Source organism: Solanum lycopersicum, chromosome 2, assembly GCF_036512215.1.
Source record: "Solanum lycopersicum chromosome 2, SLM_r2.1".
Classification (NCBI taxonomy): Eukaryota; Viridiplantae; Streptophyta; class Magnoliopsida; order Solanales; family Solanaceae; genus Solanum; species Solanum lycopersicum.
In genome coordinates this window covers 47167653-47311831 of record NC_090801.1, presented here as the reverse complement: position 1 = coordinate 47311831, position 144179 = coordinate 47167653, and the positions used below count along the sequence as shown (strand labels likewise).

General features: G+C 33.9%; 9 protein-coding genes and 1 long non-coding RNA gene across 13 annotated transcripts; 5 read left to right on the top strand and 5 right to left on the bottom strand.

Moving 5' to 3' along the window:
• Window positions 1–21700: 21700 nt before the first annotated feature.
• LOC138342102 (uncharacterized) lies at window positions 21701–22357 on the bottom strand. Its single transcript, XM_069294291.1, has one exon. It carries the CDS (start codon window positions 22355–22357, stop codon window positions 21701–21703), a length of 657 nt encoding a protein of 218 aa, XP_069150392.1.
• Window positions 22358–29267: 6910 nt separating this feature from the next.
• LOC104645573 (NDR1/HIN1-like protein) lies at window positions 29268–30333 on the top strand. Its single transcript, XM_010317424.3, has one exon. The coding sequence runs from the start codon at window positions 29379–29381 to the stop codon at window positions 30150–30152; it is 774 nt and encodes a 257-aa protein (XP_010315726.2). The 5' UTR covers window positions 29268–29378; the 3' UTR covers window positions 30153–30333.
• A 26917-nt stretch (window positions 30334–57250) lies between these two features.
• Window positions 57251–62726, top strand: LOC101262574 (nucleotide/sugar transporter family protein). 2 transcript variants are annotated; one of them, NM_001329855.1, is given in 7 exon segments: window positions 57583–58216; window positions 58600–58647; window positions 59205–59327; window positions 61189–61338; window positions 61671–61842; window positions 61932–61992; window positions 62210–62726. In NM_001329855.1, coding segments are annotated over 7 exon segments (1263 nt in total). In that variant the 5' UTR covers window positions 57583–57610; the 3' UTR covers window positions 62313–62726.
• On the bottom strand, window positions 62672–64833 carry LOC101262874 (uncharacterized protein At1g65710-like). The gene is made up of 2 exons (XM_004231581.5): window positions 63915–64833; window positions 62672–63811 (listed from the first exon to the last, which is right to left on the bottom strand). Exons 1-2 carry the CDS (start codon window positions 64671–64673, stop codon window positions 62864–62866), a joined length of 1707 nt encoding a protein of 568 aa, XP_004231629.2. The 5' UTR covers window positions 64674–64833; the 3' UTR covers window positions 62672–62863.
• Window positions 64834–74807: 9974 nt separating this feature from the next.
• LOC101261973 (ras-related protein RHN1) lies at window positions 74808–80366 on the top strand. 2 transcript variants are annotated; one of them, XM_010317422.4, is made up of 7 exons: window positions 74808–75031; window positions 75137–75214; window positions 75330–75497; window positions 77132–77180; window positions 77420–77493; window positions 78048–78141; window positions 80057–80366. In XM_010317422.4, the coding sequence occupies exons 1-7, from the start codon at window positions 74993–74995 to the stop codon at window positions 80155–80157; spliced, it is 603 nt and encodes a 200-aa protein (XP_010315724.1). In that variant the 5' UTR covers window positions 74808–74992; the 3' UTR covers window positions 80158–80366. The 2 variants fall into 2 exon arrangements, with proteins under 2 accessions (XP_010315724.1, XP_019067710.1); XM_019212165.3 differs by lacking the exon at window positions 80057–80366 and adding an exon at window positions 79162–79340.
• A 953-nt stretch (window positions 80367–81319) lies between these two features.
• On the top strand, window positions 81320–94107 carry LOC104645572 (uncharacterized). Of its 2 annotated transcripts, none has more exons than XR_011214578.1 (3): window positions 81320–81359; window positions 81443–81502; window positions 81594–81937. It is a non-coding gene; the product is annotated as an uncharacterized lncRNA (long non-coding RNA). The 2 variants fall into 2 exon arrangements; XR_739445.4 differs by lacking the exon at window positions 81320–81359 and adding an exon at window positions 93604–94107 and having other exon boundaries at window positions 81365–81502; window positions 81594–81719.
• A 6601-nt stretch (window positions 94108–100708) lies between these two features.
• LOC101262267 (ALA-interacting subunit 5) lies at window positions 100709–104957 on the top strand. The gene is made up of 8 exons (XM_004231579.4): window positions 100709–100908; window positions 101530–101588; window positions 101680–101754; window positions 101847–101981; window positions 102086–102156; window positions 103472–103772; window positions 103871–104160; window positions 104656–104957. Exons 1-8 carry the CDS (start codon window positions 100860–100862, stop codon window positions 104708–104710), a joined length of 1035 nt encoding a protein of 344 aa, XP_004231627.2. The 5' UTR covers window positions 100709–100859; the 3' UTR covers window positions 104711–104957.
• A 384-nt stretch (window positions 104958–105341) lies between these two features.
• On the bottom strand, window positions 105342–109496 carry LOC101257320 (NAC domain-containing protein 54-like). The gene is made up of 6 exons (XM_010317421.4): window positions 109140–109496; window positions 108100–108377; window positions 107687–108019; window positions 106795–107229; window positions 106419–106497; window positions 105342–105991 (listed from the first exon to the last, which is right to left on the bottom strand). Exons 1-6 carry the CDS (start codon window positions 109294–109296, stop codon window positions 105576–105578), a joined length of 1698 nt encoding a protein of 565 aa, XP_010315723.2. The 5' UTR covers window positions 109297–109496; the 3' UTR covers window positions 105342–105575.
• Window positions 109497–135191: 25695 nt separating this feature from the next.
• Window positions 135192–136248, bottom strand: LOC138342101 (uncharacterized). Its single transcript, XM_069294290.1, has 2 exons — window positions 135486–136248; window positions 135192–135388 (listed from the first exon to the last, which is right to left on the bottom strand). Exons 1-2 carry the CDS (start codon window positions 136246–136248, stop codon window positions 135192–135194), a joined length of 960 nt encoding a protein of 319 aa, XP_069150391.1.
• A 5026-nt stretch (window positions 136249–141274) lies between these two features.
• LOC138342298 (uncharacterized) lies at window positions 141275–143040 on the bottom strand (the record flags this gene model as incomplete). Its single annotated transcript, XM_069294637.1, has 1 exon — window positions 141275–143040. A coding segment is annotated over exon 1 (1749 nt), but the record flags the coding sequence as incomplete, so codon positions are not given.
• Window positions 143041–144179: the final 1139 nt, after the last annotated feature.

The following is a 144179-nucleotide window of genomic DNA, read 5'->3' as shown; positions in this document are numbered from 1 at the left end:
TCACGTTTTTCAAATCAAGTCAATTATGTTTGAGTTGTTTCCTTCTATTTTAACCAATCATTTCTCAGTTTACATTTATTGACAGATCTTGGTCTTAAATCCTCATTTTGTTGCATTATTTCAATTGCAACATTATGGACAAAAATATCATCCACCACAATATTATTTTGACTCCACCTTTTTCTCGTCGAGATTACTCATAATTTATAGAGATTTCCTCATTCTCATTATTTTTCAGGTACATGGACCTTTTTTGTGGTGTCATCATTTATTATGTCTCGGAGCTCTTTATGATCAATTGCCTCTATATTATGATCATCATTTTGATAATTTATTCCTTTCCTTTTCCAAAAAAATTTATTCGTGGAACCAATTGGTCTACCACGTTTTAAGCGTGGTGCAAACTCATTTGCTTACATTTTGTCCTATAGGGACATCAACTTGAATTGAGCATTAGTAGTTAGGATATATGATTTAATAACCCGTTGAAGGTTAGTAAATGCATCCGGTAGTTGATTCTCTATATTCTGCAAATAAATTATCTTTTAAACTTTTTGCTCACATTGATTTGTTCGAGGATCTAAATGAGACAGTGAAAGTGAATTCCAATCTTCTCATTTTCCAACTGCTTTTGTTTTCCCACTAATGTTGGGTATATTGATTTATCAAAATGACAATCAGTAAACCTTGCCATAAATAAATCTCCTGTTCTAGGTTTCAAATATTTTATAATAGAACGAGATTCATACCCAACATATATCATCATTCTTCTTTGGGGACCCATCTTTGTGCATTGTGGTGGAGCAATTGGAACATATACCGCACAACTAAAGATTCTAAGATGGAAAATATTTGGCTCCTGACCAAAAATCAATTGTAATGAGGAAATGTCATGATAACTGGTTGGGCTTATGCGCATAAGTGCTGCTGCATGCAAAATAGCATGCCCCCAAATCGAAACAGACAACTTTGTTCTCATCAACAAAGGTCTAGCTATCAATTGAAGACGTTTAATCAATGACTCTGCTAAACCATTTTGAGTATGAACATATGCAATGGGATTTTCAACTATTATTCCAATGAACAAACAATAATCATTAAATGCCTGAGATGTAAATCACCAACACTATCCAGACGAATAGTTTTTATAGTATAATCTGGAAACTATGATTTTAACCTTTATTTGAGCCAACAACCTATCAAAAGTCATATTGCGAATTGATAATAAGCACACATGAGACCATCTTGTAGATGCATATATCAAGACCATATAATATTTAAATGGTCCACATGCAAGGTGAATAGGTCCACATATATCACCCTGTATTCACCCCAACCGTAGCCATTGATGGTTTCATAACCAACTTTCCTATTAAACAAGCAGCACAATAGAATTCCTTTGATTGAAGAACATTTTGGTTCTTCAAAGTATGCACGTGTGAATTCTCAATTACTTTGCACATCATATCATAACTGGGATATCCCAACCGGTCATGCCAAATGATAAAATCATTAGAATCAGTAAAACTTTTGTTTACTATGGCATGTGATTCAACTGTACCAATATTTGTATGGTACAACCCAGAAGAAAGTTCTAGCAATTTTCATGCACAGTTTTTTATCCGCATTTATTGTAGTTAAGTAAAGGTACTCCATCTTTCCTTCATTTGCAAACTCAACATGATAGCCATCTTGACGAATAACCTTGAAACTTAACAAGTTTCTATGAGACTTACTACAATACAATGCATTGTCAATTATAATTAATGTTCCTCCAGGTAGTAATATGGTTGCTCTTCCAGATCCCTCAATCTATTTTGTAATACCGAATATTGTATTAACATATGCCTTTTTCATTATTAAAGAAGAGAAATCTTCTTTTCTTTTAGTATCATATGAGTTGTGGCATTGTCCAAAAGACACATATCTCCACTACTCATCTTGGATCCAACTGAAGACTGAAAAAATTTATTTATCTTCATAAGAATAAAAATACATAATAAGAAGTACGAAATTTAACAAAATAAATCTAAGGTACATAAACTTTAATTAAGACATTCAAAATACATAAAAACCTTATTCATTTCTTAGATCAATTATCAATCTCAGTTGTGATCCCCAAAGAAGTCCTCAGCTTCCAGATAAGTAATATCATCGAGACCATCAAAAGCGTTATCTTTCAATGCTAAGTTTGCCTCAACATTCTCTTTATATTTTTGAGAAGATCCTACCTGAACATCATCTTTGAGAGTCAAATGTGACTCTACTCGGGCATTACAAGAGAAGGCGTCACCTTTATTTTCCTTCCATTTAAAGGAATGTCGATACAACCTGGAAAAATGCTCAGGTGCCCGACATTCATTTTTCCAGTGACCTTTAAGGCTACAACGATGAAAGTAATCATGCTTTCCTTTAGAAGGATTATTTTGAGAACCTATATTGTTCTCCCTTTTGTCATGATCACCACCTCGACGATTATTATATCGTCTTTTGCCTTTTCACGCCCATGCAGATTATCATGGCCCCGATTATTTTGTCTTATTTTAGACTGGCCACGTGCTTCAACCTCATGTGCCTCCGATAATGGAGAACTTTCAGCGGGACGAGCTTCGTGATTTTTCATTAGAAGATTGTTGTGCTACTCAGCCACCAGAAGGCATGAGATCATTTCAGAGTATTTTGAAAATCTTTTTCACGATATTGCTGCTGTAATATCATATTAATGGCATGGAAAGTAGTTAGTGTCTTTTCTAACATATCCTCATCTTTTATTGTTTCCCCACATAATTTCAATTGGGAAATTATTCTAGATACACCAGAATTATACTCAATTACGATTTTATAATCTTGAAACCGCAAGTGCATCCACTCATAACGAGCCCTTGGTAATACCGTTGCCTTGAGGTGGTCATACCTCCCTTCCAAACCTATCCACAATTCAAGTGGATCTTTCACCGTTAGGTATTCAACCTTCAGGCTTTCATCAAAATGACGACGAAGGAAAATCATAGCTTTCGCTTATCCTGACTTGATGTCGTATTTCTTTCGATTATACTATCACCAAGACCTTTAGCGCTAAGGTGAATTTCAGCATCAAATATCCATGACAAATGATTCTTTCTAGAAATGTCAAGTGCCACAAATTTAAGTTTTGACAAATTCGACATGATGAAAACTGACTCTGAAAGAAAGTTGATTAACTTTTAGGAATTAATTTCGAATTAAGTATGTCTTAGTTGATTAGAGATTTGTGCTGATAATGTGTTGTAAAACAAAAGAAAAAGTCAAGAATATTTAAACAATATAGGAAGACAAAATAGTGATGGGAAGTATAAAATAGATAATACTCTTATTATCTTCAAGTGTTTTTCACAAGGTTGAACGACTAACCTTTTATAGGACATTCAAACCATCCTTTACAGCATTTGACAAATACGTTAGAACATATTTAATTAATACAATTAATAGATACATTACGTTAGAATGGATTAAGATAAACATCCCCACAATAAAGTAGATTTGTAACAAGGGGGTCATTGTGTATTTAGCTTAGGGAAAAAGGACATATATATCCCCGAACTATTGTAGATGGTATGCAAATATCTTTCGTCATACTTTTGAGACATTGGTACCCCCACCGTCATACTTTTGGGACATAGGTGCCCCTGTCGTCATATTTTTGAGACATTGGTGCCCCTGCCGTCATACTTTGGGGACATTGGTGCCCCTGCCGTCATACTTTGGGGACATTGGTGCCCCTGCCCCTTTCTTAGAGTGAAGGGCATATATGCTCTAATTAATTGACGACAGGGACACCAATGTCCCAAAAGAATGACGGAGAGTATATGCATACCATTTACGGTAGTTCGGCGGTATTTTATCCTTTTTCCCTTTAGCTTATTAAGTAATTTATTGATTAGAATTGATGTAAATGAGTACTTTAGGGCATCTCCAATTCGACACTCTATTTTACTCTCCAAATATAGAGTTCTTTATTTTTCAGACAACCAACTATAACCTAGTTCTCTATTTTACTCTCTAAAAAAAATCTTTTTCTCTCTCCTCAATATTATATTATTATTTCTATTTCATTCTTATTTTCTTATTTCATGATATAAATCTTTTTTTTTCAATAATTACTTTATATAATTCTCATGTGATACAAATATTTATTTTGTCATTTTTTATATAATTATTATATTTTATTTAAAAATTTTAAATATCATAAATTGGACGAGAATATTATATAATTTATAAATTAATGAACAAATTCAAATAAAATTGAAATACGATTACATAGACATTACATAGTCACTCAATTTTCGAAACTACTACGTTGCTCCCATAATTGCTCTATAAATGCATTACGGAGTTTCAAATAATCATTTTTGTCCTTAATTTTATTATATCTAGCTAAAAATTGTTCAAATCGGAGATTTTCATCTAACACCATTTTTGTCGTTAGAGTTGGAGCCTCTACGACATCTTGAATAGGTGCATCAACTTCATCCTCAATTATCACGTTGTGTAGTATAATATGCGTAGTCATTATATCATATGAAATTTTCTTTCTCCGAAAATGTGATGGACTTGCAATAATTGCAAAACTTCGAATTCTCATTCAACATCTTTTTGACATGATTCTTGTTATATTGCAAATTAGTTATTATGAAATTATTGTATTTTATGTTACATTTAAATTATTGTGTTATGTATTGTATTGTTATCTTGTATTTAAATTAAAATTTTCATATATCATTTTAATTTGGTGTATTTTTTATAATAAAAATTAGAATAAAATAAAATTTTATTATTGATGAAAATTAGAAAAAAAATATTAATTTGAAATTAAAGTATTATATATTAAATAATTAAAATATTATCTTACATTTAAAATAATTTATGAATATTCGATATCTAACTAATGAAACTATATCTAAAATAATATGTTAATTGGAAAGTAATAAAAATAATAATATAATATTAAAAAGTAAAATAAAGAGTGTGAAAAATAGTTCTCCAAATTTGGAGAACTACTATTCAACTTTTTAATTTTGAAGAATAGAGAGTGATTTAGAGGTGGGTACTCTCCAAATATAGAGAATGGAGAGTAAAACAGAAATAGATCGGAGATGATATTATGATACGTATTGTTAATGTGACATAAGACTGTTTGACTAGAAATAATGAAAGCCAAGATGAAGTCTCTGTTTGTTCATCAATAAACGTGTCCCTTGCGACCTATTCTCTATACATGACTTGTCTACTTTTGCCTACTAAATGTCAACAATATTATTAAAAAAATTTCAAAAGGCATGATACATAAATATGCCTTTTAATTTGGCTTTGAATCATATTTATGTTCTTTAATTTTGAGTGTGCACAAGTAGATACTTAAACTAGTATAAAGTTGAATAAATAGACATACATGTCTTACATGTCATTGTTTGTCTTACGTGATATTTTATGTATATTGTGTCATGTAGGGCTCATGTGTTTATTTATTTAAAAGTTGGATAGTTAAAGTGTCTGTTTATGCATAGAGATCAAATTTAAAAATTTAAAGCAAATTTAGAATCCAATATATGTAGTATGCCTTTTCAAAATAAAGTAACGGTCAATGCATTCTAACTACGAGTATTTATTTTGACTATACATGGAAAAAGCTTCCAAAATGTCTCTTTCTAAACTTAATTTCTCTCTATTTTCTTATTTTTCTAGCTAACGTGTGTAAGCTACTTTACATGAAACGAATATTCTCAATTTTTCACATTTATTTATTAACATCTTGTTTGGATGATTGTTATCGTAGTATTGTATTATTAATTTAAATATACGATATTTGTTTTGATTGTTACTTCAATTCTATTGTATTATTATGTTGTTAATTTAAACTTTAAATATATGTCATGTTTATTTTAATGGTTACTTAAATTTTATTGTATCGTGTTGTTTAAATTCATCGTCAGCTAACGATCGATTTGGTGTGATTGCGTCGTTACCTACATATTCTCTTCTCGGACTTTGTTTATTATTTGATAATTATATTTCTATCTTTTACCCCACTTTTCATATTAGATATATTCGTACTCTTCTTTTCTCGTAGGTTTATCATTTACTTTTCTTGTAGTCTATTTAAATATTGTATTCATTAGAATAATATATGTAGTAATTATTGACAATTATATTAAATTGTTAGTTAGCTTAATATGTACACAAATTTTTTGTAACAACTAATATGTATACATAGATTAATAACAGAATCTGTTAGATTAGATTAACTGGCAGCATAATTAGTTAGTCACGTGTATAGTTAATTGATGACATGTATAAATAGCCATTGTTGGATTGTATGAAGAAATAATACAGTTTTTCACAAGTTCTCCGTTTTACTTTCTCTTTCTTCTTCCTTCTTGCTTGATATCAATGTAACTGTCACGACCCAAATGGAGCCGCGAGTGGCACCCACACTTACCCTCCTATGTGAGCGAACCAACCAATCCAAACCCCAACATTTTAACCATAATAGACAGAATACAATGCGGAAGACTTAAAACTCATTAATAAAAATAGATTAATAACTTCTAAAACTCAAACACTTGCTATTATCCCCAAAATCTGGAAGTCATCATCACAAGAACATCTATCCTTAAATTACTAAAGCTAAGAGTATCTAAGAAACTAAACATAAATAATGGCTAGTCTATGCCAGAACTTCAAGGCATCAAGACATGAAGAAGAAGATCCAGTCCAAGCTAGAAGCTTTAGCTCACCCTGAAATCTGGTGTGACGAAGACTGGCTAGAGTTGCGGTTGAGTTGAAGATGACGGTACGTTTGCTGCACTCCACAAATAACAAAGAAAAACAATTACAAGTAGGGGTCAGTACAACCACAAGTACTGAGTAGATATCATCGGCCAACTCAAAATAGAAAACAGTATATATCAGATAATAACATAAAATCAACCATATTCCTCAACAGGTGAAAGCAACAAGTTCACAAATCATGTGTAACCACATCAAACACACCTATGAGAACTCAAGTCTCCACACCATACTCATTTGGGATATAGGTTCTTTTCATTCGAATTTATTAACATAATTTCAAGATTCATTATCTTTATTCCTCTTGTGTCGGTACGTGACACTCCGATCCCCTAATTCTACGTGTCGGTTCGTGACACCCGATCCCCTAATTCTACGTGTCGGTTCGTGACACCCGATCCCCTAATTCTATGTGTCGGTTCATGACACCCGCTCCACTAATCTCATTCTATTAATTCATCAAGCCTTCTTTTATACCAAGGCATCATCAATCTCATTACTGTAGTTCATCAAGCCTTCTCTTATACCAAGGCATCATCATTAACAAGGTAAATTTAGGATTAGAGATTCAATAGACTCATCATGCTTATTCATCACAATTATATAATCACATCATGTAAGCACACAACTAAGCATATAGAAGGTTATATAATACTACCCAACACATATCATTTGCTATTAAGAGTCTACTACGAATAGCATAAAAACCATAACCTACCTCCACCGAAGATTCGTGATCAAGCAAGCCATTTCCCAAAGCTTTGTTTCCTCTTCGTTTCCCTCTTCTCTCGATCGTTCTCTTTCCCTCTACTTGTTCTTTCTATTTTTCTTATTCCAACCCTCTTTCTTTTACCCTAATTAACATTAAGTATAAAAGATGATGAATTAACCCATTAATTAATTCAAGGTTATCTCCTTTAACCCTCAAGTAGTTAAATTATTAACATTAACCCACTAAATTTATAATTATAGCAGGAATAGTCCAAAATGTCCCTTAAAACATTTAAAGAAATCCGACTCAGCCTGGGATTACGCAGCCTGTGACGGTCCGTCGTACCTACGACGGTCCGTCCTGCTGCTTCCGTCACAAAGTTCAGAGACTCAATTCCTTGAAGAGTTTTTGACGGTCCGTCGTGCCCACGACGATCCGTCCTGCCATGTCGTCACGAAGTTCAGAAAGTCAATTTCAGTACCCAAATTTCAGAATTCTAAGTGTTTTGGAACGAGACCCCTTCGACGGTCCGTCGTGGGATCCGTCGACCAAGACAGTTTTTCCAGAAATAAAATCTGCTGCTCAAAACGACTAAACAGGTCGTTACAATAGATACCAATTTACCCATCGTTCGTCCTCGAACGATCATTAGAAGAAAACAAGGGCGAAAAGAAGTACCTGAATCTGTAAATAGGTGTGGGTATCTTTCTTGCATATCGGACTCCTTCTCCCAAGTGGCTTCTTCAACTGGTCGATTCTTCCATTGAACTTTGATGGATGCAATCTCCCTTGACCTCAGCTTGCGGACTTCTCTTCTAAAATAGAAACAGGCTCCTCCTCATAAGACAAATTCTCATCAAGCAGAACTGAATCCCAACAAATAATGTAGTTTCCATCCCTATGGTATCTTTTCAACATAGACACATGAAATACCGGATGCACTCCTGACAATCCTGGGGGCAAGGCTAATTCATAAGACACCTCCCCTACTCGCTTAAGTACTTCGAATGGTCCGATATACCTTGGGCTTAGCTTACCTCTTTTCCCAAACCGCATCACCCCTTTCATGAGCGAAACCTTCAGCAAGACTTGCTCACCCTCCATGAACTCCAAGTCTCTAACCTTTCGATCTGCATATTCCTTTTGCCTGCTTTGAGCCGCTAAAAGCTTTTCTTGAATAGAATTCACTTTCTCTAATGAATCCCTCAAAAGATCAGTACCCCAAGGTCTAACCTCAAATGCATCAAACCAACCAATGGGAGACCTACATCTTCTCCCATACAATGCCTCGAATGGGGCCATATCAATACTTGAGTGATAGCTATTGTTGTATGAGAACTCTGCTAAGGGTAAGAAGTTATTCCAATGACCACCAAATTCTATCACACATGCACGAAGCATATCCTCCAACACTTGAATCGTTCGCTCAGACTGACCATCGGTCTAAAGATGGAACGCAGTACTAAGGTCCAACCTAGTACCCAATTCCGCATGCAATGTTTTCCTAAACTTAGAAGTAAACTGCGTACCTCTATCTGATATGATAGAGAGTGGAACTCCATGCAATCGAACGATTTCTAAGATATAGATTTTGGCTAACTTCTGTGCATTGTAGGTCACCTTGACCGGAGTGAAGTGAGCAGACTTAGTTAACCTATCAACGATTACCCAAATGGAGTCATACTTACTCATTGTCTTTGGAAGACCAACCACGAAGTCCAGTGCAATCCTTTCCCACTTCCATTCAGGAATGGGCATTCTCTGAAGTGTTCCTCCGGGCCTCTGGTGTTCATACTTTACTTGCTGACAATTTGGACATTTGGCAACAAAATTAACAATGTCGCGCTTCATTCTACTCCACCAAAAGTGTTGCTTTAGGTCACGGTACATCTTGGTTGCACCAGGATGTATAGAATATCTAGAACTATGAGCCTCTGTAAGAATAGTGTGGATCAAATCATCAACACGGGGCACACATACCCTTCCCTTAATTCTCAAAACACCTTCCTCATCCATTATTGATTTTTTAGCCTCTCCTCGCAACACCATATCCCGAATTCGGCTTAGTTTCTCATCATCAAACTGTTTTCCCTTGATCTTGTCAAGAAAAGAAGATCTCGCCTCCACACTGGCCAAAAATCCTCCCTTCTCATTTACTTCTAACCTCATAAAGTCGTTAGCCAGAGTCTGAACCTCTCTAGCCAATGGGCGTCTAGAAACTTGTAAGTGAGCTAGACTTCCCATGCTCCCTGCCTTTCTACTTAAGGCGCCTGCCACAACATTAGCCTTTCCTGGATGATACAAGATAGTGATATCGTAGTCCTTCAGTAGTTCCATTTATCTCCTCTGTCTCAAATTCAAATCTTTTTGAGTAAAGACATACTGTAGGCTACGATGATCCGTGTATACTTCACACTTAACTCCATATAGATAGTGTCTCCATTGCTTTAAGGCAAACACTACCGCAGCCAATCCCAAATCATCAGTCGGATAAGTACGTTCGTGCACCTTTAATTGCCTTGAAGCATAAGCAATTACGTTCTTCTCTTGCATTAGCACTGCACCCAAACCCGAATAGGATGCATCACAATAGACAATGAAATTCTTACCTTCCACTGGCAGGGTAAGGATTGGTGCAGTAGTCAACAAGGTCTTGAGTTTCTGAAAGCTTTCCTTACATTCGTCCGACCATACAAATGGAACATTCTGCTTAGTCAAGTTCGTCAATTGGGAAGCAATGGAAGAGAATCCCTTGACAAATCGACGGTAATAGCTAGCTAAACCAACAAAGCTCCTTATTTCTGACACATTAGTAGGTCTTACCCAATTCTTCACTGTCTCAATCTTAGAAGGATTCACCATCACTCCATCCTTAGAAACCACGTGCCCCAAAAAGGAAACTGAATCTAGCCAAAACTCACACTTAGAGAATTTGGCATAAAGCTTTTTCTCCCTCAACATTTCCAATACCATTCTCAAGTGCTCCTCATGTTCTTTCTTGCTCTTTGAGTATACCAATATATCATCAATAAATACGATCACTAAGAGATCCAGATATGGCTTAAAAATCCCATTCATCAAGATCATGAAAGCGGCAGGGGCATTCGTAAGCCCAAAAGACATTACTAAGAACTCATAATGCCCATACCTAGTCCGAAAAGCAGTCTTGGGCACATCTGCTGCGCGTATTTTCAATTGATGATAACCAGATCTCAAGTCGATTTTTTAGAAGGTACAAGCACTTTGTAACTGATCGAACAAATCATCAATGCGAGGAAGAGGATACTTGTTCTTAACCGTTACCTTATTCAGTTGTCTGTAGTCTATGCACATCCGAAAGTTTCCATCCTTCTTCTTCACAAACAAAACAGGAGCACCCCAAGGGGATGCACTTGGTCTAATGAAGCCTTTGCTAAACAACTCTTGAAGTTGGGCCTTTAACTCCCTTAATTCAGCGGGAGCCATTCTATAAGGGGGTATAGAAATGGGAAGTACCCGGTTCAAGATCGATGCAGAAGTCAATATCTCTATCCGGTGGCATACCAGGAAGGTCTGCAGGAAACACATCTAAAAACTTGCGGACTATCGAAACCCACTCAATTGAAGGTACTTGGTTAGTATCATCCCGGAGGTGTGCCAAGAAATCTAAACAACCCTTACTAACCATTCTCTTAGCACGAAGAAAGGAGAAGATACGAACCGGATTGGAAGTGTAGTCACCCTCCCACACTAACGGATCTGTCCCAGGCTTGGCTAACGTCACAGTTTTAGCATTACAATCCAAGATTGAAAAATATGGAGAGAGCCAAGTCATACCCAGAATGACATCGAAGTCAACCATTTCTAGGATAACCAAGTCTACATGAGTATTGCTCCCCACAAAAGTCACAAGACAAGACCTATACACCTTTTCAACTATAACAGACTCACCCACCGGAGTAGAAACACGAATAGGCATGTCAAGCAATTCACAATGTAAATTAAGACCATTAGCAATTGAGGAAGATACATAAGAAAATGTAGAGCCAGGGTCAAATAATACAGAAGCCATACAATCACAAACCAAAAGATTACCTGTGATAACAACATCTGATGTCTCCGCTTCTGACCGCCCGGGGAAAGCGTAACAATGGGCCCTATCACTTGTCTGCCCGTTGCCCCTACCATGTTGTGCTGTAGTGGCTCTAGTTTTCCCGTCACCCTGGCCGTTTTGGTGACCACCATTACCTCGGCCACCACGTCCTCCAAAATAACGGCCTCTACCATGACCACCTCTACCTCTAGCTATTGGGGGTCTATAACTCTGTTTTGGACAATTCCTCCTAATATGTACAGTCTCCCCACATCCATAACACTCTCTGGAGTCAAGCATAGGTCTCTCAGAAAAGTGTTCACCGGTCTGAGGTGGACCCCCAACTACAGTCTGTAGTGAAGATTGAATTGGTCAGACTGAGTAACCTCCTGAACCCTGTCCTCTAGAGTAAGAACCATTAAACTCACCTCCCTTTCGAAACCTTTTTGATGTCGATGGCATGGTGAAGTCATCTGGCTTCACTCCTTCCACCTCTATCACGAAGTCTACCACTTCTTGAAAGGATTTTGCCGTAGCCGCTACCTGTAAGGCTGAAATCCGCAATTCTGACCTCAACCCCTTCACAAAACGGCGAATCCACTCTTGTGGACTGAAACAAAGTTGGGTGGCATACCTGGATAATGCACGGAACTTAGCCTCATATGCAGTAACCGACATCCTACCTTGCTCTAAGCTCAAGAACTCATCTCTTTTCCTATCCCTCAAAGTCCAGGGGATATACTTCTCCATAAACAAGCTAGAGAATGATGCCCAATCATAGGTGGTGCCTCTGTTGGTTGACACTCAACATGTGACCGCCACCACATTTTGGCGTTCCCTTGAAACTGATAAGTCACAAACTCAACACCAAACCGTTCTACTATACCCATCTTGTGTAGTAGCTCATGACAGTCAACCAAAAAATCATAGGCATCCTCAGATTCAGCACCCTTGAAGACTGGAGGTTTCAATTTCAAAAACTTACTGAAAAGTTCATGCTGATCATTTGTCATTATAGGCCCTGCAGTCAGACGAGGAAACGTGCCTATTTTCAATGAGGCATCCATGCGGGGAGCCACAGTAGCTGCATGTTGTACCTCCGGAACCTGAGGTGCTGGTGCAGAAAACACTGGAGGTGTCTGGCCCTGATCAGATAACCCGCTAAGATAAGCAAGAACCTGATTGATCATCTCTGGGGTAGGTTGGGGGGGCAATCCCTCATTCTGTACTTGTTCATTCTCCCCTTCCTCACCCTCTCTTACCACTTCCTCAGTCGGTGGAGGAGTCACCGCCCTAGTATTAGATGGGCTACGGGCTTGTCCTCTTCCTCTAGAGGACGTCCTCCCACGACCTCTTCCACGGCCTCTTTCCACTACTCCTCTTCGAGCTACAACTCCAGTGGTTGGCTCAGACGCTTCTTGTCTTGCCAGTGTTGGTGTTGACGCAGTCGTTGCTCTAGTTCTAACCATCTGTGAAATAGAGTGAAGATGGTCAGATACCAATTTGTATCACCTAGATACCAATTGGACCCTAGTAATAGCACGAAAGAAAGAAAGAAAGAATGGAATTTTCCTAAAGTCTAATAGCCTCTCAAAGAAAAGTAAAGGCGTCCCCCTACCGTTCCTTAGGAATCTACTAGACTCGTTATTGTGTGATGAGACCAACGAACCTAATGCTCTGATACCAAGTTTGTCACGACCCAAATCGAGCCGCGAGTGGCACCCACAGTTACCCTCCTATGTGAGCGAACCAACCAATCCAAACCCCAACATTTTAACCATAATAGATAGAATACAATGCGGAAGGCTTAAAACTCATTAATAAAAATAGATTAATAACTTCTAAAACTCAAACACTTGCTATTATCCCCAAAATCTGGAAGTCATCATCACAAGAACATCTATCCTTAAATTACTAAAGCTAAGAGTATCTAAGAAACTAAACATAAATAATGGCTAGTCTATGCCAGAACTTCAAGGCATCAAGACATGAAGAAGAAGATCCAGTCCAAGCTAGAACCTTTAGCTCACCCTGAAATCTGGTGTGACGAAGACTGGCTAGAGTTGCGGTTGAGTTGAAGATGACGGTACGTTTGCTGCACTCCACAAATAACAAAGAAAAACAATTACAAGTAGGGGTCAGTACAACCACAAGTACTGAGTAGATATCATCGGCCAACTCAAAATAGAAAACAGTATATATCAGATAATAACATAAAATCAACCATATTCCTCAACAGGTGAAAGCAACAAGTTCACAAATCATGTGTAACCACATCAAACACACCTATGAGAACTCAAGTCTCCACACCATACTCATTTGGGATATAGGTTCTTTTCATTCGAATTTATTAACATAATTTCAAGATTCATTATCTTTATTCCTCTTGTGTCGGTACGTGACACTCCGCTCCCCTACTACTATGTGCCAGAACGTGACACTCCGATCCCCTAATTCTACGTGTCGGTTCGTGACACCCGATCCCCTAATTTTACGTGTCGGTTCGTGACACCCGATCCCCTAATTCTACGTGTCGGTTCGTGACACCCGCTCCACTAATCTCATTCTATTAATTCATCAAGCCTTCTTTTATACCAAGGCATCATCAATCTCATTACTTTAGTTCATCAAGCCTTCTCTTATACCAAGGCATCATCAATCTCATTACTTTAGTTCATCAAGCCTTCTCTTATACCAAGGCATCATCATTAACAAGGTATTTTTTGGGATTAGAGATTCAATAGACTCATCATGCTTATTCATCACAATTATATAATCACATCATGTAAGCACGCAATTAAGCATATAGAAGGTTTTATAATACTACCCAACACATATCATTCGCTATTAAGAGTCTACTACGAATAGCATAAAAACCATAACCTACCTCCACCGAAGATTCGTGATCAAGCAAGCAATTTCTCAAAGCTTTGTTTCCTCTTCGTTTCCCTCTTCTCTCGATCGTTCTCTTTCCCTCTCCTTGTTCTTTCTATTTTTCTTATTCCAACCCTCTTTCTTTTAACCTAATTAACATATAATTAAGTATAAAAGATGATGAATTAACCCATTAATTAATTCAAGGTTATCTCCTTTAACCCTCAAGTAGTTAAATTATTAACATTAACCCACTAATTTATAATTATAGCAGGAATAGTCCAAAACGTCCCTTAAAACATTTAAAGAAATCCGACTCAGCCTGGGATTACGCAGCTTGTGACGGTCCGTCGTGCCTACGACGGTCCGTCCTGTTGCTTCTGTCACAGAGTTCAGAGACTCAATTCCTTGAAGAGTCTGTGATGGTCCGTCGTGCCCACGACGGTCCGTCCTGCCCTGTCATCACAAAGTTCAGAGAGTCGATTTCAGTACCCAAATTTCAGAATTCTAAGTGTTTTGGAACGAGACCCCCTCGACGGTCCGTCGTGCCCATGACGGTCCATCGTGGGATCCGTCGACCAAGACAGTTTTTCCAGAAATAAAATCTGCTGCTCAAAACGACTAAACAGGTCGTTACAGTAACAGTAGTTATTGTAGCTGGGTTAATACTCTCAACAATATAATTACAATAGAATATATTATGAAATAATACATAATAACCATCCAAATAAAAAGTGTTATTGAAACATTCAACTCAGTCACTATTCATTAGATCCATATGGGGTAAATATGCTCGTAAACCATGTACATTTAATTACAAGGGCCATTGCAACAAATTCTTCTGAGTGTGTAATGATAGAGGAAATTAATTTTTGGCGAAATGTTAGATGTCCCACATCGGTAGAGGGATGACAATTTAGTCTCTTTTTATGGACTTGGACAAACCTCCTCTCAAGAGTTAGATTTAAGGATTGAGTTAATATCAGACAGTGACATAGCCAAAAAATTTAAAATCAATTGCATAATATACCAAAGAATGTAAAATCAACTACATAATATTTAATTTTAATATTCATGCTTATTTAATAGGATGTGAATGGACAAAGAAAAATATAAAGAGAAAATTAAATTTTTCACGAACCTCTGATGATTATCAATGGAACATGAAAAATAAAAGATAGAAGAATTAAACGAGTGTTATTAAAAGAAATTTTATATAGAGCCTTTATCACTTTTAGTAGCTTTATAGAAAAATAAAACAAATAGGATTTGGTTATTAAATTTAAACTAAATGTTATAAACAATTTGTATTATATTGAATGTCTAATTATGTGGAGTCCTTGTAGGATATGGTTAAAAATCCTACTTGGGGACCAAGTAAGGTTTTCTCTATAAATAAAGGGTTTTTTTTCATTGTAAATAAGATTTGAGAAAGATCAATAAATCCTAAATATACTTCAAGATGAGTAGAAATATTTCTCTTTCTCTCTACTTTATTCGTCTTCTAATTTCATATAGTTTCATAACACGTTATCAGCACAAGACTCTAATCAAGGTAGGGGCCATGAATGATTGACCCAATCATAAAAATATGAATCCGTAATGTGTTGTGTATTCATTGATGTTACACATGATATACTAGCATTAATTAATGTCTTTTACGTTACTAGAGGTATGTTTACAATTCTTTGTAAGTTTGTGGCTTTATTTATATTATTACGTGGAAATAGACATGAGATGGCCAACAGAGTTAAAGTAATTACATGTTCTATTTCTTAATTTTTTTTATTATTTAATATTATCATCATTACATATTAGTAACATAATTGATTTTTCTCATTAAATTTGAGGAACCTAACTAGTTCACGATATAAGTATGACATATACGTATCTAATTCAGATTGTTTGAAGACTTGCAAAAGGAAAGTAATTTCAAAGCTCAAGAGTGAGCTTTGTTGCACTTTAGCGTATTATGTCATTGGTTGAGGATAAGACGATGGATTCACATCCAATCGCACTAAGAAGGTAAGACGGTGGATTCATGTCCAATTACAGAAAGAGGATACGATATCGAATTAAAAGTTTCGGTCACTATAGAGATAAAGATGTTGAGTTCAAGTCTCACAATTTATGACCTAAAATCATTATATATGGATTAGACATAATTTGAGTCTTAATACGCCATATTGATGATATAACAATGACTAAAGAAAAACTAATGAGTTTTTTATGAGAAATCATGAAATTTACTGAATTTGCTCCATTACTAAAGTCAGTGTGGTATTAGTGCATAATATGTTTGAAAGAAGACAAGTGATTGAATAATGCACATAAATATGGAATGAGGTACTAAAAGTTATCATAATTTGATATGCTCATGTGTTTGTTTGTCTAACATAAGGGGGAGACTAGAAGCAATACAAGAATTGTAAATACATCTATTGAATGTCCCTTAAGGATAAAGTCTATGACATGTATGAAGCATGATAGACTAATCAATTCTGAATAAAATAATCCTTGAAAAGGGGGGGAGGATCAAAGAATCAAAATGATCATAATAAAGAGACAATGTGCTCTTGGAGAGCCTACGACATAACACTTTATGAAACCTCATGAGAGGGGTAGCTACCTAAAAATAATGAAGTGATGAGATCTAATAAGTTCTGTCGTATTGTGAATCGATACAAAATGATATATCATTGACGATATCTTTGATACAACAGCGCGCAATATTGTAAAAGATTATGAGAATATGAATTCTACATCTATTAAAGCATACTTGTGTAGAAATAATTATCAAGTAAAAAATGGAATGGTGCATCTTGATAAGCGTAAAGCTTATTTGACTTGCAATCTAGGCACTAGAAGATGCCATATATATAATATTGAATGTTGTTACTTGACAAAATTGATATAAAAATATCCAATGGGTTCAAAATCTAAAGCATATACAAATTTTTGGAAAACTTGTTTATCATCCTCATAAGGATTAAATAGATTCAAAATGAATAGAGCATATACAAGTATTATTATGCAAGTTGACGACTAGAATTAAAACTCTTGAAGAGTTTTCAAAAGGCAATAGATTATTTGCTTAAAGAAGTAGAAGTAAGGAACTTGCAGAAATCTTTGATCCTGAAGGAAAGATTCATAATGCAAGATAGAAGAAAGCATATTTCATCAAGGTTTTTCTACACTCATGAGCTCCCAAGAATGGTGATACCAAACATGCAACATGTTTGTTCAAGTAATACTACAATTGATTTATCCACCAAGTCTCTACCAACTACAACTTTCAAGAAGATAATGCTCAAGATTGGAAAATGAATATCCAAATCTCTTGATGTTTTCATGAGGGGGGTTAATACATGATATTGTCACGACTGGGATCTAGACCCCAGACGAGATTTGCGTCGTTGACCTCTCAGAGGTCGCAAACAAGCCTACTTACGTTATTCTTACCTTACATAGGTTAATTTTAGCGGAAAATTTGAAATTTTTGATTCTTTAATCATACTTGTTAAACATTCTTTATATTTCGTAATCGTTCATCATCAACCTTCTAAAAATTAAGATATAAGCAACTGAAAAAAATAATTCATTAAGTAATAATTGTATATCGGTCAAAATAACCCCAATACAAAGTCTGAACTAAAACGGAAAAGAAACGCTAGTGGAACATGCTCCACTAGCTCAACTCTAAAACTAACCAAACATGTAAAACAGTAGCATCCTCGAAAGCATGAGGACCTACCAAACTCCGGATGAATGCTGACGTCCGGATAGCTGCAACAACAAACCTAAAGCTCTACCGTCCACCTGTGCCTGCACCTAAAAGTAGATGTTTGTATGGAATTAGTACACACTTGCACTAAGTATGGGTATATGAAAGCACACACCAAGGACATGCATGAGGAAGAAGAGCTCTTTCCTAACAACATGATGTTTGGAAGTCAAGTCAGTGGACTTGCTAAATTGAGATCGGGAAAGTTATGCCATGAGAGTGACATGCATCATTATAATTATCGTATGGCACACAACACATAACATATTCATATAGCACATAACATATAACACATAATTTCTTTCATAGTATTCATTCATATACCATGAGACCTTATTATCATAGACTTAACCTTAAGACTTTCCAAAATGAGGGCTCAACATATGGGACCTCAACTAGGGAGCCTCCTTTAGCAAACACAGAGTCTGCTTCATTCCTTCATACGTATTTCATTTCAATTCATTCATAGGACAGTGCGAACACCAACTATACCCAGGATGTAGTTTAAGACTTTCATCGGGTTTGTTGTGCAATGATCAGGAATAACCTAATGTCATTACCTGAATCTAGCTCACCTCTTGATTATCCTATCCTAACACCTTCGGTATCATTCATTTCTTTATATGATTCATTTGAGGCTGGCCTCATTCATTCATTGGGAACTTTAACTTTAACCGACATAGATTATGTGAGCATCATGAAATCCAGTGTCTCCCCCACACCGAAAAGAGGTAGAATCACCGGCCAAAGCGATTCAATAACATGCTAGCGTATATGGGAATTTAACCCCACCATATCCCTATAGTGGAAATATGGGTTTAAAGACTACGAGATGTATGGAGACCCATACCCGGCAAGCCGGACAGTCTCATCTCATGAGAGTTACTTGAACCTCCGTCCTTCCCGAAAGAAGGCATCACCGCTCATAGCTAGCCTATCGGTGCTCAGTACAAAGTTCCATTACATTCAACTCATACATCATGGAAGTTGGCTTCTAGTATGAGGACATCATACCTCAATAGATGATTTCTCATCTCATGATTAGTATTAAGTGTTTTAAACTCAACATTTTCATTAGAGTCTTCATAGAGACTGGTCTCTTCATTATCTTACACTCTCATTGGTGAGTACGTATTGGTAACATTTACTTAGACTCATTTGAGATTGCTCTCATCATATACATTAGCCGCACATCATGATTGTCACCACATTCTTCATTATTAGCACCTTTGTTTTTCATAGTTACTCACCTTTTATTATGTGAATGTTCATTTCTTCATTTCATTACGTACATCTTAGGTTCACTTATTTTTGAACGTATGTTAAACTTATGTGTCTATACATACAAGCCATGGGGCTTCATTTATAATTCGTTAAGTGATTATTATTTTCCTAAGATTATGTATTACAAGGCTTATGTATCTTGTATATATACCAAGATCTTGATTTTTGATCTAAGTAGATGGCATTATTCTTGAATATTTTACTCATGTATGACTTATGTATCAATACGAAGGTTTGGGTACGGGAACTCAAATCTTGAATCACTTGGATATCATTTATATTTTTCATTGATTTTATTTCTAATGTTCATAACATTAGAACTCTAAATTAAATCTCAACATTTTAATAAATTAATTAATTCTCTATTTTAATTAGATTTCTAAATTAAATCTCCATATTTACATAAAAGAATTAATTTTCTATTCTAATTAGAATTCTAATTTAAATCTCAATATTTACATAAAAGAATTAATTTTCTATTTTAATTAGAATTCTAATTCAAATCTTTCTTCCTTTTTTTATATTTTTTTTTAATTAAATTCGCTTGAATAGGGAGGTTGTGGGTTCGAACCCCCACAACCCCCCTTATTTTTCAGCTAAATTCGCTTAGGAGGAGGCTGTGAGGTGGTGGGTTCGAACCCCACAGCCCCTCCTTCTTTAATTTATTTAAATGGCATCTGCAGTGAGGTTGTGGGATCGAATCCCCACAGCCTCATTTTTTTTTTAATTTTTCGCCTACTGAGGTCGTGGGATCGATTCCCACGCCTCGCTTTTTTTTCGCGCATAGCTGGGGGGTCGCAAGTTCGAACCCCTCCCCATTTCCTTTTCTTTGTTTTTTTTTCTGCACAAGACAGGGGCAGGGGTTCGATTCCCCCCAGCCCCATTTTTTTTCTTTTTAGCGAAAATTCGCTGCTCCCAGCCCCCAGTTCGAATCCCCCTTACCACATTCTTTTTTTTCAGCCATTTGAACCTGTGAGGTCTTGGGTTCAATTCCCATTGACCTCACTTATTTAATATTCTTTTTAAAAACCCAGATTTCAAGCTTTTCATAGAGTACTCAAATCTGAAAATTTCTTGACATTATTCAACTCATTTTTAGGCACATTGTTCATAAGTTTAATTGGCAAAAAGGTGGTTATTCAATTCACTATCCTTCACAATAATGAACATCACATTGTACACCCAATACACACATAAAATAAATGATAAATACACAACTTATACACCCCAAAACAATACCTAAAACACTGCCCTATACACACCCATACATCAACTTTTCCGGTCATATTTTGATGATCATTATTGTGATTTCCCGCACATAAATACATTCATATTTAATTTAAACACATTATTCATGCAAAAATCTAGCAGCACAACATACCCATCCTACAAATTCGTTAGGGAGCTAAGGACAAGGACATACAAAGGGGAACAACATTAGTTTCAAGAGTATAAGAAATGTTCAAAAGAAAGTACTCTTGGAGAAAGAATTCCATGAGAGAAACTCATACCTATATTGATGTTCAAACAAAGAATTCGCTACCCAAAAATCTCTCCAAAAATCAGGCCAAGTTACTTCTACGTCCATACCACTCAACGAACAACTTCTCTTCCCCCTAATATTTTTTTGATTGCTTTGTTTTTCTTAAAATTTTATGTGAGTTCTTCAAGCATGAAGAACTGTTGATATTTGGCAGAATAATGTGAGAAAGATGGAGAACGTGAGAAAGATGGAGAACGTGAGAGAGAGAGTTAAGAAGCATGAGAGAGAGAGAGAACTATTAGGATTAGGAGACTAATTCAAGAATTAGTCAAATAGAATTTAAAATAAATAAATACAAATCTGGTTTATTTTAATTAATACGCGAAAGGACCATTATGCCCTTAAATACCTATTTATTCTTATTTACTTAATTAATATTTTTTTTTTGGATCGTTACATTATAGGAACATTCGTTCCCGAATGACACTACCATTACACAACATAATGCCAATCAGATCATAACTTAATTGCTATGTACAATCAGCCAATAGCAACAAAATAGGAAGAGATAAAGATTTATAGCCTTAGAGTAGGAAGTAGGAAGTCTAACCTCATACTAGTGCATACATACCACGCACAGTCAAATACATGAAACACTAATTAAGGCTACTCACATGTGACTTCACCAGAAGTGTCTTCCTCTGCACCCCTAGACTTGAGTGCGAAGAATCGTTGCCTCCTTGGAGCCTCCTCACTTGGACCATTAGACTGAACTCTCTTCTTCCCTTGTTCTTGACTTCTCCTAATCGGACAATCCTTAACCATGTGACCCAGTTTGCCACAAATATAACAAGCATTAGTGCCCCTCATACATTCTCCTCCATGTAGTTTGCCACACTTCCTGCAAGGTGGTCTCTGCTGAAGTGTATATACTTCATTGTTTCTCTCAACTCTGGACTCCGAATTTCTATCATGACGACCCTTGGATGAACTTGATTCCACTTGCTGGGAGAATCCCTTCGTAAACCTGCACTTATCCCTGATTTCAGTACTACTCTTCCTTGAAAAATTCTCCTCAGCTTGCCTTGACTTATTCCCTACCCTAGTGTGTATCCTCTTTTTGCTTTCCTCCACTTGCTGGACATAGACCATAAGTCTGTAAAGGTTAATGTTGTCATGAAACATAGCTGCCCTACACACCTCTTCGAGATCCTCAGCAATTCCTGTCAAGAATCTACTCATCTCGTCTCTGCTATTAGACACAAGAGAATTGGAATACCTTGATAGTTTCACACACTTCAGGGAATACTCCCTGACTGTCATGATCCTTGTTTAAGGTTGATGAACTCCTCAACCTTGGTCTCCCTCATCTCTCTTAGGAAGAATCTTTCCAGAAATGTTGTCTTGAACAGCTCTCATGTGACTGGCACTCCTCCTTGGACACGGCTATCTTACCACATCTTGCACCAAGTCTGTGCAACATCCTTGAGTTGGTAGGAAGTCAGCTCAGCCTTCTCAATATCAGTGGCCCCCATGGCCACCAGGATCTTATGCACCTCGTCTATAAACTCCTGAGGATCCTCTGAAGTCTTAGACCCTGTGAATATAGGAGGATTCATCCTCGTGAAATCTCGCAGTCTGTCAGCCATGCTGCTAATCGGTGGGTTTTCCCTCTGAACATCCTGCCGGTTGACTTGGACAGTCATAGCATGTGCCTGTATCGTGATGGCATGTGCTATTTGGGATAGAGATGCCCTCACCTCTGCATCAGTCAACCTAGCTGGGTTAACCAGCATGGCCACTCCTTCAGCTGTAGCCTGGGGTGGATTTCGATTACCCCTAGCTACTGCTGCTCCCGTCCTCAGACCCTTAGTTCTCCAAGTGTTCATTCTCTGAAAATAACAAGGATTGATGTTAGACACGTTCATAACACCAAGAATTCAAACATTAGGAAAAGCACGATAAGATCAGAAGAAGGGAAAATTTTCCTACGCATCATGCAGTCTCTAATCCAGGATAGTGGTGCACTTCACTACTATGACTTAGAAACTACTCAATGTGGTTGATGTGAACTCATTATTCTAGGAATCTAACCTAGCGCTCTGATACCAACTTTGTCACGACTGGGATCTAGACCCAGACGAGACCGGCGTCGTTGACCTCTCAGAGGTCGCAAACAAGCCTACTTACGTCATTCTTACCATATATAGGTTAATTTTAGCGGAAAATTTGAAACTTTTGATTCATTAATCATACTTGTTAAACATTCTTTATATTTCATGATTGTTCATCATCAACCATCTAACAATTAAGATATAAGCAACTGAAAGAAATAATTCATTAAGTATTAATTGTATATCGGTCAAAATAACCCCAATACAAAGTCTGAACCAAAACGGAAAAGAAACACTAGTGGAACATGCTCCACTAGCTCAACCCTAAAACCACGCTAGAATGTAAAATAGTAGCATCCTCGAAAGCATGAGAACCTACCAAACTCCAGATGAATGCTAACGTCCGGATAGTTGCAACAACGAACTTGTAGCTCTACCGTCCACCTGTGCCTGCACCTAAAAGTAGATGTTTGTATGGAATTAGTACACACTTGTACTAAGTATGGGTATATGCAAGCACACACCAGGGACATGCATGAGGAATAAGAGCTCTTTCCTAACAACATGATGTTTGGAAGTCAAGTCAGTGGACTTGCTAAATTGAGATCGGGAAAGTTATGCCATGAGAGTGACATGCATCATTATAATTATCGTATGGCACACAACACATAACATATTCATATAGCACATAACATATAACACATAGTTTCTTTCATAGTATTCATTCATATACCATGAGACCTTATTATCATAGACTTAACCTTAAGACTTTCCCAAATGAGGGCTCAACATATGGGACCTCAACTAGGGAGCCTCCTTTAGCAAACACAGAGTCTGCTTCATTCCTTCATACGTATTTCATTGCAATTCATTCATAGGCCAGTGCGAACACCAGCTATACCCAGGATGTAGTTTAAGACTTTCATCGCGTTTGCTGTGCAATGATCAGGAATAACCTAATGTCATTACCTGAATCTAGCTCACCTCTTGATTATCCTATCCTAACACCTTCGGTATCATTCATTTCTTTATATGATTCATTTGAGGCTGGCCTCATTCATTCATTGGGAACTTTAACTTTAACCGACATAGATCATGTGAGCATCATGAAATCCAGTGTCTCCCCCACATCTAAAAGAGGTGGAATCACCGGCCAAAGTGATTTAATAACATGCTAGCCTATATGGGAATTCAACCCCGCCAGATCCTTATAGTGGCAATATAGGTTCAAAGACTAGGAGATGTATGGAGACCCAAACCCTACAAGCCGGACAGTCTCATCTCATGAGAGTTACGTGAACCTCCGCCCATCCCGAAAGAAGGCATCACCACTCATAGCTAGCCTATCGGTGCTCAGTAAAAAGTTCCATTACATTCAACTCATACATCATGGAAGTTGGCTTCTAGTATGAGGACAACATACCTCAATAGATGATTTCTCATCTCATCATTAGTATTAAGTGTTTTAAACTCAATATTTTCATTAGAGTGTTCATAGAGACTGGTCTCTTCATTATCTTACACTCTCATTGGTGAGTACGCATTGGTAACATTTACTTAGGCTTATTTGAGATTGCTCTCATCATATACATTAGCCTCACATCATGATTGTCACCACATTCTTCATTATTAGCACCTTTGTTTTTCATAGTTACTCACCTCTTATTATGTGAATGTCCATTTCTTCATTTCATTACGTACATCTTAGGTTCACTTATTTTTGAACGTATGTTAAACTTATGTATCTATGCATACAAGCCATGAGGCTTCATTTATAATTCGTTAAGTGATTCTTATTTTCCTAAGATTATGTATTACAAGACTTATGTATCTTGTATATATACCAAGATCTTGATTTTTGATCTAAGTAGATGGCATTTTTCTTGATTATTTTACTCATGTATGACTTATGTATCAATACGGAGGTTTGGGTACGGAAACCCAAATCTTGAATCACTTGGATATCATTTATATTTTTCATTGATTTTATTTCTAATGTTCATAACATTAGAACTCTAAATTAAATCTCAACATTTTCATGAATTAATTAATTCTCTATTTTAATTAGAATTCTATTTTAAATCTCCATATTTACATAAAAGAATTAATTTTCTATTCTAATTAGAATTCTAATTTAAATCTCAATATTTACATAAAAGAATTAATTTTCTATTTTAATTAGAATTCTAATTCAAATCTTTCTTCTTCTTTTTTTTAATTAAATTCTCTTGAATGGGGAGGTTGTGGGTTCGAACCCCCACAATCCCCCTTATTTTTCAGCTAAAGTCGCTGAGGAGGAGGTTGTGAGGTGGTTGGTTCTAACCCCCACAGCCCCTCCTTCTTTAATTTATTTAAATGGCATCTGCAGTGAGGTTATGGGATCGAATCCCCACAGCCTCATTTTTTTTTTAATTTTTCGCCTACTGAGGTCGTGGGATCGATTCCCACACCTCGCTTTTTTTTTCGCGCGTAGCTGGGGGGTCGCGAGTTCGAACCCCTCCAGCCCAATTTCCTTTTCTTTGTTTTTTTTTCTGCGCAAGACAGGGGCGGGGGTTCGATTCCCCCCAGCCCCATTTTTTTTTCTTTTTAGCGAACATTCGCTGCTCCCAGCCCCCAGTTCGAATCCCCCTTACCACATTCTTTTTTTTCAGCTATTTTAACCTGTGAGGTCTTGGGTTCAATTCCCATTGACCTCACTTATTTAATATTCTTTTTAAAAACCCAGATTTCAACCTTTTCATAGAGTACTCAAATCTGAAAATTTCTTGACATTATTCAACTCATTTTTAGGCACATTGTTCATAAGTTTAATTGGCAAAAAGGTGGTTATTCAATTCACTATCCTTCACAATAATGAACATCACATTGTACACCCAATACACACATAAAATACATGATAAATACACAACTTATACACCCCAAAATAATGCCTAAAACACTGCCCTATGCACACCCATACATCAACTTTTCCGGTCATATTTTGATGATCATTATTGTGATTTTCCGCACATAAATACATTTATATTTAACTTAAACACATCATTCATGCAAAAATCTAGCAGCACAACATACCCATCCTACAAATTCGTTAGGAAGCTAAGGACAAGGACATACGAAGGGGAACAACCTTAGTTTCAAGAGTATAAGAAACGTTCGAAAGAAAGTACTCTTGGAGAAAGAATTCCATGAGAGAAACACATACCTTTATTGATATTCAAACAAAGAATTCGCTACCCAAAACTCTCTCCAAAAATCAGTCCAAGTTACTTCAACGTCCACACCACTCATCGAACAACTTCTCTTCGCCTTAATATTTTTTTGATTGCTTTGTTTTTCTTAAAATTTTATGTGAGTTCTTCAAGCATGAAGAACTGTTGATATTTGGCAGAATAATGTGAGAAAGATGGAGAACGTGAGAAAGATGGAGAACGTGAGAGAGAGAGAACTATTAGGATTAGGAGACTAATTCAAGAATTAGTCAAATAGAATTTAAAATAAATAAATACAAATCTGGTTTATTTTAATTAATACGCGAAAGGACCATTATTCCCTTAAATACCTATTTATTCTTATTTACTTAATTAATATATATATATTTTTTGGATCGTTACAGATATACTCTTTTTTCCTCACAAGGTTTTGTCCCATTGGGTTTTCCTTGTAAGGTTTTTAATGAAGCATCCATAATGTGTATTATTAGATATTTGTACTCTTTTTCCTTCACTAGATTTTTTCCCACTGGGTTTTATCTAGTAAGGTTTTAACGAGGCACATAATCTACCAACATTCAAGAGGGAGTGTTAAAAACAATTTGTATTATAGTGAATGTCTAATTATGTGGAGTCCTTGTAGGATATGGTTAAAAATCCTACTTGAAGTCCAAGTAAGGTTTTCCCTATAAATAAAAGGTTTTCTTTCATTGTAAATAAGATTTGAGAAAGATCGATGAATCCTGAATATACTTCAAAATGAATAAGAGTTCTTTTCTCTTCTCTCTACTTTATTCTTTTAATTTTATATAGTTTCATAACACTAAATAATTACTTTTGAATTTTGTTTAAATGTCTAAGAAAAAACAAAAAGTCAAAAGTCGAATCAATTTAGGCGTTAGTTAGGAACCTTTTTAATATGTAAAAAAGGTGTAGATCCGGGGAATCAAACCTGCACCTAACTAGTTGCAAACACCTTCGCTTTGCAGAATCAAACTAGGCTAAGAAACTTTATTGAAAATTTAGGGTGTTCAAAATTTTTTATTTAACCATCTACAATATTATTTTACTAATAGTAATATATACAGTGTAATTTTTCGACGAATGGTGTCCAATCGAACACCTCAATCAAGTGTAGCTCCGCTACTGGCTCAGTTGTCATATCCTAACATGATATTCATTTAGAAGTGCTCACGCTCCTGAGATCTGGGCGTATGAAAGAGAGTTAAGATATCTCACATCGATAGAGAGATGAGAATATAGTATTATCATATGGAGTTGGATAAACCTCCCATCAAAAGCTTGCTTGAGATTAAGTTAAGCCTAAATGTCATATCTTAACGTGAAATAACATTGCCTAAAGCAAAAATTAAACGAGGTCTTAAACTTGAATAACTTTTATACAATTGATTTCTTCTAGTTGTCAATTGATAATATAACTATTCCTATTTTAAATTATTTTTCATCTTATATAGTACTCCAAATATGTCAAATTTCTTCTAATAATTCCTTCATTTTTCATGAAAATTTTATTTTTTTCTACAAATAGTATTCAATATTAATTAAAAAATAATAACTTATAACCTACTTTTATAAAAAAAAAAATGAGGGCCCTTAAATTTGGGAGCCTAAAACACATATCTTTTTTTAACACTGTCGAACCACCCCTGCTTATGACAGGGCCTATTTTCACATTTGTCTACTTGTGCTGATAGCATATTTTATATACGCATTTGAATAAACACAAACACTTTTTGTTAAATTTTTTTACATGTTAAATAAATTATCAATTTTTAAGATTGGAGTCTGGATACTACTAATCATACAATTTTTTTCCAAGGGTATCTAAGGTCAATATTTAAACGGTTTAATATTGAAGATTCAAACTTTAACGATTGGTTACAAACTTATAAAAATCGTTACCACAAAATGATCTAAAAATCATGAATGATATTATGTTTTGTAATTTAATATTCCAAGTTCACGCGATAGATAATTTTCCATATCAAATGTAGACTTTATTAATTTATAAAATAGAGAAATTAATAATCTACTTTGAAAATTATTTAAATTTATTCTCCTGTGATGATGAATGCACCAAAGCCGCACTTTCGGACCTCTAAGCATTAACGCGTCCCAAGTCTTCAACAAAGAAAATTTGGCATTCCTCTACTCTATATGATATTTTTCACATTTTAAATTTAAATAAGTTTATGTTTTATCGTAAATTTTTATAGATTCTTTTGACATTTTAAATCATCAATTATTGTGACTTATAGAACTCTTTACGTAGTTTGCAAATATATAAGTTTCATTTCAAAAAATTTGAAGAATCCATACACAAATATCCGATCAAAATTAAACTGTTTGACTCTCGAAAAATAAAAAGTAATATTTTTAGTCCATTTTAAAAATCTTTTTTTTCTTTTTAATAAATTTATTCATCTAACTTTTTATTTGACATATTCAAAATCACAAAAGATATTTTAATATATTCTTATTTTTAGTTTTTAGAATTTACGTTTTTTTAAATTCCGTACCAAGATATATTGAAATAGGAGTATGCAAATCAGAGTTTTCAAGTTGAAATTCTTCTGAATATGAAATAGTCTTTGTTAGAGAACAATTTATCTCAATATAATACTTTTTAATATAAATTTAAATTTAATCAAGCTCTTATATAAATATCGGACATTGACCAGAAATATGCAAAAGCAAGATAGGAACATAAGACTCAATTTAAGGCAGGTGGAGACTCCCAAATACTTAAAAAAATTATTTATTCAAACACGAGACTCGTCAACCATTAACTAACATGAAAGTCAAAAATAAGGAAGCTTCATAACCTACAGATGACTATCATAATGCTTCAATTTATTTGAATTTTAGTGCCACTTTCACATCTATCTAAGACCTTTCAAACTCCTATATATACAAAATAAAAATATCTTGGTCCAAAATTGAAACGTTTCATACAATATTTTCCTCTCTTTATTCTTGTAACAACATTTAGTTTCCCTTATGGCTGATCAACAAAAAATCCATCCGGTTCCGGAGCCGGAGCAAGTAGCCCCGCCACCCAAGCCCTCAGCTCCGTTAGTGCCACGTGGCTCTTCCCGTTCAGAGAACGGGGATCCTGAGCGTCAGCAATCACCACCACTATTGAAAAGATCGTTAACCCCATATTCACCTTTAAAATCACCAAAAAAGAAAAGAGGCTGCTGCATAAGATGCCTATGTTGGACATGTTGCCTATTTTTCTTACTAATCGTACTCATAGGCATCGCAGCAGCCGTAATTTACCTAGTCTTCCAACCAAAATTACCAAAATACTCCATCGATAGCATGAGAATTACCCAATTTAACCTCAACACCGATACGAGCTTGTCCGCGACATTTAACGTGAACATAACCGCAAGAAATCCCAATAAACGAATCGGAATTTACTACGAAAACGGAAGCCATTTGAGTGTATGGTACAAAGGCACAAATTTATGCCAAGGGAAATTGCCAAAGTTTTATCAAGGTCACAGAAATACTACGCAACTTAACGTCCACTTAACAGGACAAACAGAGAATGCTACAAATTTGTTACAATTATTGCAAGAAGATCAACAGGCAGGCAAAATTCCATTGAATATTCGAGTTAAGGTTCCTGTGAGGATTAAATTGGGGAAATTGAAGCTAATGAAATGGAAATTCTTGTTGAAGTGCAGCCTAAACGTGGATAATTTATCTCAGGATAATGTTATTCGAATCAGGGATAATAAGTGTAAGGTTCGTTTTAGGTTTTAATTGATACATTATATTATTTTTCTTGATTATTATAATCCACCGCTATTTTCTTTTTTGTATACAACAATAAGGTGGAGGATTGTATTATTTTTTTTCCCTGTTGAGCGTTTGTGTATTATTCTGTTCATACTATTTTGTATTTAATTGAGTTATTATAGTATAATTATTCCAGTTTGATTTATCTTCACTACTCTCTTTGTCATTTTCAATATTTACTTAAATTATAACACATCAAATAAATAGTTGAATAAACATCATCATCAATTGATTGTTAGCACAGTTAGAAGGGGTGTTGATAGTTTGATTTGAATTGAGATTCGTTTAAAATTAAAGTCAAACAATGTAGTGAATTTATTAGATTATTAAAACTGAATCAGAGCAAATATTATTGATTTTAAGAAATAATAAACCAAATCAATCAAATTAAAAAATATATGTTAATTTGATTTGATATTTTATTTGAAGAGATCTTTTATCGATTTGAACACCCCTAAAAATTGTGTGAAACTAAAACATTTTTTTGTTCCCTCTGATCCTTGAGTACAACGAGCTCTAATAATTATTATAATGAAAACCAATAGTAAATGCAACTTTATGTTTACGCAAGTTAACATGCGCGATCATAACAACTATTTTAGAGATAAATTTTTCTTATAAAGTAGCATATACTAAAAAAAATGATTAATACTTAGGTAAAAATTTTAAAATGTTTATCATAATTGTTTCAATTTATAAGATATAATTTTTTTATTAATTATCAAAGAATTATTATAGAAATAATGTTACTTAAGTAAAAATATAAATAGACAAGGATTTTTGTAAGTTATGAAATGGACCAACCAACTAATAAAAAGAACAACACAACACAGTACTATTTTCTAATTTTTTTTAAAAAAAAATAAATTAAAGTATATATTGTTATCAAAAGCTTGAAACCACAAATAGAGAAAAACATATTCATATGTGAAAACGTTTTACATGTAAACCTTGAATATCTGATGTGCAAATTATAGACAAAAATTTAAAGTCATTATGGAGTTTTTGACCAAAATGAGCTATTTTTAAAACCAATTCACCAAAATAATACGTTTTTAATTTTTTTCACAAAACTAGTATAAACGTACTTCATGGTAACGTTTTAGGATATTTTCATTATAAAAATTCAACGGACAAAAATTTAACGGGTTGACGACGTTAAACGCATAAACGTAACTGTGAGTAACGTTTTAGGTGTAAAACGTTACTCAAGAGTACGTTTTTGGAGAATGCAATCACGGGCCACTGACTCCAATCCTGCAAAGGCGGAGTCAAATCATTCAACTGTAAAACGTTACTATGAGTAACGTTTTACACCTAAAATGTTACTTTGACTCCCGTTTCTTAGATTTGATTGATTGATAGTTGAAGGACTGGTGCAAAGCTGTGTGTAGAAGATAGTAGGATAAGAATGAAAGTGAAGTACTCCCTCTTAACCATACTTACAGAGGAGTCATTGTTGATATAAACGATCGAAAGATTTCATTTCAAGCTTTATCTATCTTTCTCTATAGGACATTGTGTAAACTTCATCTGATATTTGGGCAGATATGCAGAAAGTGTTATAGCAAAGGTCAAATTGACCCAATTAACAGTTGAGTATGTAAAGAAATTATGAAACTTTTGTTGAAAGAAAACGAAGAGTTTCTGAATGTACATTTAACGTTCCTAAATGCACTCTTATTATTTCTCTGATCATTGCTTTTAGAGTATAATATATTTGTGCTTGAAAATGTTTCCAAGTTGATGGACGTCAAGAAAACATCTCACTGTTTGTTTGTTGTTCTGGCTTAAGTGGTAAGTTTCTTATATCATATTTTGCGGTTGTCTAAAGGAATAGAAAAGATATATTTTTTTCCAAATAGCTATTGGTAGTCTTTGGGATGCTTTATTTGAACGAGCGTGTTCTGAAATAGCTTTTCTATCTTCAAAAAATTGGGGTAAAGCTGTGTATATTCCACTTTCCGTAGACCAACATCAACTCCATTGGAGATTTTAATATCTCTATCATATTTAGGAAAAAAATTAAAAATTTCTAATATAGGAACTGCCATTGTAAGTTAGCAATGTATGAGCCGCAACCGTACTTGCGTACACACAAAATTAGTAACTCTTTAGATTAAATTTGTCTGATTTAGTGTAAATACAATTAATATAAATACTCTATTTCTTATAATATTTATATCAATATGAATGTTACCGAGTCTGATACAATTATGAAAAATAAGAATTAATAATAATAATAATAATAATAATAACAAATAATAATAATAATAATAATAATAATAATAATAATAATTTTATCCGTCCCCATTCCTTCAACTATCAATCAATCAAATCTAAGAAACGGGAGTCAAAGTAACATTTTAGGTGTAAAACGTTACTCATAGTAACGTTTTACAGTTGAATGATTTGACTCCGCCTTTGCAGGATTGGAGTCAGTGGCCCGTGATTGGATTCTCCAAAAACGTACTCTTGAGTAACGTTTTACACCTAAAACGTCACTCACAGTTACGTTTATGCGTTTAACGTCGCCAACCTGTTAACTTTTTGTCCGTTGAATTTTTATAATGAAAATATCCTAAAACGTTACCATGAAGTACGTTTATACTAGTTTTGTAAAAAAAATTAAAAACGTATTATTTTGGTGAATTGATTTTAAAAATAGCTCATTTTGGTCAAAAACTCGCCATTATGTTTTGAGAAAACTAAATGTAGAGGTAATGAAGAGAATCATTGAAAGGAGTTGAGGAGATATGTCATTTAAGTAGAAAATATGAATAGAGGAAGGTTTTTGTAATTTATCAGATGTAATAACTATTATAAAAAAATTTAATTATCAAACAAATTAATTAGTGAAGAGACTAAAATCATCTTTTCAGTTTCATAATCAATTTAATTAAACAAATATCAATTTTCTCTATGTATAATTATTTTTATATTTTTAGGATTTCTTAACTTAAGAAAATATACTCATTGCAATTGGGCACTAGCAGAAAAAACTTGATTCATTCGAAAAAATATCATTAAATTAAAAGATTTATATGTATTGTGAAAATTGAATCCAACAATCATATATATATATATATATATATATATATATATATATATATATATATATATATATATATATATATATATATATATATATATATATATATATATATATATATATATATATATTAATTTTATATAAGTGCTAACAAATACAAAACAGAACTTAATGGAGAGAATTTTATCTCTTTTTTTTGGTCAATTGAAATTCTACAAAAGAAAAAAAAATGTGCTATATCATCTAAATTCGGATGAAAAGAAGCGGATGAAACTAAGCAAAGATGATGAAATATTGATCAAGAAATTTGTCATATTAAAATGTTATATACATAATATATATCGATGGAGTATGGATAATATTTTCAAAAGACAAAAGTTTGTATGTATGATGAAAATATCAAAAAAAATAAAAATTAAGCAATAAAATAGTCATTTGAAGATCATGTTAGCCCTTGATATAAAAAGTGTGTTTTATAATATAATCTTATTCTTGAAGGGTACATATATTGATGGATAAATTATTAATTGAAAAATTATATAATCAACAAAATATGCATCTATTTATTTGTAAATAAAAACTTCTACTTTTTCAAATTATAATCTATCAAACTCTTGATGAATCTTCCACCCCCATTAAATTTTCTTCTTTATTTTGATGATTTGTAGCAAATAATTTTTGATAATCTCCTTAGACGAATCTTTCTTCTTCATCTTGATAAACTCTTGTTTGGCTATTGTAACACAAGATTAAATTTTAAAAAATATATCTATAATTTTCATAAAGCTGAAAAATAAAAAAAAAATAACATAAATTGTGATTGTGAAGAAGTTTGGACTAGAAAAAAGAAAGGGAAAATGATCAAGAAGTCATTTAGTGTAATTATCCCTAAATTTTACCTAACATGAGTTGAAAACTAATTACCTCACCAAAAAAGATTTAAGTCAAGTTGAATTGCTTTAGTGGTTAAGTACCTGAAAACTTCATGGACCTGAGCTTTATCCTTCAAACTGCTCTACTTTTGAACAGGCCCATCACGAATTGCACCTGCTCCTTGCTGGACTATACAAAAGGGCCATTTGCTGGATTTGGTCTTTAATCTAATTTTATTTTTATTTTTTAAAAAAATAATCAAGGTAAACAAAATGTGCAAGGTAATAGAAAATGTTTGTACAAAGTAGTGCCGGTAAAATGAGCTTATATTTTGGTGATTCATTCAACTCGCTCATATTTTAGTGAGTCGGGTGAGTGAGTTTTCACTATGGGTTGACACTCAAATTTGATCCATAAAATATAATTAAAATATCGGTAAACTATGTATAAAATATGAATTAGCCAAATGGGTTAAACTTCTAACTTTTATTCGCTCAATATTTATGATATTACTAAAAATAGTGTAACTTCTCTTCTTTTTTATGTTATTCTATAGAATTAACTATTCTTCTCTATAACTGAAAAAGTGAAGTCTTTGACCCTCAAAAAATATGTAATTCAAATGTACATTTCTTTTGTGTTATAAATTCATTGAATGAGTGGATAGTCCATAAGGTTGGTACATGAACAACCATTCATATTCACTAGGTTACATGAACCTTTTTGGATAAGAATGTATCTATTTATTATGATACTTAATATGGTGACCTTTGGAGTGATTTCTCACTCTATAAATAGGGTTGTTCATTCACTATTGTAATATAGATACATATGAGACTTGAATACACTTGAATAATAAGAAAATTCCTCTTATTCTATCTACATCCCTTCTCTTCTTCTCTTTATAATTATATCTCTTATGAGCTTGATTTTATAACACGTTATCAGCATGAGTCTTTAGTCAATTAAGATTGATTTTTAGTTTTTCTTTAACTCATGTTTTGGTTGATCTCGTTATGAGAATCAAGGTATTATATGCATAAAATCAGGTATGTATTTTCTAGAATATTTTTATGATTTAGAATAAAAATAGTATTCAGTCACTAACAATTATCAGGAACCGAAGACATATACTACTATTGGTTGAATATGACATGCTATACAAAATTTCTTAAATAGAAGAAGGTATAAAATTTTAATAGCATGAATTTGAATGTTATTTTGATTATTTTGAAAGACTCAAAGGATGAGTCATGTTGTACTTCGATTTATTATACCGTTGGTTAAGGGTAAGACGATGAATTCAAGTTTCATCGCACCAAAAGGGTAAGACATCAGGTTAAAGTCCGGATGCACCATAATGAAAAATATTTGAGGATAAGACGATAGATTCAAGTTCTATCGCACCAAAAGGGTAAGACATCAATTTGAGTTTTGATGCACCGTGATTGGGTTCAAGTCCCATAGAATTATGGCGTAAAACGCCTTATATGGATAAGACATTGAGTTTGAGTCAATGCACCATAATGATGATATAATGATGACTAGGCTTTGATGAAAAGTCTTGAAATTCGTTCTATTGAATTTGCTTCATTCCTTGAAAAGAATGTGGTAGCAACATGTAATAACTCTGAAATCCGCCTGTTAACTTGCTCCATTCAATCATACGAATGTGGTAGCAGTGAATGTTAGTCTGAAAGATGACAAATGATTAATGATATGAATAAGGGCGTGGAGGGACATAAATATAATAGTCATCATTGTGGTAATTATAAAAGGAAGAACACTATGGGTTCTCCAAATAGTCCTTCAAAATGTGAAGGCAATTTTTATCATCAAAATGGTATGAAAGGTCATTAGACTTGTGAATGTTGTCAACCCAATAATTTGACAAATTTATAAATCCTCTATCATGATACAAGAAGATAAAGTGATGGTACACTTAATCTTTCAAAGTGATGTTGAGGTGTGTCATGGAAATATGATGAATTTTAAAGACATGACAATGTGCTTATAATGCAAATTTATGAAGTACATATAAATGATTAGTCAATTCCTTGAACAGAATGTGACTTGTGATGAGTATCGTGAATGCTCGACCATTTTATAAGAGAATGGGTCCATATGTGATAAAATCATTATGGGTTGGATATATGCCATAACTCACCTCTATGGAAGGTTTGAGAAAAAAAAATAAAAAATGATACATGTCACTTCTCATCTCTACGGGAGATTTGAGAGGAAATAAATTTTATTTGGCAGAAATGGTTAATTGTATTGTACATTTTATACGTCACTATGATATAAACTACCGAAAGGGCAAAAGAAAGAAACAGTTCTTGCCTATAAGGGTTGTGGTCATTATTGTGTGGCAATACAAATTTGTCATTTGTTGTGTACCTATGGTACAACAAAAGTAAAGCAAGAAAGACGTCTTGCTCGTAATGATTTTGACCATGAAATAATAATATAATTTCCTCCTTGAAGGAGATGCTCACCATAGGGATGTTGTCATGCAATATGTGATAGTACACAAAATTAATTGCAAGCTCTAACGAGTTGTGCTATTATAAGAGGAATAATATTGGGGTTGTAGTAAGTCTCAAAAGAAATTTTTTAAGTTTCGGATGAATGAAAATAAATATTGAGACTATAAATCACTACAACCGAAAAGGGTTATAATGTTTATAGATTACCCCACTTTTCCTCTTGTTTGTTCCATACAAACATGTACATGCTGATGAAATCACATGTAAAAGTAAATTATAAGTGTACTAAAATAAAGATCAGTTGGCATGACTGGTTGACCATTCCGATTAAATGTAATGCAAACGTGATTGAGAATTCAGATGATTTATATGATGAAGAAATAAAGATTCTTCAAGAATTCTCTTGTGTTGCTTGTTCTCTTGATAAAATGATCATTGTACCAGCTAAGGTCGGGACTGTAATCCCCTAAAAATTTTTGGAACATATAAAAGGGTGAATATGGGCCCGTTCACCTGTCATGTGGATCATTTGCAACTATATGATTGATGCATCTATGCGATGGTCACATGTATTTTGTTGTCAACTTACAAATTGGTTTTTGTAAGGTTGTTTGCTCAAATTGTTAAAATTAAGAGCATAGTTCCAAACTATGAAATTATATTGATAATGCTGGTTGATTTTAGCAGAAATTGTATGCCTCCAATTATAGCAAAATCATGGTTATGAGAACAAAACTCCCAAATATGATTTGGTATGAGATAATTTTGTTTAACATGTAGCAACACATGTATGCATCAAACCAACAAGGTTTCCCCATTAAAATTGGTTCAGGGTCAGGAACCATATAATTTTCATCTAAAATGTTGAATGTGCGGTTATGATTTTAATTACTCCACCACGCACAAAGATGAACTTTTGGAATGAATGTTAGATTTTCTAACATTAGGGGGAGAGATGATTGACAGCTGAAAATTATGTGTGAGGTTAATTATGAATTATCTAGATCCTCGTTAAAATAAATATGTGAACTTAAAGTTCAAGGGATAATTCAGTTGCATAATGTTGCAAATCAGTTGCCAGATGAATGCACTGACCCTATGATATAATTCAGCTGCAAATGCTCCAATGTGAAGTCCTTGAAGTACAGAGTCTATGATACGCCGGAAGCGTAATAGACCAATCGATTCCAAATATAAAATTCCTTGTAGAACGAAGGAGCAAATGATCAATATGGTCATAATAATGAGGCAAGTGCTATAAAAGAGCACTGACATAACACTTCATAAAATCTTGAAAAAGGTTCAGGTACCTGAAATAATGAAAAATGAAGAGATCTCGATAAGTTATGTCTTGTTGGAATCGATATCAAATAACCGTCGACGGTATCTTTGATATGAGGTAGCGCTCAATGATATAAATTGTGATGAGGATCTTGAATTCAAATCTGTCATATAGTGTGGACAGATAAATGGTTGGCCAAGTAAAATGCACAATTCAAGTATATTTTGTTTCACTTAGAAAAGTGACATTTTGGACTGGTAGTCCATAAATCAAGATATAATGTCAGTGGGGTACAAATAAATTATTATGCGATAGTATAACCGTAAGATATCAAATACGATTTGTGCCTTGGGGCATAAAGGTTTATCGCAAAAATCCTGGCATTAGTGGAGATGTTTTCTCCTTTGGTGGATGAAATGAGGTTTGTTTTGATCTGGCAACATATGAAAACTTGAATGCATGTAAATGAATAATTGTAATGTCTAGCTAGACAATGAAGGTTATATGAAAATCCTTGAAACAATTGAGGTGTCTGAAGCATATAAGAGTTTGAAAGAAACTTATCCAATAAAGCTTCAAGAATTCTTATATGGATTGAAATAGTCAAGGAAGAAAAAGGGTACAAAAGAATGACCCTAATTGTCCTTGTATTTTTATGAAAAGGTCTTGGTAAGACAAAATTTTGTCTTGACCTACAGATTGTTAATTTGACAAATAAAATATTTGTCTAACGGTGCACATACACTGAAAAATTTTGATGCAATTTTATGTGGATATATCACATTCATTGAGTACCCCAATGATTATGAGATCACTTGACATAAATGACGATTCAGTTTGATCTCAAAAGAAGGATAAGAGTTTCTTGGTGATGAAACTCTATCTTGGTGCAATCAGGGCACTAGTGCATCTTACTAACAATATTTGACCAGATATTTGTTTTGCAGTAAATTTACTGGCAAGATTCAGTTTCTCCCCGATAAAAGGACATTGAAATGGTGTTGAGCACATGATTGAATATCCTCGAAGGACCATAGTTATGGGTTTATTCTATCCCGAGGAATCCAAGACAAAATTGATTGATTACGCAGATGCAGAATATTTATCTGATCCGCATAAAGCTCTATCTCAAGCACGCTATGTGTTTGCATGTGGAGGCACAATAATATCCTGGGGATCAATGAAGCAAATGTTGCTCTGCAAAAATAAAAGTCCTCCATGAAGCAAGTCAAAAGTGCGTCTGGTTGAGATAAATGACACACTATATTCAAGAAATGTGTGGTTTTTTTTTTAAAAAGGAATATACCAACCACAATGTACGAAGATTGGAGACATCATCACAAGAAATTAAGTGATGTTTTAATCAGGGGGAGTACAATACGCGTTGCACTCTTTTTCCCTTGATCGAGGTTTTTTCCCACTGGGTTTTCCTGGCAAGGTTTTTAATGAGGCAACAAATGGTGCGTATGGTGCGTATCAAAAGATATGTGTACTCTTTTTCCTTCACTAGAATTTTTTCCCACAGGGTTTTTCCTAGTAAGGTTTTAACGAGGCACATTATCTATGGACATCCAAGGGGGGGTGTTATAAATTCATTGAATGAGTGGATAGTCCATAAGGTTGGTACATGAACAACCATTCATATTCACTAGGTTACATGAACCTTTTTGGATAAGAATGTATCTATTTATTATGATACTTAATATGGTGACCTTTGGAGTGATTTCTCACTCTATAAATAGGGTTGTTCATTCACTATTGTAATATAGATACATATGAGACTTGAATACACTTGAATAATAAGAAAATTCCTCTTATTCTATCTACATCCCTTCTCTTCTTCTCTTTATAATTATATCTCTTATGAGCTTGATTTTATAACATTTTGTTAATTATAATTACATTTTATTTATTTAATTTTATATTGAATAATCAATAATAGTGTAAAATAAGCAAATCATGTATTTATATTGACATTGGTTAAAGTGCATTAAGCATGGTTTAGTCCTAAAAAATAAATATTCATTTACTTTGAAATTAAAAAAAATTCATCTTGTTATTCCATAAATTTATTTTATATTGAAAAGTTTTAGGACTTCTTTTTATATTTATGATACAATAAAACTAAATGAAGCATGTTCAATATTTTTTATCTAAAAGAAGACTAAAATATCTTCACATATTGAATTCTTAAATGAAGTACTACTTATTCATAAAAATATGGGTAAACTAGTATTTTATCCAATCAATAATTACCCAATCAATTTTTATACATATCAAATATGGGCTGATTTAATTATTACCTATTTTATGTTTACCTAAGGAAAAATTACACAACAAGGTTTATATGTGCATTGTATTTATGATAAATCACTACAATTTAAGATAATTATAATTTATAGCTACTTATATGATTTTATAACAAACATATAATATTCTCTAGATTGCCTCTCTCCCCCTCATTGTCATCTACATGTCTCTCTGTCACACCGCTCCCTCTCTTTACCTCAAACAACTGCGACCCAAAAAACTTCTCATGTAATATTATAATTGTATTTTTGTATTATGTATCAACTATATTTATATTATTGTATTTGTGAAAAACTTGATACAACGAAGACAATATGCATTTATCCTTTTTGTCAAATATAATATGTATCAATAGTATTCAATCAAATATAGGTGAGAGATTCGTATTTTGTATTAATTATATTTATATTTGGTATTAATTATATCCATGATACCATAAATACAACATGTCTCTTCCCTATTTCGATCTTGCTTGCCTCTCTCCCCCTTCTATCGATCTTGCTTGCCTCTCTCCCCTTCTATCGATTTCAATCGGTTGTCTCCTTCTATGTAGCTATATACAATATTTTTTTTATACAATGATATTTATTTGATACAAATTAATTGTACAAATTACTTTCGTGATAAATATGATATAACAAATACAAAAAAGTAATTAACCTCTCTCACATTTCTCCACACTCTCCCAGTTCTCGGTCGCCTTTTTTCTCGCTCTCCTAATCTCATTTGCATCTCTCCTCCCCAAATATATTTAATTCATAATTTAATAAATTATAATTATAGATCTTTAACTAAACCCAAATTATAGTCATTTCTAATATATTTTCTTAAAACTTATGCTTAGGACAAAGTTTTCTAAAAGGTTTGCTAATTGCTAGTATAAATGGTCTCTTAAAAAGCTACTCTTACAAAATTAGATTATAATTTTAAAAAATACGTTTGTCTTATAATTGTCTTAATAAAATAATCCATAAGAGCATACATTAAAATCAATTCAAGATTCGTTGAAAAAAAAAGGTTAAAAATAGCCTTCAACTTTGTTTTACTGGTTGACTATGTCTTTACTGTCAAAATAAAGTTATTTTTACCTCTACTTTTTACAAACTTATCATACGTGTCTTCAAACTAACGATTTCCCCAACTCGATCTCAAATTCCTAATTTTGATCCGAATTACCCATTTAAAATAAATTATCAGTTAAATCTGATTCATAACCTATTTAATCTGGTCTTACATACCAAATGCATAAACAAAAAAACGTAAATAGATTCATCAAATACCATTTCAAATTCCTAATGAACAAATAAATTTCGAGCCATTAATGAGCTTTTAAGAAGCAATGTAGGAAGCAAAAACAGAGGAACAAGACATGTCAACGTTATGTTCATGCACAAAAATAAGAACAACGTTGCTATTTAAATCATCCAAAAACCTTCTTCCCAAAAATTCACATATATAGATGTGTTCGCTGGTTCTTCAAATTCACCGCACACGACGGCGGAAACGACAGTACGAGGCGGTTGAATTCCACCAGAAAACAACAAGAACAAGAACAAGAAAGAAACTAAAAAGATCATGTCGCTGCAATTTCCGACAAAAAATCATCTAATTGTACAAATTCAAATCTGTTATTTCAGTTTTGAAAAAATGGGTGTGTTGTTTTCGATATGGGTATTTTGAGATAGAGGTTAAAATTATTGTGTTTTTGAAAATGAAACTCGCTTGTAAAAATTCAAACTCAAGCTTCAAGCTCCATGAATCGCTATGCAGTTTCAATGGTTGGTTCTTCAAGTTTCTGTTGGATTTTAAAAGGTGTGAATGAAAAATGAAGAGTTGCGACTTTTATGAAAAGTTGCGACTTTTATGAAAAGTTGCGAGTTCTATGAAAAATTGTGACTTTTATAAAATATGACAACCTTTCCGAAAGATTGTGACATTTCCAAAGGTTTGTGACCTTTCCGGTAAGGCACTATTGTTTTCTATAAATTGAGGGGTTTCCTCTCATTTTAAAAATATAATTTATGGACTTCTTCTTCTACTACTAAATCTAGTATTCTAAGTATACTTTACTACCGTTGAGTGGCTCGCTGACACCAGCGTTTTGCGTATCAATACATTGGTGATTGAGATCATTCTATCCTGGGAGGACATATTCCAAATAAATCCTCGGATACTAGAGGGGAATAATTTCCTTAAGGGGACTTTGTGCATTCAGTGGACTTGATCTTCTTTTTGTTTTTTCAAATTCTGGTATGTGTTACAAATTTTAGATTTGTGAATTAATTTTTGTTCTTCTGTTTATAACTGATTCATTAAACTTTGGTAACTTTGTGTTTCTACAAAGTTTGTTGAAAATAGTAAGATTCTTTAAACACAAATTAACAACAATGCTTCTTTTAAATAAAAAAAAATTTCATTGATTTTTTTCTAATCTATTTCTGATTCTAGTTTCGCTACTAGTTTTAATTTTCTAGTTGTGAAAATGTTCTTAAATGTTGTTGTCTTACAAAGTTCTTCAAAGTTTTGTTCTAAATATGTTAGGAATACAAGATGAACAACAATCTTAAGGAAATTATTATACAGTTAGTATTTATTGGTTCTTACTGATTTAAAGAACTTGAACATGGAAATAGAAGATAAATGCAAGGTTGAAGTGAGAATGTACCAGAAATACGTGGTATTTTAATTAAATATCACACCGAGTAACATTCTAAGGAAGAAAATAGTTTCTAAAGGTTATCAATTTTGATATTTATCATGTGTGTATTCGAAAAACGTTTTTACAAATCATATATTTTTTAAATGAATTTTTTTTGCAAATAGTGTTGCCTTTCAAATTTATTGGTTTTGTAACGACATGTTTAGTCGTTTTGAGCAACAGATTTTATTTCTGGAAAAACAGGCTGAGGCGACGGACCCCACGACGGACCGTCATGGGCACGACGGACCGTCGCAGGGTCTCGTTTCAAAACACTTAGAAAATCTGAAAATTGGGTACTGAAATCGACTCTCTGAACTTCGTAACGGAATGGCAGGACGGACCGTCACAGGTGTGACGGACCGTCGCAGACTCTTCAGAGAAATTGAGTCTCTGAACTCTGTGACGGGGCAGCAGGACGGCCCATCGCAGGCGCGACGGGCCGTCACAGACTGCGTAATCCCAGTCTGGGTCGGATTCCTTTACACGTTTTAAGGGACGTTTTGGACTATTCCTACTTTAATTAATAAGTTAGAGGGTTAACGTTAATAAGTCCAATTACTTGGGGGTTAAAAGAGGTAACCTTAAGTTAATTAGGGGGTTATTATTGCCATCTTTTATTCTTAATTATATACTAATTAGGGTAAAAGAAAGAGGGTTGGAATAAGAAAATTTGAAAGCACAAGAGAGGGAGAAAACGAACGAACAAGGAGAGAAGAAGAACAAAGCTTTGGGAATTTGCTTGCTTGATCACTAGTCTTTGGTGGAGGTAGGTTATGGTTTCTCTTACGATATTCGTAGTAAACTCTTAATAGCGAATGATATGTATTGATAATATTGTAAACCCTGCTATGTGCTTAATTGTATGCTTGCATGAATGTAATTATATAATTGTGATTATATAAGCATGATGAAGTTAGTGAATCCCAAATCTTGTAAAACCCTAATCTCTTTGTTAATGATGAGGCCTTGGTATAAAAGAAGGCGTGATGAACTAAAATAATGAGATTGATAATGCCTTGGTAAGAAAGAAGGCTTGATGAATTGAAAGAAGGAGATTAGGGGATCGGGTGTCACGAACCGACACGTAGATTTAGGGGATCGAGTGTCACGAACCGACACGTAGATTTAGGAGATCGGGTGTCACGAACCGACACGTAGATTTAGGGGATCGGGTGTCACGAACCGACATGTAGATTAGGGGATCGGGTGTCACGAACCGACACGTAGATTTAGGGGATCGGGTGTCACGAACTGACACGTAGATTTAGGGGATCGGATGTCACGAACCGACACGTAGATTTAGGGGATCGGAGTGTCACGTACCGACACAAGAGGATTAATGAATATGAGGGAGCGGAGTGTCACGTACCGGCACAAGAGAAATAAAGATAATGAATCTTGAAAGATGTTAATATACTCAATCGAATGAACATAATTCCCAAATGAGTATGGTATTGAGGCTTGAGTCCTCATGTGTGAACTTGACGGTAATTGTTAATGATATAGTACTTGCTGTTGCTACATGTTAAGTATCATAGTTGATTTTATGATATTACTTGGTATATATTGATTTCTATTTTGAGTTGGCCGATGATATCTACTCAGTACCCGTGTTTTGTACTGACCCCTACTTTTATGTTTTCTTCTTGTTTATTTGTGGAGTGCAGCAAACGTGCCGTCATCTTCGACTCAACAGTAACTCTAGCCAGTCTTCATTACTCCGGATATCAGGGTGAGCTAATGCTTCTAGCTTGGACTGGATCTTCTTCTTCATGTCTTGATGCCTTGAAGTTCCAGCATGGACTAGCTTTTATGTATTTTTAGCTTCTTAGAAACTCTTATATTTAGTAATTTGATCATAGATGCTCTTGTGTTGATGACTTTCAGATTTTGAGAAATAATAGTTATTGAATTGGTATTGACTAATAAGTTTAAGTCTTCTGCATTACTTTATGTTGATATTACATTGAAATGTTAAGGTTTAGATTGGTTGGTTCGCTCACATAGGAGGGTAAGTGTGGGTGCCAGTCGCGGCTCGGTTTTGGGGTCGTGACAAACTTGGTATCAGAGCATTAGGTTCGTTGGTCTCATCACACAAGAACGAGTCTGGTAGAGTCTTAAGGAACGGTAGGGGGACGCCTTTACTTTTCTTTAAAAGGCTATAAGACTTTAGGAAAATTCCATTCTTTCATTCTTTCTTTCGTGCTATTACTTGGATCCAATTGGTATCTGGGTGATACAAATTAATATCTGACCATCTTCACTCTATTTCGCAGATGGTTAGAACTAGAGCGACAACCGCGCCAACACCAGCACCGGCGGGACAGGGTGCGTCTGAACCAGCCACTGGGGCTGTAGCTAGAGGAAGAGTAGCGGCAAGAGGCCGTGGAAGAGGTCGTGGGAGGACGTCCTCTAGAGGAAGAGGACGAGCACCTAGCCCGTCTGATACTAGGGCTGTGACTCCTCCACCGACTGAGGAAGTGGTAAGAGAGGGTGAGGAGGGGAGAATGAACAAGTGCAAAATGAGGAATTGCCACCCCAACCTACCCCAGAGATGATCAATCAGGTTCTCGCTTATCTTAGTGGGTTGTCTGATCAGGTTCAGGCCCCTCCAGTGTTTTCTGCACCAACACCTCCGGTTTTAGAGGTACAACATGCAGCCACTATGGCTTCTTGTATGGATGCCTCATTGGACATAGGCACGTTTCCACGTCTGACTACTGGGCCTATAATGACAAATGATCAGCATGAACTTTTCAGTAAGTTCTTGAAATTGAAACCTCCAGTCTTCAAGGGTGCTGAATCTGAGGATGCTTACGATTTTCTGGTTGAATGTCATGAGCTACTACACAAGATGGGTATAGTAGAACGGTTTGGTGTTGAGTTCGTGAGTTATCAGTTTCAAGGGAACGCCAAAATGTGGTGGCGGTCACATGTTGAGTGTCAACCAACAGAGACACCACCTATGACTTGGGCCTCATTCTCTAGCTTGTTTATGGAGAAGTATATCCCCCGGACTTTGAGGGATAGTAAAAGGGATGAGTTCTTGAGCCTAGAGCAAGGTAGGATGTCGGTCAATGCATATGAGGCTAAGTTTCATGCACTATCCAGATATGCCACCCAACTTTGTTTCAGTCCACAAGAGCGGATTCATCGTTTTGTGAAGGGGTTGAGGTCAGAGTTGCGAATTTCAGCCTTACAGGTAGCGGCTACGGCAAAATCCTTCCAAGAAGTGGTAGATTTCGTGGTAGAGGTGGAAGGAGTGAAGCCAGATGAATTCACCATGGCATCGACATCAAAAAGGTTTCGAAAGGGAGGTGAGTTTAATGGTTCTTACTCTAGAGGACAGGGTTCCGGAGGTTACTCAGTTCGACCCATTCAGTCTTCACTACAGACTGTAGTTGGGGGTCCACCTCAGACTAGTCAACACTTCTCTGAGAGACCTATGCTTGACTCCAGAGAGTGTTATGGATGTGGGGAGACTGGACATATTAGGAGGAATTGTCCAAAACAGAGTTATAGACCCCCAATGGCTAGAGGTAGAGGTGGTCATGGTAAAGGCCGTTATTCTGGAGGACGTGGTGGTCGAGGTAATGGTGGTCACCAAAATGGCCGAGGTGATGGGAAAACTGGAGCCACTACATCACAACATGGTAGGGGCAATGGACAGACAAACGATAGGGCCCATTGTTACGCTTTCCCTGGGCGGTCTGAAGCGGAGGCATCTGATGCTGTCATCACAGGGTATCTTCTGGTTTGTGATTGCATGGCTTCTGTATTGTTTGATCCTGGATCCACATTTTCTTATGTATCTTCCTCATTTGCTAATGGTCTAAATTTACATTGTGAATTACTTGATATGCCTATTCGTGTTTCTACTCCGGTGGGTGAATCTGTGGTAGTTGAAAAGGTATATAGGTCTTCTTTGGTGAACTTTGTTGGGAGCAACACTTATGTAGATTTGGTTATCTTAGAAATGGATGATTTTGATGTAATTCTGGGTATGACTTGGCTTTCTCCGCAATTTGCGATCTTGGATTGTAATGCTAAAACGGTGACGTTAGCCAAGCCTAGGACAGATCCGTTAGTGTGGGAGGGTGACTACACTTCCAATCCGGTGCGTATCATCTCCTTTCTTCATGCTAAGAAAATGGTTAGTAAAAGGTGTTTAGCTTTCATGGCACATCTCAAGGATGACACTACCCAAGTACCTTCGATTGAGTCGGTTTCGGTGGTCCATGAGTTTCTGGATGTGTTCCCTGCAGATCTTCCTAGTATGCCACCAGATAGGGATATTGACTTCTGTATTGATCTTGAACCGGGTACTCGCCCCATTTCTATACCCCCTTATAGAATGGCTCCCGCGGAGTTAAGAGAGTTAAAAGCACAACTTCAAGAGTTATTGAGCAAAGGCTTCATTAGACCAAGTGCATCTCCTTGGGGTGCTCTGGTTTTGTTTGTAAAGAAGAAGGATGGGAGTTTTCGGATGTGCATAGACTACCGGCAGTTGAACAAGGTAACCATAAAGAACAAGTATCATCTTCCTCGTATTGATGACTTGTTCAATCAGTTACAAGGTGCTTGTGTCTTCTCTAAGATTGACTTGAGATCCGGTTATCATCAATTGAAAATACGGGCAACGGATGTGCCAAAGACTGCTTTTAGAACCAGGTATGGGCATTACGAATTTGTAGTGATGTCTTTTGGTCTTACGAATGCCCCTGCTGCGTTCATGAGTCTGATGAACGGGATTTTTAAGCCATATTTGGATCTCTTTGTGATCGTATTTATTGATGATATACTGATATACTCTAAAACTAAGGAGGAACATGAGGAGCATTTGAGAATGGTATTGGAAATATTGAGGGAGAAAAAGCTTTATGCCAAGTTCTCTAAGTGTGAGTTTTGGCTAGATGCAGTGTCCTTGGGGCACGTGGTTTCTAAGGATAGAGTGATGGTGGATCCTTCTAACATTGAGACAGTGAAGAATTGAATAAGACCTACTAATAAGTCAGAAATAAGGAGCTTTGTTGGTTTAGCTAGCTACTACCGCCGATTTGTCAAGGGATTCTCTTCTATTGCTTCCCAACTGACGAACTTGACTAAGCAAAATGTTCCATTTGTATGGTCGGATGAGTGTGAGGAAAGATTTCAGAAGCTCAAGACTCTGTTGACTACTGCACCAATTCTCACCTTGCCAGTAGAAGGTAAGAATTTCATTGTCTATTGTGATGCATCCTATTCGGGTTTGGGTGCAGTGCTAATGCAAGAGAAGAATGTGATTGCTTATGCTTCAAGACAATTAAAAGTGCATGAACGTAACTATCCAACTCATGATTTGGAATTGGCTGCGGTAGTGTTTGCATTAAAGCAATGGAGACACTATTTATATGGGGTTAAGTGTGAGGTCTATACGGATCATCGTAGCCTACAGTATGTCTTTACTCAGAAAGATTTGAACTTGAGACAGAGGAGATGGATGGAACTACTGAAGGACTACGACATCACTATTTTCTATCATCCGGGGAAGGCGAATGTTGTAGCGGATGCTTTAAGTAGAAAGACGGGAAGCATGGGAAGTCTAGCTCACTTGCAAGCTTTTAGACGCCCATTGGCTAGAGAAGTTCAGATTCTGGCTAACGACCTTATGAGATTAGAAGTAAATGAGAAGGGAGGATTTTTAGCTTGTGTGGAGGCAAGATCTTCCTTCCTTGACAAGATTAAGGGAAGGCAGTTTAATGATGAAAAATTGATCCGGATCCGAGATAAAGTGTTGCAAGGAGAGGCTAAAGAAGCAACAATCGATGAGGAAGGTGTTTTGAGGATTAAGGGAAGGGTATGTGTACCCCGCGTCGATGATTTGATCAACACTATTCTGGCAGAGGCTCATAGTTCAAGGTATTCGATACATCCGGGTGCAACCAAGATGTACTGTGACCTAAAGCAACACTTTTGGTGGAGTAGAATGAAGCGTGATATTGTGGATTTTATTGCCAAATGTTCAAACTATCAACAAGTAAAGTATGAACACCAAAGGCTCGGAGGAACACTTCAGAGAATGCCCATTCCTGAATGGAAATGGGAAAGGATTGCAATGGATTTCGTGGTTGGCCTTCCAAAGACATTGGGAAAGTTTGATTCTATTTGGGTAATTGTTGATAGGTTAACTAAGTCTGCTCACTTCATTCCGGTCAAGGTGACGTACAATGCAGAGAAGTTAGCCAAACTTTACATCTCGGAAGTGGTGCGATTGCATGGGGTTCCACTCTCCATTATATCAGATAGAGGTACGCAGTTTACTTCTAAGTTTTGGAAAATATTGCATGCAGAATTGGGTACTAGGTTGGACCTTAGTACTGCGTTCCATCCTCAGACCGATGGTCAGTCTGAGCGAACGATTCAAGTGTTGGAGAATATGCTTCGTACATGTGTGATAGAATTTGGTGGTCAGTGGGATAGCTTCTTACCCTTAGCAGAGTTCTCTTACAACAATAGCTATCACTCAAGCATTAATATGGCCCCATTTGAGGCACTATATGGGAGAAAATGTAGGTCTCACATTGGGTGGTTTGATGCATTTGAGGTTAGACCCTGGGGTACTGACCTTTTGAGGGATTCATTAGAGAAAGTGAAATCTATTCAAGAAAAGCTGTTAGCGGCGCAAAGTAGGCAAAAGAAATATGCAGATCGAAAAGTTAGAGACTTGGAGTTCATGGAGGGTGAACAAGTCTTGTTGAAGGTTTCGCCGATGAAAGGGGTGATGCTGTTTGGTAAGCGAGGTAAACTTAGCCCAAGGTATATTGGTCCATTTGAAGTACTTAAGCGAGTAGTGGAGGTGGCTTATGAGTTAGCCTTGCCTCCAGGGCTGTCCGGAGTGCATCCGGTATTCCATGTGTCGATGTTGAAAAGATACCACGGGGATGGAAACTACATTATCCATTGGGATTCAGTTTTACTTGATGAGAATTTGTCTTAGGAGGAGGAACCTGTTTCCATTCTAGATAGAGAAATTCGCAAGTTGAGATCAAGGGAGATTGCATCCATCAAAGTTCAATGGAAGAATCGACCCGTTGAAGAAGCCACTTGGGAGAAGGAGGCAGATATGCGAGAAAGATACCAACATCTGTTTACAGATTCAGGTACTCCTTTTCGCCCTTGTTTTCCTTCTTGTGATCATTCGGGGACGAACGATGGGTAAATTGGTATCTATTGTAACGACCTGTTAAGTCGTTTTGAGCAGTAGATTTTATTTCTGGAAAAACAGGCTGAGGCGACGGACCCCACGATGGACCGTCATGGGCACGATGGACCGTTGCAGGGTCTCGTTTCAAAACACTTAGAAAATCTGAAAATTGGGTACTGAAATTGACTCTTTGAACTTCGTAACGGAATGGCAGGACGGACCGTCACAGGCAACGACCTGTTTAGTCGTTTTGAGTAGCAAATTTTATTTCTGGAAAAATAAGCTGAGGCGAAGGACCCCACGACGGACCGTCGCAGGGTCTCGTTTCAAAACACTTAGAAAATCTGAAAATTGGGTACTGAAATCGACTCTCTGAACTTCGTAACGGAATGGCTGGACGAACCGTCACAGGTGTGACGGACCGTCGCAGACTCTTCAGAGAAATTGAGTCTCTGAACTATGTGACGGGGCAGCAGGACGGACCGTCGCAGGCGCGACGGGCCGTCACAGACTGTGTAATCCCAGTCTGGGTCGGATTCCTTTACACGTTTTAAGGGACGTTTTGGACTATTCCTACTTTAATTAATAAGTTAGAGGGTTAAGGTTAATAAGTCCAATTACTTGAGGGTTAAAAGAGGTAACCTTAAGTTAATTAGGGGGTTATTATTGCCATCTTTTATTCTTAATTATATACTAATTAGGGTAAAAGAAAGAGGGTTGGAATAAGAAAATTTGAAAGCACAAGAGAGGGAGAAAACAAAAGGAGAGAAGAAGAACAAAGCTTTGAGAATTTGCTTGCTTGATCACTAGTCTTCGGTGGAGGTAGGTTATGGTTTCTCTTACGATATTCGTAGTAAACTCTTAATAGCGAATGATATGTATTGATAATATTGTAAACCCTGCTATGTGCTTAATTGTATGCTTGCATGAATGTAATTATATAGTTGTGATTATATAAGCATGATGAAGTTATTGAATCCCAAATCTTGTAAAACCCTAATCTCTTTGTTAATGATGAGGCCTTGGTATAAAAGAAGGCATGATGAACTAAAATAATGAGATTGATGATGCCTTGGTAAGAAAGAAGGCTTGATGAATTGAAAGAAGGAGATTAGGGATCGGGTGTCACGAACCGACACGTAGATTTAGGGGATCGGGTGTCACGAAACGACACGTAGATTTAGGGGATCGGGTGTCACGAACCGACACGTAGATTTAGGGAATCGGGTGTCACGAACCGACACGTAGATTTAGGGGATCGGGTGTCACGAACCGACACGTAGATTAGGGGATTGGGTGTCACGAACTGACACGTAGATTTAGGGGATCGGGTGTCACGAACTGACACGTAGATTTAGGGGATCGGGTGTCACAAACCGACACGTAGATTTAGGGGATCGGAGTGTCACGTACCGACACAAGAGGATTAATGAATATGAGGGAGCGGAGTGTCACGTACCGGCACAAGAGAAATAAAGATAATGAATCTTGAAAGATGTTAATATACTCAATCGAATGAACATAATTCCCAAATGAATATGGTATTGAGGCTTGAGTCCTCATGTGTGAACTTGACGGTAATTGTTAATGATATAGTACTTGCTGTTGCTACATGTTAAGTATCATAGTTGATTTTATGATATTACTTGGTATATATTGATTTCTATTTTGAGTTGGCCGATGATATCTACTCAGTACCCGTGTTTTGTACTGACCCCTAATTTTATGTTTTCTTCTTGTTTATTTGTGGAGTGCAGCAAACGTGCCGTCATCTTTGACTCAACAGTAACTCTAGTCAGTCTTCATTACTCCGGATATCAGGGTGAGCTAATGCTTCTAGCTTGGACTGGATCTTCCTCTTCATGTCTTGATGCCTTGAAGTTCCGGCATGGACTAGCTTTTATGTATTTTTAGCTTCTTAGAAACTCTTATATTTAGTAATTTGATCATAGATGTTCTTGTGTTGATGACTTCCAGATTTTGAGAAATAATAGTTATTGAATTGGTATTGACTAATAAGTTTAAGTCTTCCGCATTACTTTATGTTGATATTACATTGAAATGTTAAAGTTTAGATTGGTTGGTTCGCTCACATAGGAGGGTAAGTGTGGGTGCCAGTCGTGGCTCGATTTTGGGGTCGTGACAGGTTTGCAGAATGAGATATGCATATTTTTTTTGACAAATAGTATGTTAAAATGTTATAGTTGGAAGACTATTCAAAAGAAAAAGATTTCTATGTGATGGTCGAAGAATATGTGTTATTCTTTTTGGAGAAAGAAAAAAAAGACTTCTGTAGTTTTGTACTCCATGTAAAATGTTAGTGTGTCTGATTTTTGTAGACTAAAAACTTTTTGTGATTTTTTACTCTAGATAAATTGGATTATACAATTGGTTTGAAGAATATGAAAACTTCACATAATAAGTCAGTGTTGTACTTTTGATTTTCTATAAACTTCAATATTATATAGAAATAAATTGTACAATTTCATTTTTATCCTTATTGTTAGTATTTGGAATAATAAGTGGTATGTCTATTTGTGATAGAGGAAAAATACCAGTGACTTAGAGTTTGTGGTTTTGTGTCTCTATGGAATGAACTTTGACATTGTGTTAACATTGTCAAAGAGAATTGAAGGAATATAATTCTTTTGTAGAATAATATTTCCAAAAGAGGTTTCATATTGTCAATGACATTTTGAAAGTCTAGGAAAGTATGTGGAAAAACTATTTTCAAATACTTGAAAAATATTTTTGAGATCATATTTAAAAATGTGGGGGTTCTTTGCTTATGATTAGACTTGGTGTCTAATTTAACTTTGAAGCAAAATATATGAAATTAAATGATACTTTTGTATTATGTTAGACCCACAAAATTCTTGGAGTACATTTGGTATTGTGATCGTTGAGTTTCTCTATTACCAGTATATAGTGTGACTAGTATGAAACTATCAAATAATATATATTTTTGTTCAAAATAATTGTGTTCTTTTATGAAAAAGTGTCACTTAAAATGTTGTGATTTTTCATGAAAAGATATGTCTATTATAATAAAAGTATTTGCATATACATGAATATTGATGAATAGTCATTTATTATGTTTTTGTAAAAGAAACATTTGGACTATATTGTCTTTATTGGACCCAATGAAACTTGGTTCATGGGTAATTCAATAACAATCAAATAGAAAGTTATGGAAAGGTCCTTCTGAAAAGGACATTTGACAAGGTGATGACTTTAAACAATGTTTTTATCACACAAAATTGTAAGAAATAGGAACAAAATATTAGTGAGGAAAAAACTACCTCACGAAGAGCTTTTCAAACTCAATATTTTTATTTTTTCTTACTTGCTTGAGTCAATGTTTGTGACATTAACACTTGGGGCATGTCAATTACTAAACCTTGTAATGAAAACTTATCAACTTAAAAGTTTTATCTAACTTTGAGTGCAATAATAAAAATGTCTAACATTTGTGATATAAAGTCAACACCATCTCATGGTGGAAAAAAGTATCTCGTTACCTTTATTGACAATTGCTTTAAAAACGACTATATCTATTTGCCGAATGGTAAGAATGAAGCAATAGAAACGTCTAGACAATATATGATATTGAAGTTGAAAATCAATTAGGAAAAGATAGAAGTGATAAGGATGGAGAGTATAAATCTCATTTTGCAAAATTATGTTTGAAAAGTGAAATTATCCATCAAATTGCTGTCATATTGACCTCAATCTAATGGAAAACCGGACGTTGAAAGAAATGATGGATGCATTAGTTCGTATTTACCACAAAGCTTGTGTGAAGGAACTATCCTTACTGCAAAAGAAAACAAACAAAAAGTGGTCTTTTCTGAAAGAAAGCAATTTTGATTGTTCAGTACACAATATATTCCATATGAGAAATGGAAAGAAAGAAAATCCAACTTGAAATATTTCGAAGTGTGGGGGCATCTATCCAAAGTTCAAGTTTCTATTTCTAAAAGAATTGAAACAAGACCTAACACCGTGGACTATAAAAATTAGACTTTAATAGTCTAGTGAAAGGTCTAAACGACATTGCAAAGAACAAAAAGATAAATGTACTTAATAAAGAGATTCAGAGGCGTAGTAAATGTCAAAGAATATATACTTCCTTCGAAAATATTTTTGTAACATTTATTATGTCTTATTTAGACTCATCCTTTTGAACAGATGGTGTCAATAATAAGATTGGTTCAATTTGAGTGATCTTATTGGAAGTTGGTTGATCTTTCTCCAAGAAATAAACCTTTGGGTTCAAAGTGAATTCTCATAAGAAAAAATAAAAGTCTATGAATATTTTTACAAATATAAAGCAAGACTTTTTGTCAATGGTTGTAGGCAAAAATAAGATCTTGATCTTTTCGACACATATTCGCCAGTAACTAGAATTACATTCATTTGGATGTTAATTGTGTTAGATGTGGTATATGATCTCCAAATTCATCAAATGGAGGAAAAACAACTCTCTTAAACGGAGAATTCGAAAAAGAAATTTACATGAAACAAATCAAGAATTTTACGATTCCTGACAAATAAAAGAAAGTGTTCGAACTTGTTAAGTCACATTACGAACTAAAATAAACATCCAAACAATGACATAAGACCAAACCATGTTGGCAAATGAATTTAAGAATGATTTGATAAATATGTTAACATTAAAATCATAAGGTCATTGTTTGTTTGTACATTGATGATATGTTCATCATCAATAGAGACACATGACATAAATGTTACTAAACGTATGCTAGAAAGCAAGTTTAGAATGAAATATCTTGGAGTTGCTAATGCGATCTTAGGTATAAGAATCCTTAGAGCTCCATAATATTTAGCATTTTCACGGTCTCATTGCATTGAAAAGGTACTTGACTAGTTCAAATATTTGAATTCAATATTGTCATGTCTCCAATAGATGTGAGCTTTGCATTTCAAAAGATTGAAAGTGAAAGTGACTCACAATTGTATTGTGCTAGAGTATTGAAAAGTATGATGTATATCATGAAGTGTGCGCGATGAAATATAGCATTTGCTATTAATGAACTGAGTTGGTTCACAAGTGATCCCAATAGAACTCATTAGATGACAATAAAATGTGTTTTGGAGTATTTGAGAAATACTTAAAACTATGCCTTCCATTATAACAATATCCAAAGTATTGAAAGGATATAAAGATGCAAATTGGATCACCGGACAAATGAAGTAAAATTCACAAGTGAATATGTATTTACTGTTGTTATAAGAGCATTCTCTTGGAAATATTTCAAAAGAAACATGTATCGCTAGCTCTACAATGATCTCTGAGCTAGGTGCTCTAGATAAGGTCGGTGAATAAGTTGAAAGTCTCAGAAATTTCTTGATAGGTATTCTTTTTTGGCCGAAATCTTTGGCATTAGTATGCATACACTTTGATAGTCAAGATGGAATAGGTAGGGCATGGAGCATGACGTATAACGAAAATCTCATCATATATGATATAAACATGATACCGTTAGAAAACTACTCTCTAGTGAAATTATCAGAATTGACTACGAGTCAAAGGATAATGTGTCGGATCCACTTACAAAAAAGGCCTAACTAGAGAGACAGTTCAAAGATCATCTAAGGGAATGGATTTACAGTTTAATACAAGTCATCACGGTGGTAACTCTATCTAGAACGGTTCGACATTGTCAACAAACTCTATCCATTCTCATCATGAAGATAATGCTCAGGGACAAGGATACAACATTAAGGTTTGTTAATGAGTTAATAAAGCTTAATGATTTTAATAATTTTTTAAGTTTGGCAGTTGACCAAATAGTGTATCTACGTGATAACACGGTTAGAAATCACCTGTGTGAGTTTGAAGTGTAAGCCGCTTCAAAGAAGATGATTGCCAAAAGTCCATCTCTCTATACACTCATGAAAATAGGAGGTGTTCATGGCTAAAACGAACACAACCGTAAGAACCATAAATGGTAAAGGGTTAATTGTGTGACATATGATTATCTAGATATACACCAAAGCTCGACGGTTCAAAGATATCGCATCTACCGATTGACCGAGTATATCCGACATATGTTCACTACGGAAAGTCCAGGAGAAACCTACTTATCCAGATGCAATTAATTCTTGCTTGTAAAGTATACATACTTGTTCGTTTCTTTGCCTTGGAGTCAATCCCCATTCATGCAGGGACCGTTTGGTTTTTAAAAGATGTGAATGGAAACGAAGAATTGCGACTTTTAAAAGAGTTGCGACTTTTATGAAAGATTGTGACTTTATGAAAAGTTCGACTTCTATGAAAAGTTGTGACTTTTATGAAAGGTGACAACCTTTCCGAAAGATTGTGACTTTTTCAAAGGTTTGTGACCTTTCCGGTAAGGCACAATAAGAACCTTTTCGCACTACCCTTTGTTTTCTATAAATTGAGGGATTTTCTCTCATTTTAAAAATAGAATTTATGGACTTTTTCTTCTATTACTAAATCTAGTATTTTAAGTGTACTTTACTGCAGTTGAGTGACTCACTCACACCAACGTTTTGGGTATCAATACACTGGTGATTGAGATCATTCTATCCTGGGAGGACATATATCAAATCAAACCTCGGATACTAAATCTAGTATTCTAAGTGTACTAGATAGGAATAATTTTCTTAAGGGGACACATGCATTCAGTGGGCTTGATCTTCTTTCTGCTTTTCTAAATACTGGTATGTGTTACAAATTTTAGACTTGTGAATTAATTTCTGTTCTTCACTAGTTCATTAAACTTTGGTAACTTCGTGTTTCTGCATAGTTTGTTGGAAACAGTAAGATTCTTTAAACACAGATTAACAACAATTCTTCTTTACGAAAAATATTTCATAGATTTTTTCTTCTAATTTGTTTCTGATTCTAGTTTCGTTACTAGTTTTAATTTTCTAATTGTGAAAATGTTCTTAAATTTTGTTGTCTTACAAAGTTCTTCAAAAAATTGTTCTAAATATGTCAGAAATACAAGATGAGCAACAATTTCAGCCTCCAATTCAACAACTAATACCTTAGAAGCTTTTAAAAATGACTTCAAAGATATTTAGACAACTACAACAGATTCAATGACAAGAGAGAAATTTATTTATTTTTGTTTTGTTGGACAACAAGATTGAGAAATTTTAAAACTATAGTAAATTTTGTTCATAATGATGGTAAATTTTATATTAGTCGAATTAAAAAAGAATTTCGTTCTCACTGCTTTCTAAAAGAATAATTTGGGATTAAAATAAAAATAAAAATTTGAGATCAATTTGGGAGAAATTATTAGTTTGGAGGGCACCAAAGATAAGTTTGTAGATTCAAGGGTAAGATTAACTTTATTTTTATTTAAAAATAGTTAAAAAGGGCATATTTTTTACCCTCTTTTTGTCAAATCTAATCCTTAAGATTCATGATATTTTATTCCTTTGTTTTTTTGTTCGTTCATTCTGGGGAAACAATAAAACCAGAAAAATTGAATTATAGCAATAAAGTAAAATTAGAGCGAGGAAGAAGAATAATGGCGTGGTCACCATTTTCTTCTTCCTCCACTCCTCTCTGCTCTTCACTCACTAGAAATCCAACAAATTCCCTTTGCAAAACCTCTTCTTTATGCCATCATTACTCACTAAACCACTCAAGGGGTGAATTTCTACAATACCCAAATACAATTTCGTTCAAGAATCTTCATTTCCGCACCAAAAAGTTTACTGCTTGCTCAAGAACTGAATCTGGGGTTGAACAGAACTCACCACCATCATCATCAGAACTTGACTGTGTAGGAACTGGGCTTGACGTGGAGTGTGTAGTGAACCCTTCTGAGGAATTCCCCAAAGACTCTAATTTACGGTTTCAAGATGAAGGGGTGTCATCCATGGAGTTGCTTCAGACGATTTTGGAATGGGTTTTGCTAATTTCGCCTTTCTTCTTCTGGGGTACAGCTATGGTTGCAATGAAGGAGGTTTTGCCAAAGACTGGACCTTTTTTCGTTTCATCATTTAGGTTGATTCCTGCTGGGTTAATGTTGGTCGGTTTTGCTGCTTCAAGGGGTAGAAATCTCCCTTCTGGATTCAATGCTTGGCTCTCTATTACACTCTTCGCTGTAGTTGATGCTACTTGTTTTCAGGTATCTTTCTTGCACTATCTGATCAATACCCGTTTTAGCTAAGATAGGTGAGTCAGTATTGGACTTGTTTGTGATTGTATCCTAGTTGAATAATTGATTGATTTAGGTGGTTACAGAATACGCTTGACATCAAACACTATGTAAACTCAAAAGCGGTGTACAACGACTAGCACTACAACTGAATCTGATAGAGGGGGAATAGGTAGTTTTAATAAAATGAGAGTTGTTTTCTCTGTTGGTTTGATTTACTTTTATAGAATCAGACTGTCGGCTCCTGTTTGCTACTTTGTCACCTATGTTTGTTGGCTTAAGCTTCCAGTTAAGTACATAATTCTTTTCATTTGGGCAAACATTCTTTCTCATTAGATTTATATGGTGGACAGGGATTTCTTGCAGAAGGACTTCAGAGGACATCTGCTGGCTTAGGCAGTGTAAGATGAATTTTACTTTGTCATTGCAGTTTATTGTGTTATGCAGTCTTGAACTTTTTTGCTTGTGAGACTGTAATCAATGTTACGAAGAAGAAACATCATGTCCCAGGAAGTTGGAAGTGATTGTGCTGTGCAAAATGTTACTTGCATTTAGCTCTGTAGCATGTAGATCTGATATTGTATACCTTTGGTACCGTATAGAACTCTGAAGCTCCAGCATTCGACCTTTTAAATGGGGGCTTTTCTTACTGATGAGTTCAATGAATGATATAGGAGATCCACTCCAAATCTGCTTTGAGTTTCCAGGAACATCTCTCACCGTGTATATTTTCTTTTTGTATCATCTGATTGATATTTCTAAATTCTATAAATACCTAATTATAGACTCTTACCTTTAGTGGTATAAGTAACCAAGTAGTTGCATGGAGTCTAGAGTGAATGAAGGATCAATTAGCAATTCTATGAAACTAATTGGTGCAGCTAAAAGAAAAGGAAGCAATTGATGACATTCAAATGATTAGGGGACCTAATTTAACAAGATATTATCGTGATTTCAGGTGATAATTGATTCACAGCCTCTGACAGTGGCTGTGCTTGCAGCTTTGTTATTTGGAGAGTCCATAGGTTCTGTCGGAGCTGCAGGTCTTGTGCTCGGGGTGATAGGCCTTTTACTCCTTGAGGTAATATTATCAGGAAATAACCAATTTCTGTACTTATTTTCCTGCGAATGGCTAGGGTTAGCCTTGTCCTCCCTCTGGAAACTGGGGATGATAATTAACAGAATACTAATTGATTCATCTTTGGCATGTGTTTGTGCTCTAACTAAGTCAAAAGATGTGGTGAAGAATATGATACCACAGACAAATTTTAGGTATCAGAAATTTAAAATTTTAAGCTGAGATTTTACCAAATTCATGTCTGTTGGAATTCATGATAAACAGGAGACTAGGTAGACGAATGAGGTTAAAGATGAAGGGTAGGATGCGAGTATGTGAAAGGCATTTGGTCAGAGAGTAAATTTAACTCATAGCATGTTAAGCCCTTACAAGTGATAGAAAGGAAGAAGTAATCTGATTTCTTTCCCACCAGTCATACCAATCAATCAACACGAGGAACTGTTGAAACTTTAAGTGGTGTCCACACTCAGATCTTGCAGATGCTCAATCTTGTTCTGGATATGTTATCATCCAAGACACACAGTGATGGTACATTGTTGATTGTAGACATCTATAGTAGAGTTTGTGTTGTGCTTCGTGCATGTACTGCTGGGAACCATGGAGCTTAGGTATCAGATTTTGAATTCAATCTCCTAGGAATTGAAGGTTCTCAGGCGCACTAAAATGTTACATAAGTCTAACTAGACCAGTGCATTTAGTGATAACAAATCCATAAGTATGGTAAGATCGTGAACTGCTAAATTTAACATTTAGATGAACTTTAAAAAAGTAAAAGAAAAACAATTAACCTTTAGAAGTAGAATTGGTGGAGAAAGCTCTGTTATGTCATTGCCACATAATACAACAAAGTGAAGCAATGCCAACTAGAAGTACTCTTGAGGATAATAGGTTATCAATCAGAAGGAAAAAAAAAGGAAAAAGGAAGAGGGTCATTGATTACTCGTGTGGGCCTGTAACAAAGTGAAAAAGAATCTCAAAACTCTGTTCTAGAGACTAGATGGGGAGTCAATCTTGAGCAGCAAGTGCATGAAGGCCTCGAGAAGTAGCTAAACCAGTGCACCCATTGCTGCTAATGGCGGGTGCCACCTTCACAAAGATATATATTTGTTTAAGAATTAGTGTGTGTGTGTATATATACATGTGTATGTATATATACGCATGCATATTTTCAAGGAAAACCTACGAGTGCCTAGGTCCCGTCACATGTTAACATGGGTCCTGTATCAGTCTCTATATGTATAACTGATATGCTATATGTTCATTTTTATGAATGTTGACATAACTTTTGCAGTGTTCAGTTCATTTTTCATGTGCATACACTTGTGTCCACGTAAAATCCATTCTCCCTTAAAAGAGGATGAAGATGATTTTTAATGTGTTTGCAGCAATATTTCCTTTCATTATTTCTGTGTATACTAGCTTTTAACCTGTTGGAAGTAGTACAATCATTAACTGGAGATTTTTTTCAATTAGGCCGCTAGCCCCACCCTAAACAAAACAAAAAGAAAGGAGAGTATCTTCATATCCAATGTATGAGAACCCTTTGATGGTTATAATCTTGCTCCATCCATTTCATTTTATATGGCGGTGTTTGAGTGGGCACGAGGTTTAAGACAGAAAGAAAGACTTTTGTCTTATAGCCGTAGTACCCTTAGAAGTTTTAAACATTGCCATGCCATTTCATCTGTTACAAGGCATGCCAATTGAAGTAAAGATATTTAAACTGAAGTTTCCAAATGGAGGTGTTATCTTTTTTTTTGAACAGACTAAAAAGGGGAGAGTGCGATATAAAATGCAATAGGGGGAGTGTTACCCTTTTGTCAGTAACTAATACAGCGTTGAAATAACTGAGTTAATTGGACAGGTACCTGCTCTCTCTTTTGATAATAGCAACTTTTCAATCTGGGGAAGTGGAGAGTGGTGGATGTTTCTAGCAGCACAAAGCATGGCTGTCGGCACAGTAATGGTTCGTTGGGTTTCTAAACACTCGGACCCAGTCATGGCTACTGGATGGGTAGGTCATATTACTTTACTGCTGAATTGAAATTCATTTTATCATGTATCAGGTTTGAAACAGTGAATAACTAAGAAATCGTGGTTGTGCTGTCAAACGTTAGCTATAAAATTGGTCTACGTTCCCAATTACAGCTGCTTGACTTTATAGATTAAAAACAGAAGTTAGCAATGGGCTTTTTTACGTATTACTTGACTTCTGATACTGAAATCAATGGTAGCATGACTGGAAACTAAGTATGCTTCAAGTACATGGTTCCACAGAATAGTAGTGCACTATAATTTTGATGTCCAAACTGCAGTGCTAACTTCAGATACCTCCACAATTTACAGCACATGGTTATTGGGGGACTTCCTCTGGTGGCTATCTCAATTCTCAATCATGAACCTGTCATTAGTGGGAGTTTGATGGAACTAACAACAAATGACTTGTTGGCATTGCTCTATACCTCAATCTTTGGAAGTGCCATAAGCTATGGTGTATACTTCTACAATGCAACAAGAGGTATAGATTCAGGTCCCCTGATTGTCAACTTTGCATTATGCCTTACTTTTTTCAGTTACAACCAATATTGACTAGACTAAGCATTGCAGGTAGCCTGACAAAGCTCAGCTCCCTTACCTTTTTAACTCCAATGTTTGCATCAATTTTTGGGTAAGATTCCTATCAAAAGATTAATTCCTGAACAAGATGATGAAAGTAATTTTAATCTCAATCAATAATTGGTCATCACTTGCAACTGCTTCTAAGAAAAAAATATTTAGGACTATTGTTCAAAGCAAGAATATATTTGATTTGGTTTCTATCTTCACTTTTTGTTCTCCGCGTTCTTACCTTTTTAATCTACCTAAGTTATTCAACTCCAATACAGGTTCCTATATCTAGATGAGATCTTCACACCTGTGCAACTAATTGGAGCATTTGTCACAGTGGCTGCAATTTACATGGTTAATTACAAAAGCGATACAAAATAATATAGCTGTCAATCAACTGATCTCCCCTCCTTATGTCTGGATAGAGAAGAAAGCTCAGCAGCTTTCTACTCCATTTGCAGAAGAGACGTACACTGTATAGAAAATATTTCAAGATAATAGTAAGGCCCTACAAGAGTACACACACCGGTAAATATGCAGGCTGGAACTTGCTTGGAGGTAGATTTCTGTCCAGCCATGTACCATAAATCATGAAGCATGAGATTCAAGATGGTGTATTATCACATTAGGTGTAGAGAATGTTCAGGAATAATAACATTGTAAATGTTAGATTTGTGTAGAGAATTTTCATGCTACCACAGCATCAGGTTTAACATATATATCTGTGCCTATTCAATATCTTTGTACCAAGTTTGAAATTTGTATAAATGCAAACCTCCATTATTAGCCACCATATGTCTGTTAGATAACTTAAAAGATTATTTGCAACACAATACTTAAGTAAATGATACTGTAAACACTGAGATGAAAAAATTGCTAAGTGAGCAACCAAAACAGCGACATATCAATCCTCGAACAAACTGCATATATATCTAATAAGTCAAAGCAGCTGCTGCTGCCATAGGTGATATGTGAAGTCCTCTAGGTTCACTGCTGTTGTGAACTATTCCATGTTGCTGGTTATCTGAATCCCTCTTATTTGCAGTCATTCTACTTTTACCATCATCCATATCAGGAACATGATCAGATACTGTACACTTTTGAAAGGCTAATGGATTCATATACAGCCTACTGTAAGATTTTGGAGTCCAAGATTCGGTTGAATCAGCTGAATGTGGTTCTTGTGAGGACGAGGAAAACCTACATCGTTGATAACCAACAAAACTATTGCTTTCTGAGGATTCTAGCTCTTCCATAGAGCCACCATCAGTTCCCCTTCCAAATGTTGCATACTTCTGTATTCTGGAAGGCTCCATTGAGTCATCACTAAAGGCAACCTCAGACTCTGCATATGGGTTCTTTATTGCTAACCTACTCTGAGGATTGGTTGCTAAACAAGCACTGGTAATCTTGTTAAAATGCTCGACTGTGCGGTTGCTTCTTCTGTCTTCAGAGAAAGCACTGGATACGTTGGAACTAGTAGTTGAGTTGAAGTCAGCAACTGCACCAGGTGGAAGTGAAAATGAAGGGTTTCTGCTCTTTTGATGAAAGTTTTGTATGTCCTCAAGCAATAACTCAGTATATGATTGAGTAAGAGTTGACTGAACCCTATGATTAATGTCTATGTCCCGGGATAGCCTCGGTGACCTGCTTCTTCTTATTACCTCAGGCGCTAAGCTCTCGGATCCTGAAGCAACCATATCCACTGCAGCATTCCCTGAAACTGTTCTCAATGCTTTAGCTTCCTGTGCCAGCTGCTTCTTGAATTTGGCATATACATTTGTAAGGCCATAATCTGGAGCTACTTTGCTGATGCTAAGGCTTTCCCCAGTTCCTTTTAAAACAACTTTGCCATTGTTTATATTTTCTGCATTCAGTTTCTGCATTTGAAGCATACCATATTCATGTCAAATAAATCCATGAATAGAGAATTTTAAGCTAATTAGCATCTCCCCAGAGTTGCTGGAGACTAGAAAAGCGAACCTGGATATAGAAGGGCATTGTTTCATTGACCACAGGGTTATCAATCTCACTTGAAGAATTTCTTCTGAAAGGGGAATCATCCTCTCTTTTCCTGGAATTGCTGCGGCTAAGGTACAAGGGCTGTTGTTGAAAATTCATGTTCTCGGTTGACGCCTTCAAATTCATCTTCCCCGGAGACACTGACCGTGACCGAGCACGAGGAGATGCAACACCCACATTTCTCTTCACTTGAATCCTCTGAATATGAGCTGTAGAAATCAGGTCAGTATTCTTATCCAACACAAGAGATGAAACAGTAGCAGGCACAGACACCATCGTTCCTGGTCCAACATTAGCATCACTAGAAGCCAAATTAGCTTTCATTGGTGATTCAGATCTTCTAACAGGAGATCTACTCACCCTTGTACTATTCTCACTGTCACTTTTCTTGGAAAAAGAGTGCTTTCTACTTGTATTAGCTTCAAAAGGTAAAGGTCTGTTGGGAGATGAGCTTCTGCTAAGCCTCCCACATTGTATCAAAATAGTATCCACTTCATCTTTGTTACAACTCGAAGTCCTCCTCGATGGTGCAGAAGATTCATTTGGTTTATTAGACCCTTCTTCATGACTTATCCTGTGTTTGATAACAAAGATTTCTCTTCTCACTACCTGTCCATCTACTTTCTTCTTTTCTACAAGGGTTTCTTGATTTTGTTTCACAAGTGGAAGAGGAGGAGAAGAAACAGAACAAGTGCTCTTCTTGCTCAAACAACTCCCCATTCTCTTTAAAACCCCAAAAAAAATAAAGAATGAATGTGTGTTATCAAGTTGGGAGAAAAAATGGTGTCTTGTAAGGGTTTGAGAGGGAAAAAGGAAGAAGAAAGAGACAAAAAATGGGTTATGTGAGAGAAGCAGGTAATTCCAATTCAATTTTTTTTTTGACATAGATATAGGGACATCGCAGAAAATTATGATTGTGAATATGTCCCACCCAAGATACCTATGTCTACCATGATTATTCTACATACTACTTTCCTTGAACATATCTAAATTACAGTAAATTATTTGTTTTATTTTTAAATATATTAAAATATTTATTTATTTAACTAATTGAAATTAAACATATTTTAAATTTTACAATATGAGTGAAATATGCTTACAAATTCTCATCAAATTTAAGAGTGTTTAAACATTTTTTTCGTCCTACAAGAGCTTAAAATCACTTGTTATATGACGTGATATATCGGGGGTATACTAAGTTTATTTAGTCGAATAGAGGGGTGTTTTTAATTCTATCAATAGTTCAGCTACAAAATTAATAGTTTGTGTGTAGTTCAAAGGTGTTTGCAGTACTTCTCTCTTCATTTTAATTTTTAAATATTGATTAGGGCTGCTTATCGGGTGGATCAGATAATTTCGCTTAATGATTTAGCCTATCAATTTTTTAATTTACTAATCTCTAAACCAGCCTATATGATATCAGTTGGTTCGTTAACAGATTAACAATCATCAAATAGTGTAATGGTTAACTTTTAGGGGTCGTTTGGTACAAAAATCAATAATGCAAGGATTAGTAATGCAGGGAGTAGTAATGCAGGGATTGGTAAGCAGAGATTATTTTTACCAAGTGTTTGGTTCATTGTGTCTTACCTAGTTTTGTGTGTGGTTCAATACTCTAAAAAAAATCTTTTCAATTATACCCTTGAGTTTTTATGGGATTTTCTGTTTCATGTAATTGGGTCAACATAGATAATTGACGGACAATATCTTTTTTAATTGCGTTTTTAACTAGCTAGGAGAATAAAATTTTTATTGTCATGTTCACTATTTTCTCACTTAAATTATTTGAGAGTAAATAATTGTCATCTTAATAAATTGGAGTTAATATCTGAAAAGTTCATACAACTATAATAAATTATAGAGAAAATTTATTGAACTTCGTTTTTTATCAATAAATTAAAAAACTCTTTATCATAAATTAAAATAAAAAATAAATATAGCAAATAAATTAAACTATATATATAGTTTAATTTATGGATTGTTCTTAAATTCATACATCAACATTAGCATATTACTTGGATTATAATATTTTATATTAATAACAAGTAGATTAAATAACTCATATTTTAGAAACAAAAAATTATATCTAAATAATAAAATTTGTAAGTTAATTTATTTAAATAAATTTATTAGTATAAAATATAAAATATAAAATCAAAAAAAAATAAACAGAATGATTAAAAGGATTGAGGGGATATTTTTGTCTTTACCTAGATTAGTCCATGATATTAGAGCTAATACCACAAAATGGAAAGTATTAATTATAAATCCTCTAATACCATGTAGGGTGTATAACTAATCCATGGATTGAATATATATAGACGTAAAATTCTTACCAAACATAATACTAAATAATATCACACATAATATTTAAATTATTTTTCCTAATACTTCCTACCAAACGATCCCTTAGTATCTCTATGTTATCTTCTTCTCTTTTTTTTTTAATGCATCTCACATAAAAGATCTTATCATTATTTTAAATGCAGTGAGCAGTGACACAAAAAATAGTAATAGTACTCACAGGGGTAAAATATACAACTACTCTTATCATTATTGTATATAAAATATTAAATGAGGGTAACAGTACAATTATGATAATTATTAATGGATTAACGATTTATTTGATAGGCCCACACCAATAAATCGTTAATTTTAAAATTTTAATATGTTTATCAATTATTTCTTTGATAACTCAATACAAATAAGTCCATTTTAATTTAGCATGAAATTTTGTACAAATATTTGATAGTAGTATGTAAGCTAAGTATGTGTCAAGAAATTAGGACTATTCATCATTTAAATATATGATGGTAAAGGTCCCAACAAATCATGTTGCACAATGTGAATACGGTATTAAATTATTTTCAAAAGTTAAAATATGTTAGTACTTTTTATTTATGGATGTACCAAAAATATATCAGGTAAGTTTTGACACAGTGCAAGTGAGCACGTACTCGTAGAGTTAGTTGAAAATTCATAAATTCAGACAAATTTAATTTATTTATGTATGTACCAAAAATATATCAGGTAAGTTTTGACACAGTGCAAGTGAGCACGTACTCGTAGAGTGTCACGACCTAAATCCGGGCCGCGACTGGCACCCACACTTATCCTCCTATGTGAGCGAACCAACCAATCTGAACTCTAACAAATCAATATAATATCAACAGAAAGTAATGCGGAAGACTTAAATTCATTTATAAAATCAATAACTATTATTATTCCCAAAATCTGGAAGTCATCACCACAAGAACATCTATGATCAAAGTACTAAACTAAGAGTATTCTAAAAAGCTAAAACAAATAAAAGCTAGTCCATGCCGGAAGTTCAAGGCATCAAGACATGAAGGAGAAGATCCAGTCCAAGCTAGAAGCGTTAGCTCACCCTGAAGATCCGGTGTGACGAAGACTGGCTAGAATTACTGTTGAGTTGAAGACGACGGCACGTTTGCTGCACTCCACAATTAAACAAGAAGAAAACAATAAAAGTAGGGGTCAGTACAAAACACGGGTACTGAGTAGATATCATCGGCCAACTCAAAATAGAAAACAGTATATATTAAGCAATATCATAAATCAACTAATATCCTTAGCATGCAGCATTTACAGTTACCATAACCCTTGGTTACAACACCAAGCACATCAATGAGGACTCACGCCTCCTCATCATACTCATTTGGGAATTAGGTTCATTAGATTGAATATATTAACATCTTTCAAAATTCATTATCCTTATTCCCCTCGTGTCGGTATGTGACACTCCGCTCCTCAATATACTATCCTGGTGTCGGAACGTGACACTCCGATCCTCATATACTATCCTGGTACCGGAACGTGACACCCGATCCATATTCTATCCTGGTGTCGGAACGTGACACCCGATCCATATTCTATCCTGGTGTCGGAACGTGACACCCGATCCATATTCTATCCTGGTACCGGAACGTGGCACCCGATCCATATTCTATCCTGGTGTCGGAACGTGACACCCGATCCATATACTATCCTGGTGTCGGAACGTGACACTCCGATCCTCATATACTATCCTGGTACCGGAACGTGGCACCCGATCCCCTAATCTCACTACTTTCATTCATCAAGCCTTCTTTTATACCAAGGCATTATCATTAACAAAGTAGATTAGGGTTTCTTTTCAAGATTTGGGTTCAATAGCTTCATCATGCTTATTTATTCATAATTACATAATCACATCATTCATGCAAGCATACAATTAAGCATATAGAAGGTTCACAATACTACTAACACATCTCATTCGCTATTAAGAGTTTACTACGAATAGCATGAAAACCATAACCTACCTCCACCGAAGATTAGTGATCAAGCAAGCAAATTTTCTCAAAAGCTTTGTGTTTCCCCTTCTCGATCGTCTCTCTCTCTATCGATTCCCTTCTCTCTCTTTCTGTTCTTTTCTTTTTCTTATTCCAACCCTCTTTCTTTTACCCTAATTAGTATATAATTAAGAATAAAAGATGGCAATAATGCCCCACTAATTAACTTAAGGTTACCTCTTTTAACCCCCAAGTAATTAGACTTATTAACATTAACCCACTAACTTTATAATTACGGCAAGAATAGTCAAAAACGTCCCTTAAAACGTATCAAGAAATCCGACCCAGACTGAGATTTCGCAGTCTGTGACGGCCCGTCGCGCCTGCGACGGTCCGTCCTGCTGCCCGTCACAGAGTTCAGAGACTCAATTTCTCTGAAGAATCTGTGACGGTCCGTCCTACCATTCCGTTACGAAGTTCAGAGAGTCGATTTCAGTACCCAATTTTCAGTTTTTCTAAGTCTTTTGAAACGAGACCCTGCGACGGTCCGTCGTGCCCATGACGGTCCGTCGTGGGGTCCGTCGTTTCTGCCAGTTTCTCCAAAATTGAAGTCTGCTGCTCAAAACGACTAAACAGGTCGTTACATAGAGTTAGGTGAAAATTCATAAATTCAGACAAATTTAGTTTATTTATGGATGTACCAAAAATATATCAAGTAAGTTTTGACACAGTGCAAGTGAGTACGTACTCGTAGAGTTAGGTGAAAATTCATAAATTTAGACAAATTTAGTACTTTGTTCATAAATTTTATATTTATAATAAAAAATTATACATATATAATTTAATTTGTGAATTCACTAACAAAATTAATCGACTATTCTAAACTAAAATTTCAAACTTTTAATCACAACGTCGCCTCTATATATATACCAGTAAGGTTGAATCTATATATATGCAATAATATCACAATATAATGGAGTAACACCAATTTTGCATACATAATGCAGTATACTTTAATACTTGAAAAAAGTACTTGTCACTTTGTCAGTGGTGACCCCTTCCTCAGTAGCAAATGATTCCATTTTTACTTTGTCTAATGTTTGACTTTGACAGGCCTTAATTAAATGACAATTAAATTATACTATTGAATAAAATTTAATATTTTAAAATATAATACTTAATTGTTAATGATAAAAACAAATTACAAATTAAGTAGTAAATTATGGATAAAGAAAAATAAACTGAAGAGGTACTCATTTGTTTAGTATAAACAGTCCAAAGAAAAGGCAAAAATAGGAGTGTCTAACTAGTAATTCATTATATTGTTTCTATTCATATGTTATTATTTTAATTTTTTTTATCTCTAACGAAATTATTTAGGCTTTTTTATTATATCCTTCTTAAGTGTTCTCTTAAATTTAAATTTTCAATAAATAAATATAAATTAATTTATTTTGATCAATTGGAACACAAGTTAATTATTTAATTTTTTATTATTGGCTAAGTTCATATTTCTAAAATTAATAACTTTAAAGAATAATATAGATTGAACAATATTGTTGATGTATTAATTTTATGAAAAAACTTATTTGAAGGCGACAAAACAGTTGTTGCGCGCTAAAACAATCTTTTTAACTTTAGTTACTTTCATTCTTTTGTTGTAAACTAGTTATTATTATACTTTAAAAAATAAAAATAGCATGGAACACAAGGTATTAATATGTGTGCTGAGTTTCTACCTCCTAACTCCAAATTTCTCAACTTCTATAACATAATAAAATATTGCCCCACAACCTATTTTAAACACAACTTGCCATAAATTTAACTTTTTCAGACTATTAAGATAATTTCACGTGCTTTTTAAAAACCATTCAAAACTAACTAGATTTAACAATACATTCGTTATTGACTCCGTATACATTTTAAAAATATATAAATAAAAATGATGAGTTTTTTGAATACAGTAGATACAATATCTTAAAAATGACAATAATTATTAATAAGGATAGATAAAAAAGGAATCAAGTGTAAAATTATTCATGAAATTTCATAAAGTGAACAAATATTATTGCACATTTCAAAATAGATGATTAGACGGAGAGAGTATGTGTGAATGACCCCCTTTTATTTTTTTTTCAAAACAATAGCTACTTCTATATATGCCTATCAATGTTTCTATCAAAACTAGAAAGTAAAACAAATTTTATTGTACACTTAAAACTAAATTTGAATTCAAAACCAGAAACTAAAATAAATTCTCTAAATACTCTTAAAATTAAATATCAATAAATGTTATTGAGATAATGTTTTCAACAAACCATGTCTTGCCAAAAAATGATAAGAGACACTAATAAGGTTCGATGTTAAAAAATATATATTTTTGATCCTCTATTCTCTCATCAATGTTTTCTGCTTCAAGAAACGCAACTTTCTTCTTCATCAAATTTGGAACAGATCTAAATTGTAAAGTCTATTAGGGTTGATTCATAGCATAGCATATGTAGAATGCGTATTGTTACAATCTGAGGTGGAGCCAGAATTTTAGATTAGTAGGTTTAAAAATTTTAAATTGAAAAACAATTTTAACCTAAAGTAACAATAATCAAATTTTGAACAGTTTTACTATAATCTTCAATATTGTTCTAAGTGAGGTTAAAATTATTAAATTCACCATTAATATTTTAATAAATATTTTACTAGTTTAACTATTACCTGTCTGCCTACTAAAAGCTAAAATTTTGAAAAATAAACAACAATCATTTTAATATAATGAATTATCAATATGTGAAATAATCCTAAAATTAAAGATTAAAAATCAAATTTTGAGTAGATATTCAACCATGTAAAAGCAAAGAAATAAGAAAAAAATAAAAAGGGAGATATGAGAACGCATACCGAAGGCCAGATTCTAGATCAACTATAAAAGTTATAACATGATTTTTGAAAAGAAAAAAGAATTGGGGTTAAACATTTTTGAATTTTTAGAAATCATTAGTCACATGTTGTATTAGAGTACAAAACAAACACTACTTTTTTTCCTACTTTTACATTTACAGATTTATCCCAAAAATCAATTGTAGATACAAAAGTCGAATGATTTTACCGGGTGCAGAGATACCACTGGTCCAATTGTTTTATTGCGCTATTGAGTTATTTTTATATAAATATATGGTCTATGAAAAAGTCTAGGGTTTCAAAACAGTAGTTTTGCCTCTGGTTACAATAAAAATGACAAAAATATAACTAATTCAAAATAAAATTTATTTGACTTAGAGACATGTTAATACGTTTTATAACAATAGTCGGAGTCTCTTTCACGAGCAAATGAAGTAATAAATAACAGTTTTATCTTCTGTTCTGAATTGGTAATATCACATTTTGATTAATGTCTCACAAATATTTTTCAAGAAAAGTAGCTTTTTGAGGAGTCCGAAGTCAAAAGGGAAAAAAAGTTGTCAAAAATTTAAAAAGGTACATCAATTTTTTTTAACCAAAAGCGCAAAATCGCTCCGGACGAAGCTTTTCTTTTGACAAAATTGACGTGTTAATTTTTTTAAAAAAAACACCGAAATCGTTGTCATTTCGTCCGAAAAATTCTTTTTCCTTAAAATCGTTGCCATTGCAGCAATTTTGTAAAAAAATTTTTTATAAAGAGGCAAACAAAGCTGGCAACCTTTATTGTTGGCTTGCTGCAAAGATAGGAAAAAGAAATCGCTGCTATATAGCAACGATTTTAATTTTTTTATTTATTTATTTTTAAAAGCGCTGCACATGTAGCGATATTTAAAAAAAGGTTACGAAATTCCTTTTTTAGAATTTTTGATAATTTTTTTGCCTTTTTGGTTCCGAACTTGCTTTTTGAGTGCTTATATTTTCAAACAAAAGAAACTTAATTTATAGGACAAAAGTTTTGAAAGAAAAGACTTTTACTAGATTGTATTTATTACAGGTTCATGAATTGAAAAGAAAAATGTATCTTCGAGAAAAAATGACAAAGAATCAAAAAGCATCTTTCAAAACACTTACAACGTCGAGTTAAAACAAAAACGAATGTTCCAATACACATTCATGTATTTTGTATATTTTAAAACTTTTAAAAAAATGCATTTGTTTCAAAATTAATTTGAAACATTATCTCTTACAATTCTCACTTATTTCAAGAAAGTTTATCTTTGAAAAAATTAAAAAATTATTTTGAAACATTAATCTAGCAACATGTATCAATAATGGTGTCTTTTGGACTTGAACCAATAGGTAGTAAAGATTTTCTAAATCATTGACTACTTAGTGAATGAATCTTGAACTAAGTGGTTCATTGAATGAAATAGAAAAATATTTCACGCATATCATTATGTTCTGGTGAAACTCAAAATTCTTTGACATCTTACGATCATTTGTCCTGAATCCTTTTAGCTAAGTGCTTTAAGATTTCTCTATTAAAATCTTATTGAATCGGTCTCTACTTTGCATTTAGTGTGGTGAATTCATCAAGAATAATTTTGCATACTCCGACCAAATAGTCTATGAATTTAATTGAGAGAAATTAATCTCATCCTCCTTTATAACAAAGTATCGATAAATTTATCATGAGTATTCCTATACACTCCAACCAAAATCAATTTATAGACTTATTAAGAGAATATAATCTCATTCTTTTCTTTAGAAGAAAAATTGATAAATTTATCAAGAGTTTTCTTACTGGCTCCAATAGAGATCAGTCTTATAATTTTATTTAAAAAGAAAAGAATTCCAATCATACACATCTACTTAGTTTATTTTTTTTTAAAAAAATGAGAATTTTATTGATGTGCTTCATAGTTGTGACTTTACTTGATTTCCCTTTGAATCCAAGATTACATCATTAGGTAGAGTTATCATAAAGTACAATTAATTTACAACAATCTTTATTTTCATTCCATTCAAATTTCCACCGCTACCTATTTGCCTAACCCTTTAGACAAAGGATCTGTTAAATTAAATCTGAAGTTCACATATTGAAGAATATTATGCCTTCCACCAATAATTTCCTCATATGATTATGTTTAAGAACCAAACTTGTCTCGACTTGCGATTGTAATAATCACTTGAAGCCTGAAATATAGCAACTTGATTATCAAAAGAGATAGTTAAAGATACTAACGACTTACTCCAAAAGAAATATCTATTAGCATAGGTTGCCGCCAATCAACTTCTTCTCCAACAGAAGGCATAACTATAAGTACTGACTCCATAATTGAGTGAGTAATGCATGTCTATTTCTTTGATTTTCAAGAGAGCGTTGTTCCAATAAAGTGAAATTCAAGCAGTAATAGATTTAGAGTGATTTAGATTATAATTCTAAGTAACATCACTATATAGCCTTCAAGAATAGCTGAAAAGGTAGAATTATGTAGGTAAACATTAATCACATCCTTCAAATATCTTAAAACACGAATTAAGACATTCCAATGTTCAACTCCAAAATTACTAGTAAACTTCTACATAACCAATATATGATTTGATACAAAGCATGACCAATAATTTAAAAATATGTCAGTTGATCAAGAACATCGCTAGAGTTTCAGATTAGTTTGATATTAAGGTCAAATGGTGTATGAGCGAATTTGTCGTCAAAGTGACCAAACCTCTTTAGAACTTTTTCAATATAACTTGATTGAGTAAGATTCAAGCCATTCGTTGTTTTTATGATTTTAATACCTAAAATTACATCATCTACTCCAAGATCTTTCATTTCATATTGAGAAGTTAGAAAAGATTGTTTCTTTGACTCTTTTAATATCCGTTTCAAAGATCAACATATCATATATATAAAGACATATTATAACACAATATTTTTTTTGAAATTGCTAAATCAAATTCAAAATTTTAATATTTAAATTTTTGTTTAAAATATCTAGTTAGTGTAATCTAATTTAATTTTGAACATTAACAAATTACTTCGATGGAGTAATTAAATAAAGGGAAAATTGTATATAATAGCAAACTGTTAATTCAAATTAAATGTTATAACCATAGTTTGATTTAATTGTACCCATAGCAAACTGTTGCTACTTCGACTCTCTTCTGGTGAATCTTGCTCGCCACTCTCGCTTTTATACAAACACAAATATATAAAAATGTGTTGGTTTATATAAAATGAGAGAATATTATGTATATATATACATATATTTTCGTTCCCCTCTCCCAGATCTCGCTCGCTCGTCCCTCTCACTATATACAAACAAAAATATATACATTGTGTTTGTATAAATCAAGAGAAAATTATATATACAAATATAAATACATATATTTTCGTCCTATACACTTATGATTATACAGATACCTTTCCCCACCTAATTTTCTTTTGTTTTTCTCTCATTCTCGACAGATTATACAACTGTTTTCTTTTATATATGTATAATGAAATTATATAACTGTTTTCTTTTGTATATATAGCGAAATGTATATATTTATATTTGCTATGAAGCACAACAAATTATAGTTACAACGCATAAATATAATTTTTATGTTTACTATATGCGAAAGTTAGTGAATAAATAAACTACATTACTAAACTATAGTTATTTATGAAATTTAAACACATAATGGTGGATGAATGGACAAGAGAAGAAATCCTTTGGTTTTTAGCTTTTGAGGCCTTCCAACATACGTCAGGCTCTTTAATTTACTACTAGTATTTGTTTTCTGCTTACAACCCAATACCTCTGTAAATTGGGATTTCATCATTTTCATCTTCGGCATTTGATCATGGCGGCAACTGCTCACAATAATCTCAATGCAAAACTCGTAAGTCTGATTCATGCATGCATCGATTCCTCTGTGTTATTAGCTTTTTAACATCCTTCGTTGCTTCTGTAAACTGTTTATTGATTAATTCAATTGATTGTTCAGGTGTTGTTGGGGGACATGGGAGCTGGTAAATCAAGCTTGGTTATACGATTCGTCAAGGGACAATTCCTTGAATTCCAAGTATTTTTTTTTGTCTTTCTCTGCGAGTTGCTTTTTAGGGTTGTTTTCCCCAATTCTCAACTTCATGTAATTTTGTTGATTTGTGTGATTATTACGTGACCGTTGCTGATAACAGGAATCGACGATCGGAGCGGCTTTCTTTTCCTCTACTGTTTCGGTTAACAATTCTACGGTGAAGTTTGAGATCTGGGATACTGCTGGTCAGGAGAGGTACCATAGCTTAGCGCCTATGTATTACAGGGGTGCTGCAGCAGCTATTATCGTCTATGACATCACCAGCACTGTGAGATTCTTTCCATCAACAACTAAATTTCGGTCCCAAACTAGCTAGCTTAAAAGGTTTTTATAGCCGAAATGAACCCGCACATCTAATAGCTTAGTCTTCCGATTCAGTCTTTTACAGAATTAACAATCAAATGGGTCTTATGAAAGCAATAGTTGGCTTTTTGCCAGTTCGTCAGTACATTGGTATTGTAATGTGGAAATGAATTATAGATTAATAGAGAATATATGCAACTTTATCTTATGCATCAATAAAGTTGCAAAGACATGTTTATGCTTGTTTTTCTATTACTTGTGCTCATTTTGCATTTAAGGACAATTTTTGGCCATGGAGAGCACATCTGGTCTTAAGTGGATAAGAGTGCTGGTTGATTTGTCATTCATGTTGAATTTAGGACTTCAGGCAGAATGTCAGGTCATGTTTGCTGTCTGCTTTTCCTTTGGCGTTTCTGCTTTTTTCACAATTAACATTATCATTAGAGGTTTGGAACTAGAAGTTTTAATCTAAGGGGGGCAAATATAAAGTCTTAAAGGATTTAAGTGAATGTTTTTGCTCTTAGGAATGGCCATTTTACTAAAAATGTTAAGAAGTTATTTAAAACTTGAAGGGTTAAAAGTTCCCTTTCTCGGATTTACCCGGTGAGGGTGGCGCTTGTAATCCAATGTTGACAGTTTTAATGTGTGGATCATACCTTTGGCATCCTATATGAACTCCTAGATCCATGAAGGACATGGACATCTGTAATCGGGTGTAGCTAAGCAAAGAGTGGAAAGAAGGAATCACAAAAATTACTTGTTGAAGTTATTTTTGAAAAAGTCCACGATATAAAATCAGTAATTCTTAGTTGTCTCTATAGAAACATTTGATTCCACCTAATATAGCTAGCTAGCTTCTTTAAGTCAAAAAAATAATTATTTCATCCTTTTTAACTTATGTCAAAGTTTGAATAGTAAAAAATAAACATGTTACTCTTTAAAGTTCATATACTATGTATGGTGTTAAATCTCCTTAATATAAAGGAAGTTTATAGTTTAGTAATAAATATGATTCAAACTGTTGCATACGTTATATGTATGAATTTAAGTGTGACATTTATATATATACCTGATTTTGAATTCTCTTGTTAGAATTTTCAATAAGGAGGAAATTTAACAACTTACAAATCCTTGAAAAGTCGTGACAATTGCTCCCGCTCTGGCGGAAGCGAAATTTTCTCCATTATAATAGCTGTGTTGACTACCAGGCTGCAGAAAGGCTGGCAGCAATGGCAATTTTGCATATTCAGCTGTCACCAAATAAAAACAATTCGTAACTTACCAGTGTGATGATATCTTCATCTAAGGAAAGAAGAATAAAAAAAGTAACTTTCCAAAAGTTCATTTGTTATGGCCAATACCAGAGATGGAGCAACGATTCGAACCTTATGGTTCTAGATTCTCGACTTCCAATACTAGTAACTGGGTTCTAAATTTGTTTATAAATCTTTTAACATGCATATATGATTTAGACCAAAATTACTAGGTTTATGCAACTCTTTTGTTGTGCATATGTAATTGTGTATGCCTATGCTATGCATGTCAACTTCGATACCATCTTCATTCTAGGTGTAATCTTCTCTTTCATTCTTAATATAGGATTCATTTGCACGGGCAAAGAAATGGGTGCAAGAATTGCAGAAGCAAGGTGCTTATCCATGAACTTTTCTGCTTTATTCAAATAGAAGATTTAGAATATTCTTCTTTCATCAGTTTATTGCATAAAATTTGGGGCTCTCCTAACATCTTTTTAATCTATTTCTTTATGTTGTATTGTATTTTTTTACTTTATTGCCTTAAGGACTCATATAAGGTTATTAATAGTATCATAACTTCATATTCATAGATTTTCCGGTGAAGTGATTTAGTTTTCTGATAATTGGGCAGGTAATCCGATTATGGTAATGGCTCTTGCTGGCAATAAGGCTGATCTAGAAGATAAGAGGAAGGTGACTGCAGAAGTAAGTTCTTCTTTCTTTTTCGGTGTTATGGGTAAATATGTGTTGCCTATCATCTTCTGATTTGAGGTTCCATTTGTTGGGCTTTGCCATCTATCTATTTCGAAATACAAGTCTTGTAATGCACCCTTCAACATATTGTCTTTGGTCTCAGCTCTATTATATAGTTTTTAGGACAGCTATCAAATATATATTGCATAATGATCTGAGACATAGCAACATGTTACTTGCCTCTAGATAACCAGTTCAGATAATGATTTAAAATGAAAATGCTCAAAATTTGTGGAGTAAACTTCCACAAACTGGTATCCAAAGCTGAAGTAGAAGTATGCTGGCTTTCCTTTTCTTTTGGTTGGAAAATCCTATTCTATGATTGAGTTTCTTGCACTTATAAGATAGGTTGTAGGAACTTGTGGGCTCTAAGCATTTGTTATTAATAACTTTATCTACTGATCAATCATTTCCTACAATATACCAATACTTGGGAAGTTCAGTTTCCTGATTGTTTTGGGGCATCAATTTCCTGGTATATAGTATTTTAAATACGGCTTTTACAGGAAGCACACTTGTACGCTGAGGAAAATGGCCTATTTTTCATGGAAACCTCTGCCAAAACTGCTGTTAATGTCAACGATATATTTTACGAAATCGGTTAGTTCCATTGTTTTGTTGTTTTGTTTTCATTTATTGCTATCATCTTTTCTTTTGGAAGGCATATGACACAGTATGTAATATAATAATCTTTCACCTAGGCTTTTGAGTGTTGTCTCTAAGTGAAATGTACGAGAACACTCTTATGTTATAGTTTTCCCTTGTTGCTATCGTTGTTCTATGCAATAATCTTTTCTGGGCATGGTTTTCAAGAATAGTTTGAAATCCTGAATATTTAGGAACTTCTGGTGGCATTTTCTCCTCAAACCCTCAGCTTACTGTATGGTAACACACTGTAGTCAGACCCAACCATCTTGTGTACTGTTCTGACTTCTGCTTAATCACATCTTGGTTCCAATTGATCCTGGAGTGAATGTGTGTGAAGCTTGTCCTGGAATACAGGAAGTGGCAACTTGAACGGTAACTTTAACATCCCTATCAGGCATCTTCGTTGATGCGTACTTGAATAAATTCCAACTGATGTAAACTCTTACAGATTTCATGTTACATGAATTGCAAGATTATGCACATTCCTACTTGTCAGTTACAAACTTATGCTCTTGTCACATGAAGAAAGCTATATGATTTTACTAAAATGGAGTCTTGAGGAGTTGATGCTTGCTTTATGGGTTACCTTCAATTTACATGCTAGATGCTATGCTAGGGGTAGAGTTGTAAAATTACCTCCCTTCAACTATTGAAAATTTTGAAGTCAACTTTACAAAGCAATTTATGGTTTTTAGTTTCTATGTATCAGCATAGGTAACAACAGGAAAATTTAAATATGTTTGATCAGCTTAGCCTAATTAATAAGAAATAGTATAACTTGAGCTCACCTTGCATGCAAGATAATAGACTGTAGTTGAAATTCTGATTATTTCCAAAGTCTCCATGTTGACAAATAATAGTTGTTATAACTTCTAATTATTTACATACAAGTAACATCTGTTATATCAATATTAAGTACTTTTACAGGATTTTCTTTACAAAGTACCCCGCTGTATTCCTTTTGTTGTTCAGGAATTGCAGTTCCAGAAATCTGGACTTGAGAATAAAAGGACTGGACAATCTTAATTTATGTCCGCTTTAGTAGTTTGAAAAACATGTATATAATCTCTTAAAGGTGACTACTAGTATACAAATACATGTAAACATTTTGATTGTTAGTTTATATAAAACAATAATTTGATCACTGTTTATATTGTTGAATTAATGCTGCCTTGGAAAGTGGAAATTCGGAAATTGAGTATAGAGCTTACGGCATTATGATTGGTTCCTTTTGTTCAACTTTAGTGGTCTGGTGTTCTTCCAAAGGAAGAGGAATCTTTTTTGGTTGAGTTAGGGGGAGCTTGGAGAAAGGATGTTATACATGGTGATACGAGCAAGGATGTATGCTTGGAGTAAACAGAGAAGTTGATATGGAAGTAAAGTGAGCGTCCTGATGATGACTGGAGTTTGAGTAGGTATAATCAGCAATTTTTTGTCACAAGGATCATACACCAGTGCTGTGGGAGGGGATTATAACCTCCAGTAACCTTCGTATTGAGAGGGGATTAAAGTGGGAGTAGATTGGGCTGCTCTACTAAGGAAAGTTAGTGAGTATTGACAAAGTTATGTATCATGTTGAATAAAAGGATTTCTGTGGGATAGCTTTGTGGGTCTTCCAGGACAGTGCTAATAGATCTCCAGCTTCTCGTAGTCAGAAATGTAGGTGAAGTGGTACAGATAAGAGAAATTACTCTTCTGCATTATATATTGATGCTATACATGGATATCCAAAATTGATGTTTCGGTTTACCTATTTTTTAGACCTAGCATTTTAGGATGTCTTTTACCTCTTTTGTTGTATCTCAGAGCAGTTGAATGTCTCTGTTATTAACCTGCTTCCCTGATTTTGTGGATGTGAATTCTGCAGCTAAACGATTGCCTAGAGCTCAGCCTGCTCAAAATCAGGCAGGAATGGTACTTGTTGACAGAAGAGCAGAAGGATCGCGAACTTCATCATGCTGCAGTTAAGTATTATCATCTCGATCGCTCCATTGATTTCGTGAACTGGAAACATTTCTTTGCTCTTCATGTTGTGCTGTTACGGGAAATGTGGAGCATGTTTATTGGGAGATATATACAGTAGAATATGTATGTAAACTTTGAATTTAAAAGCGCCATATCTGAGATGATTCTCCTTTGTTCATTTAATCTGTATATAGTTTGAATTTACACCCAAACCAATTTATCTTGATAACTGGACGCTGTTACTCCCCAAAAATAATGGTTTAGGTGAATAAGATTTGCCCAATTTAGTTGTTGGAGCATAAGAATTTCAAATGTTTATTATGGATAACAGTTTGCAATAGAAACGAATCACTTGATAAGAGACTTCTGAAGAAATAAAAAGGACAAACATTGGTTTAGGATATAGGTTCATTTTGTTTTGTTGTAAAATAAAATTCTTGTTTAACAACTCAATCGTATATTTTATTTTAGAGATTAAAAGAAAAAGAAAACAAGTGGCGAGGTTATTTAAGTATTTACGTTGAGGGAAAACTACTTGAGTCATAAAATTTAAAATAAATACAAATTTATATTTAAATTCAAATAATTCTTGAAATATTCGTTCACTTCTAAATAATTTCAGCTCATACCTCTATTCATTAAAGCTGATAACTTTTTGCTTAACTGAAATCAGTGCCATATATTATATTAGTATTATTAACGTTGATAATTTCGTTGAAAGGATATTGAACTAATATATATTTAGTGTAATGACATAATTAAAATTTCTTGTTTAGAAATTACTAATTAGTCAATAATATTACATATATATATATATATTATTTGGAAATTATTCACTAGACAATATATATTTTGAAATATTTAAATAAATAAGCATTTATAAAGTTATTAATTTGTCAAATATAAAATAATTATGTAACTTTTACTTTTAAAATTTAGTATGATAATTGTTTGCATCCAAACAATATATGTATAAATTACATTGTGAAATACAACTACGTCCTTATAATTATAATTATCAAACTGATAATTACTATCTTATTAACTACACTAATTTTAACAATCAAACACTATATTAAAATAATAGATAAATAACTTTTATACGATATTTAAAAACAAACTAAATATGGATATAAAATGAATACATGAATCAGCAAATTATGTATATATTAGCTTTGGCCTTATCCAACTACAGAAAACGACCGGTTAGAGACTACATAATTCCTACTTGTATGTTAAAAAAGTAAAGTTGTGTTAAAGCTTAATGTTTTTTGTTTTTGGAAGGAAGAGGTATGAGGATATTTGGGAAGCACATATTTCCAAGACAAATTGTACTATTTGCTTCTGGGTATGTTAATTATACACTTGTTGCTCTTTTGATCCTATGCAAAAGTATAATATTCAATTTTATTTTTTTTTAATTTTTTTGTGGAGAATAGGATGTTATTTTTGGTTTCAACAACATAGGATGTGCATAAAGAACAACCAAACACCACCTTCAAAGGAGCAAATCCAAGCATTTGAAGACTATCTCAACCGCCCTTCTTAGGTGCACAATATGACACGTATTCCTCTTATCTACTTTTCATCTCTCAATTAATTTTATATCTACTAAACTAATATTCTGTACCTAATCACATGTTGTAATTTACGTTAGGGCCGTACGAGATCGAATTGAATTGAAATTTTTTTTGATTAATGGTTGGTTTTATTTGATTTAGTATTAAAAAAATTTGATTATATTTAGGTTGGTTCAATTTTAATTAAAAATAAATTAATTTGAGAACAATTCAACCTGATATTATATATATATATATATATATATTTTTTTTTTTTTAAAATATACTTTGCATTAGTTTTTAAATATTTTATATACTTTTTTTTTTATAATTTTTATCTTTTAATATATCATTTCAAATTTGAAACTTAGAATTCTGAATGGTTTGATAAAGATCAAGATGTTGGTAAGTATAATAAAATTTAAATTAAAAATTAAATTAATACTAATGCAATAAGAGAATCAATTCAACACTAAGAATGATATTTAGTTTTACATTGATTTAGACAATTCAAATACATAATCTATTTTAATTTTCTTTAATCATGAAATAACACTTATTAAACTTATTTAGCATGATTTAGTACTTGTAAATTATGATCATTTTCATTATAACTTGTTAATTTACAATATTTGTTTCATCATTATTATTTTCTGTTGGATATTTTAGTGTCATTAATTTTGTGTTATTTTCTTAAGAAACACATTAAAGAGTTTGTATTTTGATAGGAATAAAAAATATTTGAAGTATAAATAAATTACATGTTTGTATGAATACTTTACTCAAAAAAATCTCAAAAAATTTAAAATATCCCGAAATTGAAAAATCTAAAATTTATTGATTTGATTTGGTCCCAAGGTAACTCTATATACACATGAATAAAGATAATACATGAAGAAAATAACAATAAATCACTATAAATATGATTTTTAAAAATCACTTCTAATAAAAGAATATTTTTTAAACTAAAATATGCGTTCAAATAAAAAAGCAATTAACATGTGAGCCTTCACTTTTTTATTTTGACTCCATAATTCAAGAAATCATTTAAATTTATTTTGACTATTTGAATGTTACAAGGTTTTGATCACAAAAAAGAGAGAGTAAAGTGAAAATCTAAAAGGACTTTAGAGTTTCAAGGAGCGGGTACTAAATGAGTTGAAAAAAAAAGCTTACATAATTAATTTGATACATGTTCTTATAAATATTTCAATAAATAATATAATAAAAAAGAAAAACACAAATTAAGCTATGACTTTCATATTACTAATTTTAAAAAATGCTAAAATAAAATTTTCATAGTAATAAAAAGTTAAAAATATAAACATTGATATGAAATGGTTCAGTTGATTGACAATCTAATTATTACAGTTTCATACTAAATTCAATGATTCTTATAGAAACAATATTGGTTCAATCAAAAATATTAAATCTACTCAATCATATATTATGTGACTTTATTTTTGTATAAATGGCTGAATAATAAAAATAAATAAATAAATAAAGATACATTTATGGCAAATCATCGTGAGAAAGAAATATTTGTATCAAATTCTAACATAGTTATGCACGAAATTCAAAAGTTAGAGATATTTTTTTTTCGATATTCGATGTTAGTACTAGCACTCATCTAATGTAATTTGTGTCTCATAAAATTCATTAATATTAATGTTTTGTAATTACACTCTCATTCTTGTTGAAACATTGCGAGAAGAGAGAATTAAGTTGCAATAGTGCAACATTACGATTGAGCTTATATATTTTACAATGAAAAATAAAAAAGTTAAACACAACATAAAATGAGATATAAAAGATAAGTCATGATATTATTTAGTGACTTGGTGTGTTACTTACCTAACCCAATTATATAGAGATTATCAAAGAGCGATTTGACAATATAAATATAATTATTTCTATCATGAAAATATTATCGAGATAATTATATTATAAATAAATTAGAGTAATAACTCTCCAAAGGATAACTCCTTCTTTATCATCGAAAAAATAAAAAAAAAAGGGTACTTTTATTTCCTTACGATAATAATAAATCTAATACACATTAATCATATATTCACATTAATTATGGTAAAAAGAAAAAAGAAAAAAAATATGACTCTTAGTATTCTTATTTACATCATATTATTGTTGAGAAAGAAAATTAATTTATATATATGATCTTTCTTAACATTTTTAACATAAATTTGTTGTTGAGAAAATTAAATGATGGAATTTAAAGTTTTCTCTAAAGAAAAGAGAGTTATAGGAATTATATATATATATAAAATTCCTAATTTTACTATACATATAAATTTGATAATTTTTTTAATAATACCTCTATTTATGGGACAATAATTTGGAATATCAAATGATATCCTAAACATGATTATTAATATAATTTTGAAGTTTGATCATCAAAAGTCATTTAAGTATGGAAAATAAAGATACTTAAATTTTTATATTAAAAAATATGAATCAATGAATGAATAGTAATTGATATATTCATTTCGTACAATATTAAAATATAAATAAGCAGAACAATTGTTAAAAAATTTAAGAAAATAAAAAGATAAATAGGATTCTTGGCCAAAGAAAATAAAAAATTGAGAACGTCAAATATTAATAATTAAAAAAAACACTAGAAATATGAAGACTACAAAAGTTTCATATCAATAAACATCATTTTATAAATTATATAATAATTATGAATTAACTTTATATTCTCATTATTCTACCATAATAATGATTAAAAGTTAATTTACATGACTACAAAATTATATATACATACTTTATTGCGTAACATACATGTTCATGTTAATTTTTTTCACCTTCTATTTTCAAAAATATCCTGACATTAAAACAAAATAAGTTCATCGTACAACAATAACAAAAAAATAATATAAAACTAAAGTTAACTAATCAAATAAAAACTCTAAAGAATATTTAATTGTGATTCAAAAATAAAGGAATGATCTTGTTACCAACATAACATAACCTAAATGTTCCATAAACTACAAAATGAAGAAGAAAAATTCAGAAAAAATCAAAAAGCTTTTTCTAAAAAAAATTGTTATTCACATTATCATGAATTCAAAAATAATAATATAGAATGTATAATTGCAACTGAGAAAAAGTGATAGCTATATTGAGCACATCAAATAATTTTACCTTGTATAATTAAACTGCACCAAATATGTCTAACAATCTTCATTATAGATCTCTCTCCTGCAAAATCAAATCAAAGTAAACAAAAAATTAACCAACCAAAGATATAAAAGATGCAGAAAAAGGAAAAATGTTAAAAAATAAAATAATCATGACATATGTCTCAAAATAAGTTTTTATAAGTGTATTTTTAAAATGTCATGGATTTCTATATTAAAATATTTGAGGGTTATGAATATAAAAAAATTAGGAGTTATATAAACATTATTAATATTTATTAAAATTAAAATTATGTAATTAAAGAGGTAAGAAAATAAAATAATTGAAAGAAATAAGAGAAAAATGCCAATGAAAAAAAAATAGGAATCAAGTCCTTAGAGAGTGTCACATCATCATTATCATACCAAGCTTTATTATGATATATAGATTGGGGGTTGAGATTCACACTCATCCATTTGAAAATATAGATTGTGCAAAAAGTAAGCATTTATTGTCATTTGAAATGTTTCATAGGGAAATAGAACAACTCAAAGTTAAAATATCTTTTTTTTTTTAAAAAAAAATTTAGAACATCTTCAGGTGTCATTTTATATATTTTTAAAATATAATAGTGTTTTATATTTTTAAGAAAAGAAAATATCTTACTTGTAGAGTCTATTCTGACACAATTAAATAAGTATAACTTACATAAATTTCATTGTGTAAGGAGTAAATAACATTCTAACCCTACTTTTTTTTCTAATTGTAATATTCTATTAATTTTTACGCAATACGAATATATAACTCACAATTCGAATACATTAATGTTGATACATCATGTATCAAGTTGTTACCCTGAAAAAGGAAAAATGAAAAATTTAATTAAAATTTCATAAATTACGCTTACACGTTCAGTCATACACAAATTTAACAGTTTCAACAATTGGAAAAATTAAATTTCATCTTCCTATTCATTTTTCTTCATGTTCATCGAAGAACCATCCAAATTAGGTTTAAATTTGCCAAAAATTTAATAAGATAAATAATGAATAGCTATTTGACAAACAATTTTTTTTTGTGAGTCTCAAATCTAGAATTGCAGAAGACCATGAGATAAGAAAAACTTGAAAATTTGATATATAGTAGAAGAAAAACACGAAAAAATGTTATTGACCATGAGATTCAATCACTCACAAATTGTAACAGGATAGCACAATTCAAAATTCAAAATTCTTCTTCCCATTCTTCCCAAGACTCTCAATTTTGAATCAAAATTGTCAATAAAAATTCGAGATACATTAAAGATTAATACAACATTCTTCTTCCTATTCTTTGAAAAAAAACTCTCAGTTATCGACAACATTCTTCCTCTCATTCTTCAAAAACACTCTCAATTTTTGAATCAAAATTTCGAGATACATTAGAGATCTGATACATCGTTGAGGTGAAGAAATAAGAGCCTGGATTTTCAATATATTCGATATACATTAATACAACAAACAAAAATGTTGAAGAGATATATAGTTTTGATGGATCATCTATCTCTTTTATAGTGTTGTGTGATTGTTTATTGAGTTGTGTTTTCGAGATGGATAGATTTATCAATACATTATTATTTATGTATATTGTTTGAATTGATAAGTGTTGTATTTCTACTAGATACATTAAATAAGTAATTGTTGGCCATAACATGTTGTTTAATAATTGCTATGTATCAGATACAATTAGTAGAATTCAAATTTACGTATCATGCCTAAAAATTTGTCACGACCCAAATCGGGTCGCGACTGGCACCCACACTTACCCTCCTATGTGAGCGAACCAACCAATCCAAACCCCAACATTTTCAAACATAGTAACATAATATAATGCGGAAGACTTAAACTCATTAATGAAAATCAATTAAATAACTTCTAAAAACTCAACAACTATTATTATCCCCAAATCTTGAAGTCATCATCACAAGAACATCTATCTCAAATTACTAATTTACGAGTATCTAAGAAGCTAAATAAGTAAAAAGCTAGTCCATGCCGGAAGTTCAAGGCATCAAGACATGAAGAGGAAGATCCAGTCCAAGCTAGAAACATTAGCTCACCCTGAAACCCGGTGCAATGAAGACTGACTAGAGTTGCGGTTGAGTTGAAGACGACGACACGTTTGCTGCACTCCACAAATAATCAAAAAGAAAACATAAAAGTAGGGGTCAGTACAAAACACAGGTACTGAGTAGATATCATCGGCCAACTCAAAATAGAAAACAGTATATATCAGATAATATCATAAAATCAACTACAATACTCAACATGCGGTATTTACAATTACCATAACCCTTGGTCGCAACACCAAGCACATCAATGAGGACATACGCCTCCTCATCATACTCATTTGGGAATTAGGTTCATTAAATTGAGTATATTAACATAATTCAAGATTCATTCTCTTTACAAATCCTGGTGTCGGAACGTGACACTCCGATCCTCAACATACTATCCTGGTGTCGGAACGTGACACTCCGATCCTCATATACTATCCTGGTACCGGAACGTGGCACCCGATCCATATTCTATCCTGGTGTCGGAACGTGACACTCCGATCCTCATATACTATCCTGGTACCGGAACGTGGCACCCGATCCCCTAATCTCACTACTTTCGTTCATCAAGCCTTCTTTTATACCAAGGCATCATCATTAACAAAGTAGATTAGGGTTTCTTTTTCAAGATTTAGGATTCAATAGCTTCATCATGCTTATTTTTATCACAATTATATAATCACATTCATGCAAGCATACAATTAAGCATATAGAAGGGTTTACAACACTACGCAATACATATCATTCGCTATTAAGAGTTTATTAAGAATAGCATAAAACCATAACCTACCTCCACCGAAGATTATTGATCAAGCAAGCAAATTCCCCAAAGCTTCGTTTTTCCTCTCTCTCGATCAATGTTCTCCCTCTCTCTGTTCTTTCTGTTTTTCTTATTCAAACCCTTTTTCTTTTACCCTAATTAGCATATAATTAAGTATAAAAGATGATGAATTAACCCATTCATTAATTTAAGGTTATCTCCTTTAACCCTCAAGAAATTGGGTTATTAATATTCAACCACTAACTTTATAATTATAAGCAGGAATAGTCCAAAACGCCCCTTAAAACATTTAACAGAAATCCGACCCAGCCTGGGATTACACAGTCTGTGACGGGCCGTCGTGCCTGCGACGATCCGTCCTGCTGAGTCGTCACAGAGTTCAGAGACTCAATTTCTTCACAGGGTCTATGACGGTCCGTCGTTCCCATGACGGTCCGTCCTGCCATGTCGTCACGAAGTTCAGAGAGTCAATTTCAGTACCCAAATTTCAGAATTCTAAGTATTTTGGAACGAGACCCCCACGACGGTCCGTCGTGCCCATGACGGTTCGTCGTGGGATCCGTCGACTTAGCCAGTTTTTCCAGAAATAAAATCTGCTGCTCAAAACGACTAAACAGGTCGTTACAAAATTAGTGCATGATACATTATTATTTATGTATGTTATTTTGTTTGAGAAATACTATATATTAAAATTTTTAAAAAAATATTATACATGTAATTGTTCCAAAATAGCTTTTTGTGTGTGTGTGATACATAACACAACATTTATGTATCAAGTACATTTATATTGAACATGATAAACACTAATTGAAGGTTCAACAACAACATAGTTATGTATCAATACCTTAAATATAAACATGATACATTGCATAAAACAAATGCAATTGTAGCAGTGATACACCGGATCAATGATAACACTAAGAAAGACTAATTTAAGAATTATAATAAACGTGATACATTAAAAATCTGTATCTTTGATAGTTATAACCGTGCAGTAGTAGATTCAACTTTTTTCACAATGATAGATACATTAAAAGAAAAAAAATATTTTTCAAAAAAAATTCAATGATGATACAATTAATAAAATTGCAAAGTTTCAATAAGATTTCAATAGGGACAGGGGGCGGAGGTAATTTTTTTTTAGATGAAAATTAGAAAAATAATAATAAAAGAATCAAAAAGTTGAAGGGATGGAAAAAAGATCCATCTCTTGAATAATTTGAAATCATTAGTTGTAAAGAGAAAAGATTTGAAATTCATAAATAGATAAATTGATATAATTATTGATAGATCTGTGGCGTAAAAAAATGAAGGAAAATCATTGGTATAAAACTTCAAATTAATGTATCCGAATTTTTTTTATAGGAGTAAAATAAGGATTTTTGATATTTTTTAAAATGACTTAAAAATAAGAAAACATGATAATTAATGGTGTGTAGTTAAGTAATTTTTCATTAAAGAATTGCTCGAGACATCAATTTTTTTGGGCTTCCTACTTTGTTCTATATTAGTTTGGTGTTATAGTGTATATGTTCTGCACGTATATCTCATATTAATCAATAATATGATTTTGAGCAATATTCTATTCAAAAATTAATTTTTTGGGTTGAGTCAAAATTTTGAAACCGGCTAATACACTTGTTTTTCCTGAAGAATATGCGCTACTTAAATTGATTGATTTTGGGTTATGATTGAGATCAACTAAAACACATAATAGCTCAAAAAGGTATTGCCGTCAAAGAGGGATTTTGGTCGGGGCAACTCAACCCTAAATACATCGAAGCAGTTGCTTTAACACCCCAAAAAATAAGATCTCAAAATTATTGAATTATCATATATATGAGTTTTAATACTAATTGAAATTTTCTCCGTAGTTTGTTGTTAATCTTTTACTAATCATAATCCACATATTTTAAAATGTTTGTTATTTTTTAAGAAATACAGTTGATGTAATTGTTATTAAAGTTGTAGGCAATTATATTTATAGTCAGTTTCTACTTCTTAATTTGTCTATTCACTTTAATTTGCATCAATTATATTTTAAAATTGAATTTGTAAGAATATGTTTAATTCTTTGAGGAGTCTCTTAAACATTTCAAACTCAAGCTAATTAGATTATTAAATAATTAAATTTAAAAAGACATTCTTTTAACTTTAAATGTCATCTAAGCATAACAACCACTATGGTTTAGACCTATTTCTTAATTAAATGTAGTACAATATACTATACAAATAAAAATGATATTCTAAGTATACTCAATCAAGTGAAATTTCACTTTATCTTTTGATACTCCTAGTACTTTTATAATATTTTAATAGTTGTGTAACAAATGATTATTTTTAGAAAACACTATAATCAATCATAAGATCTCTTTTTTTAAAAGTTTCGCTTTAGGTCTCCTATCCTATTGAGTAATTGAAACATGTCATTAATATTTTTGTTCTTGGATGCATTGTGATGGAGATGATTACTGATGGCTCGAGACTTTGATGTTAAAAATATAACGAGTTAACATTGAAGTAGCATATGAAAAATCAATCACTACACCATTTTCGCCCTACAACAACACCACGTAAGTGTAGCCTAAACTAGCAAAAAGTGTGGCCTTTGATAAAAGGCTACACTTTTGGACATTCAACAACACTTTTTAGGGGCTGCCCAAAAGAAGCGTAACCTTTGACATTAGGCAACACTTTTTAAATGTTTCCATCTTTGGCTACACTTATAAAGCGTAGCCAAATAGGTATAAGGGCACGCTTTGAAGACGTGCATTAGCAACACCTATTTTTTGTTAGACTACACTTAAAAGCGTTGCCTTTTCAGATTTATTGGTCACACTTAAAAAGTGTTGCCTTTTATTGGTCATCTATTGCAACACTTTCAAAATGTAACTTTTTATCTACCTAGAGCAACACTTACAAAGTGTAACTTCAACATTTATAAGCCTACATGTAGCACAAATATATATAATATATTTACATACATACAAGTGACCTAAAACACAAAATGAACTAATTAATCATCAAATTGAAGCTATATATTTCAAATAAACTTCGAGAAATATTTCATGTACAACCAAAAGATAGTATGCGTTGTGTACATACCCATACTTATACATCAATATTCTAAATGTGTACACAATAAATCAAATATGTATTTAAACTTTTACAATAGTTCAAAAACTCTTCATCATCCACTTCAAATTTGATCACCTCCATTTCCCTACACAAATAAGATATTGGCAGTTATATAGAAGAGGTAAGAAGTTCAGATTGCAACAATATAGAGAGGCAAGAAATCCAGCAGTTACAGAAAATTAACACGAACACTAAATAAAAAAGGAATTAATGAGGAGACACAAACAATTAGATTCTCCTAATAATTATTTGTTTATTTGTTTGTAGTTATGGAAGCATGCCTTCTACTAGGATGTCAAAAGTTATGGTTATAACATGGATATTCTATATAATAAGAAAGAAAATAGACTTTATGACAGAAATGTTTATATATAGAAGCAGCAGTTACAGAAAACATTAACAAAAATCTGCAGATTGCAGATTCCATACCATGCCAATGTTCTATACAAATGCCAAAAAAATAGTGAAACAAAAGAAGCAAGACCTTAGATCAATTTAAACCAAATACATTAACAACAACTAAAGAGAGACAAGTCCAGATTGTAGATTACAGCAGCAGCAAAAATTAAAGAAAATTAGATTAGTTTCCTTGTGTAGTTAATATGTTCCACACGATCAAACAAGGAAACTAAATCTGACATAGCAAAACTACACTTCAACCATAGCAAACAAGCAACATGAATAGTGGTCAAGAGAAACAAAACCTTAGCTCAATTCAAACCAAAGCCACTAACAATAAATTACCAATGATGAAATAGCAAAAACAATATATAAGTCAATAAGAAAGATCAAAGATCTGTTATACATACCCTGTGCAAATACGTTTCTGAGTTCTTAGGAAAATCAAAATTGATAACAACGTTAACTGCTTGAATATCAATTCCTCTAGTAAACAAATCTGTTCCATCAAGAAAGAACACAAAATTAAGAAATTTAACAATTAATCAATTTGAAATTTCAGCTGTAACGGAAAGCGTGACAGACCGTCATAGCCATGACGGTCCGTCCTGCATGTTCGTCATGAAGATCAGAGAAGTAGCAGAAGAAACTTGCAAGTATGGGATGACGGAGTCCACGACGGCCCGTCATGACCACGACGGATGACTATGACGGCCCATCATGACCACGACAGCCCGTCATGACCACGACGGCCCGTCATAACCACGACGGCCTGTCATGACCACGGCCCGTCATGACCACGACGACCTCTCATGACTACGACGGCCCGTCGCGAGGTCCACGGTGGCCCGTCGCGAGGTTCACGATGGCTCATCGTGACCACGACGTTCCGTCGCGAGGTCCGTCGACCCAGCCGCGTTTTGACAGATTTCCAGCAAATAGAGTTACTATCTATACTTATGGCCAAAATGACTGAATTAGCTAAAGTTACTATCTATACTTGAAAATGCACTAGACAAACCAAGCTTAATGTAAAATTAAGACCAATTTGATCAGGGTGAAGTATAAAATTGAGTTACCAAAATGCTTAATGTAACAGGTATGAGCATGAAAATGATAAAGGGAAAACAAAAAATGCAACAAGGAGGGGATGTCAATAGCAAAATATCAGGTATCATAGCTATGAAACCTTACTCAAATAATTTGTCTAAAACTGCTACTAAGATTGTTGAAGTTGAAGGAGGGATGGATTGGGGTTGTTAATACAGCCTCACTTCTTCAGATTGGGGCAACAAAAGGAGGAAATTTGCCTCATGTTTTTCATGAGGGGGTACAGTCAGACCTTAACCCTGACCATAGAGCCCCAACTAACAATAAAACTCAGCAACAACAATCTAAACAACAACAGGGTCAACAACAAGGGCAGACAGTGGCAATTAAACAAGGGCACCTTAACACACATTTCTCACAATACTACCTGACGCCTCTATTTCAGTTTCTAAAGTAAGTCTAAATTTGTACTTACTTGATTAAATCAGTTCTTCAACTTCCGTCCTTCAGCTCTTCGATTTTTATTTCTTCGATCCCCAGTTCTTCAGCATCAACTCTTCATTTCGTCGAGCAAATCAAAATCTGGAGAGGAGACTCTTCAACTCAATTCTTCTGTTTTTCAGCTTAGATACTCAGGAGAATCTACATGTTTCAAAAGTTTTATAGCTACATAAAAGTCAAAACAAATTTAACACGCAAGTTTAAAAAAAATGATTGAAACTATGTCATATAAATAGAAACTGGAGGAGTAATGTTCAATAAAAAACATTATAGTAACGGTTCCATATCAAATTCAAAATATCATGATAACCTATTACAACAACACTTGTTCTGTTTAATTCCCATCATTTCATTATACTCAATCTTCACAATTCTTTACTTTTATCGAACGAACAACTAAATATCTCAGTTCATTCAGTTTTCTGCTTTTCATTAGTTCAACATCACGGTACAAGGTATTAAGGCTCAGGGCACCCAGAAATCAACTAGTAAAGCTAAATTACGAGCTAGACTCCCAAAAATTGTACAAAAACACAAGAACATCAAAAACCTAAAGCTAGAATTTAGACTTTCAAAGATAGAATTCTTACCAGGTAAACCCTAAATCTGTCTAAAATCAAGTCTTGCAACGAGAAATCTGAGAGAAAAGTGTGACGGAGAGACTTAACTTCAGTTCATCTTGCTAACAACCCCAATCAATTCCTTCTAAACAAAAAATATAAAAATTTATTCAATATGATGAAGCTTGATGAAATCTTCAGCTCTTACCTTGACAAAATCTTCAGCTCAGAGAAGAGAAAGCTCGGTCAGCTCGATGAGTTTTGCAGCTCGATCTTTAGCTCGATCTTCAGTTCGATCTTCAGCTTGGATAAAAGAAATTGTGAGTTCTTCAGCTCGAGGAAGGAAAGGGAAAGCGTGACTTGAAGGAAATAGCTCCATCTTCAGCACAATATCAGAGAAAGGAAAGGGAAAGCGTGAGTTCTTCAGAAAAGAAAAGGGAAAGGGAGAAGGAAATAGAAAGTCTTTTTGTTTTATTATTAATTAATGTTTATTTTTTTGGCCAATAAAAATGGGAGGGAGTGTTAAAAATATTGGAGGGAATATAATATTTTAGTGAAAAATTTTAAGGCAACACTTATAAAGTGTTGTTTTTTCAATTATAAAAATAGGACATTTTAGAAGTGTGGTCATATATGTAAATAGGTGTTGCCAATTATATCATATTTTAACAACACTTATAAAGTGTATCTTATATTATTAAAGAGTACACTTTTGAAGTGTTACCAAAATTATTGTAGCTAAAAGTTAAAAATTTTGGCTACGCTTTAAAAGCGTTCCCAAAACTACTTTAGGCAACACTTCACAAGTGTAGTCCAAAATAAGTGTGGTCGTAGGCCTAAATGGTTAGTGAGTGAAACCGGATAATATATTTAATCATGAGAATAGAGGTGAAAGACTTTGTTTGAAAAGAGATATTGAGAAAAACAAATTTGTTTTGAAGTTAGGAGTTGAACAATTAATTAAATTAGTTTAGTATACGTGTTTTATACATGCATATCGTGTAAATTAACAAAAAATATATAGACAAATTGAATAAATTATCATATGTGACTGTGTAATCCATATCATTGAGTATACAACTTTAAAACACATGTAGATTTTACTAAACAATATATTTGAGTAGAAAATTAATACCTAAAAATAATATTTAAGTTTCCAAAATAATTAATGTTGTTTCGATAAGGCCTCATTTATCTATATTTAGAGAAAAATGACGCCCATTGTAGCTGATCGAATAAGTCATCAATATGCGGAAGTGGATACTTATTCTTCACTGTTACCTTGTTTAACTGTCTGTAGTCAATATACATCCTCATAGTTCCATCCTTCTTCTTCACAAACAACACTGAGGCACTACAATGTGACACACTAAGGCGAATAAAACGCTTACTCAATAAATCCTACAACTGATCCTTCAATTCTGCTGGCGCCATACTGTAGGGAGGGATAGAAATAGGCTTAGTGCCCGGCTCTAAATCAATAGCAAAATCAATATCCCTATCGGGAGGTACACCTGGAAGATCAGAAGGGAATACATCGGGAAACTCCTTAACCACGGGAACAGAGTCCATGGGAGGTGATTCAACACTAGTATCCCGAATAAAAGCAAGAAAGACAAACATCTCCTCTTTACTAATCTCTAAGCACAGATAAAGATGACCTTGCTAGGATAAAAACCACTAACACGCCTCCACTCAAACCTCGGAACGCCAAGCATCGCTAAGGTCACAATCTTAGCAATACAATCAAGGACAACATGATAAGGAGAAAGCCAACTCATACTCAAAATAACATTAAAGTCTACCATCCCCAAAATGATTAAGTCTACCTAAGTGTCACACCCAGCCAAAGAAACAAGACATGATCGATACACTTGATCTACCACTAAGGGCTCAACCACGGGCGTAGAAACACAAATATGTACAATCATGCTATCACATATCAAGTCAAATTCAACAACAAAATAGGTAGACACATAAGAGTATGTAGACCCTGGATCAAACAATACAGACGCAGGTCAATGGCTGGAATGATACCTGTAATAACAGAGTCCGAGGTCTCCATCTCAGGTCTCCGCGGGAAAGCATAACAGTGGCCCCCTCGGCCACCTCCAATCTGGGTGGTACCTCTACGCCCACTCTGCTGAGGTGCAACAACACTACTAGAAGCTCTACCGCCTCTACCTGACTGAAATCTGCCTCGACCTCTAACCTGCGGTATCGGTAGTCTAGCGTGAAATGAAGAATCAGGTTGGGGCCCACCACGACCCCTCTGAGAAGTACACTTCCGCATTATGTGATCGGGATCTCCCAAGTAAATCAATATTTCTGACATGGAAACTGCTGTGCGGACCATGAAAACCCACTACAATTACCTCACCCGTTAGGTCGTTGTTGTGAACCGTACGAGCCCTGACCCGAGCTATAAGAACCCCTAGATATATGACCACCCTCAAATTAGTTGGCATAGATGCATGAATGGGTCACCACTGTTGAAAAGAACCACTCCTTCTGTGTGATCCCCTGCCTCTAGATGAGGCACCATCAAACTGAACTGATGTACGGGCCCTTTTAAGGTCCCCAAACTCCTCTCTCTTCATCAATTCTGCCTCTTTGGCGGCACTCACAATGTACTTGAAAGAAACCCCCTCTTGAGATGCCCAAAACACAGCTGATTTGATAGTGAAAGTCAACCCCCTAACATATCTACAGATCCTCTCTGTCTCATCTGGAATAATGGACAAAGCATGCCTAGACAACTGGAGAAAACGTACCTCATACTCTGTAACAAATAAGTTGTTCTGTCTCAGATTCTCAAATCTCAAGCGAATCTCCTCTCTCATGCTCCAAGGGATAAAACGATTATGGAATGCACTAGAAAACTTGTTTAGTTACTAAAGGAGATCCAACTAGCAAAGACCCTGAATAATTTCTCCACCACTCTCTCGCTGGCCCACAAAGCTGGAGTGTAGCATATCGAACCCCATGTGACTTAGCTAATCCAACAACCACTAGCAAATCTCGGCATGTAGTCAGAAACTCATGAGCATCCTCAATCTTCTTACCGTGAAACTAGGGTGGATCTGTCTTTCGGAACCTCTCATATCTACGTTGCTCGTCCTCTGTCAGAACAACGAATGGGGCACCTTGACCCCCAACTTCTGGTGCAATATCATTCTCAACAGCAGGATCCACTATAACTGCCCCACTGTATCCTAAATAACTAGGGCTTCCTGCTACTCTTGGGTCTGATACCCCTCTCCTAAAGCAAAGGTGTGACTGTAGACTCTGGAGGAACTTGGTCCCTTCTGTCATCAATCTGAGGCTCTGGAGAGACCTCTCTAGCACGACTTCTTACTGGTGCTGCTCCACGACCACGACCACGACCTCTGGCTAGTGTCGTACCACGAGCAGGACCTCTAGCTAGCTCAGGCTCTACCTCTATCCCTAGGTGGGGCCTCAACAATTGCCTCGAAAAGTGCCTCTCATCTGCCACCAGTAACATTATCTCTAGTCCTCGTCATCTGTAAAAAGAGTATACAATAACTCAGTGCTAAATAAGGTAACCACTCACGATGAGAATTAATGAACAAAATGGAAGTTTCCTACTAATCTTTATAGTCTCTCAGAGATAAGTACAGACGTCTCTGTACTGATCCTTGAGACTCTACGTAGAATATATATATTGATTTCACAAATTAATTGAACTACTTTTTGAAAAATTCAATATCTATCAAATTTCTAACTCATAAAATATACAAAAAAATCATCTACAAAATATTAGACAAGGTAGAAAAAAGGATTTACACTATTAAGAATAAGATATAGTCTTGATTATCTTCAGGACTTATTAACATTAACTGTGAAATACATAATTTATCCAATACGACAAAATATTAAAAAAGTCTATAATAGCGTGTGTCAAATCTTCTCAAAGAATTGTAGACGGGTGGTTTCGTCCTTGACGTCTTATGATTCTCGAATTGTATTTTCTTAATTTGTACAATTCACAGTGTACAAATTAACACAAGTAATTCTTACAACACAATCATAATCCAAAATACATATAATAAGAAAATACCACATGTTTCGTATTGATGATCTATTTGACTAGCTTCAATATGTCCTAGTGTTTTCTGAGGTTTACTTGATATCTAGTCACCATCAACTGAGGATTAGTACATCAGACATTCTGAAGACCATATTTAGGACTCGTTATGATCATTAGGAGCTCCAATGACCCTGCCACCTTCAAAAAACACAATTTAACAATTGAGAAGAGAAAATTTACCAAAATGCTATCTATGAGTATCCTCAACAACCTCTGTAGGACTTATTACCATGAACATGCGAAATATATAATTTAACAAAAATAGGTAAAATATTATAAAAGTCTATAATCTCATGTTTCAAACCTTCTTGGAGTATATATGGTGTCAGAAGTGCAGACAGATAGTTTCATTGCTAGACGTATTTTGATTCTTGAATTGAAACTCTAATTGCATTTATCCAAATAACAACATCGCGAAGTTGTGATGAAAAAAAAACTTTAGGGTGGTGGATTGGATCGGATTTGAATGGATTGAACATTGGTTGATTTAAAATAGATTAGATCACTATCCACTCATATAAAATAGGGAAAATTGTATGAAATATCAAACTATTACTTCAAACTATATGTTATAGCCATAGTTTATTTTATTTGTAATCTCATTTTTTTGGCCATCTGATTGGTATACAAGTAGCTATTTTCGGTATGCAATTACCCATTCGGTATGCAAATGTATAAAATGTGTTCGTGTTTGTACAAAGCGAGAGAAAAGTGTGTATACAAATACAAATACATATATTTTCGTCCTATAACTTGTATATGTATAAATAAAAATCTTATATATTATACAAATTATAATGTACACATGAATTTATATAAAACTGCACAATTTGTATACTGGAGTATCTAGCGATTATATAAATAAAAAACTCCATAAAAAACATACAATTTGATATTAAGCGCAATCATGCAAATTATAACTATAACATACAAATATAATTTTTATATTTTTTATACATGAAAGTTGCTCTATAAAATATGGATAACTTTGTATTTCCTCCCATCACCCCGAAAAATAAAATACTTTTTTTTTTGAAAAAAGAAGTTGGCAATTCCTAACCCCACCTGCCCCAACAAAAGTTTTTAGAAGTTCTTATTTTTTTTGTAAAAATATCAAAAATTTAATAAAAATTGTCATGTATCCATTTTATTCATATTTGTTTAAGTTTAAATATGTTGAAATCTAAATTACCAATTAAAGAAAATATGAATGATCTATTAAATTTAATATGAAAAAATGGTTTCATTTCACTTATATAAGTTGATATTGTCATTCCTATCACCAGATAAATATAATTGGTGTAGTTAATAGGGTAGTAATTACCTGCTTGGTAATTACATAAACTAGTAAAATTATGCTTAACACATGTTGTTTGCCATTGTGTAATTATAAGTGTACTATTTAGTTGTCCAAATGTAATCATAATGTTATATTGAATTTTTAAAATAAAAATTAATTATTAAAAATTTAAAATATATTATTTTTAATAAACATATGTTCTTAATTAATATTATAAAAAAAATTCTTTATTTATATTTTTAGTTTAGTATATTTAATTAAATTAATCAAAAAAGCTAAAAGGCTAATATTATAAATATAACGGAAAAGAGTCAAAATTGCCCCTAAACTATGTGAAATAGATCACTTATACCCCTTCGTTACATTTTGAGAAAAAAAATGCTCCTATTCTTATCCTAAGAGACCACATATACCCTCAAGAGTTAACACCCCATATTTTTATTGACTTGACAAGCAACGTGGGAGGAATCTTTTCACTTTAGCATTGTCAATTAGAATTCACTACAAAAGAAGTAGACCATTAGCGACGATAATAGTCTCCACAAAAGTAAAGGTGGACATTCGTTAATTCGGTTCTGATTTTCGGTTCTTGTACAACCTGTACCTAACACTGGACCAAAATAATTCGATTCGATTCGGTTTTGTTATTTCAATTTTTTAACGGGCCTGTTTAGTGAGCTTTTTAAAATTTAAAAATTTACAATTTTTTTGTTTGATTTTCAGCTTAATGGGCTAAAAATAGTATATCAAAGAAGTGCATTAGTCTTTTACTTTTTAATTTTATATTATAATAGTTATTATTTAACTTTAATAATTAATATAATATAAATATATATTATATTATAATATAATATATTTTGGTCGAAATACCGAATATCAAAAAATTATATCAAATCGAAATATTGAAAAATACAAAAACGTATATAAAATACCGAACCAAAAATCGAATACTGAAAAAATTTGGTTTTGTTTGGTGTTTCAATTTTTCGGTGTTTATGCCTAGCCCTACAGAAAAGCCCAAAAAATTGACAGTAAAAGTTTTTAACATTAAATTCTAATTTTGTTTTTATTCTTCATTTGTTTTACAAAAAATAAAAATGATATTGATTAAGTATGAGTTTGAAGAACTGTATGTCTTATTTTTATGTTAATAAATGTATAAAATGTACAATGATGCATTATATAGTAGGAGATGTGAATCGATAACTAATTGTAATGATTTTTCGTAAAAATATTGGGTGTTTTAAAAATATTAATATTGTAAGTTATTTATTTTAGAAAACTAGGTTGCAATCGAAAATTAATTATCATATTTTTTGGTTGAAAAAATATGTTTTACTAGCGAATGGTTGTTGGAGCCTTATTCGTCACTAAAAATCACTCATACCTTTAGTGGCAATATTTTGGAATTTTGTGGCAACTTTATCGTCACTAATGGTCAAGCTTTTTTGTAGTGAATGTTAGTTGGCAACACTTAAGTGGAGGAATTAGTCCCATGTGGCATGCCACGTCACTAAAAAAATTGGAGTGTTAACTCTTGAGAGTGTTTCTGGTTTCCTAGGATAACGGCGGGGTATTTTTGATCCCAAAATATAATGGAGGGTATAATTGATCTATTTCGTATAGTTTAGGAGCAATTTTGACTCTTTTCCATAAATATAATGTCATAAATTTTTGACAAAAAATAATCTATCAAGTCTAACTTTAAAAAAAAAAAAGAAAACTTGCAATGTAAAATATTAAATCAATACTCTTACGACAAATGAAATAAAAAATATAACATGAACAAGTAAAATTGATAGGAGTGAACATTTACCATATTACCCTATATTTTGGTGTGGGGCGCGATGGAAAGCAGTGAGTTGCGCTCACGTACAAGTTTTTGCCATGCAAACCTTATTGCGCCTTTTCCCGATTTCTCAAACAGAAAATAAAGAGGGAAGAAAGGAAAAATTATCTTCCATTTTTTTTAATCATTTTTTTTCTTTCCCTCTGAAAATTATTCACAATTTTTACATTAATTATTTTTATATATTTTTCCTTTCTAATTTTGTATAGATTGACGTAACAATGGGTGAAGGAGCCTCATCTTCTTCAAAGAAATCCAGGAAACCAGATTGTATATTCTTTTTTTTTTTTTAATCTTTGTGTTTTAAAGATTCAATTTTTATTGGTAGAAAAACAAGAACAGGGTAAATAAATATGCTCCTTTGTTGGAATAGAGATCTGGGTTATTTATAAAATTCAATTTAGGGATCTTATATATGGGGTATTTACATTGTTTTATTAATTGAACCCTACATTAGTGCAAAATAGTACATTTCTTTTGATATTTCGGTGAAATCAACATACTTGTGAAACTCTGGGGTTTTGTTTTGTATACTGGATTATGATCTTGTCTGAATTCGTGTTGTTAATAACGGGTTCATTGTATCTTTGATGATTCTGTTACTAATTCAACACGTTGGAAGTTGAAAAGTATATAAGATGTAAGGTTCATGCCCAAAGCGGACAATATCACACCATGTAATCTAAGAGTATGGTGGGGCTACTTTGCCGCAACAGATTCATCATAGCCATGATGCTACTTTCAATTCTTGTTGAACTTAACTACAAGTCATTTCATGACCTTTCTACTTTTGTTGCTATTTGAATGATGTTTATCTGTATATGCCTGCTTAAAAGTCTTAGATTTCACTGTCTTTTTAAAAGAATTTGATGGCATATTCTTGTGTTGTAGATTCGAGGTTTACCCAACAAGAGCTGCCCGCTTGCAAGCCAATTTTAACTCCACAATGGGTATGCATGCATTCACAGAATCATTTGCATAACTTCTTTAAGTCTTTACTGTATTGTCTTGTTGAATATATTTCTCATTTTATGCATTCAGGTTGTAACGGCGTTTATCTTCCTTGGCATCGTCTTCATTCCTATAGGCCTTGCCTCATTGTCTGCATCAGAAAAAGTACTCAAATATCCATCTCTTTATGGTTTTTGGGAGTTTGTTTTTAGCCGTCAAATGGTATTTGACATGAAATATCTTTCGTTTTTATGCAGGTAGTGGAAATTGTACATCGATATGATGAGCAGTGCGTTCCTACAAATTATACACAATCAGACCTTGCATATCATGATAGGATTGCATTTATCAAAAATAATAAGTCAAACAAGACCTGCATTGTGACCTTGACAGTTAGTTCCGTGTTTCAAATACATTGTTTTTTTCGTTTCTTTGTTCCAAAATTTTAACATTGCGTTGCCTAATCCTTGCAAATTCATTTGCTGAATGTTTTTAGGTTCCTAAGAAAATGAAGCATCCTATCTATGTTTATTATCAGCTGGATAACTTCTACCAGAATCATCGTCGGTATGTCCAATATTTTGTTTGATTCAAGTTAAAGCTCTGTTATATATTATGAGTATAGAAATGAACAGATGTTTTAAACTCATAAAAGACTATTTGTGTGTGTAATTGAAGAGAATAACTCTTCTGATGCAATTGAAGTACTCCCTCCGTTTCAAAAAGAAAGATGTCTTTTTCTTTTTAATCTGTTTCAAAAAGAATGACTCTTTCTTATTTTGGTAACGTTTTAATTTCAGCTTTCTACGTGGCATGTTTAAGGCCACAAGATCAAAGAACAATTTTGTACATTTGACCTAACTTTAATTTAGGACAACAAGATTCAAAAGTCTTCTTTATATTTTTAAACTCCGTGCCAAGTCAAACCCAGGTCCATTCTTTGTAAAACGGAGGGGTATGTTCTCTCGTCTAAGTTGTGTATGTTCTCTCGTCTGAGTTGTGTTATTATGTTGTTCCAGATGACTGTTCCCTTCACTCTCTAGAAGCACAAACAAAAAGACTAAAGAGACAAAAAGAAATGCACAGAGTGAGCTTTTACTAGACTTAGATACATTGTGATTTAAGCTAGGAAGATTTATTGGTATACCAGTTGTTGGGGCGCTGGCTTCTTCTGCTGTATTTATTCATTAATAAGCGTAAAACTTAAGTATAAAAATAAGAACATGCATAAAGTTGAATTTATCGATAAAAATGAAATGGGAAAAGTAACAAATCAAGAAGTTAAAGATGACATCTTTTTTGTAAAATTAAGGAAGTTATGGATAAGTCATTAAATATGTAACTAACGGAAGGATTAAAACTTTTAAGTCATTATTGAGGAGAATTTAGATCTTTAGCAATGGCAAATTTTGTTAGGCGTGCTGATATACACACTCTTTCTTAATATGTTGATGTATAATAATAGAGTTGAAAATAAATTGATATGCGGATAACAGGAACTGGATGAAGTTTATCAGCTTTAATTTTGTCCAGTTCCGAGTTTTTGTTTCTGCCTATGAATTATTTTTAGTAGTACATGCTCAGGAAGGAATAAATTTTCTATTTTGAAGTCCTCTCCTGGTCAAGGAGGCACCGGGACAATTATGTTAATGTAGAAATTCCGTTCCTAGTCTCAGAATTCTGAAATTTAGTGAGACAGATCTGGCCTGACTGTGAAAGAGATCGTGCAAGTTGCCTGTTTTTCCTTTTCTTACTCTGTAGTATTTTATAAGAGATTGACTCTTGCATCGAGAGTGGACATGCTTGAAGGAGAATCACTTCATTTTTTCCCGGTAAATGATACTCACTTAAATGGTATTGAAATCTTCCTATGTTTTCACAGATATGTAAAAAGCAGAAACGATGAGCAATTGCGCAACCCAAATTTTAAGGGCGACTTAAAAAAGACTTGTGCTCCTGAAGACATGAACGGAAATGAACCTGTGATTCCCTGTGGGCTTATCGCTTGGAGTTTGTTCAATGATACATATGGTTTTTCAATTAAGAACAAAGGTTTACCAATCAATAGGAAGAACATTTCATGGCCAAGTGATAAAAAGCATAAATTTGGATCAAAAGTTTTCCCTAAAAATTTTCAGAAAGGAAGTTTAATTGGGGGTGGATCACTTAACGAGAGCATACCTGTTAGTGCAGACTATTGCCCTCTTTTTCATCTTATTATCATTATTCCTTTCCCACATTTTTATTGTTATCTTAACTATTTTGGGTATTTTACATGCAGATGAGTGAGCAAGAGGATCTTCAGGTTTGGTTGAGAACTGCGGCATTACCAGTATTCAGAAAGTTATATGGGAAGATAGAGCATGATCTTGAAGCTAATGAGATCATTACAGTAGTAATACAAAACAATTACAACACATATACATCTGAGGGTAAAAAGTCTTTGGTTCTTTCAACCACTACATGGATTGGTGGAAAGAATAAGTTCCTAGGCATTGCATACTTGACTGTGGGTGGGATTTGCTTATTCGTGGCAATAATTTTCATACTTATGTATGTCATCAAACCAAGGTAAAAGCGCACCCAATACTGTCTTCCCGTTTTGATTCCTTAATCGTATTATATTTATATCTGCAGCAAATCTTTTTTTCTTTACTAGTTAAGAAAACCAAAGTTGACTGCTAGGTATAGATTTGCTGGATTACATGCTTATAGTTTCAATTGTTTGAAGTGCTATAAAAGAATAAAAGAACTCTATGTTGCATTTAAGAATCGAGACGAGCTCATGAAGGGTTAAAACTTTCTGTAAATCTCATTTTCATCATGTCTTGATAATCATTTATCGCACCAGGAGCATGCGTGACAAGATAATAGCTAAATTCCTTTTCATATGGCCAATTTGTTTTGGAAATACTTTTAGTTAATAAAAGCAAGATAATCTGTTTTTGTTTGAAGATATCAACAGAAAATGAAATGATCATGTGAAGTAGGAGGCTGTTATTTTCAGTTTATGAACTTATTTGGAATTCGACCATCATACCATTGATGTTCATTGTGACTGTGCAGGCCATTCGGTGATCCAGCCTATCTGTCTTGGAACTTGAATCCTTCAGGGAACTGATGATGTCTGCATTATCATCCGTCATGCTCTTCTCTCCAAATTTTTCCTGCAGAAGAGTTTTAATTAGCTGGTTTAGTTGTTTAACACTAACTATATTCGATACTTGCAAGTCCTGGACCAGTGACAGCATCTTGTGATTTAGGCATTCAACTCTATTGTCATTTCACTATACATATCATGTTAACCATCAAAACCTCTGCCTTGCAGCTTTATTTCTTTGATTAAATCATTTATTGTGGTGAGATAATCTTTCTAGACCACTGTATACTTTTTTTTTTTTTTATATATGTACTGATCAGAATAGGACTGAACACTGAAATTCATTGTTATATTTGAGCAGACTACACCTGTTTTAATTAGAAAAAAGATACCTTGTGATTACACTCTGAATCATTAGGCTGAGCAAATATGCCTTAAAATTTAGAAAATAGATGTTCATATCAAATTGTGAATTGAAGCACAAAAATATCAGTATATTGTTTTTGTATTGCTTAGGATCCAACTCTTTAAAATGTGTTAAAAGTTAAAACGACATATATAGACAACAAATGTAATACATTAACTAATTGAAAAGCTCCACTCGAGTCCTAAAGTACTATGCTCATTTCGCAATGAATTAAAAAAAATAAAATACCAAAACTCTGTATAATTAGAGTATTGAAAAAAGAACAAATACAATCTATATCAAGAGCTTACATCAGCTGTGTCAATTTTGAGGGGGGCTTAATTAAGTTAAGCTTTCCCTTAATTAATAACAATTAATTGTGGTTAGCATTACAACAAGTTAATCTATATAGCAAACAAAAGCAAATTAAAGAAGAAAAAATGTAAAGATTTCTTGATTGGTTCTTCTTGTCTTGTTTCTTTAAGCATTCTCCAAAATAGTCCAAAATGTATGTAAAGGTGCAATCAATTCTACCAAAGTGTTGACTCTCATAACTACTCTTGATAGAGTTTTCCTTGAAAATGCCATAAATGTGTCTAGAAATGTTGCACTTTTTGTTATTTTCCTTATAGGAAAATCATGCATTGTGACCATGTCTCTATGGATTGTGACTGTTTTTGAAGGTGCCACTTGATGATAAAATGTATTGGCTACTTGTCTTGTAGCTATAAACATTCCTTGGTTCACTTCTATTTTCTCATAAACTTCAAAGCTTGGTGAACTTGAAAAACCATCAGTCTCTTCATCATCCAAGAAGTTGTCATCATTACCAAATCCTAATGAGAAATTGTTTGCTTCTGTTTCATTCATGTTGTTTTGCTGACCACTTGCTTCTCCTGAAATTAGCAAATATTTATCAACATAAAAAAAAAAAAACAAGAAAAGAGTTACTACCTAGCTCCGTCCGATGTTGTTTGACTTGCTACAAAATTTACGACAAACTTTTTAGAATAACTATACTCCCTCCGTCCACTATAAACTGTCATACTTTCCATATTTAGAGTCAAACTAAAAAGACTTTGATTAACATTTTATGATATATTTTTTCATTATATTGATATGCATTGCAATGTAACTCTTCTTAAGTATAGTTTTTGAATATCTAAATTTTTATTTTAAATATCGAATTAATGTAATCTATTTAAATTTGAAAATTCATCAAATTAACTTTCGAAAAATGCAACATGACAAATAAAAATTGACAAAAAGAGTAAAAAATGTGAGAATAGGAAACACTTGTGCAAGTATATATTCTGAAAATACCTTGGAGTTGATCTTGTTCCTCTTTATGGGGACCTGAAATATTTTCTATTGGGACAGTCTTGTAGTCCTCAAGAAAGGCCTGTCAAGTACAACATAAAGCAAATTATATACTTATCTATGCATATTGGATTTCAAGAAATAATGCAAAATAAGAATAATACTTTTGTATCCTAGGTGACATATTTTTCTTTTTTAATTTTTTTCAAGAAAAATGGTCCTATTTTTATAATTAAACACAATTAAAATGATTTACAAACACATTAATAATTAAAAAAAGTGTTTTTGTTTGGTAAATTTTGTATCAAAATCAAGTTGTGTCAGATAAATTGAGACGAAAGATAGTAATAAATTTGATTGCATAGATTAGTGGCATTACCTTGTCATCCTTTTGTGACATACCTACCCATCTCAATCTTTCAACCATAGTCTCAGATTTGAAATCCTCATCAAAATCAGCAATTGGTATGGAATTATTTTGATCATCATCTTCCTTTAATTGGTCCATAAAATTGAAGGAATTACCCAAGTCATGATTGTTATTATGACTATGAGGAAGAAAAGAGAAGTCATCTCCATAATTAATATTATTATAATTTCCATCCCATGAATATTCTTGATTTGTAAGGTCATGTGAAGCTTGGACTACTGAGAGTATTTCTTGTACAATGTCAGTTTGACTTGTTGTGCTCTGATGATACATAACATCATTTGATTGAGACATCACATATCCTACTTGGGGAAAATCTTGCACTTCCAATGGAGGCAATGCAAATCTATGTTGCAACCTTGCACACTCTAATGCTATATCAACCTTCAAATACAAAAAAAAAAATAATAATATGAGAAATAAATAAAGCGATATATAAAAGGGAAAAGGGTCTCAAATATATCTAAACTTTGATTAAAATTGTTGTTACGATACTTAACTTTGGAAAGGACTTTTTACTAGTCTGCACTATTTAATAGTGTATCTCAAAGATATATATATAAATAGTAATGTTCCACGTGGGTACATATATACCTTTAAAATATACTATTAAATAGTTCAGGGGTTAAAAAATACACTATTAAATATTTCAGGAGGGTAATAGGCCCCCTCCCCCATAAAGTTTGGCATGATAACAACAATTTCGATCAAAATTGAAGTATTTTTCAGACCCTTTTCCCTATACAAAAAGACAGCTCGATGCACTCAACATAGATATATTTCCTACATACCAAACACATGCATGATATATAGAAAGACAGCTCGACGCCCTAAGGATTACCTTAGATGGGTGATTGTATGGAAAATGTCCATTAGTGGCAAATGATGGATTGTTATTGAAAGTGTAATTAGCTTCATCTGACAAGTATTGCATCCATTTATTATCATCATTGGTTGGAGTAGGTGCAGCATGATTCATCAATGGTGAACCATGAAGAAGCCTGGATGATGATGAAGTTGTTGTAGTCATCATTCCATAATCACAATCTTCACCTCTTCCTTCAGTATACAATTGATCATTAATGCTACAACCTGATCGATCACTACCATAATGATCTCCAATTTTTGGAACATTCAAACTCTTCTTGAATACGCGACAAAGTGCATAAGCATCCTGCAAATATATCGCTATCTTTTAGATAACCTGATAATACGAAGTATCTTTTTATAAGTTCAATCCTTATTATTACGTACCTGAAGGCCGTTAGCAACTTCACATTCTCTTTCTTCCAAACGATATTCATGCATAACCCAACCGGTTCGAGTTCCATGAGGTGCTCTTCCTCTATAATATACAAGAGTTTTCTTCATTCCAATTGGCCTCATTTGTGAATTTACTTTCCGGTCCTTGCCGGTAGCCTTCCAGTACCCAGCTTTCGTTGCACGATTAGTCCTTGTACCATTAGGGTATTTACGATCACGAGGACTAAAGAAGTACCATTCCATATCTTTACTAGGCAAGAGGGACTTATCTGTAAAGGGGATCAAAATTAATTATCATAAGAATAGTTCAGAGGTGGAACTCATGATTTCCATAATGCAATGATTATTTATACAACTTTTTTTCCTTTTTAGGGACCAGACAACTAATAGCTTCCTTTAAAGCAATTGGAACATGCATGAAATGATCATACAATTTTAGAAATTTTGTTCTACCTGTAAATTAAAGCATCTTTGAATAATTAAAGTGTGTTTAAAAGTATTTAGAATCACAACATGTTTAGTTTAATTTGCACGAGTTGAAACACTAAGAGAATACAAATACTACGGAAAAAGAGATATTTAATGATAATAGATTTTCGTTTTAGCGTAAAAAACATTTAACAACAAACAATCTGTCATTCCATTCAGAGTCACTAAACATTTTATATAGAATGTAATTCATTACGTTATAGATACTCATCTTTATTACTGCTGCTAAATATAATATTCACGATCAAAGAATCGCTATTAAATCCTTTATTTGTTATAGTGAAAGCTTGTTTTATAAGATTTTGCATTTTTTTTTACCCAATTCATGTATCAAAAGTTTTTAAAATTAGTTAGTTACTTATAATATACCTTTCTTGATAATTACTTTGGAATATATCAAGCTATAGCTAGTATTATTATTATTATTTTCTTTATTTCACTAAACATCCCAGAGCTAGATTTAGAGATGATAAGAAAGCCATACAATTATTCTATATAAAATAATAAAACAAGAACCATGGAAATCATGCATGTGTATATACCTGGTAAATCCCATGGTTCACATTTGTAAAGATCAACTTCAGGGATGACTTCGAGTTCGATTTTCCTTCCATTAATCTTTCTTTTCAAATAATAAGCAACAAGTTCTTCATCTGTTGGATGAAACCTGAATCCTGGAGGCAATGAAACTGGTGCCATATATCAACTTCTCCTTTGGAAACTTCAATCTCTTTCTGACAGACAAGTTCCAAAGATACACAAGTTTTTGTAGGATTTAATAACAAGACAAAAAGCAAATCAAAGTTGCCTACTTTTGTCTTTTAAATTTCTCACTTTAATAAATCTTTCTTCTCAAGCTCTCTTCTATTTTTTCCTCTCTAAACAACTTGCTCTAATTTGTTATACATACATAGGGGCAACATATATATAGAGTATTTTAATTTTTTTTGGTAGCAAAAATTCTATGCTTGGAAGTTGTCCTTTCTTGGAATCTGAGCTTTCTTGTACACGTGGTGTTATCTGATTTGTTACATAACCGACCCTATAGCTATAGTAATAATAAAAAAAATAATTTGTTTAGTTTAAAAGGAAATTAAGAGGATCTTTGTCCCTCTACAACTACGTTAACGAGAAACTGTCTCAATGGAAACGAATTGGCGGCTTTTCTTAACTGTCAATCTCCCATGAATGTTCCTTTCACATGCCAATTACATATGAAAAGTTTAACTCCAAAATTTCGATAGTTAATCAACTAAATTATTAAAAAAAAAAAATTTCTATTATATTTTGTCACCCGTTGCTAGTTTTTTTTTTCCGATTAACTATAGCATTGGATATATATTTCTCACAAAGCATATATATTTTATGATCAAACTCATCTATTTAAAAAGCTCTCTAATTAATGAAAGTTGTGGACATATAAATTTTGACAGAAATATTAAAAATGTTTTATTTATTAACAATCTTAAATATACTCTTTGACTTGACTAATTTAAATTAAATACATCCTTGATCTTGTAACATGAATGAAATACAATCTTAAATTCTCGTCAAGTTTAGGAGCATTTTCAACAAAATTCTCTTGATTTTTTATTAATGGCCTGTTTGGAAGGATACTCTGGTAAGCGAATTTGGTGTAATTGATGTAATTACACTGTCTTATCATGTTTGGGAAGATATGTAATTACTTGGTCGGCGTGTAATTGGCAGGGTGTAATTAGACTCTACAATTAGATTGTGAATTGCCGGTAATTACATGGTGTAATTACCACCCGATTACTTTTTATTTGTTATTTTATTTCTCTTTTTATACTAGTTTTTTTACTTCTATTATGTTAAGTTCTTTTTGTGTTTTTATTATTCTAAAAATTTGTAAAAGTTTATTTTTTATTTTATATTATTATAATTTAGTTTCTTCTCATTCTCAACCTTATTTTATGTGTATCTATGTAATTTTTTCGTATTATCTATTTATTTATGTCATGCTTATTTTTTATCAGCATAATTTTATTAGTATTCTAGTTTTTGAATTAAAATAAAACTTTTAGTTAGGTAAGATTATCGACTTACGTTTTCTTTATTAATAAAAAATAAAAATAAATCATATTTATTGCAATATTGAAATTTGTTATAAGAGTATTATGTTAAAATTTTTGTTTTGAATTTATAACTTATGTTATATATTCTTTTCATTTGTTTTAGTAATACTGAATATATATTGCACGTCATTTTTTAATTAGACTTCATAGATTAAGTTTTTGTGAAACATTAATAATTTATGACTTTTTATTTATATATTATTCTTTTTCTTAAACATGCATTTTACGATTTTCGTAGAAACTTCATACTTTTAGTTATTACAATTGATTCAAGTGAAATATTTTAATTTGAAACAATATAAATCAATTATTTTTTCATAATATTAGTTATAGAAAATATGTTTATTAATTAATATATTTTTTAAAAAGAATAGATATCTTAAATATTAAATTTAACTTCATTTATAAAGTTTCTTATTTATGTAATATAAAATTTAAATAATAATTTTTTATTTTTAAAATTTATTATAATTTATGATTGCAATTGTACATCCAAAAAGAACATGTATAATCACAATTTGACATCCACACATAATGTGTGTAATTTAAACAATGTAATTATTAGGTTGATAAATATTATCCTAATAATTACATCAATTTTAATTACTAAGTGACTTTCCAAACAAACCCTAAAAATCCCACGATCCTATAATAATTTAAAACCACTTTGATTTATCATGTGATACATTATGAATTATATTTGGGATATAGCTCAATTTAATTAATCATTTATATTCTTAAGACGATCAAAATATTGTTACTAATAATTTATGTCAAAGTTAAACTTGTCTGTTTTAAATTTTTATTTAGTATGTTACGTGATGGGTCCTACTTTTGGAACGTGAAGATCCGAGGTGGCAAAGTGGGGGAGCAAGTATCATTTGGCAGCTTTTGTCGTTGTTATTTGTCCTTTGTCTATTATAGTCCATACCAAAATTCCCTCTCTATTGTCTTTATCATGTGTGCTTTTCCTTTTGATCAATCTATCTTTTGGTGCTTTTCCCCTTTTTGGGGTTTAATCTTCTTTCTTCTCATATAATACCCAATTTTTATATTACTATTATAATATTCGAATCTACTTTCTCTTTATGTTCCTCTTCCCTTCCCACAAGAGATCATGGAGGAGAATCTACCTAAGTGGTCCCCTTCAAGCTACTCTTCAAGATTCACTTGATTGCTAATTATACTTCCTTCTTTTATTCAACTTATATCTGCATTAAAATTTGATTAAATTTAAATTTATATTTTATAGGATCCAATTTTCGAGGGGGAGGGGCACTCCCACTAAGGGCTTTTCACATTTCATGGATTCAAATTTTAGATATCTGGTTAAGAATGATAGGATTCCAATCATTACGCAACAATGTGTAACGACTTATTTTTATCGTTCGAAATAAGCCACTGGGAAAAGAATTGGGGCCAAAAAACTTTTGAGTAGTCACTTGAAATTCTTAGCATAGTTCAGATTTGGATGAAATTTGAGTCATGCGAGGTCTAGGAAAATCTGGTAATGAATGAGAGATTCAATAATGATTTTGGTTACATGAGTGGTATCCAAGACATTAGGGAGCCTGTACGGCTTTACGAAATAAAATTCGGGTGAGTAGAAGTCCTGAAACTGATCTTAGCGTGAACAGGTAGTTTTTGAACGTCAAGGGTTGAATGTGTGTTGTGTAATAGGGGATTCAAACTATAATTTCGACCTTCTGTCTCCACGCAAGTCACCAGGGTGGGTCCGCAGTGGCGGGATAGGGTTCGCCGTAGCGGTCTAGTCGCGAGTTAAGTCAGGATTAACCCCAAAAACGTTCTGCAATTTTCGTTCTTGAGAGCTAAGAAACGACCCAGTACGAGCTCTTGACAATTTTCCACTTTCTCTAGGCGCGAAAGGTAAGGTTTTTACTCCTTTAATCATTTTTCGATTCGTAGAACTTAGATTTTTCGGGCGATTATCATTGGGGAGGGTTTTGACCTGAAATTCTAATTGTGGAAAAGGCCCTAAGTTGGTATTGGGATCTTGGGCTTGGCCTAGGGTTGATAATTTTGATTGTAATCAGGGTAATTAGGCCTCGTTTGTTGACCGTGCATTAATTGATTTTATGTTTGTGTGATGTATGTTGGTAATTGCTTCATTGTAATGCATGCATATATGTGAATGAAACACTTTCAATCAAACCTACTGAAATGAGTACGAATGAACAACTCTATTGTCATGATTCAATACTTGATTGTATGATTATGAGTGTGTATATAATGAGTGTGAATGTGGTTGTGGTTATGTTGCTGAGATCGGGTGTCACGTTCGATACATACATTAGATTAGGTATCACGTTCTGACACTATTGAATCGGGTGTCATATTCTGACACACTAATTGAGATCGGGTGTCACGTTCCGACACACTAACATTTTGAAATTAATTCCATGAGAGGATCATTGAATTGTCATATCTACTTGTTATTGAGAATGTGAAATTGTACATTACTCCTGAAATGATGACAAATGTATATATTATATTCTCTACATTTCATGTTTACTATGTTGTGACTGCCTATATATGTTTCACATGCTGGAATAGTCGCGTGATCCTATCAATATACCGTGATTGTGTACAGATACTGCACTTACTTGTTCTTCATTGAATACATGACATCTTCAGACGGCTATTGATAGACCTCAACTAGGAGATTTAGTGATTGAGATTGAATTTCAAAGGTGAACCGGTTCTTTTAGGCTACCGTTTAGTCCAGATCCTTCGGAATTCTTCTGATTCGATATTAATCACTCCTAATCCTAGCCTTCAAACCTTACTCTATCATGTAAAAAGAATGAAGTTACACTATGATATTGTACTCTATCGTTATCCATACTCATGTTGGTATCTCATACCAATTATTCATATTTAATTCAAACAAAACTATTTTTTCCCCTTTAAACAACTGAACTTTGTCTCATTGGAAATCTAAAGCAAAAGTTTGATTAAAAAAACGAGTTGTAAGTTGTAACATAGTTTGAACATGAATATAAAGTGACGTGATAATATTCAAGTTAATAATATATTCAAAATAATTAATACTACTTTAATTTCTTAATAATATATTTAAGTAATTAATATTACTTTATTTTCCCTTGCCAACTAGAAAAGATTTGCCTAAAGGATGTCTCCCACATTTCTTCTTTTTTCTAGTCTGAATGCATACAATGGACGTCACAAGAACTTACAACCCCATAGAAGGTAACGAATAAAAAAAAAACTAATTTAAGAATTATGTTTAGATTATTTTAATAAAAAGGCAAAAAAAAAAAGCATTCACTTGTTTCCTTCTAATCATCAAAGCATTTTGTGCTTTTCTTTTTTAAGGTATTTGAGTAATATTATAATAATGATTTGCATAAACGAGGCGTATTAGGGATTAAGAAAGATTAATTAATTATTAAATTATCTCCCCATGCATAAAGCTACATAGTGCTTACTTTATCCAACTCATCTTAAAATGGGTAATAATCATTGATAAAGAATATCTTTGACTGATTTAGGGTTTAATTTTGACGTATAATCAAGTTGATAAAGTAGATTTTTATTTTTTTATGATAATGGATAGGGTCTCTTCTTTTACACGCAGTCATTCTTCTGGTTTATATATATATATATATATATATATATATACTAGATTTTGCATTGGAATGTGAAAAGGGGATCAATGTATGCTAGTTTCCATGAAATTATAGTTGAGGAGAGGTGAAAAAATTAGCCCAAATCCATATAATTTGCTTAACTCGACCAAGTTTTAGTTAAGGAAAAATAACCAAATTGAATATATATATTTATATCATATCTTACAACTCTAATTTATATTTTACTATAGTTACACCCTCCGTTTATTTTTAATTGTCATGATTTCTATTTTTAGAGTCAAACTATAAGAATTTTGACTAATATTTTAAGATATATTTTTTAATCATATTATTGTGCAAAAATTTAAATTTATAGTAATTTTGATATAATTTTTGAATATCTAAATTTTTTGTTTAAAATATCAAATTAATATAATCTAATTTAACTTTATAAATTAGTCAAATTAACTATCGAAAAGTATATCATGTCAAATAAAAATGGACGGAGAGAATATTAATTTTCAATTTATCAACATCATGGCTGGCAGAATGTCCCCTTGCGGGTTGGGAGATGATTTCACTGAAAATGGTGATTTCTATAAGGGAGAGAGACGAAGGGAAGACTAGGAGGAGAGATAGTGATCAAAATATGTATCTGATAAAATATGTATACATATGTAAGGCTAAATACATACGCAGGTCTCTAAAGTTGTTCGCGCATTCCCCCAAGTACCTCAACTAACCCAGATTCCTATTGAATCCTTTAACCCCCTATAATTTGATCTTTTTAAATATTCTTAGCTGATGTGGAGCCAAACGTGATCTCACGTCCTTTAAGCGTGTGCAGACGCTTTAAAAGTGCTGATGTGGATCTTCAACCACCCATCAACGATCTTCTTCCCCCTTTTGACCCTAATTTCTCCCATTCTTCCCTTATTTCTTCTCTTTTGTTTCTCTTCATCACTATTTCTCCTCTTTAGCTCATTCTATGATATCTCTTTTTCATTGGTTTCTTCTTAATCATCAAGTTCCAATGTCGAATTTATCTTTTTCATCAATTTCTTCTTCTTCAACTGCGAAGGTACTATGTCAATGTGGGAACGTTGTGGAAATGAAGACCTCATGGACGCAATCCAATCTTGGACGTAGGTTCCTTTGTTGCAAAACTTCAAAGGTAAATCAAATTCATTTTTTTGTCCAATATAGTAAAGAATCACCTTATTTATAATTCAATTTTTTCTTTAATTTTGTAGGCACGAGGTGGATGTGGATATTTTCGATGGTATGATGATGAAATGCATGCTCAAGCTAGGAGGGTGATATGGGGTTTGTTGAAAAGAGTCAAAACATATGAATTGGAGAGGAATCGATCAAGAAAAGTATGAATGATATGAATTATCATAGGGTGATATTGGCTACTTGGATTTGTGTAATAAAATGATCTTAGTTGGTTCATTTGTCTTTTATTAGATTCCTTCATAAAAGTGTGTATGGTAGATTGTAGTGTTCTTTATGGGCAATTTTGATCGCTTTTTCTATTGTAAATGCCTTATGTTTTTATTGTACTGATTTAATTGAAGGAATGAAGATAATTTGTGTCTCAAAAGCTGTAAAAATTGATCATTCATGCCATTAATTTGCTCTAGTGAGGTCCAAGTTTTAAAGCAGTCAATACAAATTTCTGCTGCTAATTACACAACCAAAAAGTGCATTAGATGTTCCACGCTTGTTTTTCCTTGACTGAGTGATTCGTTGCAACTGTGAACCAGTGACAACATCTCCACCATTCCACTTGAGTCCTCGAGGCTTATAACCAATATCAATATTGTTGGAGATTCATCCTTATAAACTCTCGGATTGATAGCTTTTTCTCCTAAAGTACCAGGCTGCATAGAAATATCTTAAAATGAGACTTTATATAGTAGAGTAAGAAATGAACAAAATTATGTATACACTTACATTAAATGTTTGACTACCACTTGCATTTGTATAGATGCCAAATCCTATAGTCTTGGTCCTCTTTTGTCTTCCTATTGATATTGAAGCTTCCAATAACCCTTGGTTGATCAGGTTGCTGACTTGATACACCTCAATGTCTCTACTAGTGCCTCTTCCAATTTCTCTGCCAGTGTCAGTACCTCTCCCAGTGCCTCTACCAGTTCCTCTGTCAGTACCTCTCCCAGTGCCTCTTTTAGTGCATGTGCCCCTACTTATAGTAGGTTGTTGCTCTCTTCTAACAGCTGAAGAATCAAAACACATAGAACTGCCTTGATGATTGAATACTGGTGGCTGACTTGAGCTTGATGGTCTACTAAAAAGTGGTGGCTGACTTGAGCTTGATAGTTGGATAATCAATGGTGGCTGGCTTGAGCTTGATGGTTGGCTAGACATTGGTGGTTGGCTTGAGCTAGGTTGTCCCATTCCAGCCTATTAATACAGTAATAATAATTGATTATTGTAAATAATTGAAGCTTATTGTAGATGTATTAGAAGAGAATAACAACTTACCAATGTTGGAAAAGATTTTTTGTTGTGGCCTACTTGATGACACAGGGAACAAGTCATTTTTACTCCTCTTTCGGACAACTTTCCATACTTTTTCCTAGGCTCATTCTTTACCTTTCTTCTGCACTTTGGTGGCCTACTAGGCATGACTTTTGGTTCAGAAGGTTCAATCACTACACCACTAGTGTGAGGCCATTTTCATGTTTGGTATTGACTGTAGAAAATGGTTATAATCCTTCAAAAAAGTCTCTTTCCTATACCAATGTACCACTTCATGTTCAAGTTCTATGCCTTTGTGCTGATATGCAAGCACAACATGTTGACATGGTATGCCCCTCAATTGCCATGTTCTACATGTACATGTCTTCTTCCTTATATCAACAATATGTCTGTACTGACCATCTAAGATTTCACACCCAATATCACCATTGAATCTAACTTCACAAAATCTAGCAAGATCTTTGTTCTCTTCAAGTACTACTCTAGCCATAGGAGAGATATCTGAGATTCAAGTTTCAACAAATTGCCTCATTACAATATTTCTGTTCATTATCTTGTGCCTAATCTCCTCTAACATAGTTATGATAGTCTTATGTCTAGCAACTAGTATCCAAGAATTAAAATTTCCACACATTTTTTTCAACAATGCCACACTTAGAATGCTCTTTAAAATATGCTTTGCACCAAGTAGTTTTTTCATAATGCAACAAGTCCTCACAAATTTTATTACCTAATTTGTTGAGTTTGTCCATCTCATCTTCAAATTTCACTTCAAAACTTGACTTAGCACATCTCCAGAACTGTTTCCTTCTTTCTTCACCACTCCATATTTGATGCCAGTTGGACCAGATATGTCTAGCACACCTTCTTTGCTCACTATCTGGTAGGAACTCATATAAAGCTGGTACAAGGGCCTATGTAAATAATTGTAGCACAAACATTAAAAAGTATTAGCAACACAAGAAAAAAAATGAACAATACAATACAATACAAAAACCATCTAACCTTCTGCATATCTGACATAACAGTCAGTCCATGTCCTGTGCCTAAATTCAGATCTTCTATCAAATACTTGAGAAAAAAACTCCAACTATGTTTTGTCTCTATGTCAACAACAACCCATGTGATTAGAAACATCTGTTGATTTCCATTTCTACCAACAACAACCAACAATTCTCCCTCGCAAGAACCCTTCAGAAAACATCCATCAAAACCAATAATTTTTCTGCATCATTCCAACCAACCCCTCTTCAATGCATCAAAGTAAACATAGAAGTAAACAAACAAAGTTTTTCCTGGCCGAGACTCTCTATCTGTCCTCACCCAACAGGAAGTACCAGGATTAGTATGTTTAATCACGTCTGCATAATTACAAAATCTTGAAAATTCCATCTTTCAATCACCTATGAACTCCTTGATAATCCTCTTTTTTGCCCTATGACAAACAGTTCTTCCAACATACAACCCAAATTTTTTTCGCACCAATTCCTGAATTTCCCATAATCTTATATATGGTTGACAGGTAATTTCATCCTTGAACTTTTCTGCAACAAACTTAGACGTACACAACTTGTTCTTGATTCATTGAGGACATACACGCACATGATAATAATTTTTGACAACAAAATCACCAGAATCTTTATATAACTAGCGAACAACAATACCTAGTTTTATATTCACAAGAATAGTTTGCAACAGTTTTCTAAATTGTTCAGCACTTTCAAATACCATACCAAGCTCAAAAATTGCTACAACACAATCAGGATCAAATCTTACCTTTTTACTTTTTCTTCTTCTTGGTAAATCAACACCCTTCACAAATTCTGGATCCAATTCATCCTTACTGTCTTCACTATCCAATTCTGAGCTATCTAATATTGCTCATCACCCCTTATTCTTCCAGTGTATCTAGCAACCTATTCTTTCCTATTTCTTCAAAGCCTCTATCAATACCAGCTGTTCCAAGCTTTATTTTCTCAGTTTGAGTAGGTTTTTTCTTTTTCACTTTGTTTCTCCTTTCATTTCTAAGAGATCTTAATTCTTCATCAACCTCAGAGTCATCCACATTAGGAATAACATCCTCTTGAGAGTCATCACTACTTTCTTCATTTGATTCAGTCCATTCCACATCTAGATATGATATATCCCCTAGATCAACTTCCACATTAACATTTTCTGATTCAGCCTCATGAATCAACGCTTCACTTGCAGTCACATTTATATCGTCTAAGTCTTCTTCAACGACAGACCCACAAAGCAAACCCGTTGTGACCACTTCTACATCATCCACCACATGCTTCACATAAAGGTCTAAAAAGTCACCATCTTTTAGGTCTTTGATGAGATTTACTAAAGTGAAATCAGTGTCCACCTCAATAAGCCATTTTTTGTGGGGTCTTTAACACAGAACCCACCAACAACAATATACCCAATTATTTAGTGTAAAAAAGTAACTCAATTATTGAGAAGTGGTCCTTGTCGATATTAACATATTCCACCTCGACTTTCCCTTTATAAGTAATTCCAGTTTTGTCCTGAATAAACTTACCACCCTTATGAAAACGAGTTATAATAATGGTGTCCATAAGATTCCCTGAAACAAGGCCCCAAAATTTATCTGACATGTTATGAACAATAAAAACCAAAAAACCCTAACTTTACCAGATATTAACAACAACAACCGCATTGATACTAAAACCCAGTATATATCAATAAAAAACACAGGCTAAACACATATATTAAAAACACACAACCAGTACAACAATAAAAATTACATAGAAATTAGGGAATCAACTCACCTCACACTCGTCAACTCGAAAATCGCAAATGAACTCCAAAATCGTCTGCAATCTGTGATGATTCCTTCAGCAAAACACTCGAAATCACTTTAAAACTAAGAATTTTTGTTGTAAAAGTCATTGACAGGGAGAGATCTTAGGGTTTTCTTGTTTAGAAACGGGTTAGAAGTGTTTTTGGGGGAAATTGGTTTTCAGGTTTGATGATTTAATATGTGGCACTGACGTGTAATTGGGTTGGAGTGTATTGGTCAAAATTTCCACGTGGAAAAGTTTCATCTCACGCGCCCAATTATCAAAAATAATTTATTAAAATTTGGCTCCACATCAGCCAAGAATATTTAAAAGGATCAAATTATAGGGGGTTAAAAAAATTCAATAGGAATCTGGGTTAGTTGAGGTACCTGGGGGGAAAACGCAAACAACTTTACGGACCTGCATTTGTATTTGGCCTATATTTAATTTTAAGTGTATATGAATCTGATAAAGTGTATATGTATCCAACTTAAAATTGCATGTATATATGAGAAAATAAAATTTATGGTAAAAAATTAAGAAAAAAAATATTTTTTTGTGAATTCTTCTAAGATGAAATTTAGGGAAGAACACATGATTATTAAATTGACATGTTTCAATTACATTTCATATTTAGGTACACATAAATTAGATGTATCTCTTAACATGTATTTGAGATACATGTATCAAGATGCACCAAATACATGTATCTGGAGATTGAAATATGATAGCAACTATAATATCAAAAACTCATGGAATAATAGGTGATCATTTTTAAGGAATTTGGGCTCGAGTAATTTTAACGAAGAGAAAAATTGAGAAATATCAAAGATAATAGACATAATTAAGGCTATATAATTTTTGTTTCGATAATTGTGCTTTATAGCTATAGTTTTGTTTGCTATGTAGATTGTGGTTCGTATATTTCGCTTGCAAATATACAAACATGGTGAGTATATACGAACTGAAGTTGCAGTTTGTATATTTTGCTTGTGAATATACAAATAGGGTAAGTATATACAAAATCTATTTTTTTTCTTATACATTTAGAAATTTTTCATAACTCTATTTGTAAAGTATTTCACTTTTCAATATACAAACAAGACAATTTATTATAATTTTTTCATAAACTGTATACAAAGAACTAGGGTAAGCATATACAAATTCTGAATTTATACAATCAGAAATTGAATTATACAAATTATGAATATATACAACCATGACCAAATTATATAAATTCTAGATTTATATAAGGAAATCGAATAGCAAAATTTTGTGAAACTGTAACTGCGGATTAAAAAGAATTGAAACTATAGCTATATTATATAGTATATTCTAGATTTTTTTTTATTTAATATAATTTTAAAAATAGAAACTTGAAAAACAAAAGAGTATACTTTAAAAAAGAACCATATAAAATACAAAATAGTATAAAAATGATACTAACATAGTATATCACTATAACTTGAAAACTACATTACAACTAAATTGTTTTTCAATGAAGTAAAGACTCGAAGAATCTCGTTAAACTTCATATCTATATGTGCTTTCAGATCATCAATCTCTTTCTTCAAGTTAACATTAGTAAGCGATTCCTCACTACGAACATTATGGTTTGTTTTGTGTGTGCAAAAAAACTTATTACTTAAATGCTCGCTTTGATCATCATCATTGCTACTTCTAAAAATAAAAAAACCAGCCAAATTAATTAAACCTTTTTCATTTTTCGTTGGTACAATGTTCTTCACCTTATCAGCTGCTAAGCCAAATATGTGCAAATAAACAAAATCATGCGGCAATTGTCTATAAAAAGTTTAGGCAGTTATGTACAATAAATAGACCACTCAAATAGGGCAACACTCATGTTACAAATTTGCAAAGCTAAAGAAAATCCACCTAGTCTATTATATTCAGACTATCTCTTAAACTTTTGGGAACAAACTTCAAGAGTAATATTGAATATATCAACTCCCCAAGCATATATGAGTTGTAGTTCCCACTCTCAATCAAATCGAAGTGTGACATATCAATTATTTTACTCTATGTTAACAGTAAAAACGTGTTCATAAAAAATAAAACTGTCACTTCACTGCATCAATATTGAACTTGACTTGGCCGGCACGAATCAAAGAACCAAAATCATACCATGTCACCGTTGAAGATCCAAAGTAATGTTTCACCAGCCAATACTGTGTTTGAATTTTGATTTATGTATTACCATTATACATCAGCCCAGTAGCAAGAAAAAATTCTACAATTTCAAAATAGATGTAACATCCCGTAGTCAAAATAGATCAAAAAATCAATTTTTTCAGAAAAATCTGCAGGTGCAACCAACGGTGGCATCGACGGTCTGTCCTGCACAACCGTCAATGGGATCAGATATTTCCAAAAATTCAGTTGAAAAAAATTGACGAAGTCTTGATTGAAGGACGGATCGACGGTCCGTATGTTTGACGACGGTCCGTAGTCCGTGACAGTCGATCGAGTGCCCCATTCACCCACTCTCTGACAAGAGCTACGGATGACCAGCATGGTCCGTAGGTGGAAAATTTGCAGGCAGTTAAGAAGAAATGCAATTGGGTAAACTTCAAATAATAATAACTCTTAGCACAAAATGAATTAGGTGTCCCGTGACCTACACACAGATAGCTAATTGAATTATCTTTCCATATCCACTGAGTTTGATAAAATCAGACCTCCGAGTAAAAAGTTATGCCTATTTTAGTAAAGGTCTGTCGAACAGGCCCTAACGACGGGGCGTCGGGCAGACGACAGACTATCAGTCTTGGCCGTCGTTTGGCCCGACAACAACTTTTTAGGGGTCTTTTGGACCTTTCCTTCTCCGTTTAAACTCTAAATTACGTCTTTTTGACCCTAATCATCATATATTAGTTAGTTTAAGCCTAGAAACATAATTAAAACATATCCAAGTCAAATCATTAAATCAAAACTTAGAAAATTAGAAGCAAGAGAGGAGAAAAAAGCTCAAGAACCCTTGTTCAAGAACACCACAAGCTCCAGCAGTTTCAGCCTCGAATCTTAAGTCATTTTCCGTGGATTTCATCACCAAGTATGTGAAATTTCACTAGTGGGTTTCTTTCACCCATTGGGTCCCTAATTTTCAGTCAGATTATTGATTCTCTTATCATGATTAAACCTAGGATTTCTAGAACTTTGATAGAACTTCATGATTTAGTTAATATTTGTTCCAAATCAGATTATCATGTTATTACTCAGATTATCGCATAAATTTCAGAACCCTAGCTATGTATTTCTTTCGTTCTTGAATTACACATGCTAGGTCAGATTTTTCAGACACTTCAGATGTACATGCCTCAGTTATAAATGCATAATTACCAAATTAATTGTTGAATTCTCAGTTTGCATATTCAGTTTTGAGGTATCCGTTATTTACAAAAACTCAGTCATAATCAGTTAATTTACAAAATTCATTGGGAGTAGCATAATACCGAGTTGGACTAGAGTTTAGCGTACCCAAAAGTCCCAGAACTACTAGCCAAGTAGGGTGGCAATCAGTTTAGTGATCACGCTAGCATGTCTTTATACCTTTGGCAGGGTATATTGGGTCTTGTCGATGGGGCATATACATCGGACTCCACATTTAGCTCATGTGATTTTATTATCAGTTATTAGTAGCTCCCACAGATCAGTCAAGCTCTCTGCATTTACTATTTATCAGTATACTTAGTATTCAGTTTCAGCATGTTATAAATTGGTCATTGCATTTAGTTAGCTCAGAAATTCAATATATCATGTTCAGATTATTATAGTTGCTTTTGTGCTTGTTCAGTTATGTTTTATTTCAGCTTTACTCTATCCTACATGTTCAGTACCTTTCAAGTACTGATGCATACGTGCGCTACATTTTCTCGTGATGTAGGTTCATGTTCTCAGCATCCAGATCATGCATAATCTCCAGTTCAGCAGATTCAGTGGTGAGTCCTCATTCTCCGAGGACAATAGTCATGAGTTTCATTTCAGTCTTTAGTCATTTAGTTTCAGTTTTTGCTAGATTTATCTGGGCTTGTCCCAGTATTTCTAGTCTATTTTAGAGGCTATTTTCAAGCATAGTTAATTTCAGCTTAGTAGTGAGTTAATATTTCTTTGTATTAAACTCGTCGATTTTTTCATATATCTCAGTTTTAGCATATGGGTATTCCCCATCTTTTCATTATAATTATGATTTAGCTTCCGCATCAGTTTATTATCTTTAGTATGCTCATGATCACATCAACAGGGTTAGCTTGGGATCACTTGTGGTCCTAGGTTCCGTGTCCGCGTCTCGGGGCAGCTCGGGGCGTGACAATAGAGTTGTACCTAATTAACATTAATAGATATAAAAATTTAGATCATGGTGCTGGACTTGTCGCATCGTGACAATACGCGCTCATGAAGCACACAATAGGAAGTAGATCTAAAAACTTGTCAAAATATGTTTTTCTAAACATTATGTTCCCAACAACATTAGGATTAAAACTATGATCGATCTTCGATATATGATCAACAAATATTTGATCTAAAAAATCTTCATCCATGTGAAAATACTAATCAATATCGTCGGATCCACCAATATTTTCGATTTCGTTTTGAAAATCGACTTTAAAGGAATGGACTAAGTAGAAGAACAACTAAAATTTGTGTTTTAGTAGTTTTTAGAATACATAGGTGTCTTCAATTTCCTCTTCAAATCAATCCTGATTTCTTCGTCCACAACATCTGCATGCTTGATTTCTTCATAAACCGACATGTCTAATATGTTTGAGTTCGAAGCCTAAAGGGTAAAAAATGTTAACAAAAAATCTAAAACGGTATATGAAATTTCTTTTTAACCAAAAGGGCAAAATCGCTCGCGAAGTAGCTATTTTGTCCATTGGAAAAAGCAAAATCGCTGCTATTAAATTTGATTTTTTTAAAAAAAATAAAATTAAAACAAAATCGCTCCCGAGGGAGCGATTTTCAATTTTCAAAATTTTTTTTATAACCTTTTTAAGTAAGTCGCTGCTTATGCAGCGACATTACCTTAATTTTTATTTTTTTTGCTTCTTTATTTAAAAAAGTTTAAATGAAAAAAAAAATTTTAAAATTAAATTGCTGCGATTTTTAATTATTTCTTTTTTAATTTTTAAAAATTAAATCACTAAAAAAAATTTGATTTAAAATCGCTGCCTTGGCAGCGATTTAGTTTTTTAAAAAAACAAAAATTTTAATTAAAAATCATTGCCTTGGCAGCTATTTGATTTAAAAAATAAATAAATAATTGATTCAAACTTTTTTTATAAAAAAAAAAAGCAAAAGATATTAATTAAAAAAAATTATACACAAGTCGCTGCCTAAGCAGCGACATATAAAAGAAATATTTAAAAAAAGATTTTTATTTTGAAAATCGCTTCCAAGGGAGCGATTTTGTTATAATTTTTTTTTAAAAGCAAATTTAACAAATCGCTGTTATAATATAGCAGCGATTTTGCTTTTTTCAGTGGACAAAATCGCTATTTCGCGAGCGATTTTGCCCTTTTAGTTAAAAAGAAATTTCATATACCGTTTTAAAATTTTTGTTAACATTTTTTACCCTTTAGGCTCCACACTCTAATATGTTTGCAGCCAAATGGAAAGAAAAATTTGGCCCAGACATACTCGAAACCCTGAACTGTTGATCACCACACAAAAAATAGATTGACGACTTACAATGACAGATCGTAAAACTGTACTACTATACTCTAGTTATTTGTTATTTCATGTAATTTTTTCTTTTATTTAGAGTAGAAAAAACTTCCCAATGTTCATCAAACAAAGTTTCAACTCATGGGATAACTACATGTAAGTAGACGTTGAAAGTGTTTTAAATTTTCTTGAAATGAAAATAAAAATTTTGTACTTTGTTTGGAATTTAAACAATATTTTTCGATTAAAGTCTTTTTGAATTTAGTTTAAAATTTTCAACATTTCCATTTTTTAAAATAAGTGGCTACTCCTTAAAATGAGTTTTTAAAATCAATTTCATTTTCAAAAATATTATTTCCTTAACTAAAAGTGGACCACTATAGCGTGATTGGGAGTTTGACTGAGCAGTTAAAGTAGTGCAAGTCACTTTAAATATAGAAAAACCTCAAAAAAATTTCATAATAACCCAATAGCTGTTGAAACCTAATTTTGACCCTCTATGATGTGAGTTAATTTTCGAGCATTCTTAATTTTAGGATTTGAAATAATTATTTTTATAAAAATTCAAAACATTTCCAAGGTTTTAAAGAATGTTAATCAATTATTTTAGGGATAATGTTCAAGTACCCCCTCAATCTATTCCCGAAATCCCAGAGACACACTTATACTATACTAAGGTCCTATTACCCCCCTGAACTTATTTTATTAATAATTTTTTACCCCTTTTCGGTCTACGTAGCACTATCTTGTGGGTCCAACGATGGTTGACTTTTTTTTCAAACTAGTGCCACGTAGGCAAAAAAGGGGTAGAAAATTACTTATAAAATAAGTTCAGGGGGGTAATAGGACCTTAGTATAGTATAAGTGTGTCTCTGAGATTTCGGGCATAGGTTGAGGGGGTACTTGTGCATTATCCCAACCATTATTTTATAATATTTTAAATAATAAATGTGTTTGATATAGTTACATATGTAATTAGTATATTTTATCGATATTTGAAAATCAGCTCAAATAACTTTTTACTTTTTTAAAGTTAAATATTTATCAATTTAGTTTAGTTTAAATTATAGTTATAATTTTAAGTTATTTAGTTTGTAATTATATTATGGGAAAGGGGTAAAAAATATCTTTCAATTGCCCTCTCCATTAAAATGAAGTTAAATTTACCTCTTTCAATACTAATTTTACCAAAATTACCACTCATTAGACGGAATCCACAAAATTTACCCAATTATCATTTTTTTTGGAAAATGCACAAGTACCCCCTCAACCTATGCTCGAAATCCCAGAGACACACTTATACTATACTAAGATCCTATTATCCCCCTGAACTTATTTTATAAGTAATTTTCTACCCCTTTTTAGCCTACGTGGCACTAGTTTTTTTAAAAAAAGTCAACCACCGTTGGGCCCACAAGATAGTGTCACGTAGGTCAAAAAGGGGTAAAAAATTATTAATAAAATAAGTTCAGGGGGATAATAGGACCTTAGTATAGTATAAGTGTGTCTCTGAGATTTCGGGCATAGGTTGAGGGGGTACTTGGACATTTAAAAAAAAATCTTATTCCTTTTGTTTGACTCAATGAACTAACCCCTAATCCAGTACAAATTAACCCTATTCCCATTCCTTCTCCCAAAATTTATCAATTAACACTCTGATTTTCTATGAGGATCTTTCTCAATAAATCAAATATTCACGAATGAAAGGTAAGATTTTTGGATTTTAGACTATTTTTTACGACATCTCTCTTTCGTTCTTCCTGCGTTTCGCCTTCTTTCTATCTGTTGTTCTTCCAACATCTCTCTTTTGTTCATCTATTATTTTTCTTCTCTAAATATCATATAATGGTTAGCCGTCTCCAAGAAAATATTGATTTGGTGGTCAAAACACTAATTTCGAATATTACTTATTTTTTTGTATATCCACATCCGAATGTAAGTATATGAACTGATATTGATTTATTCCTATTATTGATTTAATTAGGTATTTTGTCGTATGAACTGATTTTGTATTTCTTACCTCCGAACGAGAACGTAAAAAAAATTACTTTCCGAATTAGATATAGTACTTGAAATCAGTGTTTTGACCGCCAAATGACGACAACATTCTTTTTTAGATGAATAACTATTTTTTGTGACATTTTCTGGGAAGAAAAATTAGATATGAACAAAAAAGATGTTGTAAAAACAATGGATAGAATGAAAGAAAGAGAGGTGCAGGACGTTAAAAGGAGAGATCCGTACAAAAAACAATTTAAAATCCCAAAATCTTACATTTCGTTGGCGAAAATTTGATTTGTATGAGTAATAGGATTAATTGGATTGATTGGTACTGAGTTCTTTCTAAAAAATTCATATAGTTGGGTCAATTTTGAGGATTCCGTCTAATGAAGGATAAATTCTAGTGAAATTAGTAACGAAAGGGGTAAATTTAACTTCATTTTGACGGGAAGGTAAAGTCAAACTATAAACCAAATTTGAGGGGTATTTTTGATTTTTTCCCCTTAAATTAATTATTATGTATTTGAATTAGTTAATTTATTTAGTTAAGGCTAAGAAAACTCATCAGTTAATCGATTGTCACGCTCAAGTCTACACCCTGAGTTGGCGTTGCACTCAAGAACCATTGCTGGCCCCAAATGAAACCTTGACCTGTCACTCACTCAGCGAGAAACTTAAACACATAAATACAAACATTCAATGCATCTCTACTCGATTGCTTAATAAAATACTTATAATATTAAAATTTAGCAAATTTAGGTTTGATCGAGTCTTGACCCGATGATTCTCTTAACTCATTACGATCCGTCCAAATTTAGCTCAAACCCGCCCAATTGTCAATCCCATCTTAACTTATTTTCTATAACCAATCATATATATTTGGAGCTAAAAATATCATTCAAACCTTATTAATAGCATCATATAAAATGGGAGAAGTTGTTCACAAGATAAAGTTACCTCCTTTGAACACATCTAAATTTTTGACTAGTGAATTAATGAATTAATGAATATGAACTACTCATCAAGTTATCCTGGTATATATAGCTTTATTTTTTTTTGTTTCCACCCGGTGTTTCGGAAGTTCCACATTATAGGTAAAACACTTCCTAATAAAGGCAACTCCGTATCAAGGGGGCTCGAACCCGAGATCTCTTAATTAAGGATGAAAAATACTTACTCCACCACAACCTTTGTCGGTCTACTATATATATAACGTATCTTATCATATCATATATAATTATTAGTGGGAAGCTCCTAAAATCAAAGTTGGATTACCATTTTGCCTTTATTTTATCCCTAAAATAAATTAAATATTAATATCTATTTAGTTAATTACATATTAAGTAATAGTTATTTTTAAATAGAAAATGGATCGAAATTTCACCTAAACTATGAGATATAGACCACTTATACCCACCGTTACAATTTAGGATAAAAAATGTCTCTGCCGTTATTTTAAGAGACCACAATTACCCTTAAGACTTAACAGAAGTGATTTGGCAAACCACATGGCACTAATTCTACCACATAGGCTTGCCAACTAAAATATCCACTACAAATACTGAGCTAACTAATAATTCAACCCTAACCCATTTTTGATAGACCCAACCCACTAAAATTAGGAGTAAACATCTTTTCTTTCTCTGTTTCTTCCATTCACGTTGAATATCTCTTCTTAAATTCAATCACTAAAGAAAAATTCTCATCAAATCTACACTTCATTTCATTGGAAAATTAAGAATTGAAGTAAATACAAAAAAAAAAAATACAAATATATCATAGCTGTAAATGGTAAAAGAAAAGATACAACAACACAACCACAATTTAACAGAATAACCGAACTCTTCTTTAAGGTTTTCTTGTTTCCTCCTTTATATTGTTTATTATACTGTTTGTTCATATCACTTTTCTCATTATTGGAAAGGATCTTAATAAGGCTTCTCAAATAAACATAACTATTGAAATGTAGAAGCCTCGTAATACTATAATTTCAGTATCAATAATAATTATAAAGTCCTTATTAATACAATTTCAACAAAATCGCTTATTATCTTGTTCCACAAGAATTTTCTTTCTAACCTTTGAAATTTCAAGTGGGACTATAGTATGGGCAATTTGTTTATCTGGTTCTTCTAAAGATGCAAACATAGTCCACGAGTCCTAAACTTCATATTCAATGAGCTGAAAGTGTCTGAGTTGAAGAAACATAGAAAGGGATATTCAATGAGATGAAAGTGTACTGCCCCGCAAGGCGTTACATTAAAACCCGGCGATTCCAACACCTCCGTCAACGTGGCAGGATCATATCGAGACTCGGAGGGTCGAGAGAGTATGCCAAACTTAAGCCCAACCTTTGGGGGTTGCTGGTCCGGTTTATTTTTATTTTTTAAAAAATATATCTGTTAATAGCCGTTGGGTAATGACTAGTGGGCCCCCCAACAACTATTTGAGTAGAATTTCAGTCAATAGGAGCCCTACCCCACCCCAAACTTTTTTAATACCCTAAAGTTTTAAAAATTACACTTTAATCCATTTTTTTACTTATAAATACCCCTAAATTTCATTCTTTTAAATCACAAAATCATCTATTCATCTTCTACTCTCTCAATTCTCTACTATCTAATCTCTAATTCTATAATATATAATATCTTAAATTCCGATGTTGCCGTACTTGATCTTTGGAAATTAGGTTTGGAGCTTCAAAATTCAATTTTCAACTTTCCACATTCGGCTTTCGGCGGTCATAAACGTCTACTTTTTTAAGTAGACGTTCGGTACATTCGTTTTAACTTTTATTTTACGTTTAATTTATATTTAAATAATTATTTATATATTTTATGATTTATTATTTGCATAATTGCATGACATTTTTTCTATTACATTTAATCTCACGTTTATTTTTTAATATGGATTTCGGCAAAAATATTGTTCAAAAAAAAAGGGAAAAAAAGTGCATTAGAGCGTGTAAACAATATTTGTAACTTTACATCCTCCGATAATGCAAAAACCGGTAGTTCTTCTAAATCAAAAACTAAAAAATCTACTATATTAAGAATAAATACGGATGATTATACACATGTTGATGATACGATTTTTAATATTGATAGTAATTCAGGATTAGATCCTAACCATGAACATTTACAATGTCGCTTTGATAATTTTGATGAGGATTTGCCTAGTGATAATGATAATGATAATGATATTGATAATTATACTGATAAGCCTACTTTTTATGATAATGATGATGAAGCTGAGCCATCTACGACTACTAATACTCCCAATCCCGCTCCCTTTCGTTGTCCTACCCCAGTTTCCCCAGTACATCCTAGGCCTAAGGTAGAACGTGTTAAAAAATCGGTTGTTTGGCAATTTACGACACAAAATGAAGATAAAACACAAGCTATTTGTAATAAATGTAAACATAGATTAAATCATAAAACTGTTGGCAAATCTGGCAGGACGGGACATTTGAGTAGTCATTTAATGTCTTGTTGTAAAAATAATTTTTTGCATGCTAAAAAGCGGTAGCGGAAGCTAAAAAAAATGGTACTCCCCCCCCCTCCCCTTCTTGAAAATGTAGGAGTAGGCGGCTCTAAAATGGTACAAACACAATTAAATCCGTCTAATGTTTCTGGCTCTAGTTTACCACCTTCATATAGTAGAGAAAAAGATCTTGAAGAACTAGCTAAAATGATATGTGTTATGGGTTCGCCATTTAGTTTTGCTGAAAATCCCAATTTTATACATTATATTCAAATTGTATATAATCTGTTGTAAAGAAAGCTCAGAATATAAGATGAAAAAGACAAGAAGTATAAGATACAGGAGATAATTTTCTTATTCAAGTATGTCATACAATGGTGAATGATATCTCTATTTATAGTGTTGAGATATCATAGTCAAAGGTCACCTTGAAATTTTACATAGTTAGCATTCATATCACCTTGATATCTTATCACATTGGAAATACTAATACATGAATCCAATTAATTGTTGGATAACTCTAATGGATCATCCACATATCAATGGATTTACAACACTCCCCCTTGCATATCCATAGATTATGTGCCTCGTTAAAACCTTACTAGGAAAACCCAGTGGGAAAAAGCCTAGTGAAGGAAAAAGAGTACACATATCTCATAATACGCTTTGAATGTTGCCTCGTTAAAAACCTTACTAGGAAAACCCAACTTGGGACAAAACCATAGTTAAGGAAAAGAGTACAACGCGTATTTCGCTCCCCCTGATGAAAAATTTACTTGATATCTCGGAGACGACGCATTCCAATCTTGTATCTCAACTTCTCAAATGTTGATGTTGAAAATGCCTTAGTGAATAAATCAGCAAGATTATCACTTGAACGAATTTGTTGAACTTCTATCTCACCATTTTGTTGAAGATCATGCGTGAAAAAGAACTTTGGTGAAATATGCTTTGTCCGGTCTCCTTTGATATATCCTCCTTTCAATTGAGCTATACATGCAGCATTATCTTCGTACATTGCGGTTGGTATATTCTTCTTCAAAGAAAAACCACAAATTTCCTGAATATGATGGGTCATTGATCTCAACCAGACGCACTCTCGACTTGCTTCATGGATGGCTATTATTTCTGCATGATTTAAAGAAGTGGCTACCAACGTTTGCTTCATTGATCGCCACGATATTGCCGTGTCTCCACATGTAAACAAATAGCCTATTTGTGATCGAGCTTTATGCGGATCTGATAAATACCCTGCATCTGCGTAACCAATCAGTTCTGATTTGGATTCATTGGAATAGAATAAACCCATGTCCATGGTCCCTCAAAGATATCGAAGTATGTGTTTAACACCATTCCAATGTCTTTTTGTTGGGGAGGAACTGAACTTGCCAATAGACTTACTGCAAAACAGATATCTGGTCGAGTATTGTTAGCAAGGTACATTAGTGCCCCGATCGCACTAAAATAAGGAGTTTCATCACCAAGAAGCTCTTCATCATTCTCTTGAGGTCGAAATAAATCTGTATTGATGTCAAACGATCTTACCACCATTGGAGTACTCAATGGATGTGAGTTATCCATGTAAAAACGCTTTAGTATCTTTTCTGTGTACGTTTATTGATGAACAAGTATTCCATTTGACAAATTCTCAATCTGTAGGCCAAGACAAAATTTTGTCTTGCCGAGATCTTTCATTTCAAATTCTTTTTTCAGACACTCAACAGCTTCTAAAAGCTCTTTATGAGTGCCAATGATGTTCAAATCATCAACATACACAGCTATTATTACAAATTCAGACCCCGACCGTTTAATGAAAATGCAGGGACAAATCGGGTCATTTTTGTACCCTTTCTTTAACAAATATTCACTCAGACGATTGTACCACATCCTTCCTGATTGTTTCAATCCGTACAGAGATTTTTGAAGTTTTATTGAACAAGTTTCTCTTGAATCTTTGTATGCTTCAGGCACTTTGAATGCTTCAGGAATTTTTATTAAAATGTTGTGGTCCAATGAGCCATATAGATAGGCTGTGACAACGTCTATTAGACGCATTTCAAGTTTTTCATGAACTGCCAGATTTATGAGATATCTGAAGGTGATTGCATCTACCACTGGAGAATATGTCTCCATATAATCAATGGCAGGTCTTTGAGAAAAACCTTGAGCAACGAGTCGGGCCTTATATCTCATGACTTGACCTTTCTCATTTCTTTTTCGTACAAAAACTCATTTGTACCCCACTGGCTTGATACCTTCAGGTGTTCGGATTATCGGTCCAAAAACTTCACGTTTTTCTAGTGAAGCCAATTCAGCTTGAATTGCATCCTTCCATTTTGGCCAATCATTTCTCTGTCTACATTCATGAACAGATTTTGGCTCAAAATCTTCATCTTGTTGCATTATTTCAATAGCTTATAGGCAAATATGTTGTCAATCACAACATTATTTCGGTTTCACAACTTTCTCGTCGAGACATAATTCATTGAAATTTCATTATTTTCAGAAGTCCGAACCTCCTCATCATCATAAATTATGACTTGGGTCTCTTCTTGAGAAATTTCTTTCAACCCATGATCATCTTGATCATTTATTCCTTTCTCTTTCGAGGATTTTTATCCTTGGAACCAATTGGTCTACCACGTTTCAAATGTGGTCTAGACTCATTTGGCTTAACAATTTGTCCCATCGAGATATCAACTCGAACTGGAGCATTAACAGCTGGAATATGCGATTTAGTAATCCTTGGAAGATTACTAAATGCATCTGGTAGCTGATTTGCAAATAAATTATTCTTTGAACTTCTTGCTCACATTGGTTTGTTCGAGGATCCAGATGAGATAGAGATGATGAATTCCAATCTATCTCTTTTCCCAATGACTTATGTTCTCCCCCTAATGTTGGGTATACTGATTCATCAAAATGACAATTAGCAAATCTTGCCTTAAATAAATCTCCACTCATAGGCTCCAAATATTTTATGATTGAAGGAGATTCATACCCAACATATATCCCCAACCTTCTTTGGGGCCCCATCTTTGTGCGTTGTGGTGGAGCAATTGGGACATCCACCGCACATCCAAAAACTCTAAGATGAGAAATGTTTGGTTCTTGACCAAAAGTCAATTGTAATGGGGAGAATTCATGATAATTGGTCGGCCTTATGCGCACAAGTGCTGCTGCATGCAAAATAGCCTGCCCCCACATAGACACAGATAACTTTGTTCTCATTAGTAATGGTCTAGCTATCAATTGCATATGTTTAATCAATGATTCTGCTAGACCGTTTTGAGTGTGAACATGAGCAACTGGATGTTCAACTGTTATACCAGTAGACATACAATAATCATTAAATGCTTGAGATGTAAACTCACCAGCATTATCTAGACGGATTGTCTTTATTGTATAGTCTGGAAATTGTGCTTTCAATCTTATTATTTGAGCCAGCAATCTCGCAAAAGTCATGTTGCGAGTTGATAATAAACACACATGTGACCATCATGTAGAAGCATCTATCAAGACCATATAATATTTAAAGGGTCCACATGCAGGTTGAATTGGTCCACATATATCACCCTGTATACGTTCCAGAAACGCAGGGGATTCAATTCCAACCTTAACTGTTGATGGTTTAATGATCAACTTTCCTTGAGAACAAGCAGCACAAGAGAATTCCTTTGATCGAAGGATATTTGAGCTCTTTAAGGTGTGTCCATGTAAATTCTCAATGATTTTGCGCATCATATTAAATCCGGGATGGCCCAACCGGTCATGCCAAATGATAAAATCATTAAAATTAGTAACCTTTTGTTTACTACAGCATGTGATTCAATTGTACTTATACTTGTATAGTACAATCCAGAAGAAAATGCAGGTAATTTTTTATGCACAATTTTCTTTTCTACATTAATTGTAGTAATGTAAAGGTATTCAACATTTCCTTCATTAGTCGTCTCAACATGATAGCCATTTTGGCGAATAACTTTGAAACTTAATAAGTTTTTTTGAGACTTACTACAATATAATGCATTATCAATGCTTAATATTGTCCCTCCAAGTAGTAATAAGGTCGCTCTTCCAGAGCCCTCAATTAATTTTGTACTACCTGATATTGTGTTGACATATGCCATTTTCATAACCAAATTAGAAAAATCTTTTTTTTCTTTTAATATTGTATGCGTTGTAGCACTATCAAGAAGGCATACATCTCCATTACACATCTTGAATCCAACTGACAACTGGGGATTTCTATTAATTTTCATTAAAATAAAATACATCAAAAGAAGGAAGAAACAAAATTAACAACGGAAATTTAAATACTTCAACATGAATAACATAATAACTAAAAATACATAAGTAAAATATTAACAGACTTCATTCCCCAGCTAAAAGATCAAACATTAGTTTCGATCTCCAAAGAAGTCATCAACTTCCATATGAGTAATGTCACCAAGGCCATCAAAAACATCATCCTTTGAAGCTAAATTTGCTTCAACATCTTTATCATATTTCTGAGATGTTCCCGGCTTATCATCATCTTTAAGAGTCATATGTGACTCAGCTCGAGCATTGGAAGAGGAAGCACCACTTTTATTTCCTTTTTTTATAGGAATTTTGATAGAGCCTTACAAAATGTTCATGTGTGCGACATTCATTCTTCCAATGGCCTTTCATGCCACAACGACGACAATTACTTTTTGAGGGGTTATTTTGAGAACTCATGTTGTTCTCCCTTTTATTATGACCACCACATTGACGATTAGTGTATCGTCTTTTATCTTTGCCACGTCCCCGTACATTATTATATCCCCGATGATCATCTCTTTTTACTTCAGATTGATCACGTGCTTCCACCACATTTGCCTCCGGTAATGGAGCAGCTCCAGTGGGACGAGCTTCATGATTTTTCATTAAAAGAGCATTATGTTGCTCAGCCATCAAAAGACATGAGATTAGTTCAGAATATTTCTGAAAATCCTTTTCACGATATTGTTGCTGCAATATCACGTTCGAGGCATGAAAATTAGTAAGTGTCTTTTTCAACATGTCCTCATCTTTTATAGTCTCCCCACATAATTTCAACTGGGAGGTTATCCTGAATACAACAGAGTTGTATTCAGTTACGGTCTTAAAATCTTGAAACCATAAATACATCCACTCATAACGAGCTCTTGGCAACACTGTTGCCTTTAGGTGGTCATATCTCCCCTTTAAATCAGTCCTCAATTCAAGTGGATCTTTCACCGTCAGATATTCAATCTTCAGGCCCTCATCAAGATGATGACGAAGGAAAGTCATAGCCTTCGCCTTATCTTCACTCGATGCTTTATTTCCCTGAGTAATAGTGGCATCAAGACCTGTAGCAGCCAAGTGAATCTCACCATCGAGTACCCATGAAAGATAATTTTTTCCAGAAATATCTAATGCCACAAACTCAAGTTTGGATAAATTCGACATAATGAAAATTATGAGAGAATATGTGAATTAAATAAAAATATTTATATAATACCTTTGCAAGTAGCAATTTCGTGCTGATAACGTGTTGTAAAAAAAGCTCAGAATATAAGATGAAAAAGACAAGAAATATAAGATAGAGGAGATAATTTTCTTATTCAAGTATGTCATACAATGGTGAATGATATCTCTATTTATAGTGGTTAGATTTTATAGTCAAAGGTCACCTTGAAATTTTACATAGTTATCATTCAAATCACCTTGATATCTTATCACATTGGAAACACTAATACATGAATCCAATTAGTTGTTGGATAACTCTAATGGATCATCCACATATACAATGGATTTACAACATAATCCAAATTTTAAAGGTTTTGCTAGAAATATAATAAAAAAAGGTTGTATTTGATTATCATGCACAACATTTTCAATATCTTCGTTGTTTATTTTATTACAATACTTGTAAAATAGTTATTACTTTTGATATGGGTCGTAGTGTAAACGGTAACGATTATTTGACTGTTACTGCACATTGGATTGATGAAAATTGGTAGATGCAAAAAAGAATTTTAGCTTATAAATGTTGTCAAATGCAAAAAACCGGTAGTTATATTGCTCAAACTATTTTAGATATTTTACAAAGTTATGGAATATGTGTGTCACGACCCAAATCCGGGCCGCGACTGGCACCCACACTTACCCTCCTATGTGAGCGAACCAACCAATCTAAACCTTAACATTTCAATATAATATAAACAGAAAGTAATGCGGAAGACTTAAACTCATAAATAATCAACTTCTATAACTCAAAAACTTATCATTATCCCCAGAATCTGGAAGTCATCATCACAAGAACATCTACTTTAAACTACTAATTCTAAGAGTTTCTAAGAAGCTAAAAATACATAAGAAGCTAGTCCATGCCGGAAGTTCAAGGCATCAAGACACGAAGGAGAAGATCCAGTCCAAGCTAGAAGCGTTAGCTCACCCTGAAGATCCGGTGTGATGAAGACTGGCTTGAGTTACTGTTGAGTCGAAGATGATGGCACGTTTGCTGCACTCCACAAATAACAAGAAGAAAAACATAAAAGTAGGGGTCAGTACAAAACACGGGTACTGAGTAGATATCATCGGCCAACTCAAAATAGGGAACAATATATATATCGATATTATCGTAAATCAACTATAAAACTCAACATGTAGCAACAACAAGTATTATAATCATCAATAAGTACCATCAAGTTCATCCATGAGGGCTCAAGCCTCGATACCATACTCATTTGGGAATCATGTTCATTAGATTGAGTATATTAACATCTGTCAAGATTCATTATCTTTATTTCTCTTGTGTCGGTACGTGACACTCCGCTCCCTCAATATTCATTAATCCTCTTGTGTCGGTAAGTGACACTCCGATCCCCTAAATCTATGTGTCGGTTCGTGACACCCGATCCCCTAAATCTATGTGTCGGTTCGTGACACCCGATCCCCTAAATCTACGTGTCGGTTCGTGACACCCGATCCCCTAATACTACGTGTCGGTTCGTGACACCCGATCCCCTAATACTACGTGTCGGTTCGTGACACCCGATCCCCTAATACTACGTGTCGGTTCGTGACACCCGATCCCCTAATTCTACGTGTCGGTTCGTGACACCCGATCCCCTAATTCTACGTGTCGGTTCGTGACACCCGATCCCCTAATCTCCTTCCATCAATTCATCAAGCCTTCTTTCTTACCAAGGCATCATCAATCCCATTATTTTAGTTCATCACGCCTTCTTTTATACCAAGGCCTCATTATTAACAAAGAGATTAAGATTTTGCAAGATTTGGGATTCAATAACTTCATCATGCTTATATAATCACAATTATATAATTACATTCATGCAAGCATACAATTAAGCACATAGCAGGGTTTACAATATTATCAATACATATCATTCTCTATTAAGAGTTTACTACGAATATCGTAAGAGAAACCATAACCTACCTCCACCGAAGAATTGGAATCAACAAGCAATCTCCCAAGCTTTGATATTCTTCTTCCTCGTTCGACTCTCTCTCTCTCAATCGATCAATCTATCTCTCGCTTTTCTTTTCTCTTTTCTTATTCAAAACCCTCTTTCTTTTACCCCAAATTAACATATAATTAAGAATAAAAGATGGCAATAATACCCCACTAATTAACTTAGGGTTACCTCTTTTAACCCCCAAGAATTTGAGTTATTAATATAAATCCACGAAATCTATAATTAAGGAAAGAATAGTCCAAAAACGTCCCTTAAAACGTGTAAGGAAATCCGATTCTGCCTGGGATTTGCGCAACCTGTGACGGGCCGTCGTGCCTGCGACGGTCCGTCCTGCAGGTCGTCGCAAAGTTCAGAGAATGGATTTTTACTGAAGTCTCCGTGACGGTCCATCACGCCTGTGACGGTCCTTCCTGCCATTCCGTCACGAAGTTCAGAGAGTCGATTTTCAGTACCCAATTTCAGATTTTCTAAGTGTTTTGAAACGAGACCCTGCGACGGTCCGTCGTGCCCATGACGGTCCGTCGTGGGGTCCGTCGCTTCTGCCAGTTTTTCCAGAAATAAAGTCTGCTGCTCAAAACGACTAAACGGGTCGTTACATTAGATACCAATTTACCCATCGTTCGTCCCCGAACGATCAAAAGAAGGAAAACAAGGGCGAAAAGGAGTACCCGAATCTTTAAACAGATGTGGGTATCTTTCTCGCATATCCGCCTCCTTCTCCCAAGTGGCTTCTTCAACCGGTCGATTCTTCCATTGCACCTTGATGGATGCAATCCCTCTTGACCTCAACTTGCGAACTTCTCTATCTAAAATAGCAACAGGCTCCTCCTCATAAGACAAGTTCTCATCAAGCAAAACTGAATCCCAACGGATAATGTAGTTTCCATCCCCATGGTATCTTTTCAACATCGACACATGGAATACCGGATGTACTCCGGACAGCCCTGGAGGCAAGGCTAACTCATAAGCCACCTCCCCCACTCGCTTAAGTACTTCAAATGGTCCAATGTACCTTGGACTTAGTTTACCCCTTTTACCAAACCGCATCACCCCTTTCATGGGTGAAACTTTCAATAAGACTTGTTCACCTTCCATGAACTCTAAGTCTCTAACCTTTCGATCTGCATATTCTTTTTGTCTACTTTGCGCCGCTAGAAGCTTTTCTTGAATAGACCTCACTTTTTCCATCGAATCCCTCAAGAGATCAGTACCCCAAGGTCTGACCTCGAACGCATCAAACCAACCAATGGGAGACCTACATCTCCTACCATACAATGCTTCAAATGGGGTCATATCAATGCTTGAGTGATAGCTATTATTGTATGAAAACTCCGCTAAGGGTAAGAAGCTATCCCAATGACCACCAAACTCTATCACACACGCACGAAGCATATCCTCCAACACTTGAATCGTTCGCTCAGACTGACCATCGGTCTGGGGATGGAACGCAGTACTAAGGTCCAACCTAGTACCCAATTCTGCATGCAATGTTTTCCAAAACTTAGAAGCAAACTGCGTACCTCTATCTGATATGATGGATAGTGGAACCCCATGCAATCGCACCACTTCCGAGATGTAAAGTTTGGATAACTTTTCTGCATTGTAAGTCACCTTGACCGGAATGAAATGAGCAGATTTAGTTAACCTATCAACAATCACCCAAATGGAGTCATACTTACCCATTGTCTTCGGAAGACCAACCACAAAATCCATTGCAATTCTTTCCCACTTCCATTCCGGAATGGGCATTCTCTGAAGTGTTCCTCCGGGCCTTTGGTGTTCATACTTTACTTGTTGACAGTTTGGACATTTGGCAATAAAATCTACAATGTCACGCTTCATTCTACTCCACCAAAAGTGTTGCTTTAGGTCACGATACATCTTGGTTGCGCCCGGATGTATAGAATACCTTGAACTATGAGCCTCTGTCAGAATAGTGTTGATCAAACTATCGACGCGGGGTACACATACCCTTCCCTTGATTCTCAAAACACCTTCCTCATCGATTTGTGCTTCCTTAGCCTCTCCTCGCAATACCTTATCTTGGATTCTGCGCAGTTTCTCATCATCGAACTGTCTTCCCTTAATTTTGTCAAGAAAGGAAGATCTTGCCTCCACCGAAGCCAACAATCCTCCCTTCTCATTTACTTCTAATCTCGTCAAGTCATTAGCTAGAGTTTGAACCTCTCTAGCCAATGGGCGTCTAGAAGCTTGCAAGTGAGCTAGACTTCCCATGCTTCCGCCTTCCTACTTAAAGCATCCGCTACAACATTCGCCTTCCCCGGATGATACAAGATAGTGATATCGTAGTCCTTTAGTAACTCCATCCATCTCCTCTGTCTTAAGTTCAAATCTTTCTGAGTAAAGACATACTGAAGGCTACGATGATCCGTGTAGACCTCACACTTAACCCCATATAAATAGTGTCTTCATTGCTTTAATGCAAACACTACCGCAGCCAATTCCAAATCATGAGTTGGATAGTTACGTTCATGCACTTTTAATTGTCTTAAAGCATAAGCAATCACACTCTTCTCTTGCATTAGTACTGCACCCAACCCAGAATAGGATGCATCACAATAAACAATGAAGTTCTTACCCTCTACTGGCAAGGTAAGGATAGGTGCGGTAGTCAACAAAGTCTTGAGCTTCTGAAAGCTTTCCTCACATTCATCCGACCATACAAATGGGACGTTCTGCTTAGTCAAGTTCGTCAATTGGGAAGCAATAGAAGAGAATCCCTTGACAAATCGGCGGTAGTATCTAGCTAGCCCAACAAAGCTCCTTATTTCTGACACATTAGTGGGTCTTACCCAATTCTTCACTGTCTCAATCTTAGAAGGATCCACCATCACTCCATCCTTAGAAACCACGTGCCCCAAGAAGGACACCGCATCTAGCCAAAACTCACACTTAGAGAACTTGGCATAAAGCTTTTTCTCCCTCAACATTTCCAATACCATTCTCAAATGCTCTTCATGTTCCTTCTTGCTCTTTGAGTATACCAATATATCATCAATAAATACGATCACGAAGAGGTCCAAATATGGCTTAAAAATCCCGTTCATCAAGCTCATGAACGCAGCAGGGGCATTCGTAAGACCAAAGGACATCACTACAAATTCGTAATGCCCATACCTCGTTCGAAAAGCAGTCTTTGGCACATCCGTTGCCCGTATTTTCAATTGATGATAACCGGATCTCAAGTCAATCTTAGAGAAGACACAAGCACCTTGTAACTGATCGAACAAATCATCAATGCGGGGAAGAGGATACTTGTTCTTTATGGTTACCTTGTTTAGTTGTCTGTAGTCTATACACATTCGAAAACTCCCATCCTTCTTCTTTACAAACAAAACCGGAGCACCCCAAGGAGATGCACTTGGTCTAATGAAGCCTTTGTTCAATAACTCTTGAAGTTGTGCTTTTAACTCTCTTAACTCCGCGGGAGCCATTCTATAAGGGGGTATAGAAATGGGGCGAGTACCGGGTTCAAGATCAATACAGAAGTCAATATCCCTATCCGGTGGCATACCAGGAAGATCTGCAGGGAACACATCCAGAAACTCACGAACTACTGAAACCGACTCAATCGAAGGTACTTGGGTAGTGTCATCCTTGAGATGTGCCAAGAAAGCTAAACACCCTTTACTAATCATTTTCTTAGCACGAAGAAAGGAGACGATGCGGACCGGATTGGAAGTGTAGTCACCCTCCCACACTAACGGGTCTGTCCCAGGCTTGGCTAACGTCACCGTTTTAGCATTACAATCCAAGATTGCAAATTGCGGAGAAAGCCAAGTCATACCCAGAATCACGTCAAAATCATCCATTTCTAAGATAACCAAATCTACATAAGTGTTGCTCCCCACAAAGTTTACCAAACAAGACCTATATACCTTTTCAACTACCACAGACTCACCCACCGGAGTAGAGACACGAATAGGCATATCAAGTAATTCACAATGTAAATTTAGACCATTAGCAAATGAGGAAGATACATAAGAAAACGTGGATCCAGGATCAAACAATACAGAAGCCATGCAATCACAAACCAGAAGATTACCTGTGATGACAGCATCAGATGCCTCCGCTTCAGACCGCCCAGGGAAAGCGTAACAATGGGCCCTATCGTTCGTCTGTCCGTTGCCCCTACCATGTTGTGATGTAGTGGCCCCAGTTTGCCCATTACCTCTGCCGTTTTGGTGACCACTATTACCTCGACCACCACGCCCTCCAGAAAAACGGCCTCTACCATGACCACCTCTACCTCTAGTTATTGGGGGTCTGTAACTTGGTCTGGGACAATTTCTCCTAATATGTCCAATCTCCCCACATCCATAACATTCTTTGGAGTCGATCATATGCCCCTCGGAGAAGTGTTGACCGGTCTGAGGTGGTCCCCCAACTACAGTCTGTAGTGAAGACTGAATTGGTCGGACTGAGTAACTTCCCGAACCCTGTCCTCTAGTGTAAGAACCATTAAACTCACCTCCCTTTCGAAGCCTTTTTGATGTCGATGTTGTGGTGAAGTCGTCTGGCTTCACTCCTTCCACTTCTATCACAAAGTCTACCACCTCTTGGAAGGATTTTGCCGTTGCCGCTATCTGTAAGGCCGAAATCCGCAATTCTGACCTCAACCCCTTCACAAACCGGCGAATCCGCTCTTGAGGACTGAAACAGAGTTGAGTGGCATATCTGGATAGTGCACGAAACTTAGCCTCATAAGCATTAACCGACATCCTACCTTGCTCTAGGCTCAAGAAATCATCCCTTTTCCGATCCCTCAAAGTCCGGGGGATATACTTCTCCATAAACAAACTAGAGAATGAGGCCCAAGTCATAGGTGGTGCCTCTATTGGTTGACACTCGACATGTGACCGCCACCACATTTTGGCGTTCCCTTGAAACTGATAAGTCACAAACTCCACACCAAACCGTTCTACTATACCCATCTTGTGCAGTAGCTCGTGACAGTCAACCAGAAAATCATAAGCATCCTCAGATTCCGCACCCTTGAAGACTGGAGGTTTCAATTTCAAGAACTTACTGAAAAGTTCATGCTGATCATTTGTCATTATAGGCCCAGTAGTCAGACGTGGAAATGTGCCTATGTCCAATGGAACATCCATGCGGGGAGCCATAGTAGCCGCATGTTGTACTTCTGAAACCGGAGGTGTTGGCGCAGAAAACACTGGAGGTGTCTAACCTTGATCAGATAACCCGCTAAGATAAGCCAGAACCTGATTGATCATCTCTGGGGTAGGTTGGGGTGGCATTTCCTCATTTTGCACTTGTTCAGTTTCCCCATCCTCCCCTTCTCTTATTACTTCCTCGGTCGGTGGAGGAGTCACTGCCCTAGTATCAGATGGGCTAGGTGCTTGTCCTCTCCCTCTAGAGGACGTCCTCCCACGACCTCTTCCACGGCCCCTTGCCGCTGTTCTTCCTCGAGCCACAGCCCCAGTGGCTGGCTCAGTTGTTTCTTGTCTGGCCGATGTTGGTGTTGGCGTAGTCGTTGCTCTAGTTCTAACCATCTGCGAAAGAGAGTGAAGATGGTCAGATACCAATTCGTATCGCCTAGATACCAATTGGACTCAAGTAGTAGCACGAAAGAAAGAATGAAAGAGTGAAATTTTTCCTAAAGTCTTATAGCCTCTCAAGGAAAAGTAAAGGCGTCCCCCTACCGTTCCTTAAGACTCTACTAGACCTGTTCTTGTGTGATGAGACCAACGAACCTAATGCTCTGATACCAAGTTTTGTCACGACCCAAATCCGGGCCGCGACTGGCACCCACACTTACCCTCCTATGTGAGCGAACCAACCAATCTAAACCTTAACATTTCAATATAATATAAACAGAAAGTAATGCGGAAGACTTAAACTCATAAATAATCAACT

Coding starts and splice junctions, on each gene's coding strand:
- LOC138342102 (XM_069294291.1), bottom strand. CDS start 22,357: ATGACAGTCAGGGAGTATTCCCTGAAGTGTGTGAAACTATCAAGGTAT.
- LOC138342101 (XM_069294290.1), bottom strand. CDS start 136,248: ATGTCGAATTTATCCAAACTTGAGTTTGTGGCATTAGATATTTCTGGA. Junction 135,389..135,485: donor TCAAAATAACCCCTCAAAAA/GTAATTGTCGTC, acceptor CTATAAAAAAAG/GAAATAAAAGTGGTGCTTCC.
- LOC101261973 (XM_010317422.4), top strand. CDS start 74,993: ATGGCGGCAACTGCTCACAATAATCTCAATGCAAAACTC. Junction 75,498..77,131: donor TCTATGACATCACCAGCACT/GTGAGATTCTTT, acceptor TTCTTAATATAG/GATTCATTTGCACGGGCAAA. Junction 78,142..80,056: donor CGATATATTTTACGAAATCG/GTTAGTTCCATT, acceptor TGAATTCTGCAG/CTAAACGATTGCCTAGAGCT.
- LOC104645573 (XM_010317424.3), top strand. CDS start 29,379: ATGGCTGATCAACAAAAAATCCATCCGGTTCCGGAGCCGGAGCAAGTA.
- LOC101262874 (XM_004231581.5), bottom strand. CDS start 64,673: ATGGGGAGTTGTTTGAGCAAGAAGAGCACTTGTTCTGTTTCTTCTCCT. Junction 63,812..63,914: donor CAATGCCCTTCTATATCCAG/GTTCGCTTTTCT, acceptor CTTCAAATGCAG/AAACTGAATGCAGAAAATAT.
- LOC101262267 (XM_004231579.4), top strand. CDS start 100,860: ATGGGTGAAGGAGCCTCATCTTCTTCAAAGAAATCCAGGAAACCAGAT. Junction 100,909..101,529: donor GAAATCCAGGAAACCAGATT/GTATATTCTTTT, acceptor CTTGTGTTGTAG/ATTCGAGGTTTACCCAACAA. Junction 101,589..101,679: donor CAATTTTAACTCCACAATGG/GTATGCATGCAT, acceptor TTATGCATTCAG/GTTGTAACGGCGTTTATCTT.
- LOC101257320 (XM_010317421.4), bottom strand. CDS start 109,296: ATGGCACCAGTTTCATTGCCTCCAGGATTCAGGTTTCATCCAACAGAT. Junction 106,498..106,794: donor TGTCACAAAAGGATGACAAG/GTAATGCCACTA, acceptor TGTACTTGACAG/GCCTTTCTTGAGGACTACAA. Junction 105,992..106,418: donor GGAACAAGATCAACTCCAAG/GTATTTTCAGAA, acceptor TGCTAATTTCAG/GAGAAGCAAGTGGTCAGCAA.
- LOC101262574 (XM_026029052.2), top strand. CDS start 57,503: ATGATATTTTATTCCTTTGTTTTTTTGTTCGTTCATTCTGGGGAAACA. Junction 58,217..58,599: donor TTGATGCTACTTGTTTTCAG/GTATCTTTCTTG, acceptor TATGGTGGACAG/GGATTTCTTGCAGAAGGACT. Junction 58,648..61,188: donor CATCTGCTGGCTTAGGCAGT/GTAAGATGAATT, acceptor TTAATTGGACAG/GTACCTGCTCTCTCTTTTGA.